General features: G+C 44.7%; 4 protein-coding genes and 1 long non-coding RNA gene across 15 annotated transcripts; 1 reads left to right on the top strand and 4 right to left on the bottom strand.

The window, feature by feature from the left end:
• Positions 1-13251: 13251 nt before the first annotated feature.
• Positions 13252-19714, bottom strand: LOC123573079 (uncharacterized). The gene is made up of 2 exons (XR_012433274.1): positions 19448-19714; positions 13252-14814 (listed from the first exon to the last, which is right to left on the bottom strand). It is a non-coding gene; the product is annotated as an uncharacterized lncRNA (long non-coding RNA).
• A 37872-nt stretch (positions 19715-57586) lies between these two features.
• PRR18 (proline rich 18) lies at positions 57587-60719 on the bottom strand. The gene is made up of 2 exons (XM_005551459.5): positions 60554-60719; positions 57587-60477 (listed from the first exon to the last, which is right to left on the bottom strand). Exon 2 carries the CDS (start codon positions 60445-60447, stop codon positions 59563-59565), a length of 885 nt encoding a protein of 294 aa, XP_005551516.3. The 5' UTR covers positions 60448-60477; positions 60554-60719; the 3' UTR covers positions 57587-59562.
• Positions 60720-71676: 10957 nt separating this feature from the next.
• SFT2D1 (SFT2 domain containing 1) lies at positions 71677-95043 on the bottom strand. 4 transcript variants are annotated; one of them, XM_005551458.4, is made up of 8 exons: positions 94894-95043; positions 82279-82365; positions 81618-81700; positions 80406-80487; positions 77953-77988; positions 76433-76491; positions 74774-74803; positions 71677-72214 (listed from the first exon to the last, which is right to left on the bottom strand). In XM_005551458.4, the coding sequence occupies exons 1-8, from the start codon at positions 94954-94956 to the stop codon at positions 72175-72177; spliced, it is 480 nt and encodes a 159-aa protein (XP_005551515.1). In that variant the 5' UTR covers positions 94957-95043; the 3' UTR covers positions 71677-72174. The 4 variants fall into 4 exon arrangements, with proteins under 4 accessions (XP_005551515.1, XP_073892870.1, XP_073892869.1 ...); XM_074036769.1 differs by lacking the exons at positions 76433-76491; positions 77953-77988; XM_074036768.1 differs by lacking the exons at positions 74774-74803; positions 76433-76491; positions 77953-77988.
• Positions 95044-95093: 50 nt separating this feature from the next.
• Positions 95094-137386, top strand: LOC102125345 (uncharacterized). 8 transcript variants are annotated; one of them, XM_065543163.2, is made up of 4 exons: positions 95094-95606; positions 100084-100248; positions 102330-102820; positions 103023-103345. In XM_065543163.2, the coding sequence occupies exons 1-3, from the start codon at positions 95107-95109 to the stop codon at positions 102373-102375; spliced, it is 711 nt and encodes a 236-aa protein (XP_065399235.1). In that variant the 5' UTR covers positions 95094-95106; the 3' UTR covers positions 102376-102820; positions 103023-103345. The 8 variants fall into 8 exon arrangements, 2 of the variants coding, with proteins under 2 accessions (XP_065399235.1, XP_073892868.1); XR_012433271.1 differs by having other exon boundaries at positions 95115-95173; XM_074036767.1 differs by lacking the exon at positions 102330-102820.
• MPC1 (mitochondrial pyruvate carrier 1) lies at positions 121830-141773 on the bottom strand. Its single transcript, XM_065543164.1, has 5 exons — positions 141598-141773; positions 140040-140043; positions 123701-123797; positions 122881-123013; positions 121830-122361 (listed from the first exon to the last, which is right to left on the bottom strand). Exons 1-5 carry the CDS (start codon positions 141666-141668, stop codon positions 122337-122339), a joined length of 330 nt encoding a protein of 109 aa, XP_065399236.1. The 5' UTR covers positions 141669-141773; the 3' UTR covers positions 121830-122336.
• Positions 141774-143240: the final 1467 nt, after the last annotated feature.

Genomic DNA, 143240 nt, shown 5'->3' with positions numbered 1-143240 from the left:
GTTACAAATGATAGTATCTGCATACAAGATCTTCTGTATACCAGAATCAGTGTTCATATTTTGACTCTTTCTTTCACATCAATATACTTCCCATATGAACTCAAAAAGAAATCTATAAATATAAAATTATTTCAGAGATATTTCTTAGACTCTGACAAATTATCCAAAAGTTGAAAAAAGTTAAAAAGATAGATGGCAATTCTTGTTGATGTCAGATAGAGGCATTGTTTAGCAGGCACCTGTGGATTTTCTATATAGGTGAATATATTTGGTAGGACTCATCGCTTACTGTTGATTAAAGATTAAAGACTTATGGGAAGTTACATGTCGAACATTAATCCATTAGAGATGCAGATTTCTGTCCATGAGAAAAAATAACCCTAAAGGTTATGGCTTATCGTCTTGTAGGACACTAACTTGTTTTGTATCTATGAACAAATTCATTTCAGTGTTTCTCTGACCATCCACTGTGTAAATGTTCATACCTCCCACTCTTATTTGAACCAGTCTTCACATCTAACTTATCCCCTTATTAACTTATTAAAGTTGAACTTAACTTATTAAAGTTTTAACTTATTTAATTGAATTTAACTTATTAAAGTTGAATTTAACTTTAATAAGTTGAATTAATGCAATTGCTCAGTAAACATTAATTGAAGCTCATTCTTATCTAGTATAAATATAGAATGCAAGGTTCTTTGTGACACAAATATTTATAGAAACAATAAGAAGTAATGTAGCTGGCTGGCTCATACCTGTAATCCCAACACTTTGGGAGGCCCAGGCGGGAGGATCACTTGAGCCTAGGAGTTCCAGACCAGCCTTGGCAACAATGTGACACTCAATTGTGACACAGAAAACTAGAAAAAGTTTTTTTAATTTAAAAAATTATTCAGATGCGGTGGCAAGTGCCTGTGGTCCCAGAGGGGGAAGATCTTTTGAGTCCAGGAGGTGGAGGCTGTGTGAGGTATGATTGTGCCACTGAACTTTCGCCTGAGCAACAGAGTGAGACCCTGTCTCAAAAAATAAAAAATAGGCCGGGCGCGGTGGCTCAAGCCTGTAATCCCAGCACTTTGGGAGGCCGAGACGGGCGGATCACTAGGTCAGGAGATCGAGACCATCCTGGCTAACACGGTGAAACCCCGTCTCTACTAAAAAATACAAAAAACTAGCCGGGCGAGGTGGCGGGCGCCTATAGTCCCAGCTACTCAGGAGGCTGAGACAGGAGAATGGCCCGAACCCGGGAGGCGGAGCTTGCAGTGAGCTGAGATCTGGCCACTGCACTCCAGCCTGGGCGACAGAGCGAGACTCCGTCTCAAAAAAAAAATAAAATAAAATAAAATAAATAAAAAATAAAAAAAATAAAAGAAAGGAAGGGAGAGAAGCAAACAACTAGCAATATGAAACTGATTTGTTTTGTATTTGTATATTTAACTAATAAATTCTAAAATATTAGCTGAAAGAACAAAAGAAAATGCTTGCCTTTATATTATCTCATGTGTTCAACATAATTATGATAATTTAAAAAGATGTAAAGACCTTCATTTTAAAAATGTGTTGCTGAAAGTAAATAAATGAATAAAACTGAGGGGAAATAATCTTTCCCTCTAAAGCTTAAAAACTTAGTAAATAAATAGCATAATGTATGGAAAGGACGTAGGCTTTGGGTGAATCTAACTTGGTCTCAAATCAAGCTCTATCCTTTGGGCAAGTTACTTACATTCTCCAAGCCTCAGTTGTTTCAACTGTAGATTAGACTTGGTAATAACACCTTCCTCCCAGGATTGCTCAGAGGATAAGGTAGAGTCTGCAAAGTGCCTACAGCTGTCTGGCAAACAGTAAAAAATGAAAGCATAATAAGTAATACTTTTGTATCCCACAAATTTTTCTTATTTTTTTAATTAAAACAATTTTTTTATAGACAGTCTCTCTCTGTCATCCAGGCTAGAGTGTAGTGTCACAATCAGAGCTCACTGCAGCCATGAACCCCTGGGCTCCTAGGCTCCTGGGCTCCTGGACTTAAACTGTCCTCCCACCTCAGCCTCCTGAGTAGCTGGAACTACAATCGTGAGCCTTTATGTTAAGTTTCATCTACTAAATTGTAACAACTAAAACTTGAGGACTAAAATATATGGAAAAATTACTACTACATGAAAAATTGTTTTAAAGCCTATCATTTATCTCTTTATTAGTGAACTGGGCTATAAATGTTCTAAAGATATGCTCAGGCTGGGTGTGGTGGCTCACACTTATAATCCTAACAGTTTGGGAGGCCAACACAGGAGGATCACTTGAGCCCCAAAATTTGAGACCAGCCTGGGCAACATAGCAAGACACCATCTCTACAACAACAAAGATAGTGATATGGTTAGGCTTTGTGTCCCCACCCAAATCTCATCTTAAATTATAATCCCCATAATCCTCACATATCAAGGGAGAGACCAGGTGGAGGTAAGTGAATCATGGAGAGAGCTTCCCGTATGCTGTTCTCGTGATAATGAGTGAGTTCTCATGAGACCTGGTGGTTTTATAAGGGGCTCTTTCTTCCCCCTTTGCTGGGTACCTCTCCTTCCTGCCATCTTGTGAAGAAGGTGCCTTGCTTCCCCTTCCACCATGATTGTAAGTTTCCTGAGGCCTCCCCAGCTATGCTGTACTCTGAGTCAATTAAACCCCTTTCCTTTATAAATTATTCAGTCTCGGGCAGTTCCTTATAGCAGTATGGAAATGGACTAATACAGATATGCTCAAATGAATAAAAATAATGATACAAACCAACCATTGTGTGGCCACTAAAATCTTTACTTAATTGGCATCACACTCTTTACTTCTTTTAAAGAAATAAATTGCATGCATTAGTTGTCTATTGCTGTGTAGAAATTGCCCCCACTGCAGCAATGTAACACAACACACACCTATTATATCAAGGAATCCGTGAGTCAGGAGTCCAGCGTTGGACTTGCTGGCTTTCCTGCTGGGGTCTCACAAGGCTGCTGCCAGGTTGTGGCCGGGACAGGTTCTCATGTGGAGTCTGATTGGGGGAGCGTGCATGCCCCTGCTGGCATGTGGTTGGTAACACTCAGCTCCTTTCACTTGTAGGATCTGTGGTAGCTGCTGGCTTCTTCAGAGCCAGCGAGGGAGACAAGTCTCCCGGCAAGACAGTCCTCTGTGATGTGAGTCATCCCCAGAGTGACTTCCCATCACCTTTGCTGTAGCCACTGGTTAGAAGTCAGTCACCAGTCCTTCTCTGTGACTCAGGGGAGGTGACTACACAAAAGGCAATTACACCTGGAGGCACCTGGGAGTCTGCCACACGCCCCCCTGCCTCACTCCCATGTGCAAAAGTCATTCACCTACTCCAGGTACCTAAAATTTTCAGACCTTCATGACATCAGCTCAAAGCCTGAAATGTCATCATCTAAATCAGGTCAAAGGTCAGCAGAGGGTCGTGATGGAATCATTGGGTTCAGGTTCTGGGACACAATTCCTCTCCATGGATGGACCCAGGAAACTAAAGAGATGAGTGACCTGCCTCGTGGGGAGCAGGCACCGGATGCAGCTATAGACATTTCAGTTTTCAAGGGGAGGAAATGGCAGATAAAAGGCATCTTGACTTCAGAGCGATTCCAAATCCAGAAAAGTAAAGGTTGGGGGTTCTCAGTCAGGTTTCCAGGGCTGGGGAGAATTCTCCTGGCTTCTGGATTCCCCGTCTGGGCTCTTGGTTCCCGCATCTGCACTGCACTTGTTTGGAAGGAAAGGTTGCCCATGTTCGTAGCTGAGAAGCTTTGTAGCCCACTACCAGCCAGCAAAATCTGGGGAGTCCAGCAGCCTGCTTTCATCCTGTGCCCTCTCTGTTCCTTCCCACCCAGGCTGGCAGTGCTTCTGTGAAAGTCATTTCCTCAAAATCTTTGTCTCTCGTGGATTTCACCTGGATCCACTCCATGAGCCCAAGGCCCCACCTACCAATGTTTTTGAGGCAAGCCCTTTTCTATCTTTGGGTCCTGCTGAGGTGATCCAGAGTCAACACCCTTCGGCTCCTCAGGGGCTTCCTGGTTGGATCCATGAGGCTCAGCCCTGACCTCTCTAAGGCACCCTTGGTGGGGCAGAACACTGAGGCTATGATCCTTCTGAGGCCTTAGCCAAAGGCTGTGCAGACACAGCCCAGCCACCTGGGCTCCTGGGCTTACACTGGCTTCACCACACCATCTCTTGCTATCTGCAGAGGCTGACACCTTGATTCTGGACATCTGGACCCAAATTGTAAAACATAAACTTCTGTGGTTGACCTCCGCCCAGTTTGTGGTCACATGTCGCGGCAGCCCGAGGTGACTAAGACAGGAAACTAAAGTGGCTGTTTCTTCCTTCAAGCTTTTGAAACTTTTAAACTTTTTTTTTTAATTGAGACAGAGTCTCACTCTGTCGCCCAGGCTGGAATCTAGTGGTGTGATCTCGGCTCACTGCAACCTCTGCCTCCCAGGTTCAAGCGATTCTCCTGCCTCAGCCTCCCTAGTAACTAAGACTACAGGCACCCGCCACCACGCTCAGCTAATTTTTACATTTTTAGTAGAGACAGGATTGCTCCATGTTGGCCAGGCTGGTCTCGAACTCCTGACCTCAGGTCATCCACCTGCCTCGGCCTCCCAAAGTGCTGGGATTACAAGCGTGGGCCACCGCACCTGACCTGAATCTTTGTTCTTTATCAACTTAAGAGTCCCAGAGAGCAAAGCACCTGCCACCCATCAGCCCAGTGTCTTTGCAGCAGCATCTTCATTTCCACCAAAAGGTTACTGATAGATTTCCACTTTAGCACCTAGCTCGTTTTAGATAATATGCTTGTTCATGTGTCTCTGTCCCTAACTCTGCTGAACTTTCTGAGAAAGCCCCCACAGCATTTTAGAACTTGTGATATTTCGGAACTTGGCCTCTAACCAGACCGTAGGGCTCAGCTCGCAGCCCTGCTGCCTCCCAGCTGTGTGTCTGCAGAGGTCACACGAGCTTCTTGTGCTTCCTTTTTCTCACCTGTACACTGGAAATGACAACAGTAGAACCCATCCCACAGTGGGGTGCGGGCCAGTTGAATTGATCCCTGCAAAGTGCTTCAAACAGTGCCTGCCCCATAGCAAGTGCTGAATGCACTCTGGCTATTGTGACATTTGTGTCCTAATATAAATGAAGATTGTTCACGCTAAGGATGCAAACATTTGCTGAATGAGCTATGATTTGATATTCTGTCCTAAACATTCAATTATATTTGCTTTTCTTAGGAAAAAAAAAAAAGGTGCGATTGTATGTGTGTGTGTGTTTACTATAAGCCACATCAAATTTCTTCAAGCAATAGGTATAAATGAAATAAGCAGCAATTTATAACATTCCTTTCTACTCTAGAAATCTAAAAGTAAAACTTCAGCAATCCTTAAGTTTAGGGCAGTGAGACAGGCTGGATGGTCAGGTTGCCTGGCACTAAGGTCTAAATGTGCCCCTCAGAATTAATGAATTAGAAACTTAGTCCCTGGTGCAAGAGTGCTGGGAGGTGGGGCCTCGTGGGAGGTGTTTAGGTTATGAGAGCTCTGCCCTCATGGTGGTTCGATGCCACTATATAAAGGGCCAGTGGGAGTGGCTGTTCTCTGTTGCTATCTCTCTCTCTTCGGCTCTTCTGCCGTGCGAGGACACAGCGTTCCTCCTCTCTGGAGGATGCGGCATCTAAGGTGTCATCTTGGAAGCAGTGAGGCTAGGCCTGAGCTGCCAGGGCCTTGATCAGGCCCCGGAACTGTGAGAAATAAATACCTGGCCTTTGTAAGTTACTCAGTCTCAGACGTTCCATTATAGCAGCACAAACTGGACTAAGCCATGTGGGTAGTGCGATTTAAAAATAAATTTTAGGGGCCGGGCGCGGTGGCTCAAGCCTGTAATCCCAGCACTTTGGGAGGCCGAGACGGGTGGATCAGGAGGTCAGGAGATCGAGACCATCCTGGCTAACACGGTGAAACCCCGTCTCTACTAAAAAATACAAAAAACTAGCCGGGTGAGTTGGCGGGCGCCTGTAGTCCCAGCTATTCGGGAGGCTGAGGCAGGAGAATGGCGTGAACCCGGGAGGCAGAGCTTGCAGTGAACTGAGATCCAGCCACTGCACTCCAGCCTGGGTGACAGAGCGAGACTCCATCTCAAAAAATAAATAAATAAATAAATATATATATATATATATATATATAAATTTTAAAACATTGTTTTCATTTGATGGTTTCAAAAGTATATCCTACTTTCCTGCTTCTCTGACTTGTTTGTTTTTACCATCTATTATTATTGTCGCTTTTACACAAATGCACTTTTAGACTAACTCCTTAACTCTGAACATCACTACATCCCCCTCTATTTCTAAAAATAACAAAAGTGATTTCTATTTCTTGAGCACCTACCAAGTGCCAGGCTCCGTGCTGGGTTCTATTTTCTTTAGAACATCTATTTCATTATTACTTAACTCAACAATTATCTACTTTACACATTATAAGCCAAACTCTTTTCTATACTCTATGTGGTTTAATTCAACATATAGTCACCACAACCTCGGAAAGTAGATATTTAATTACACAGGTGAACAAACTGAGATTTATTAAGAAACTAGAACAAGGTCTCACTGTGATTCCAACCAGACTTGTCTTATCGTTATTACAAATGATACTTTCTCTCATGATAGACATCTGTATAGTTTACCTAGCTGGAATTGCTGCACACATTTTGTTTGGTGTTTTGATTTTTTAATTATATTGTGTATATATTTCCATGTAGCACATAGTAATTTACATAATTATGGTAACATTGTTACACCCAATTATCTACTTCAATTCAGCTAATTTCCTCTTGGTACACATTGATTGAGTGTTTTTGTGCCAGATTCTGTCAAAGGCCAAGGAGATAAAAATAATTGAGATAAGGTTCCTACCCCCAAACTTTCATCTAGCCAGGAGACATACAATATGTGAAAAGATAAGCATAATGCAACGTGATACATGCATTTCTCAATGGTTGCATATTTGAGTTATTGCTAACTTGGCTGTTACCAATAACGTTAGTACTGCCAGGCGCGGTGGCTCACGCCTGTAATCCCAGCACTTTGGGAGGCCGAGGCGGGCGGATCACATCGTCAGGAGATGGAGACCATCCTGGCTAACACGGTGCAACCCCATCTCTACTAAAAATACAAAAAAATAATTAGCCGGGCCCGGTGGTGGGCGCCTGTAGTCCCAGCTATTCGGGAGGCTGAGGCAGGAGAATGGCGTGAACCCGGGAGGCGGAGCTTGCAGTGAGCCGAGATCATGCCACTGCACTCCAGCCTGGGCGACAGAGTGAGACTCCGTCTCAAAAAAAAAAAAAAAAATAGTGTTAGTACAAATATTTTCACCATGCCGCTGGATTATAGTTTCCAAAGTGCACTAAGAAGCCAAAGTATGGGGACAATTGCCCTGCTTCCATTATGACAGCCAGGCTGCTTTCCAGGGTGCCTGACCAAGCTCATTTCTCAGTATCCAGTGCCTGGAAAGAGGATGGTCACACCTGCCCTTTACCTCACAAAGAGGTTATGAAGCTTCACATAATCTATAAATAAACGTGGTTACTGCTGATATGTAAAGTGTTAGTATCCTTTGAGTACTTGTTTAGCAAAGTGTGGGTTATATGTTCATGCCTATATACATTCGTATCAATCCCTATGCATTTTGGGTGTAAACCTGTATCATCTCTTTACATTTATTATTTTCAGATTTCATCATCTCTTATAAAACAAAGTTCCTTTTCATTGTGTATAAACGTTTTTAATAATGTTATTTTGTTAAGCTTAACTATGATGTCTCTGATTATATTATTTTATCTCCAATTAGCAAAAATGAACATCTCCACTGTTGAGATGAATGAATTTTTTCATTAAAAAACCCCTGCTATTCGCGATTGGCCTTGCTCGTGATTAGAGCGTAGTGTGTGCAGAGTGTAAATGTGAGAGCAGGCCCTGATTCTTCAGTACTTCCTCTCCCACGTTTCACTATTCCAGGCTTATGATATCTTACATTTTTAGAACTTTGGATTTCTTTCTGTACTTGATTCCCATGCTCTGAATGTAACATTTCCATAGAGATAATTATTGTTGTATAATACATTCTTTTTTTTTTTTTTTTTTTTTTTTTGAGATGGAGTCTCACTCTGTCATCCGGGCTGGAGTACAGTGGCATGATCTCAGTTCACTGCAACCTCTGCCTCCTGGGTTCAAGTGATTCTTCTGCCTCAGCCTCCTGAATAGCTGGGATTACAGGTATGCGCCACCACACCCAGCTAATTTTTATATTTTTACTAGAGATGGGGTTTCACCATATTGGCCAGGCTGATCTCCAACTCCTGACCTCGTGATCCGCCTGCCTCAGCCTCCCAAAATGCTGGGATTACAGGCATGAGCCACCGGGCCCGACCTGTGGTGCAATACATGCTAAACCTGTTGCCAATGCCCCTTCATTACCTCATTTGACAGAGTGAGTGGTCAACCCTCCCAGGAGAGCATCAAGGACCTGGGAGAGCTTCAGGTCTGCAGAACCAATCCAGGAACTGCCGGGCTGCTCCAGGGACCCACTTCTACTGCCACAAGCATCCTATATTCTCTTCCTGACAGCCCCTGATGCCTGCCCGCCTGCTTGTGTGTGTTGCTGCCACCTCTGCATTTCTCCAGCCCTCTGTCTGTCTGGTGGCCTGGTCTAGTGGCCCCAGCTGTCCAGGTCCCCACTGCTGTGGCCATGATCGTGCTTTGTGCAGGAGGTGCAGCTGTCATCCCTGCAGCCACAGCAAGCCTGCCCACTCAGGCTCAGGCAGAAGAGGAGCAGCACCCCCATTCTTCCTGCTGGATCACACCGCAGCTCTTCTCTCTTCCTAGGATGGAGGTGGGAGGGCTTGGGGAAGACTCCTCCATGATAGTCCCCCATGTCCAAACTAAGGGGCAGCTCTTTCAGTTACCATCCTCTACAAGAAGTTGCTTTAAGCTCCAAGAAGCAAAGGTGGAATGTATTTTCATAACACCAGACATCAAAAGTGCTCTTTCCCACTGCTGATGGCTCCGTTCTTCAAGTCAAGGGCACATCTTTAGGGTGTTCCTGGGAGTATCAGAGTCCTGCTACCAGAGTCCTCTTCACAGGTGTTCTCAGAAGTCCTGAGTTCCCTCATGCCTCCTTACCTCAGAGGCCTCTGAGGGGATGCAGAGGAGGCCCCTGGCAAGCTTGCCCAGGGCCTTGCTAGATTTTCACCCCAGGGAAACCTGCTCTTGAAGACTCTGCAACATCCCAGTGACCACCAGCAACCCATCTCTGATAGTGGTGACAATCTCCAGGCCCGCACTAGCAGGCCTGGGCCTTCTCCCTCTCTCATTGCCCTTACCTGAGACTCTTGCTGCTGACTGTTTCACTGCCTCACTCCCAGGTTTCAGTCACTACTTCTGATCTTCCAAGTGCAAGGAAAACAGATATCCATCCTTGTTAGAAATGGGGAGAAAGACTAGAGATTTTTAAGAAAAATCTATGACCATAATGACCATCATTTATAAACAACAGCACTTTTAAAAATCAGATATTTGGTTGGTCAACAGTAAAGAAAATAAAAAATGGCCCATAAAGTTTAGATGAATGTTTATCCCGCCTACAAGGAAAATGCATGAGCATATAGAAGTACTGTGACACAAAGTCCATTTGAGAGGCTAAAAGGCCAAAGAAAAGTGTCCAGGAGCTGAAAATCTGCAGCCACCTGCCGGATTCAAATGCCAGCTCTGCCACTTGACAAGCTACAGGACTGTAAGAGGTTACTTAACTTCTTTATACCTCAATTTTCGTCAACTGCAAAATGGAGTTGATAGTAATAATGCCTAGCTTAAATGGTTTTTGTGAAGACTAAGTTAGCTGATCCATATAAAGCATTTGGAGGCAGGCTGCCCGCAGTAAATCCTATATAAGTGCTTGCTATTATATTTTTATCAATATTTCAACAATTATGATTATTTAGTTCATGGGCTCTGTGACATTTATTTTGATTGTTAAGATCATTTTGCTTATTTCTTGTTATCTGTGAAGTCTTGAATAGCTGAAGTTACTGAATAGTTCACTTCTATATAGGAGAGAGAATATAAATGCTTCATTAATGCACTCCTGATGGAATGAAGACAGTTGATCTTATTCTTTCTTTTTGGTATAATTTTAAAAGATATATACACACACATGGACATGTATACATGCATATGCATACCACACATGCATTCATTTGTGCAAAATAACCAATGGAGATTTAATGTCACTGTTAACTGCAAAACACACTCTACTGAGAGTATTAAAAAAAAATGATGCGGCTGGGCGTGGTGGCTCAAGCCTGTAATCCCAGCACTTTGGGAGGCAGAGACGAGCGGATCACGAGGTCAAGAGATCGAGACCATCCTGGCTAACACGGTGAAACCCCATCTCTACTAAAAAATACAAAAACTAGCCGGGCGAGGTGGCGGGCGCTTGTAGTCCCAGCTACTCGGGAGGCTAAGCCAGGAGCATGGCGTAAACCCAGGAGGCGGAGCTTGCAGTGAGCTGAGATCCGGCCATTGTACTCCAGCCTGGGTGGCAGAGCGAGACTCCGTCTCAAAAAAAAAAAAAAAAATGATGCTTACAAACTGAGATAGGTTGTCTTGATTGGACTCTGGTCACCCTGTTTAGGAAACAATGTAATTGTACAAGCTATGGTCTTCTCCACTGAGTTCAAGGACTCAGGAAATTGTGTACTAGGTTTCCTGAGACAAAGCACCACTTTAATCAAATAATTAGTTATTTTGGTGTTTTTAAAGCACAGCCCACAACAAACCATTATTTACTGTGCACCTAATGTATGCAAAGTAGCAAAAGAAATAGAATTCGCTATTATTTTTTTTTTAAGTTGAATTATTTCTGGTGCCAGAACTAATTATTTAGTTATAATCACTTTAGCATTGCTGCTACGTATATACTTTTATTAATTATCTATCTGATATAAATGTCTTCAAATAAGGACATTAATGGAATAATGCCCACCTGGAAAATGTTTGCTAAAAACAATAAATGATAGGATTTTTAAATCCATCAAAGTCTGCCAAATACTAGCACTTTCACTTGTGTCTTTGCTCCTACTAAATAAATAACACTTATTATATTAGAATCCTTTAAGTTAACCATTTTATCTTGGTAGTTGTCAACTCTGAGAGAGCAAATCTGTAGAGCTCTAATTCTGCAACAAAGGCAAGTTTGTGATTTTTGAAATGGGGAAGATTAGAATCTGCCCTCTTCAGGCTTAAAACAGAGGATCCTAAATCAGGCTCCTCTTTCCTGGTGGACAGAGGTGGGGAAAGGCATGATTATATAGACCAGCTTGGCTGGATCTGTTTTCTTTCATTCAGGCTTCAAAGTACTGGTCATGCCAAGTTTCATGTGGAAGGACGGTAGAGCCCGATAAACCCGCCCTTGGCAGTCCTGAGAGAGATGGGCTGGTGCCTCCCTGACTAGGCCTGTGGTCAGTGCTTTAAGTATCTTGCTCTGCACTGATCTCGTCCTTTGTTTTAACCTAGAGATTTACAACTCAACAAATGTCATCATCAGTGTTCCCCGGATGAGAAAAATCAGTGGCTTACGTGTTCATAGCTATTTGAACAGGAAAAAAAATGGGCTTTGAATTTTTCCTCCAAAATATTGTCACCCCTGAAACACATCTGAAAGCCTGGTTTTGAAACCCGCGGTAGCAGAGCCTACGTGTTAGTGACTTGAGGAGGACAGGGAGGTTGGGTGGTTCCACTCTGCATGCGAATCCTCTGAATTATACTTTTTTTACTCTGCTATTTCAACAGTCCACTTGACATTAATGCCTACTAATTTGGGTACATGTGGGTCTAGATCCTTTAAATGAAGAAAAAATCAAAAGCATGAAAAAGTGAAAACAAATTTAAATTTTGCAATTCAAGGTGCAATAAAACACAACCATATCCTTTAAACATTGAATTACATGGTAAGTCTCCAGTTAAAATGGAAACTGAAAGATTAATAAACTATACTATTGAGAAAGTAATCCATTTTTAAAGTACAACTAATTCAAAACAGCATACATTTACTAAAAGCCTTAACTATAGTCCTGTCCTAAGTATAATTAAGTAAATAATAGAATAAACCCAAAGCTTGATACTGTTTATATGGCTTGGAAGTAACTCCCAAGTACCTCTGAGCCCCATGGATAGGAGCCTTGTCCTGAGTAAGTCCCTTCATTTGTCTCGGTGTTAATTCTTCTAACTGTAAAATGAAAATTCTTTTCTCATGGAAAAATTCCCCTCTCTTCCTGTTTCCTTATAAGGCCCCTTGAATCTATTACCTTCTACTCCTCCTTACATTCCTCCAGCATTAAATAAGGTGTTTAAACACAAGGTGAGTCATTTTCTTTCTTTTTTTTTTTTTTTTTTGGAAATGGAGTTTTTTGCTCTTTTCACCCAGGCTGGAGTGCAGTGGCATGATCTCGGCTCACTGCAACCTCTGCCTCCCAGGTTCAAGCGATTCTCCCGCCTCAGCCTCCCAAGTAGCTGGGATTACAGGCATGTGCCACCACGCCCGGCTAATTTTGTATTTTTAGTAGAGACAGGGTTTCGCTCTGTTGGACAGGCTCAGGTAATCCACCACCTCGGCCTCCCAAAGTGCTGGGATTACAGGCGTGAGCCACCGCGCCCCGCCAGGTGAGTCATTTTCTAAGTTGAAAATTCATTCTAATTGTATTTATTGTCAACATAACTATGTAAAATCTGCCTAATTCCTCAAAAGTCAGTTTCAACAATGCATTTGAAGGCAGATCCTTTCTCTGCCCATCACCGACTAAATTCCTTAGCTTTTGGGCCTAGGAAAATGACATGAAAATCCAGCACGATGACGTCATGCCACAAGAAGGTTAATGTAAGAGAACCTCTAGCAAGTGAGACTGCCAGGTGGGCCCCTCCAGGACTCTCTGCTCTGAACTCAGTACACACAGCTCCTAAAAAGAGGAAACTGACGCCGGAGTGGTTGAAGAGCCAGAGGAAGTCTAACATTTAGGATACTGAAATTCAGATCTCCCTTCCATAGTCCAATTAACATAGACTTCAAAGTCTGCATGATGGACTTAGAAGTGAATGCAGGTTGAGCCTTAGACTAGCATAAAGTAGGGAGCAACATCCCAAATTATGGTAAACACTGAAAATATAGTAAATGTGCCTTAGACTTTGACTCCATTTATTTATAATTAGCAAGAAACAGATTCCTTTAATGATTCCAAGGTGTTAAAAAGTGTTACAAAAAATTATTTCTGAAGCACCTCATTCAGACAGACAGAAAAGGGTGGAAGGGCATTAGGGGCTGGAATGGTGCCCACTCACCCTGGCTGCCAGGCACAGGGCACATTCTCGTAAACATCTCCCCTTTCCCTTGTTGGGAAGACACAGGGTTGGATGAAATGATTTCCAAAGTCTGTTTAATAAAATTGGTCAAATTTTGCAATTTCCACATCTTTGGTCATGAGAAAAATGAAGTCACTAAGTAAATGATAGCCTTTAAGATGTTCAATTAATCCATCTCAGAGACAGAAAAGCTTTGACAAAAAACAAAAACAATTTTGGTGCCCTGGAGGCATCAAAAATTAGGTACCACCAATATTTGCTGGACATGATTAAACACTTCAAATTTTTTCATTAGAAGTTGATGTTTTTCCTATTTTTACTCTTAGTAGGTACTAGTTAAAATTCTACTTTTATGACGAAATGCTATTTGGAGTAGAACATGTGTTCTTTAATGCCTTTAAGTATCTTATTAGAGATCGTTTTATAATTTCCTCATAGGAACATGATTCAAAGTCTACTGCATTTAAATAATTATTTGCCCTACACACACAACAAAAGCATTAGGTGGGCATTAGTATAAATTCCATACAAAATGTCACTTCTTTGAAGCCATCTGAATCTCCCTGAGACTATTTCCTAAAAGCCTGACCTATGGCTTTAAAACGGAGGACGGGAAAAATGCCAGTTGCAACCTCGTGGCTCTCATTAAGGGGTCACTGTCAGAAATTGGTTGAGGAGAAGGAGAAGGAGGGGTAATTTCCCTTTAAAATGGAGAGGAGCTTCTTTTCGAAAGGAAATTCGCTGAGGAAGTTGTTTTAAAACAAATAAATGTTCAGGATGAAGCCAGCAAAAGGTGTGAAGGGGCCCGCTTTGATTTTCCAATTTGTGTATTTGGGCTCAGACAAGGACAACATTTTATGCACATATTAATCGAATGCAAATACGCCTCCCGTGAGGACAGAGGTATTTGACGCTAAGTATTGTCAACAGAAAGGTTTTTGGTGTATTTTTTAATCCCATCAAGGTGCCTATGGAGGGGGCAGTACCGGGGGAGGTGGGACGTCCCTGTGCCTGGGAATGGAGTCCGGGCTGGACTTCCAGATGGGTCCAGAGCGAGTCATTTACGGAATTATCTCCACATCAATGAGTTTTCGGAAAGGTGTAAACATCTCCTTCCAAGTCTTCAGGTGACTGTGTTTATTTAGCCCCCTCCTCCTCTCCCCCAGGAGCTCTGGTTCTTCAACTCAAGTGGGCATCCATCACCTGGGGGGCTTGTGACAACAGTTTTCGAGGCCCCACCCCACCTGAGGCCACAGCTCTGTGGGGCCAAGGATGTGCATTTCTCACAAGTCTCCAGGTGACGCTGGTCCAAGACCACACCTTGAGACCCGCTGCTGTTAAAGCATCGGTGTTGATCCTCAGATGCTCCAAAACTTTGCTTGTTCCTACAAAGGGGGACAGCAAACTGAAACTTTTACTACATATTGGATAAAGAAGTTGTGCTCACTGGACACCAACAGGAAGCTTGTTTCCAAAGGCTTATTAAGCTGTGCAGGGTGAAACCTATCATGAGGTGACGGTGGGCGAAGTCTTGGAGGTGAAGGAAATCTATCTTTTCAAGCCCAAGTGCTGGTTTCTTGTCTTTTTTGTACAGAAAGGTATTCAGACACAGATTATACCATGCAGTTAGCTGTGGACACACCTAGAGAAACCCGAGTTGCTTTTCATTTATTCATCCATCGTTCACTCATTCAAAAACATGTATTAAACGCCTCCTGTGTGCAGATGCTGTTCTGGGCTCTTAGGAAACGTGGGTGAACAGTGGACTCCTTGGCCCTGTTAGGTGGGAGAAACAGTGAAGAGGCCTAAGATTGAGGTGCCATGGTCTGGAAGGAGGTGACCTGTGCGATGACAAAGCCAGGAAGGTGGGAGAAGGGTCCAGAAGTGGGCAGCGTGGGGCAGCTGAGAAGGGGATGGGGGCTGGTGGCAGGTGAGCCAAGGTGAGGTGGTGGGGAGGGAGGGGGCTCTTACCAGAAAGCGGTCCCAATCCAGACCCCAAGAGATGGATCTTGGATCTCACGCAAGAAAAAATCCAGGGCGAGCTCAGACAGTACAGTGAAAGCAAGTTTATTAAAAAGGAAAGAATAAAAAAATGGCTACTCCATAGGCAGAGCAACCCCGAGGGCTGCTTGTTGCTCGTTTTTATGGTTATTACTTGATGATATGCTAAACAAGGAGTGGATTATTCATGCTTCCCCTTTTCAGACCATAAACTGTCATGGCGCTGGTGGGAGTGTAGCACTGAGTACTATCAGAGGTCGCTCTTAGCGCCATCTTGGTTTGGGTGGGATTTGGCTGCTCCTCTACTGCAAACAGTTTTATCGGCAAGGTCTTTATGACCTGTGTCTTGTGCTGACCTCTTATCTCATCCCGTGACTTAGAATGTCTAACTTACTGGGAATGCAGCAGGTCTCAGCCTTATTTTACCAAGCCTCTACTCAAGATGGAGTCTCTCTGGTTCAAATGCCTCTGACAGAGCCTCTGACGGAAGAATGCTCCCCACAAAGGGGCCCTCGAGGGCAGAGGGCCTGCCCTGGACCCTGACTCCATCCTCAGGAAGCAGTAGGGAGGTCGGAGGGGTGAGCAGGGAGGACAGGAGGATGAAGGAGCCTGATGCTGTGCTGAGAGGAGGCAGGTGTGCACAGGTGGGCACAGAGTGGTGATGGGGACCTGGACTTGTCCAGGTGGGAGGGGCTGTGGCCCAGACCAGGGGCTTCAGGGACAGGGATGAGAAGCAGGAGGATGCTGGATACAGTTCTGAGGAAGAACTGTTTTGCTCTTATTGGGATTCCATGGCCTTGGCCTTCATCCTTGTCTAGAGGGGTTGGTGCCAACTGTACCTCTGCAGGAGGGGTGTGGGCTGAACCCAAGGCTCCCTAGTGCAGCATTGTCCTGGCCTGAGCTTCTGCCACAGTCTGACTGGAACAGCACTAGGCCATTTATCTGTTTTCATGGTAGGTGTCCCTGACGCTACCAGCTCACGCTACATTTGTCAGTGGGTCGCCTGGACGGGTTCCTCGGCCATCTCCTTCCCTTCAGGTCACTTGTCTTTTATGCCAGCAGCCTGCACCCCTCATCCACACAGTTTCTCCATTTCCCCTAAGTCAGTGGCCACTTGGACCTGCCCCCCGAGACACTGGGTCAGGCTAGTGCTCAGGACAGACGCCAGCACACCATCCATTGGTTAAGTACACACTTTAGGATGGCGTCTTTCATGCGGGCAGTGAGAAGCTTGTCACTGGGACCCCAGCAAGGTTCAACACAGATAGACGGCTCCGTCCCTAATTCCCAGGGACTGTCCTGAAATTCTCCATAGTCTGCCATCGAAAAGGAGACATGGGATGTCCCCCTTATGTGGCCAGGCTGCCTTGCAGCCCCCAACCACCCAGCTGAGGCGGGGGGGTGTGGCCCACTCTTCATTACTGGTGCCACAGAGGTGCTGCCTCAGGGCAAAGTGGCCTGTGATAGATGCCATTTCACTCATCTCAACCCAGCGGAGGACAATGCTCTCCATCTGTGTCCCATAGACAGAGAAGTCACTCCATGACTGACTCTCTCCCCTTCTGTCTGAACCCACTTCTCAGCACGTGTGTGTGTCTGTGTGTGCACATGTGTGTAATGTGTGTCTCTGTGTGCTCATGTGTGCATGTGATTTTGTGTATGCTCATGTGTGTCTGTGTACGTGTGTGTATCTGTGTGTCTTTGTGCATGCTCCCAAATGTCTGTGTGTACTTATGTGTCCGCTTGTGTGTATGTACATGTTTGTATGTTTGGGGGGGCAGAGGAACAAGTAAGTGTGTGGTGTTGAGCTGTGTCAGGGGCCAATATAGTTTACAATAATGACATATTGGTTTTTTATCTTTCTTAGAAATTTGTGGATCTCTCATTAGCATCTTTTAATCTGTGAACACAATTAAGGGGAAATGGTTTACCTGCGTTGTATATTTGGGGCCATGTCATCACCAGCTCCCTCTGGGTGTACCATGTGCTCACCTGCAAGGGCGGCTGACGGGTCCAACATCACAGTCATGGTCTCTGTCACCTGTTGAGTGTGCTGAGGGATCTGTTTCACACAAACAGATCCCCTTAACCTCAAAGCCACCCCAAGGCATGGGTACCGAAGCCTGACTCACAGATGAGCAAACCTCAGCCCCAAGAAGGGAAGCCCCCGACCCAGGCCCTGCACCCAGGCCCTGGCCCTCCACATGTGGTCACAGCCCCTGGCCCCACCGGGCCCTTCACTGGTGATGCCCACGCCTCCCTGGCCAGGCTGCTGCCACTTGCTCAGGAGGGCAATGTCTCCAGTGTTCTCACAGAACTGGCTGGAGAAAGCTTTGGGGTGACCCCAAACTCCCTCCACCGAACCCGTGAGCCTGCCTGCACCTCGTCTGTCCTGCTGGCTGGGGCTGGGGAGTGGGCGGTGGTCGTTAGGGGTGGGAAAGGCGGTCTTCCTTCCCCAGGGTCCTGCTGGCTGAGGGGGTTGTTGTGGGATGTGGAGGAGAGGCTCTTCCTCCTCCAGGGTCCTGTTGTCTGGGGTGGGAGGGCGCTCGTGAGGGGGTGGGGGAAGAGGGTGTTCCTTCCCCAGAGGGGTTGGGGGGTCTGGGGGGAGGTATGAGGGGTGGGGAGAGAGTTTTCCTCCCCAAGGGTCCTGCTGGCTGGGGAGGGTGGGTATTAAGGGGTCGGGGAAAGGGCCTTCCTCCCATGGAATCCTTGCCTCAAAAGGGTCTTTCTTCTCTGGATATCGCGTTTCTCGGTTTTAAAACTCAAGGGATGAATCTAGGGGATCCCCAAGGATTCACACAGCCTGGGGTGCCTCTGTTCATTCGTGCTGGTTACCCAGGGCAGGCGTCTGGGGACCAGCATATGTTTTGGGGGTAAGCGTTTTTTAGGTGCAGAGGCCCCGCCCGCCGCCCGCGCCGCTTCCTCTCTCCGGCTCTAGAGGGCGCCCTGGCACAAGGAGCCGCCTCGCCCAGGCTGCTGGTGCAGGTTTCAAGGCTCATGCTCTATCCCTGGGACCTTGGACGACCAAAAGCTGCGTGAATTTTTCACATGCATTCATGTGAAAGAAAACTGACTTCTAAAAAGCGTTATTAGAATTTGCAACTTTATGTTCACAAAGTTGCCAATTCTCAGAATTTTTCCGGAACTACAGACTTTCGGTATAAATGTATAGTGATATTTCCTGCCACTAATAATGGCTCTGTTGTCAGACGAACGGAGGACATCAAATACAGAAACACTAAAGACTCCACAAAGTCAGCTTGTTAGCAGTAACACGAATAGTTGCCACCTGTTCCAGCGGGATCTGCTGCAGTGCCCTTCCTGTCTTCATCTCGCTGGGCTTCTTTCCATATGCCTTTTTGTATGACCTTTCAAGATTTGTGACAGCCTGAGACACACACACACACACGTGTATCATATTTTCGATCAGGATATTTTTACAGAAAAATATTTTTTCCCCCCAGGACAGTCTCTCTCTGTTGCCCAGGCTGGAGTGCAGTAGTGTGATCTCAGCTCACTGCAGCCTCCACCTTCCAGGTTCAAGCGATTCTCCTGCCTCAGCCTCCCGAGTAGCTGGACTACAGGTGTGTACCACTGCGCCCTAATTTTTGTATTTTTAGTAGACACGGGGTTTCACCATGTTGGCCAGGCTGGTCTCGAACTCCTGACCTCAGGTGATCCACCCGCCTCAGCCTCCCAAAGTGCTGGGATTACAGGCGTGAGCCACCATGCCCAGCTGGAAAGATTTTTTAAATACTGTGTTTTCCCACGCATTCAATAAATTGTGGTTCCCTATGACAGTGGCTAGGGGTGAGGTCATGGAGCTCCGTGTGTCTGTGTGCCCACACCTACTCCTAGACAAGAGCACGGACGAGCTGATTGTAAAAACACACCTTTCCTGAAGTGCAGTGCTATAGACATCGAGGCCTCTGGGCTGCATCACAAAAAACAACGTGCCACAAACTGGCCATTCTTTCCCATGCTCACTAAGGACACAGAATAAGAACAATTACTTACCGAGAAGAGAAAGGCTTTCATGAGAAAGAGAGAAATGAAGAACCAGGAGAGATCATCCAAAGCTCATACCAACGCTGCTGAAAAGGAAATTGTCTTTCCAAGTACAGCGACACCGCGAAACTCAACCAAGTGACCGGCTCAACACAGCGGCAGCCTCTGCCGGGGCTCTGGGTGACAGAAATTCCCTGCCTCCTTCAGCTCGGCCACCATGAGCTCCTCCCCAGGGCTCTGCTCTGTCCTCGGCTTTCCCTTCTCAAGCAGCACTCTGGATTTCGGTAGCCTGGCAACGAGGTTAGGGGGTGGTGGTTGGGGGAAAGAACCCTGAGCTGGTGGTTTGTCAAAGGCACTTGGAAACCCAGCCAAAGGGGTCCTGGCTGGGAGTTATGGAAAGTACAGAGACATCACAGGAAAAACATTTTCTGCATGATTTTGTCTTTATTTTGCCTTGTCTTTCTCCCACTGGCACCTATATTAATCTCTTCTTGAGGTTAGCAAATACGCTTATTTTTAAATTGAGATACATAATTCGTATACCATAAAAATCTCTCTTTATACAATTCAGTGGTTTTTAGTATTTTTCCAAGGTTATGCAGCTGTCTTCGCAACCAATTTTAGAACATTTTCACTGCCCCTGTACACAACCCAGTACCCATTAGCAGTCACTCCCCATTTCCCTGTTGTTGGCCTCTGGCAACCACTAATCTCCTTTCTGGCTCCATAGATGTTATGGGCTGAAACTGTGTCCCCCAAAATTCATATGTTGAAGCCCCAGCTCCCCATACCTCAGAATGTGACTGTAGTTGGAGACGGGGACTTCAAAGAAGTGATTAAGTTAAAATAAGGTTGTATGGGTGGGCCCTGATCCAAACTAACTGGTGTCTTTATAAGAAGAAGGCACTAGAACACCAAGAGACCCGGGCACAGAGGGTCGACCATGTGAGGACACAGTGAGAAGGCGGCCATCTGCAAGCCAAAGAGGGAGGCCTCACCAGGTGTCAACTCTGCCAACACCTTGATCTCAGACTTCCAACCTTCAGAACTGTGAGATGATAAATTTGTTACTTAACCCACTGTCTGTGGCACTTGGTTATGGTAGCTCTGGTAGATGAACGCGATAGATTTTCCTCTTCCAGATGCTTCACATAAATAGTCATACAATGTGTGGTCTTCTGCATCCGGTGTCTTTCACTTAGAATAACATTTTCAAATTTCATCATGTTGTGCATATATGTATGTATTTCATTCCTTTTTATGGCTGAATAATGTTCCATTGTGTGGACAGACCACATTTTGATTATCCACTTATCAATTGGCAGACATTTGGACTGTTTTCACTCTTTGACTATTATGAATAATACTGCTATGAAAATCATATATAAAGTTTTTTGTGAACATATATTTTCAGTTTTCTTGGGTAACTGATTCCACATAGAAGGGGAATTTCTGGGTCATGTGATAACTCTATGTTTAACTTCTTAGGAAACTACCAAATTGTTTCCCAAAGCGCCTGCAGTACTTCACGTTCCCACCAGCAACATATAAGGGCTCCAATTTATCCATATTGTAGCCAACACTTGTAATTGACCATCTTTTATGTGTGCGTGTGTGTTTGTACATGTTTTTTGTGTGTACACATTTGTGCATGTGAGCGTATATACATTTTGTGTGTGCAGATGTGTTTGTACTTTTTTGTGTGTGCACATTTGTGCATGTGTGAATGTGTGTGGGTTTTGTGTGTACAAGTGTGTTTGTACTTTTTTGTGTCCACATTTGTGCATGTGTGAGCGTGTGTGCATTTTGTGTGTATGTGTGTGTTTGTACTTTTTGTGTGTGCACATTTGTGCATGCGTGAGTGTGTGTGCATATGTGCATGTGTGTTTGTGCATCTTTTGAGTGTTCACATTTGTACATGTGTGACTCTGCATTTTGTGTGTACAGGTGTGTACATTTTTGTGTGTGCACATTTGTGCATGTGTGTATATGTTTGTATGTGCATGCATGTGTGCACAGGCTTACGTATGTTTGTGCAGGCATGTGTTTGTGCATGTGCGTGTGTGCACCTGTGCCTGTGTACTCTCCTCCCACATAACTAGATCTCCTGGTCACGAGTAATTGTTCCTTTGACCATCCTCTTCCATTACCAAGCTGCCAAATCACGGGTGCCTAACTGGCGTCAGGTGCTTCTGAGACAGTGCTCTTCCAGAAGAGCCTAGAAAGCTCACTCTGACGACGGCCCCCAAGCTGCTCCCCTTAACGACTTCCAGAACTCTGGGGTGAAGATAAAATGAATTCATATTCTGTCTGAACCCCCGGTCCTCAACACAGCTCTCGTACTCCCTTTCTTTCTGAGACGGAATCTCGCTCTGTCACTCTGGAGTGCAATGACTCCTTTTTTTTTTTTTTTTTTTTTTGAGATGGAATCTCGTTCTGTCACCCAGGCTGGAGTGCAGTGGTGTGATCTCAGCTCACAGCAACCTCTGCCTCCCAGGTTCAAGCAATTCTCCTGCCTCAGACTCCGGAGTAGCTGGGATTACAGGTGCGTGCTGTCATGCTCAGATAATTTTTTTTTTTTTGTATTTTTAGTAGAGATAAGGGTTAACCCATTGGCCAGGCTGGTCTCAAACTCCTGACCTCAAGTGATATGCCCACCTGGGCCTCCCAAAGTACTGGGATTACAGGTGTGACCCACTGCACCCAGCCAGCTCTTGTACTTCCTATTCAGCCTCCTGAGACGTAGTTCCATTAGAAATTCCCTCACATCTTCCCAAGGTCATCAGCCCTCTATGATCTGCTGCCACTAAACTCCACTCTCTCTAGCCTTGTCTCCCATTCCCTGAAGCTCAATTTCATGCCCAGAAGGCCCGGCTCATGGTCCGTAGAGTTCTTTCATAGCTCCCTTCACGGTCAGCACCTTCATACCTTTTAGCTGTGCTCAGACAGCCCCTCTCGGTGAGAGCTTTGCTGGGCACCTTATTAAAATTACAGCCTTCACCCCCACCACCATCCTCTCTCTGCACTGCTTTATTCTTCTCCATACTGCTGATTACATTCTAACAAACTGTTTATATACATGATTTACTTCTATACAATTCCAAATATAGCTTTAGAAATAACTAACTTATCCAGCTGGCTTCCTGGCTGTCTCCCTCCACCGGACCCAAGTTCCGCTGGCCAGGGCTGCTTCGCCGTCATGTTCTCTGCTTGCATCCCTGCTGCCCGGACCGCTGCCTGGCACACCGGAGGCACTCAATCGGTGTTTGTTGAATTGAACGTGTGTAACACTGGTCAGAGGAGGAAGGAGTAACAGATGAGCTGATAAAAACCATGGTCACTCTAATGATCATTTTAACCTCAATAAGGGTGAAAAATGAGAGGCAATAGCTTCCAGTTCAAGGCATCTTCGAGAAATGCACTTTGAACATCTTAAATAAAATCGTGTTAAACTGATAAAACAATATATAGTTGAAATGTTTTTATGTCAACTTGACTCTATGCTCTTGAAGCAATTATTCAGAGTGTCTGAGTTCTCAGTGAACATCTTTCTAACCAGTCTTGGACTTTTCCACAGTAAAAAAATAGAAGAGCTTCAGAACACCAGGGCGGGGGCAGGGGAGCACAACCTGTCTGAGCTTCCATGTCTTTGCAGGAACGTGGGGAAAACCATGCCTCACAAGGCTGTGCTGAGGATCAAATGTAATCATGTAAAAAGGAGCTGTGAAATGTACAATGCTAAGCAAACCTTGTTATTCTCACTACGACTACTTCCAGCCTCATCTCCACACTACTAGGGGTGAGAAGGGATTTTGTGTAAGGACCGAGCACCTAGCCAGCAGAGAAGTCATTTCCAGAGATGGTGTCCTCTGAGACTGCAGGTCTTTGCGGGATAACAGCAACTGTCTTCCTGAGCTGTCCTGCAAAGGCGATGTCCATGGGGCCCAAGAGCTCAAACTCCCACCAACCCCCTGAGGCCACAATGGCAGCAGCCCCTCAGCCCCAGCCTTTCTGGAGAGCTCTGCTATTTGCTGTTCAAATACAGAATTCCTAGCTCCTGAATTATTTTGTTTGGACCATCTCCTTGGGTGCATTTGCCCAGCTGCGCTGAATGGTGTTGTGGGGTCTACAGGAGAGCAAGCGTGAAGACCAGCCACAGCGGCAGCCCGAGGTTGGGGCTGGGGCGGATGGTGAAGGGTGAGGATGGAGCTGACAACCCACCAAGGAACATGGAGCTGAAGGGCCTCTGCACACTGGAACACCTGTTCTCAGTCTTTGTCCACTCAGCCAGATGGTGCTAGGTCCCTCCTGCCTCTGCACCTGGGGGATCAGAGAGAAACGGCATTGAGCCTGGGAGCCTAACCGGGAGGCCAATGGGGGAATGCAGACCATGGAAACACCGCAGCACCCTGGAGGAAGATACACCCTAGAATGGGGCTGACGAAGAGGGAACTGAGGAGTCCACCAGAACCATGAGCTGTCAGCCCACAGCAGACGAAAAGACAGCACTGTCTACCGGCAGCCTTCAGCATGCTAAGGCGAGGAAGAGACACTTGAAAAGTCGCATCTGCCGAAAACCCAAGGATCCATGGAGCTGAAGAAAGAGGAGGGTCCAAGTGGGGCCAGAAATAAAGAGACCTGCGCTCAATCATCCCTCAAAGGAAGTTCACCCATTTCTTAGAAAAAAGGGACCTTATGGTACGTTCATTCTTTCAAACCTATTTCCTGAGAGCCTCTGTATTTCTTCATGAAACAAGCTTAAAGAGAAGCTCCCCCAGTGCACACCAATACACTATATATTGTTATATCTTTGAATATTTAGATTCACATTAACTGAGAAGTAAAACTACTCATAGGTCACAGGTCACAGTGTGGGCTTCATCACTCCCAGGCTTTGTATTGTCATGTTAGCGTCCTGAGTTGAGGCAAAACTGAATCCTTTGAGGCTATGAGACCATAACAGGCAACTGCATAGAGACCCTGGTGCCCAGAGAATGAGCAGAGCCATGAGCAGCCCCCCTCCAGAGCTCTATCTTCACAGACCTCGCTCTGGCCTGTGCACTGCACCTGTGCCTGACTCACAGGTTCCTGATAGCCAAGATGTGTTACAGGAAAACTGTGCACACAGGCGTCTTATCGCCTCGTTTAAAAAGTATGTTTCTCCTTTTCTCTGGACCGATGCTAAATCAGATCGATTCATTAATATCTTGGTTATAGTCTTGTGTCACATAAAATGTTTGTTTCCCCCGTGGAATGTAAAATACCCAGAAAGCATTCCTCTCTGGCTCATACTCATACTGATCATTCCTTCTGCTATGATTTGAATGTGTGCCCCAAAGTTCACATGCTGGACGCTTCGTCCCCAGTGCAACAGTGTGGGGACTGTGGTCTTTAAGAGGTGACTGGGTCATGAGGGCTCTGCTCAGTGAATGGATGAAGGCTGTTATCACAGGAGGGGTTCTCTGGGGATTGGGCTGGGCTCTCCCTCTTTTTTTCTCTCTCTCTCTTCCATGCTCTCTTGCCCTTCTGCTTTCCACCATGGGATGACGCAGCACAAAGGTCCTTGCCAGATGCTGGCAGCTGAATATTGGACCTCCTAGTCTTCAGAGCCGTGAGAAATAAATTTATTTTATTTATAAATTACCCAGCCTGTGGTATTTATTCTATAATAGCAGCACAAAGAGTTGAAGACACCACTCAAGGGGAGTTAGCTGTATTTTACTTAAAGCCTAAGTCTTTAGGAACAAGGTTACTCAGGAAGAGATAACACATTCAGCAGTGGTGCATTCAGGGAATAAGCTCCCAAAGCACCTGTCAGGAGAAAAATCACCCTTGGACAAGCAACACCTGATGGCATTTTATGGGCAGTCCAGCATGAGATAACTGCAGAGGCTCTAATCTAAACATGTGCTACATCTTGGCTGTGGTCTCCGGGCTGAGTGAGGCTGGTGGTCAACATCTTGAGGGGTGCTTTTATGGCATTAGTGGGATCTCATGCAGATGCCAATTCCCCGACTGCTTCACGCTTCTGCTGCCGTAGGACCAGTCCCAGGGGATGACAGAGCCCCTTTTGCAGACTTGTTCACTTGAGGCTGCCATAGCAGTTGCCAGCACTGTCCTGTGGGAGAGTGGCGGCTCACTTACAGTGTTTGTCAATTTCTGTGGGGATTTGAAGCTTCCATGTGAATCAACTGGCTCAGGAAATTTCCAAAAAGCTCACACACAGTTCTGCCCCCGTAGGATGAGCAGCTCCCACACAGGTGGCACCACCAGGGCACAAGGTGTGCTCTTCACCCGGCCCAACGTCTCTGTGAACCTGGACACGCTACAGCTTCATGCTCGGGGAGACTTCTCTGGAGACGTCAGTCTGCACCGCACAGCCTCAGGTAAGCTCTTTGAGCCTCACCTCTCTGAGGATGTGTGAGGCGGGCCTGTGCCCTGACCATTCCCTAAATGGCGACCAAGAGCAGCGTGGGCATAGGCAGGACTTCCAGCAGGGCACTTGCTGATATAAAGGGAGGCAGGAGCACGTTCAGCAGCCTGGTCCGCAGGGGTGGTCTGGCCATTGCTGTCTCACGTCCCGTGAAGGCAGGGTCTGCTCTTTGCAGAACCCCAGAGAAAAAGAAAACCATTCCCTCTCACTTCATGGCTCGCAGCCCCATCCCCCCATCTTCAATCCACGCCCCAACCCCACCACCACCCATCTCCAGCCCATCTCTGCCCCGCCAAGCTCAGACCCAGCGAGAGCTCGTGGTCCCTCCTGTTTGTGGTCTTGGTTTTCTTCCCAGGGGTCCATGGTCCCTTCTCTCTGGATGAGGCTCACTCTGTGCTCCAAGAACTGTCTGCCCCCCGGGACTGTGTCTGCCCCTTGGCCCCCAGCGCAGCAGTAGCTGACTGTGGCATGGGAAGCATCCAGGTACCAGGAACTACACACAGCTGGGTAGGAGGGGTGCTGCCCCCGGCACTCGGCAAACCCCTCAGAGACAAGGCTACTTGGATTATAGCAATATTATGTAACTGCTGAGCAAGCTGAGACAACGACTTTTCAACTTTTCAGTACTTCTGTTTTGTGCACTATTAACTAATACTCAATTTTTAATACCGGTTGTATTTGCTGGAAGAAAATTATATTAGTAAAGAGACAGCTATTAGGAACATTATGAGTATTATGCTATTTTCCTGTGATTGAATACTAAATATTCCCTGGCTTCTGTAGCTAACGTTTCTGAAGGAAACGTACGTATCCACGTGAATGTGTATTTGTACATTTTAGGCTTAGGAGCTGAGTTTCTGACATCATATGGTTATCTTTTTAATTGCTGGAGACTCTTAGAAGCTGCGCCCTGAGAGGACTTCAGCCTTCACGTCACATCATGACTTTCTCTCCTCTTTAGCACTGGCTGCGGGTTCTGAGTTAATGGAATGCCACCGTCTTTAAATTCCCTGGAGGTTTCTGTGGCAGCACAAGGCCAGAGCTCCAAGACCCAGTTGTACGCCTGGTGAGAGTGTGCCTGAGAAACCACTACGGCTTTGAAAGGGATTTCTCTGAAACGATGAAAGTCAATCTCCCCCTTTTGGAAACATTTGCAAAACGAATTTCTTGCTCCACCCACTGCACGTAGGACACATGCTCTCACCAGGAGGAACCGTGCAGCTAAGGGCCCTTTGTCCTACCCAGGGCTGCATGACAACCTGTAGACCCTCCTGGCTTGGGCTCGGTACAAGCTATGCTAGAAATGTAGGGAGGAAACTGGCAGCTGTCTGCGGCAAGGAGAAGGTGGGGTGGGAGGGGAGGAAAGAATGAGGACCAGAGGAATATGGGGGACAAGTGTGGGCTGCGTCATTTGTTCCTAAGCAATTCGCTCTTCCAAGGTCCTAATCTCTTTTCCTAGAGGATTAGCATAAGCTAGCTTTCACAGCAGCCCTTTGTGTTCTAAAATAAAAGCTGATGACTTATTATTGGAATTTCTTCCTAGCTTCATTTTAGGCAGGTGCTGTTTTAATCTCCTGGTGGTGGGGTGAATGGCAAGGAACTCGGCACTGGTGGACGGACTTAGCAGTCACCTGTATCTCCTCCACTTCTGCAATGTACGTAAGGACAACCGCAGCCGCCCCCTCACACGCGAAAGAAAGCTGCGTGTTCCCAAAGGAAGATGGTGTTATTATCAATTTTGTTTGTCACTTCCAAATTCAACATTTTCTTGCTAATCTTTCAAGCCTTTTATGTTTTTGTTTTAGAGGTAAGCTTTGTAAATAGTGCTGTCTGTTTATCCGTATTTGCAGTCCAATCCTTGAGCCGCCAAGGCACCCCTCCCTGGCTAGCAGGCTCATTCTTGCATCATAACTCCTACCTCTGTGGCTCAGTCCATGCTCCCGGGGCCAGGGGAGGCCACACCAGCTCAGACCTCACCTCCCCAGAGTTACTTTATTTCTAGATATGGGTAGCCTTTGCAAATTGTTCACCTTTTGCTCCTTGATGAAACAATCCAAAATGTCAGTAGATTACAAAAGGAAGCCATAGCACCATCGAAATACCTTCTGCATATTCTAAATAGGAAACAGAAATCGTGCCTCTCGTCATATCTGGGCTTATCCTCTGAGAGTGTCTGTAACTGGAGAGGTGCGGATTTGGAACTTACGTGTTTAGGAAATGATGAGGCTGTGCTCCTTCTTCGGTGAAGCCAACTCTCCTTCCTGCTTAGCCCTGAACCTGGGGAGGGATAAAGGTGAACGTGGTGGGAATCTGAACTGTCACCTCCACTCCGGGCACATTCATCAGAGCAGTGTTTTCCAAAGCTCAAGTCTGAAACCATTAGTGGTTCATGTCATCAATTTAGTGAGTATGGCTGGCAATTTTTTAAAGGAATAGAAGAGATAATAATGTAATAGATTCTATACAATATGGACTAGAATAGAAGAAATTGAATTTCACATAGAGTGAGTAGAGTTTCCTTAAATTTTTTGTTTCAGATGCACTCACATACATACACACTTGATCACAATTACGTGTATTTCTTACTGGAGGTCAGGCAACCAAAGTCTGGAAGCCACTGTATTTTAGGAAGGAAAAGGAAAGGCAAACCTTCGTCCCAGGGAAGCAGATGAGGATAGAGGAAGCAGCAGTCAGGCCCTGGGGGGCTCCGGAAGTGCTGGGATTGCCTCCACAGTTCGTGTGGTCTGAGCACCCACCTTTGGAAATACAGTGAGGAGGAAGGGAGGAGACTGGGAGGGAGATTTCGATCTGCACATGCCAGGTGGAGGCTTGGAGACCATGCCACCTTAGGCCAAGGGGCAGAGGTCACAGCCCACGCCTTCTCCCAGAGTGGGATGAGGTGGTCCTGACCATCACTACTCAGAAGAGCTCTTGCGGTGCCCACACAGGAGAGGCCAGCGCAGAATGTGGGTCGGGGCTGCCTACCCTGAGACCAGAGCCCCAGGAGCAGGGCCTGCCCACTGTGTTGCCATGGCAGCCTGAGGTGCTTGGCCATCTCCACACGATAGGATCCTATTCTTCCTCCCTCCATGATGGAAACCACCTGCTCTGCAGGGGCCTGGGTAATGCTCCAAGCCCTGAATTTCACCCCACGTGGAGGGTGGGAGCAGAATGGAAGCCCCCTGCCCAGGGCAGACACTGGCGGACCCACCTGGCTTACCGACCTGTGCTCATCAGCAGGCAAAGCTCAGCACTGCCTCTTTTCCTGTGACATGAGGGTTTTGTTTCAAGGACCAGGAGGGGAAGGACAGTCATGTTCTCTCTGAGACAGCCTGTACCTTGCAGAATGGGCCGCAGATTCGGGACCGGGCCTCCCACACCTCAATGATGATGGAAGGAGATAAAATAAAATAAAATATAAGCACACTGCTCACCCCAAGGGCACATCTGCAGTTCCTCCTACTGCAGGAGGACAAAAAAGCCACAAAAGCCAGCCTGCCAGCAGCCCTGGAGACACGGGCATTGGGGGCCCAGCTCCTGATGAAGATTCCGTCTCTCCACTCAGAGCCGGCCTCATCTTTTTTTTTTTTTGAGACAGAGTCTTGCTCTGTCACCCATGCTAGAGTGCTGTGGCGCAATCTCAGCTCACTGCAACCTCCACCTCCTGAATTCAAGCAATTCTCCTGCCTCAGCCTCCTGAGTAGCTGGGATTACAGGTGTGTGTGTGTGTTTTTTTTGTTTTGTTTTGTTTTTTGTATTTTTAGTAGAGATGAGGTTTCACCATGTTGGTCAGGCTAGTCTCAAACTCCTGACCTCATGCTCCACCCGCCTTGGCCTCCCAGAGTGCTGGGATTACCGGCCTGAGCCACCACACCCAGCCACCTGCTTCATCTTTGCATCAAGGATTTGCGTTTTGATCTTTCAGTCACCAAAGAAAGGAAACTGAGATTCTTAAAATACCAACAGGAAAGGAAATTGTTTAAGAAAACCACATCCTGAGGCCGTGTCTGCAGAGTCCTGTGTTTTCTAAATCCACCATATGTTCTTTTTATCAAAAATCGAATCCACTTTCAGTGAGTTCATGGTACCCTTGAAACCTAGAATGCAGATAGTAATCAGAAAACAACCAACGTTGTAAAATGGGCAAAAGATGAGAAGAGGCACTTTACCAAAGATCTGAGGAGAGCAAGTAAAGACGGCACTCAGCAGTGTCAGTCATCGGGAAAGTGAAAATCAAAAGCACAGCAAGATGCGACCGCAGCCGTGCGGAAACTGCTCAGACCCAAACGGGCCCCACCAAGGGTGGCCAGGCCACTGCTCACCATGGGGTATCCCTCTTTCTTGAGACGGAGTCTCGCTTTGTCGTCCAGGTTGGAGGGCAGGGGGTCGATCTCGGCTCACTGCAACCTCTGCCTCTGGATTCAAGTGATTCTCCTGCCTCAGCCTCTGAAGTAGCTGGGATTACAGGCACGTGCCACCACGCCCGGTTAATTTTTGTATTTCTAGTAGAGACGGGGTTTCACCATGTTGGCCAGGCTGGTCTCGAACTCATGACCTCAGGTGATCCACCCTCCTCAGCCTCCCAAAGTGCTGGGATTTCAGGCGTGAGCCACTGCACCTGGCTGCCTCCTTCTTAAAAGTTGACTTTTCAGGGCTTCCTTTCGCCCTCCGTGGTTCTTATTCTACACTCTTCCTTGGGAGTCTCAACTCCTCCTTCTGCTTTTGTTGCCCCCAGGATGCTGATGACTGCTACATCCATATCTCCAACTCTGGCCTCTCCCTCCCTACTCTAAACTCACACCCACCTGGAGGTTCTATCAGCACCTGAAACCCAGTATTTCCAAATCTGAGCTCATTGCTATCCCAAACCTCATCTCCCTGCTATATTCCTTGTCCACCCAGATCAGAAGCCTTGGAGTCACTGACCCTTATCCCTTAGGATCTCCCCTCCATCTGTCACTAAGTCCTAAGAAACCCACCCTACAAATCCCATCAAAGTCCACCCCTCCCCTTCCTCTCCACCATCATCCTTCATTTCAGCCTGCATCATCTCTAGCCCAGCCTTACCTAAATTCCTCCTGTTCCCTCTACACCTCCCCTTGCCTGCAGGATCTTTCTACAAATCTGATTGGCCATCGCCACCCCATCTACCCATCTTCTAATGTGCTCCACTCCCATGGCAGTCAAACCCCAGGGTGTAAGAACCATCCAGAAGGAAAAGACAATCTCATATCCCGGAGTTCCCACTTCAGTCGTTCAAAGCAGGCTCGAGAATCCACTCAAATAAAACCCCAGGTGACTGTGGTGCACGGGTGGGGAAGGGAAGTTGGGAAGAGAGGCTTCGAGAAACTCTGGAGATATTCTTTATTTTTGGTCCTTAGGAGTGGGGGTGGGAGGGCTTGCTACTAGAATCCAGTAGGTAGAGGCCAACATCCCACAGTGCACAGAACAGAACACCTACCCACGAGGGAAGACCTGCCTAAATGTCAGTGGTGTGGGGTCTGAGATGCCCTGGCCAGGAGGATGAGGCTCCATCTCCTCAGTGCAAATGCAAAGCCCTGCCTGACCTCCCAGGTTGATTTCCCAAGAAAAGACACTCCACAAGGCCCAACAGGGTGCAGCTCTGCACTCTGCATGCCACGCCTCCCCACCCACCTTTGTTACTAGGAAACATCGACCTCACTTGGGCTGCCTGGTAGACCCTTGCCTGTCTGGGCTCCTCCCTGTTTCCTTCAGGTGTCAACTGCTACCTCTCCCCTGCCTCCCATACACAGAATGAGGCAGGAACCACACTCCCAGCATGGACCAGAGCGGGCCGAGTCTTTTGCAGCTTTCTCCTGGGCATGGGACCCACACCTGCTCATCAGAAACCATTGCTTGGAATCTGATACCTGAGGGAGTGACTCAAAATTGTGGTGGCTGTGACCAGTCAGGAATCCCACAGCCCTGGTGCGCACCTGGGCAGCCGGTCCTGTGGCATAGAAACGGGGGTGGCATTTTAAGTGGCTGTTCCTGTGTGTGACTCAGCCCACAGCTCGTCTCCCCTAGCTCCAACTCACTTCTCCAAGCAGCCTCCTAGGCTCCCTGTTGACTTTGTGAGCAAGTTAATGGTTTTCCAATTAATTATTATCATTCTCTTTTTTAATTTAAGTTATTTAGAAATTACTTACTGCTTTTTGTAGCCAAGAGTCAAATTGGCACAGGTTCTATTACTTAGCATGCTTGGCACTAGAAAGAACTCAATAAACATTTATTGTGTAACTGTTACTGTTAAGAAGGAAAACAGAGAGAATGCATTAGAACAAAAACCAGGCAAACCTGAAACGTCCCATAGAAGGGCAAGATGGCATTCGCCTTCTCAGAGGGCGTCACAGCACCAGGTGTAGAATCAGAAGCTCACTGGCAGAAAATACACCATCTGCCTCTGTGCTGACACACTAGCTGTGAGAGCAAAGTGGAGATGAATTAGATGATGACCTCACCTAAGCTAAAGAATATTTTCCAAAGTAAAGTCAGAAAAGAAGTTGAAGCTGGGAACTTCAACTGTGAACGAATGATGTGGTCCACCTTACACAGCTCTGGGGTTGAAACGAGCCAGTGTATGCTTGTTGAGTGTGTTAAAATCATTGTTCATAACCTGGAGCAGATGAATGAGCACTGTTTAATTATTTTAATTGAAAATAACAAAGAAGAAAAATTAGTAGGGCAGAGGTTTATTGATGGAAATAAAATGAACCCTGAAGAAAAGACGCAATATAAATGTGTATTGGGTATGCCCACTGTCTCAGTCTGTTTGTGTTGCTATAACAGAATACCACAGACAGAGTAATTTATAAAGAAGTGAAATTTATTTTTTCACAGTTCTGGAGGCTGGGAAGTCCAAGACCAAGGCGCCCACATTTGGTGTCTGGTGAGGGCATTCTTGCTGCATCTTCACATGGCAGAAGGTGGAAGGGTACGAGAGCAAACTAGCCACATCTATATCAAACCTCTTTTCTAAAGGCCTTGATCTCACTTGTGAGGGAGGAACCCTCAGGACCTAATCACCTCCTCAAGGCTCTACCTCCTAATACTATCATATTGGCAACACCTGAATTTTGAAGGGGACACATTGAAACCACAGTACCAATTTGAACAAATTCTTTCTTTCAACTTCTCAAAAGCCAAGTTGAGTCTTCTAATCATAAGAAAGGCATATTTAGAAGATTCTAAACATTTCATACAGGCACAAATGCACACAGAGATCCTTTAAAAGGTAAACTTATCTTCCTTTAGAATACTGCTACTCAAAATGTGGTCCACAGGAAAGACAGAAACTGACAGTAAGGGCTTAGACACTTGTATGGCAAATTGAACAGAATTTTTTTTGTCTTGTCATATCTAATATAGAAAACATTGGCTTGTATTTTGTAGGTCTTTGTAAATTTCCTTGAGATTGAAAATTTAAAAAAAAATTTAATTCTTTTTTTTTTTTTTTTTTTTTTGAGATGGAGTCTCGCTCTGTTGCCCAGGCTGGAGCGCAGTGGCGCAATCTCGGCTCACTGCAAGCTCCACCTCCCGGGTTCATGATTCTCCTGCCTCAGCCTCCCGAGTAGCTGGGACTACAGGCGCCTGCCACCACACCCGGCTAATTTTGTTTTGTATTTTTTAGTAAGACGGGGTTTCACAGTGTTAGCCAGGATGGCCTTGATCTCCTGACCTCGTGATCCGCCTGCCTTAGCCTCCCAAAGTGCAGGGATTACAGGTGTGAGCCACTGCCCCTGGCCAAAAAAATTTAATTCTTTACAGCAGATAATTTGGGAAACAGAGTAATAGGTTGATCTATGGAAGTAACAGTTTGTGGAAAACTGATTTGCTTGGTGTTTTGCTTCTAGCATAACAATCTTCAGGGGGAAAAATATCAAATGAAGGTATTGTGACTGGGGCCAAGCTCAATGTGCCAAAGTGGACTGTTGGTTTACAATGTTCTGCTGCTTCTCTCCACTGGGTCCATCCCTACTAGGGAAATTAAGAACCTCTCAGAATGCTGAGCCAAAAACCACGAGAACAACAGCCTAGGGACCTAATTCCAAGGAGGAGAAGCATCAGGAGCTGCTCAGGGAATGTTCCCATTCCCAAGAGGCCCTGGCAGCACCTGCCTGCTAAGGTTTTGGAAGTGCTACATCCTGGTGACTGCCTTGAATCTATTCCCAGGGAAAATGCACTGCCCATGTTGGGTTGTTGCTCAGCTGTGGTGTATTGAGAATGTGGCTGGAAGGTGGTCATCTCTAATTCATTACCCAATGGTTGGTTTAATCTGTAGGTCTCTGGATCGAAAGGTGTCACACCCAGACCTGGTAGAAAGATCATCACAAGATCTGAGACTTGGCGTCTGATAGGGCTTCTAGGGTGTTTCCTCTGGGAAAGAAGGAGTGCATTTTGCATGTGGAAAGAAATGGAGCAAATATTTGTGATAAGAAGAGGGAGAGGAAACTATAGCAGATGGCTTTGTTCATTCAAAACATTCTCTGTCCACCACTACCAAACTCGTCCAACAGGAGAATTTCACTTCCCATGGACTGGTGTGGACTGGGTGGCAGGGGGCAGCATGCTCCCAGCAGGACCACATGAGCGGACATAGTTTCACCACAGCTCTTTTCCCCTCTGCCCTAAGAATGTGTTGGGGATGAGGGCGCTCCTTTAGCCTGAATCCCCATGTGACATGGCCATGGAGAAGGGGCACGCCTTGGCTACTGCTGATGCGATTGTGAGCTGATGAGGTTTGGGGACTGCTGGTCACTCCAGCACAGCTTGATGAAGCTGACACAGTAACCCACAGGAATGGAGATCTAGTTCCTGTTGTTGTTGTCGTTGTTTGCATCAGGTATTTACACTGAATTTCCTTCAAAACCAGGGTAGCATATGACAAGATAAGACTGTGATAGGGTTTCGCTGATACCGTGATGAAGGGAAGAAAAGAATATGAAAGCTTACTGTGCACTGAAGCCTGTGAGGGTGGGAGCCTGAGGCCGCAAGTGAAGTCCCAGAAGCAGAAGATAAGTCCTCCAGACCCACATTCCCAAAGACGTTGTGCCAGGTGCTGTGACTTGGAGGCAAAGAAGGGGTTCCAACTTCAGACACTCAGGGGCTAGAGACACCGTTATTGATAAAAGTGATGCAGGTTTGTGAGGCAAAAGAAGTTTACTTTTGTATCTTCAGAAACTTTGCCTTCATTGACCTTCCTCTTAGAATGCCCTTAGGACAATTTCACCAACGCTTATTTTGCAAAGAGCCTCAAAACATGTCTCTCCTCCAGGAATCAAACCAGCTCTGTGGCTCCCAGCTCTCACTGACCTTGACCTCCCAATGTTAAGAACGCACATCTGTCTCCTCCACCCAAGTATGAACTCCAGGAAGTCGAAGACATGTCTGTTCAACTTTGATCACCCAGTCTCGGGCTCAGCGTCTGGTCCACCTGAGGCTTCCATCCACGTTTGTTCTGTGTCCATGCCACAGTGAGGAATACAGAGCAGTGCTTGGCATTGATCCCTGACTTACCATTGAAAAGAGTTGATGAATCAGCAAAGGCGGTTACAAATTCAGTCTAAACTGTGCAGTAGGACTAGAGTAGGAAGTACGAAAAGTGTGGGTACTGCTATCCCAACGTCCCTGGAGCAGGCACTCACAAAGAACCAGACAGATGAAGGAAGGTGGAGATTCACTAGATAGAGTGAGGCTTGAGCTGGACCCTGGAGGAATTGGGTTAGTGAAGGAGAAAGGAAAGAGCTACTAGGGCAGGGAATGACATGAGCGAACCCAGGGAAGAAGAAAAGGGTGCAGTGTTTGTTGGGATGAAAGGAGACCAGGTCCAGATGGGGCATGGAGGCAGCATGAGGCCAGGGAAGGGAAGGAATGGAAGTCAGGCAGGGAGGGACATCTGGAGCAGGAAAATGGCCTGCCACTATTGCAGTCTTTTGAGCAAGGCCCAGAAATACCTCCTCCTTACATGCCACACACCATCTCCAGCTCTTAGCGTGCTTGTGCCCACAGTGGCAGCCAGGTGGCTGGGCCTGGGGAAGCCTGGTGGCCTCCTGCAGGGACCAAGTGACACGCAGTCCTTAGGACCCAGATGTAGCCAGTGCAGTCCAAGAGTGCCTTACTGCCATTGGTGGAACCATAAATGCTACTTTACTCTGCTTCACAGGGTCACTCCCCCTGTCCCTGGGCCTCAAGCCTCCTCGGCTTGACGTTAGCTAGGGGACTGTCCTGCAGGCACTTTTGGTAGCAACGCTACCTCAATTCAGTAAATGAAAGTTTCCAATCCAGCCTAGGCAACATAGCAATACCCCCATGTCTAAAAACAATCAAATAATAAAATGAAACAAAATAGCCAGATATGGTGGCCCGTACCTGGAGAATCCCTTGAGCCCACCAGTTTGAGGCGGCAGTAACTGTGATCACACCACTGCACGCCAGCCTGGGCAACAGAACAAGACCTTGTCTCTAAAAGATAAAGAAAGAAAGAAAGAGTTCACCCTGGATGACCCTCCCAGCAGGAGGGGTCGAGGGTGAGAAAGTCTGAATTTGAACATGTATCTGATTGCTCACTCCTCTTCTATATCAACATGAAAACATTTAATAATAGTGCACTGTCCTTTTATAAAGAAGATGGTCTGGTCCCTGAGGGAAGCTCTTTGAGGACAAGCTTTAGGGCCAGAAGGACCCAGGTTCTAGGGTGCTTTTCCAGTCATCAAGATGGATTTGAGGGGCCACCTTGAGGCTTTGTTTGGGCCCCACAGTGAACATAGAATAAGGCCCCTGGAGACGGGCCTGTGGTCAGGGAGCAAGAGGAAGTCACTGGCCACCCTGGCCATGAAGTCACCTGGCCACCCTGGGACTCCATTCATGACAAGAGGCTCCTGCAAGGATGATAAGAACTCCCAAAGGCAGGAGGCCCCTTCTACCAGGGCCTTTCATTAAGGGTGACTCTGGTGACTTAACTCCAAGGTTACATGGATAAAAAGTGGAAGGAGAAGGATTCTTTCCAGATGTGTCCGGCTGTGTTGGGAATGCCCTGCCTCCCTTTAGACTTCAACTGCCTAATTTCTAAATGGCATCAGAAATATCTTAACCGCCTGAGGCAGGGAGCTCCAGTTAGCATCTCAGGGTCCTCTGGCTACACACTCTAAGGTGCTTATCCCATCCAGCCTGGCCTACCTGGCTCCATTCTGTTGGACATGAAGCAGTGTCTTAGAGAAGCGTCAACACCACTGAAAGCCAGAAAGCAGCCTCCTCCATTCACCTACTGGGCAGTGACACTTCTCAGGAACTCTGGCCTCCCCGTTACACCGGGAATGTGGAGTTTTCCTGGAGCCTATGTTTCCGAGGTCTCTCCTCCATAAATGATGATGAGCAAGTAAACAAAACAGGCATGGATTTTAGATCGTTGGTGTGGACGGTAATTTAAAGTAACTTGTAATGAAGCTCCATGGGGGCGGGGAGGGGCTAGGAAGTAAAGTGTTCGTCTGTGCTTCCGACCTTGGCCACACCTGGACACCCCCCGGGAGCTTCTGACCTGCACCCAGGCCACCTCAGAGGCTCTGATTCACCAGGCGTTGGCTTTTTGTTGGTTGGTTTGTTTGTTAGCTACCCAGGGGCAGCCAGAATTGAGAACAGGTTATTCATTTCCAACACAGAATAGCTGTTCACTCAACTGGAAGGGTAAAAAAAATGTTTAGTGGTATTGCAACTTAAAAGTCATTTTGCTGACTCAAGAAACTTCACATCATCTTTAATAGTACTTACGAATGTAACAATTTTCATTTTTTCTTGACTTGTTTTCATAACAATCGGAGTGGTATGCCACCCTACCCAATATCACTAGATTTTTTTTTTTCAAAACAGAAACAAACAAATATCCAACCTGACAAAAAATGTGTTTGCTTTTCGCCAGTGCTGTTACATTTTCCCGTGTTTTTAATTCCCTTTAAATGCCCCAGAGAGATCACAAAGCAGCGCGCCAGGGGCTCTTTCTGGGCCAGCGCAGGTGGTGCCCAGGAGGCCTCTCCGGGAGGGAGAAACTCTAGTCCGAGAGTCCAGGCTCCATCTCCGTCCCCTTTGCCCGCCCTGCCCTCTCCACTGCCTGGGTCAGTCTCGGTCCTCACCCACCCTAGTACCTCCCGCCCCAGCTCCCACTTTGACTCTCCTGGGCTCCGCCCCGCTCCCCGGGGCCCCGTGGTTCCCACCTGCGCTCTATCACCTATCCCAGCTTGCGGTGCAGCTGCCTCTTGACCCGGAGTCCCGTTGGTGCGGACCCCACAGTCCCCCCACGTCCAGGCTGGGGACTCACCGTGGGCTCCGAGCCTCCAGCCGGTGGTCACAACACCAGCCGCGGCCTGGCGACTGACGCGTGCTCTCCCCGTGCTCAGCCTCCCCGCACTTGACCTCCGTGTGCTCAGCCTCCCGGCACTCAGCCTCCATGCACTCAGACTCCCCTCTTCCAGGCTCCCCGAGCTCAGCCTCGGTGTTCTCAGCCTCACTGCTCTCAGCCTCCCCAAGCTCAGACTTACTGCACTCAGCCTCCTCCACACTGCACTCAGCCTCCCTGAGCTCAGCCTCCATGTGCTCAGCCTCTGTGCACTTGACCTCCCCGAGCTCAGCCTTTGTGTGTTCAGCCTCCCCTTGTTCTGCCTGCCAGGTGCCCAGTGTCCAAGGTCTCAGTTCTTGGTTTATTTTTCTCCTTCACCATTCTAGCCAAAAGCTATGTGGTTGGTGTTGGAACTTAATATGATTCCTTGCAGTAGAATGATCTTGCTCTTTTTAGATTTGCTCCTTGAGGTGTTGGATTCTCAGTTTTGTCTCCATTGTACCTCCATTGCCTGAAAATTAGGAGACACTCAGGAACACCCTATGTGCATTTTTAAAAAACACATGCACAATGTGTGATACTTAAAATTATACTTAAAAATATAGCCTAATAATGCCTAGTTAGGTTAAATAACTGTGGAAATAGAAGCGATTTTCTGTTTATTATTCAATTGATGACATCGTTCCATCCTTTAAGCCACTTTCAGAGGTCAGAATCTTGGCACCAGGAGGGTGAGCAGGGTGGCCTGGGCACACTTGAGATAAGGGGAAACTGTGACTGAGTCCCTGTTCACATGGGGGCACAGGTTCTTACGGAGAGGGGGGTTTAGAGGGAGCCCAGGACAGCTCTGAGCCTTATCTGCTCCTTTCACCAACCATCTAAACTTAACGCAGCGCTTAACTTGGGCTTCAGTTTCCTTGTGGGCACACGGCTTCTTCAATAAGGGGCTGCTCTGTTATTCATCCAGAGGGGCTTCACAGTAGTTTAGCACAGATTCTCCTCATTAAGCAGTTATATTGTTCGGGGGAAAAAAAGGAACTGATAGGGTCATGTTCTTTCCTTTTTTTTTTTTTTTTTTTTTTTTTTTGAGAGAGAGTCTCACTCCATCACCAAGGCTAGAGTGCAGTGGTGCAATCTCAGCTCACTGCAACCTCCACCTCCCAGGTTCAAGCGGTTCTCATGCCTCAGCCTCCTGAGTAGCTGGGGTTACAGACGTGCACCACAACACCTGGCTAAGTTTTGTATTTTTAGTAGAGATGGGGTTTCACCATATTGGCCAGGATGGTCTCGAACTCCTGACCCCGTGATCCACCTGCCTCAGCCTCGCAAAGTGCTGAGATTATAGGCATGAGCCACAGAGCCCAGCCTGGTCATGTTTGTTTTGAAAATTGGAAAGATGAGTGAGCTATGCATCTATTTCAGTTACATTAAAATCATGATGCTTTATAAAATTATAATACTTTTTTGATCATTTTAAACTCAACATTATCTTGAAGCATATTTAAGAATGAAATAAATTTTATTTTTTCTTGTATCTTTTTGATGAAAATTGGACAACTATCACAACTATCTCTCTGTGGCTCGAATTCTTCGATCATTCCTGCACAGGAGTCTAGAAAGCTGGTCCTGCACATATGTGGGGACCCTTTTCCACCCAAGCGACAGAAACTGCTGCCAACAGGAGCAAGGCCCCTGGGAAGCAGGCATTCCTTCTTCCTCATTGCGAGGTGGAAGGGGCCACTGGCAGGGGACGGCCTTTCTGTGCTTTTGTATTCACTAGCTCCACAAAGACCTACTTGCCACCTGGTCATAACAGGGAAAAACAACTGAGGTTACTTCCTGTTTCTCTTCATTTGTTTACTCTACTGTAACAAAGCAGACCTCACCCACTTTGTGATCAGAGGCTGCAGCCAGGACGAAGTGCTGACCTAACAGGAAGAAAATGAAACCGTTTTGAAGGGAATTTCTTTACTGATGACTCAACAGGTTCCCTTCTCCTGTCCCACCGGCCTGCGAGAGACTATGTGTTGGCAAGAGTTAGGCTAGAGGTTTGAGCCCTGGTTCCCGGACCTCCTGATCTCTGATGGTGGCCAAGTCCATGAACCTTTCCAGCCCTCCACACTCTCATCTGCAAAATAGTGCCTGCCTCATAAGTGTGTCAGGCAATTAAAGGAGTCAATATCTGCACAGTGTTTGGAGCAAAGTCTAGCAGATATGAAATACTTTACAATTATTAGTCATTATTGTCACCTCGCATATGCTCAGCAGAAAATGTTTTAAAACAGCCATAAACAATTTATCAAAGAAGAAACACAGACCGGGCATGGTGGCTCATGCCTGTAATCCCAGCACTTCGGGAGGTTGAGGCAGGTGGATCACCTCAGGTTAGGAGTTTGAGACCAGCCTAAGCAACATGGTAAAACCCCGTCTCTACCAAAAATACAAAAATTAGCTGGGCATGGTGGTGCACACCTGTAATCCCAGCTACTCGGAAGGCTGAGGCAAAATTGCTTGAACCCAGGAAGTGGAGGTTGCGGTGAGCTGAGATCATGCCACTGCACTCCAGACTAGGTGACAGAGTGAGACTGTGTCTCAGAATACACACATACACACACACACATATATATATATACACACATATATATATTCTGTATTTACCCTTTAAAAAAATTTTCAAATGTCCAGTAAGCCACTACTGGTAAAGTATAGCAACCCCTCTGGCAAATGCATGGCTGCATTGGCTATGTTCCTTCCCTTATTGGAGGGGCTTTTGCAGAGATAAGAGATGGCCCCATGGTGTAGTTCCGTTTATCAAACATGAGTGTGCTGGGTGCTAGAGCATGGAACTCCTTAGGTGTAAATATTCGCTCTGTCACTTGATAGCCATGTGGACTTGGGCAAGTAATCCTTGGACTTCAGTTTTCTTCTTGAAAATGCCCACCCCATAAGCATGGGGTCCTACAAGACTCCGCGTGATCTACCCCAACCCCATAATGTCTCATGCAAGGCTCCCCTCTGGGCTCACTCCTCATTAGCCACTCAAACTTCCCTGTGGCTCAGTCCTGCCATGCAGCTGATCTTGGACCACTGTCCCTAGAATCTGACGGGCCAGCCCTTCCCCTTCTTAAAGTCTTTGCTCAGATTCACCTATTCCATAATGCCTTCCAGGAGTGCCTAACACTGCAGGCTGCCTCCACCACCCATCTCCCTTCACCCACTAGCTTACTCTACTCTTCTTTCTCCATCGTGCATATCACCTTCTCATTCACTACACAATTCCCCTTGTTATTTATTATTCACTGTCTCCACCACTAGAATGTAAGCCCGTGAGGACATTTTGTTTAGTGCTGCATCCGAGCTCTCCGAATAGCACCCAGCACGTATCAGACACATGGTCCACAGAAGACTATGGTTGCCATATGGTGGAGTGCACATAGGGTACCCAGTGCACAGGGGGTACTGCAGGTGTGTCAAGCTGTGCTGGCAGGCAGCATTCACCCCACTCTTCTCTGGCCAAGAATCCTCATCTCCCTTTGGAGTACCATCCCCAAACACACCATAAGGTCCTGGGAAGACTCACACCACAGCTGCCCTTTCCGTGAAATCTGCAACCTGAAGAAAGTGGCCTACTTGTGGAGCACAGCCGCAGATCCATCCACAGCCCTGAGAAAATCTGCATTAGCTCCTGCGGACTGGATCCCCGGCCTACCTTGGTTCTTCAGTTTTTCCTTCCACTCCTTTTTGAGCCCATAGCCTTCTAATCACTTTCTTCTTTAATCACATTGAAGCAGAGCTGGCTTCTATTGTAAGCATAAGAAAGAAAAAAATCTTCTCTACCCTCTTAGGTTCAGTGATGGGGGTGTGTGAATTAAACTGACAACAGACAGATTAACAAGAGAAAAATCATACAAATGTTTGCTAAGTCATGTGTATTCATGGGAGCACTCAGAGGATGGAAAAGGAATAGGGAGAAAGGGTAATTATGGAAAGCACATTACTTTTTTTTTTTTTTAAGTAGAAATGCGGTTTCTCAATGTTGGTCAGGCTGGTCTTGAACTCCCAACCTAAGATGATCCACCCACCTTGGCCCCCCAAAGTGCTGGGATTACAGGCATAAGACACCACGCCCAGCTGGAAAGCACAATACATTTTGGAAAGATAAATAGGCCCTCAGGAGAACAGACAGAAGGTAGACAGTCTTGTGACAATGTCTTTCTGGGTAGGATGCCAACTTCTCTGAAAAAAGATGAGAGTTGCTCCTGGGAGGGGATTTATAATAACTGAGTTCTTTTGGTAGGCTCCTCCTTTAGGCAGGTAAGGAATTTCAGGAATTCAAGTGCCTTCAACTCAATAGTTACAATAATCCTTATACCAAAGTGGCGTATTTTGAGGCGGCATTTCCTGATCCTCTTCGCTAGAAACCAAAGAATCCTAAAGATAGATTTTGCTTTCTTAATTTATCTATTTAAATGCTTTTATGGACAGTAAAACCAAGGTTAGAAACATTAATTTTTTAAAAACATTAATTTTTTAAAACATTTTTTAAAAACATTAATAACTGGACTAAGCCTTAAATGTGTTCATGTACAGTTCCTGCCCAAATTACCCCCAAATCGTCACTTTCACAAACCAAAAAGCTGCCCAGTGTCGTCACATTCTGCAAACTACAGGAGCTGTCAAGTCACAAACAAAGCTGCAGGTGAATCCTACTGGCAGTCATGAAATATGTGTTAATTACCAGCAGAATCTGATACTGAAAAAATAATGTTTAAAAATCCCCTCATCCTTCCCAGCACCCATGGCCTCTAGCTTTCATGGACACCCTATTAGCAAAAGGACATCCATTTGTTTACCCATTTCTGGTTGCTACTGGTGCGCCTGAAGAATTGATGTTTGCGTTACCAGCTTTCTGGCTGCTATGTTGAGACATCATCAGATTATAAATGTACTTGGGTGTGTATCTACTTTAGGTAAAGATGGATATAAAAAGTAATAGAAGAGTAAACAAGGCAAGCTTTTCTAGTATAAACTGGAGCACTAAAATCTAACAGGAATGGAGAATCCCATCTGTTTAAAACTCTAACAAAGAAGAGGGACAGTTTGAATGAGTGTGGAGAAAACTGAGGTGGTCACCAGTATGCCAGTTCCATTTCTGATTCAACTGAAGCCTTTACTTAGTCATCCCACCTGCTTTTAGATTTCTCCATGTGCCTAGAAAGTAAGTTTCCTTTTACGGGAGCTGTATTGATCATTTCTGATAAATTAACTAAATGAGATGAGTTGTTCATTTAGTAAAATGCATTGTCACTTGCTCATTGGTGCAAGAGATATTTGTGCACATTTACAATGTTCGAGCAAGTGCACCTGGAGCATGAAGGCAAATGACAGCTCCTCAGTTCCGGCTGCTGGGAGGATGCACTCTAAGAGGAGAAAAGAGGTGAGCACAAAACTAGCCATGCTCAGGGCAGAGCATGGTCAGCATCAGAGGAGAGTTAGAAAGTTAGAGTGTGTAGGTTGATTCCATATCAACCTAGATGCCCATCAATGACAGACTGGATAAAGACAATGTGGTACATATACACTATGGAATACTATGCAGCCCTTAAAAAGAATGAGATTATGTCTTTTGTGGGAACATGGATGAAGCTGGAGGGTATTATCCTTAGCAAAATAACACAGGAACAGAAAATCAAATACTGCATGTTCTCACTTATAAGTGGGAGATAAATGATGGTAACTCATGACCACAAAGAAGGAACAACAGACCCCTGGGGTCTACTTGAAGGGGGAGGGTGGGAGGACGGAGAAAAGCAGAAAAGATAACTATTAGGTACTGAACTTAATGCATGGATGATGAAATAATCTGTATAACAAACCCTTGGAACCTGAGTTTACCTATATAACAAACGTGCACGGGTACCCCTGAACCTAAAATAAAAGTTAAAAAAAAGAAAGGGTGGTTTCTCTGGGCAAGGAACGGTTCCCACCAAGAGGTGATATTTGAGCTTTAACGTCCAGCAATGCTTTCCACAGGCAGAAGCCAAGGTCCAGGCACAGAGGCGGTTAATTCTCTAAAACAAAAGCACAAACAGGGATAGCATCAGCTGCTGCAGAAGTAGCTGGAGAGGACACCGGCTGAAAGAGGAGGGCACAGCTGTCTCGTGGGCCCCGGCCTTGGCCGTGTGCAGGGGAGCCCTGGCCTCGACAGTCCCACTCCACTACCACCTTTTCTTTGCAATTTCCAAGACCGGCAGCATTTTAAAGCATGAGTTAAATATAGGTAAATGTGTGAGTCAATGAGTTCACAAGAGCAAAAAGGGCCAAACAAGGATTTCAAATCTTAATTGAAGGAAAACAGTCAATAACTGATTCCTCTACTCTCTCAAATCAATGGAACATTTAGCAAAGAGTTAAGCCAAGCTGTCTCATTCTAAGAGTTACACACCAGTTACATTCTGAACCACATCCATGTTCAAATCTGAATTGATCTCTAATTCCAAGCACATAATGCATGAAGTACTTTTGTTTAAATCTTATTTCTTTGTTAGCTTAAAGAAACCCATACAAGGGAAGGCAATTGAAAATTAATCATGTCTGCTGAGATTACAATGATCACAGGTAGTTTGCCCATTTCACTTTCTCCTAAGTGGTCTTTTATTTTTTCAATTTCACTATTGAATAGTCATGAGTTTTTTGTTTTGTTTTGTTTTTTAGATGGAGTCTTGCTCTGTTGCCCAGGCTGGAGTGCAGTGGTGCAATCTTGGCTCACTGCAACCTCCTCCTCCCGGGTTCAAGCAATTCTCCTGCCTCAGCCTCCAGTGTACCTGGGACTACAGGCGTGGGTCACCACACCTGGATAAGTTTTGTCTTTTTAGTAGAGACATGTTTCACCAGGTTGGCCAGGCTGATCTCGAACTCCTGACCTCAAGTGATCCACCCCACCCACTTTGGCCTCCCAAAGTGCCAGGATTACAGGCAGGAGTCACCATGCCCGGCCATGAAATCTTTTTTAAAGGACATCAGTGATCTAGTATTTTTATTTATTGCAAATTGTAAAATAAAATTTGTACTTGATTATAAGTTTTTGTAAGATATTAAATTTTTTGAGAATAGAAAAACCAAATGAATAATATCCTAGAATCAGTCAAATTATTTGATATATAAATAAAATGGGTTTTGTGAGGTATCTGAGGAGCCTTGCGGAAGCTGTGTGAGAGGCGTTTATATTTATCTAATGGTTTCTTCTTGTGCGTTCTTCTTCATGGCAGATTGCGGCTGGAGAGCAGCACAGGTATGGACCTTGCCGGAGGTTCATTTTTTGTTGTGGCTTTTGTTATTTTTAAGACATTATTTGACCAAGAAGCATCAATTCTGAATCAGGGCAATGACTTTTCTCACTTTGGATTTATTGTGCCCTTATTTATTTAAGATGAGCTGAAAGAGGCCACCAGCAGAGGACACCCAAGAAGTCCTTACAACTGGTAGAGGAAGCGAGGAGAAGACAAAAAGGGGAAAATGCCCACCCACCCCACACTGCTAAATCTGTGAGATGACTGGTTTTTTTCCAAAATGAAATTAAAATTGAGGTGGGAGAAGAATCTTAGTGAACCAGAATGTTTCTAAGAAATTCGGACTCAGTGGCTACTGTGAATGTGTAGCTCAGGTAGGTATCCCTGACCCAACGGTGTTTCCTGGTGCAGCGGGGCTGGCAGGGGCAACGTGGGAGGCAGAGTTTTCCTCACTGCAAGAGGGAATGGAAGAAGACACACGCCTGCAATTGCTGGGAAAACCAAACCCCAACTGGTTGCTCTGACAGCCTGCTGTCCTGACAGTCTGTCCTCAGGAACAGCGGACAAGTCCTTCCGGGGTGGGAGCTTGACAGCCAACAGCCACAATTGCCTGAGTCACGGTGCCGGTGACAGGCAGGCAGACCCCTTTGAGGCACTACTAAAGTCTTTTTGTGGCCAAATAGGCAAGTCTTTTTTCTAATACCATATATATACACATACATATATATGTATGTATATGTGTGTGTGTGTATGTGTGTGTGTGTGTGTGTGTGTATATATGTATGTATTTGAGACAGGGTCTTGTTCTGTCTCCGGGGCTGGAGTGCAGTGGTGTGATCAGGCTCACTACAGCCTCAACTTCCTGAATTCAAGCAATCCTCCCACCTCAGCACCCCAAGTAGCTGGGACTGCAGGTGTACAGCACACCCAGCTAATTAAGTTTTTTTTGTAGAGATAGGGATTTGCTATGTTGCCTAGGCTGGTCTCAAACTCCTGGACTCAAGCAGTCCTCCCAGCTTGGCCTCCCAAAGTGCTGGGATTATAGGCATGAGTCTTTGTGTCCAGCCAAAACTATAAGTTTTTTTAAAAAACATAATTGTATTATTCCTCAGATTTTTTAAATTGCAAATGCATAGAACAGAATCATAACAATTGAGGAAAATAGTAAATCGAAGGCTGAAAGAAAAATGTCAGAAGAATCCACTTCAGGTTGACTTGGCTGTCTTAGTAAATGACAGAGCTGGAGCACTGTCATCTTGGACAAACACTGCCACTTTAAGTTCTAGCTCCCTTTCTAGCCTCATGCATTTCAAGGAAACCACTTCTCTTCTAACAACAAGCAGTCGGAAAGAGCAGACAGTAAAATACAGATAAGACAGCTCAGGCACAGAGGCAGGTGGGGGAAAGTCTCTTGGGTAACTCCCAAATTTCACCCTCACAGAGTGGGCCCCAGTAAAACAGTGGGCCTGAATAAGAACATTCTTTTCTCTTCACGTGCACTAAGATAGGGAAGCTAAAAGCAGAACTCGGGGGTGGGGTCGGGGGAGGTGTATGCCTGCAGCCACAGAAAGACATATGGGAACAGACACACAACTCTCCCTCCCGGATAAGCACAACAAAAAGACACAGAAGCAGTCCAAGCCTCTAATAAATTTTCCCTCCCTGAATCCTTAAAAACCCATAGTCTATAAGAGAAAGTGCCTCTGACCTCACTTGGCCAGAAGCCCCTCTCAGGTTTATTCTCTAAAATAAACCTGTCTTTGACTGTCAAGCCACTTTTCATGTTTCTTTCCTCTTTCTTTAATTCTTACAGTAAGGAGAACTTTGGAGCATCGGGACTTTTAACTTTGTCTTTATATATTTCTATCTTTGGGCACAATGAGTATGTATAATTTTATAATTTAAAAAATCAGAGAAAGCTTTAAGTGAAAATTGTTCTTTTCTGTGATGCCTGAAGAAGGTCAGTTGCACAAGGCGGAATTTTCCATGCTCTTCTATCAGGTCTGCAGTAGCAGAAGTGTGTGTGTGTGTGTGTGTGTGTGTGTGTGTATTGGGGTGGGAGGAACAGCTTAAAGTCAGCTAAATGTGAGACAGCTCTGCGTCCTTCCAACACTACTGGTAAACAAACACATGCCATGTCAACATAGTCTGTTGGAAATGTATAGTTTGTAGTCTAACCATATTAAAGAACCAGTCTGCAGGATGAATCCCCTTTAAGCTACATGAAAGCCACCTAGATGTGCACCAGTCTACCATCCCTGGTGCATTACCCAGCTGCCAAGTGTCCTGAGAGGGGGATTTATAATTTGTCCACAATACCAAGTACTTGAAATTTTTTCTCTCTCAATTTCCTGAACAAATCAACAACACTAACAAGCTGTACATACCAGAGTAGGCTAGCAATGCTCTGGAAACAATAGCAGGCTCTTTAGTCCCAGCTGAAGGAACAAGTCTTTCAGTCTCTGCAATCCCATCTGGGGATGTTATTGGTGCTATTACAGTTAAAGAAATCCATGCATTGCAGAACAGTTAAGAATATGAAACACTGGTCTGTAGAATGAAAGAGTGACTCAGGATGTTTTGATCAACCCAATCAACATGAAGCAATCTAAGTACCCAGGGATGTTCATGCCAGCAAGCCCAGCACAGCCCCACCAAACCACACAGGATGCTTCTGTTTATGCATCCCATGAATGTGGTCCAAAAAAGACAAATGGTACTGATTGGAGTCTGTTTCATTAAAAACTGACTCTGAAGGAGTTTCTCATAGAGAAAGATCAGAACCATTTTGAGCTTTGGAGAATTTGCTTGGCCCTGGAGGAGGGGCTGGCTTGAGAGAGAGGGAAGTGAGCAGGGGGCCCTCCGGCACTTTGCAAAGCCCAGGGTAAGTGGGTTTCCTTCTCTTCCCTCCTGCTCACCAGTCTCTCCTTCCTCTTCCTCCAGGGCTGGCAGGGCAGAGGTGACACCAGTGGGTGTCAGCTGACCCTGCTCCTTCCATGTCCAAGTCTTCCCTCGTTCTGGGTGCCCTGCCCACCCCTCTCCCACCTCTTCGAACACTTCATGCCCTCCATTCTCCTCGTTAAAAAATCCCAGTAGCTTACTATGGAGCAAATGAGCCATCTCCAGTTGCCTTGCCATGCTCACCCTAATGGTACTGACTGTGTTTTACAGCAAAAGTAAAATCTTCAGCCAACATCACTAAGTACGTACACATGGGGTTCAGTGCTTGGGGAGGTTACAGAAAATCGAGACATCAGGCGATTCCAGCCAGCAATATTCCCAGGCCTCCAATACCACTGGAAACAGGCTCCCCTGGGTTCAGAAAGCACAGGACCATTTCTTAGTCAGCGATCTTCGTGTAATTAGAACTCGCTCTGTCCCTTCATTTCCCAGCTCCTCATTTATCATCCTAACCAGATCTATTTTCAAACAAAGGTAAGTATAACCTAAAAACTACACACAGCAAAATATCATTGGTGTGATCACAATATTCTCCCGTGCAGCTGGCACGAGGCGCTACATTAAAAATATTGAGAACGCATTTTTCTAAAATTCTGGTAAATATTTTATTGTGGATGTGTGAGTTTCTTCTGGAAGTTGCTGGGCTGCAAGCCCAGATACGTATCCCTAGAAAAGGAGATAACTTTTTATCTCCACAAAGTATATGCCTGCTGTTGAGAGTAGGGAGATAAAGTCATCTCTTTAGTGCGGCTTTGACTATAGCCCTGGCTGACCCCTGAATCCAGTTGGCCTGAGAGCATCATGATTTGTAACAAATATGAAACTATGTGAGCTCATCTATTCTTCAGTTTTCTTTAATGGACACTTCCACTCCTCTCGATGTCTCTCCGCAGACCCTGGGATGACACAGAAGCGGGCGCTCATTGTCCTTTAAGTGGATGAACGAGGCCCTTTGTTTCAAGTCTCTGTCTCCTGTGTGCTGAGCATGACGACACTGCAGATGAGGAGAGCCACAATGGGCAGCGAGTGTCTCGGAACTCTGTGGCTCCATTGTCTCCGCGGTGCTGGGCTACAGTCAAGCCATGCTCACCCTTGCAGGACTGCACCAAGGGACGAGATGTGACAGTGACAGAGGATGGCCAAGACCATCTTACTGAGTGCCAGGCACAGGCCTCGGCACCTGCTGTGCTCTGTCTGGGGAAGCAGGCACAGAGAAGAAGTGGGCACAGAGATGAAATGGCCCCATGGCGGTCCCTCCCCAAGAAGGGGGTGGACCTGGGGCCGGAGCCAGCGCAGGGGATGTATGGCCCCCGTCGGAGCTGTCAGGTGCCCCTCAGCGCCTATCCTCCTTCTCGTTTTCCCAGATAGCTGGTTTCGTATACGTGTTTTTGTTTGTTTTTTATTTGTTTCTTTGCTTGTTTTGAGATGGAGTTTTGCTTTTGTTGCCCAGGTTGGAGTGCAATGGCACAATCTCGGGTCACTGCAACCTCTGCCTCCTGTGTTCAAGTGATTCTCCTGCCTCAGCATCCTGAGTAGCTGGGATTACAGGCGTGCACTGCCACCCCGCCCGGCTAGTTTTGTATTTTTAGTAGGACAGGGTTTTACCATATTGGCCAGGCTGGTCTCAAACTCCCAACCTCAGGTGATCAGCCCGCCTCGGCCTCCCAAAGTGCTGGGATTACAGGCATGAGCCACTGTGCCTGGCTCGTATAAGTGTTTTTTAAACAACTTCCTGGAGTAAAGATTTCCTGCTTTCGTGATACTAACCCAGGAACCCCACGCCGACCCCTCCACTGTGAGATATAGTAAGGAAACAGGCCGCTTTCTCTAATCCCTGGACAGTCTTAACTCGAATGTGGCCTCTCGACCGTGAAGTTACAGTGGCAGGTACATGTCAGGAGGTTGTCCAGAGTACATTTGCAGGGATGTTTCCCTCCCTGCTTCAACAGAAGCACATCCCTGTGGGGTGAGGTACAGCGAGGAGCACGCTCAGTCCAGCTCTCTCTGCTGACCCCAGGCCCTGAGGCAGGCACTGCCCAGAAGGGAGCTATGTCTGCCTTAAACTGGCTGTGAGTTAGTTGTTGCCACTCCTACCTGAGTGATGGGGGACCCCTCCCAAAGAGTTTCCCTGCCTTTATCTACAAGATTGACCAAGCAGTTGCGTCCAGTCAGTGATGAATGTGAGACCTCGAAAATCAAGGTGAGTCTTCTTATCGATGTTACTAGAAGGTGGGAAAGGCTGTGGGGAGCCGATCTCTGGCACAGATCTACAGGGGCGGAGAGGTGAGCTAAAGTCCAGTGCTTGCTCAGAAAGGGCAGTGGGTGTTGGTGGGGCACTGGGGCTCTCACGCTCCAGGGACCAGGCATCCCCCTCTCCATGAATGCTGTGGCCATGCAAATTAGGCTCTTGTTTGCAAAAGGGAAAGGATTTTTTCCAAAACATTTGAGATGATGTGTGCTGGGGGAGTTCTACGTATCTATTATTTTGATGAAGGAAATAAAAGCAAAATCCTCCTTGCCTCCACTCCTACAAAGAACATCATAAATCACAGAATTTTAGCCTCAGTCATGTGTATATTGGCTGTTTTTAATTATGGCAAAGAAGGTATTGACCACAGAAAAAATCTTTCTAAAATAACAGTGGGAAATGAGGTTGAGTTCTCCCTCTGCATGATGCTGTGGGCAGTGGGATGGAGGGGCTGCAGCCTGGGCCTCTTTCTGTTCATGGCGTGTCTGTGGATCCTTTTCACATCTGTAGGATCTGTAGTTATATCCCTTCTTTCATTCCTGGTCTTGATAATTTTTTTTTCCTTGATCAATCTTGCTAAGGGTTGCTTAATCTAATTTTTTTCAAAGAACCAACTTTGGACCTTGTTTATCTTCCCTATTGTCCTATTTTGCTGATTCCTGCCATGGTCATTTTTCATCAGAGGTTTTAAATCTATGGTCCATGGAACCCTCAAGGGTCCTAAATCCACTTCCTGGGAGGCTCCTGGATGTGGCACTGGTGTAAGTCCTACCTGGTCTCCCACTTGGCCCCACAGCACTGGGACAGGCCCTTTGCATACTGGTTAAGAACTTGAACTCAGGCCAACCTGGGCATGAGCTCAGCTGTAAAACTAAAGTAAATAGGTGTGAGGTGAATGTGCCAGTTGCTTTACCCTTAGAGACTCATTTTCTTTTTTTTTGAGACGAAGTCTTACTCTTGTCACCCAGGCTGGAGTGCAGTGGCACTATCTCGGCTCACTGTAACCTCCACCTCTGTTCAAGTGATTCCCCTGACTCAGCCTCCCAAGTAGCTGGGATTACAGTTGCCTGCCACTATACCCGGATAATTTTTGTATTTTTAGTAGAGACGGGGTTTCACCATGTTGGCCAGGCTGGTCTCAAACTCCTGACCTCAGGCGATCTGCCCGCCTTGGCCTCCCAAAGTGCTGGAATTACAGGTGTGAGCCAACGTGCCCAGCCAGAGACTCATTTTCTACACCTGTAAAGAGAAAGAAGGTTGCTGTGAGGCTCAAGCTTGCCCATGTGTGCCAAGCAGTCAGCACCAGCATCTTGACGTTCTGCCTGTTGGAGGATATGTGAGAAGCCACCTCCAGGACTTATGTAGATGTTATGACTTTTGAATATGATGCATAATGATTAATACAAGCTGATTAATTTATCCATCACCTCAGAAGTTTGACATTGTTGCGATGAGAACGTTTGAGATTTTCTCTCTTAGTGATATGGAAATGTACAGTCTGTGGCCTCTTAATTCGGTGGCCTCCACCTAGAAGGAAAAGGAAGATAACTGCTGAGTCAGCTAGAGACAGCATATGGTCATGGCTTTAGCAAAAAGAAGAGAAAATTAAGAGCAAAAGAAAATTGCCAAGAAGTGATCAGAAGAAGGAAAAAGAGAGAAGGTGGGAAAAAGAAAAGAAAATTTTTTAAGAAGAGAAAGCAAGACAGAGTGTTTCTCTGTACACGTGCATCACACAAGAATGCAGACAGATGGCTGGAGCCACAGGGCTGTGGGCCAGCAGGCAGCAGAGAACGGCCCCGCCGGGACTGCGCCCTGCACAGGTTCATTAAGGGACTGTGCCTTAGATTATCTGCCTGGCACCGCAGGTTCAGTCAAAAATTTTGAGCAGGCCGGACGAGGTGGCTCAAGCCTATAATCCCCGTACTTTAGGTGGCTGAGGCGGGTGGATTACCTGAGGTCAGGAGTCCAGCCTGGCCAACATGGTGAAACCCTGTTTCTACTAAAAATACAAAAATTAGCCAGACGTGGTTGTGGGCACTTGTAATCCCAGCTACTTGGGGGGCTGACACAGGAGAATCTCTTGAACTCAGGAGGCAGAGGTTGCGGTGAGCCAAGATCGCGCCATTGCACCCCAGCCCGGGTGACAAAGTGGGACTCTGTCTCAAAAACAAAAACAAACAAAATTTCAGAGCAGATACAAAGGCAAAAATAAGAGATTGTAGAGAGCAAATAAACTCTTTGCAATCTTAGGTTACAGACTTCAGGCCTGGCTTGAACTTTTCTGACTAGTTGGGCAAATTCTTTCATCTCCACATTCTTGTAGGTAGAAATAAAAAGGTTGAACTAATTAATTTTTCAAATTTCAATAAAAATTCTTCTATTTTTATGCTTCCAAAAGTTATGTGTTTGTGTGCATGCTTGCGTATGTGTGCATGAGTGTGTTTGTGCACGTGTATGTTTGTGTACATGCGTGTATTTGTGTGTGTGTGCTGTGTGTGCACCTAAGAGGTGGGAAGAAGCTGAGGATCTTATCTTGCTATCATATTCCATAAGTGGCCTTAAAAAGCAACTGAAACCATAGACCACGTTCTGGGTTGAATCTTGTCCCCAACACCTCCAAATTAATATTAATATATCAAAGCTCTAAATGCACTGTGACTGTATTTGCAGAGTGCCTTTAAGGAGGTAAAGGTTAAACGGGCACATACGTGTGGACTGTGATCCAACAGAACTGGTGTCCCTGTAGGATAAGGAAGAAATACCAAGGCTCTGTGAGGACACAGTGCCGGAGACGGCCGTCTGTAAGCCAGGAAAGAGGCCTCACCAGGGACCAGCCTTGCCGGCACCTTGATCTTGAACATCCAGCCTTCAGAACTATAAGAAAATAAATATCTGTTTTTTAAGCCACCCAGTGTTGGTATTCTGTTAAGTTGGCCCAAGTAAACAAATACAGATCAATGGCTGTCCTAAAGAACCACTCAACAGGCTGGGCGTGGTGGCTCATGCCTGTAATCCCAGCACTTTGGGAGGCCAAGACGGGCGGATCACGAGGTCAGGAGATCGAGACCATCCTGGCTAACACAGTGAAACCCCGTCTCTACTAAAAATACAAAAATTAGCCGGGCGAGGTGGCGGGTGCCTGTAGTCCCAGCTACTCGGGAGGCTGAGGCAGGAGAATGGCATGAACCTGGGAGGCGGGGCTTGCAGTGAGTGGAGATCGCGCCACTGCACTCCAGCCCAGGGCACAGAGCAAGACTCTGTCTCAAAAAAAAAAAAAAAAAAAAGAACCACTCAATATTGACTGTCCTCAAACCAAAGTCATTGCTCTTGGCAGACCTGGATACACCTTTGAACAGGCCGACCCATTCGATTCGATTACGTAGGGAACAGTTCCAGTTAGTTTTGTATCTCAGATACCCTTCATCCTGTAGAGGCAGGGTAAATATTTTTGAATGAATAACTGAACTGCTCTGGGCCTGCTGGCATACTACGCTGCTCAAAGTGAAATATTCAATAGATACTTGTTATAATTTCCTCATAAAATCAGGTGTTGAGCTCTGTGCATTGTCTGGGGTTGGCTTTTCAGGACACGGCCATGCATCTGCAGTTCTCAGAGTCTGCCCTCCCACTCTGGTGACACGACGGCATCAGGAGTGGCATGTGTGTGTTGTGGAAGCTTGTATCTGGGAGGCATTCATAATTATGCTGACACAGGTAGATGAGAGAAGACCTAGGACATCAGTCATCAAGGGAGAGGACTTGGGATGAATGAGATCTGGGGCAATGCCCCCCAGAAGTGGAGTGGCCAGCACTCCCAAGTCTATGAGGTGGACGGTGCCTAAGCTGATGACATGGGGTCACTTTAGTTATTTTTGGTCATTGCATCCTACCCCCCCTGCCGTGAAAACACATGGCCAGGAAGGGAGACATAACTACCTAGAAAAGGAGACTCTAATATTGACAGGGTAGCATTGCAGTGTCTATTCTGAGAGGACATAGTTGGTTAAATCCACCTTCAATAAAATCTGCCTGAAGTATTTCCTGAGCCTGGTCTTGTATTTCTTGCCATATAGCAATGACTCCCAACCTGGTGGCACATCAGCCCTTTCCCAGATCTACTGAACTAGTATCCTTAGGTCTGAAGTCTGGAAAATATGTTTCTTAAAACACTTCCTGTCCATTTCAGATGCAGCTAAGCCAGCTCTTACAGCAGGCACTAGGAGCTGACATGGTGTGGATGAAACCAGCAGTTTGAGTGTTCTGGAGTCTCCGCTTTAAGTTCTGAAGCAGGAAGTCCTGATAGAGAAACCTGCACTGAAGAAGGTTCTTTGGCTTCCCTCAATGCTTTTTTTCCCTTCAGTAATTTTTGAGACTAGAAAGAGGTCTGAGCCCAAACATTTAAGGACTGATGTAGAATTGTCTGAGGTTCTAGGGCAGTACTTGCTAAATATTTGAGCAGATCTAAAACTGCTTCCTGAAGATTCTCTACTGTATTTTGCAGGTTTCCATCTACGCCACCTCCATAAGGTGGGATGGTCCAGTTCCAGGAAGGATGTCGCTGATGATGGCTCCACTGGCTTTCATCAAGAGCTAACAGTGATGTAAAGAACATTTAGGCATCTTCTGCTGGGCGCAGTGGCTCACGCCTGTAATCCCAGCACTTTGGGAGTCCTAGGTGGGTGAATCACGAGGTCAGGAGATCGAGACCATCCTGGCTAACACGGTGAAACCCCGTCTCTACTAAAAATACAAAAATTTAGCCGGGCCTGGTGGCAGGCGCCTGTGTGGGCTGAGGCAGGAGAATGGTATAAACCCAGGAGGCGGAGCTTGCAGTGAGCCGGGATCCTGCCACTGCACTCCAGCCTGGACGACAGAGTGAGACTTCGTCTGAAAAAATTAAAAAACAACAAGGACATTTAGGCATCTTCGAGAAGCTGCATTTAAGGATACTACCCATTATGTTATATATAATTCAAATACACACATAACAATTTTCTCCAAAAAGTGTTTCTTGTTATTAGATATTGAGATTATATGACTCATTACTTTAAACTTTGTCTCTGCTACTAGGTAGCTCAGAGCTAAATTTTGTGCTCGTAACATAATAATTAAGTGTGAGATAAGAAGGCAAAACACAATAGACATTGTAATGTTTTAATTCCTCAGGAAAATAAAAGTGTAGGTGTGCATTAAATGGTTAAAGATAAAAATCTCAGAATGCTGTAACCAGGGAGGGTTTCCAATGTGCACATGAGTGCCAGAGAAGGATGTTTTTTGAGTAAAGACTTTTTTGAAATAGTAAAAATTACAGTTAACCTTGAGCTGGGGGAACGCTTTGCATATTGCCTCATAATCCTCACCAGGGTCACCTATGTTCAATTATCCCCACAGACGGAAGATGAAACAGACATGGAAGTTTAATGAAACACATGGATATATGACAGCATCAGTGTGGGAGCTCCAGCCTCCAGGGCACCAAAACCCACCTTGAACCATGGTGCGGTTCTCCCGCACAATGCTGAGGGGTGCTCCGTCTCCAAGCCGGGCCATGGGGCCACCACTACAGCTGTGTCCTTACCCAGACAGCATCTGGACATAGGCCATGCTGGGGAACCACATCAATCCAGGTTTCCCGCAGGTCACAAAGGGCTGCATGTGCATTTCTGTTGATGCAAAAGTGTCCTTGCTTACTAGAGAGACTGTTATTTTCAGACTTTCTTTGAATGATATACAATGGTTGGTTGAAATTACCATGCTGAAAAGCAAAGATCCCATGGATCACCCACCCTAATCTGAATTGCGCCATTTCTAGGGAAACCCCAAAATTAATGGTTCTGAAAACTTGGCATCCGCTTTTCTAGAAATAAGGCAGATCAACATAAAAACCTATCTTAAAGTGCCAGCGATTCTCTAAATAGATGGAATTAAGTCACAAACATGCGCAGCCTTTGCAACTGGCAATACTTTTACTTACATAGTGGCACCCAATTTTCTCTCCTGGGGTGGAAGTCCCCCCCTCAGTCCCTGCTATGAGCCAGCACAGTTATGGGAGAATTTGATGATAATATAATAGTAATCTAATAGTCTAGCCATTATTCAAATTGACCCTTTAATTTCCGATTGGTATGACCTACCAGTTTGAAATTACTTTAGGCAAAAGAAAAAAATATTTTAGTGAGTGTATATAGGAGGAGTCCTTAACCTGGGACCCATGAGCTTCCTAAAATATATGCAAATTATATGCAATGTTTTGTTGCTATGTGGTACGTGGTTTTAGGAGTCCTCCTGGAATCTAGCTTTCATGGAGATTTGTGACCCCATAAAAGGTCAAGTGTCATTGCCAAATAACCTTTTTTTTTTTTTTTTTTTTGAGGCGGAGTCTCGCTCTGTCGCCCAGGCTGGAGTGCAGTGGCCGGATCTCAGCTCACTGCAAGCTCCGCCTCCGGGTTCACGCCATTCTCCTGCCTCAGCCTCCGGAGTAGCTGGGACTACAGGCGCCCGCCACCGCGCCTGGCTAGTTTTTTGTATTTTTTTTAGTAGAGACGGGGCTTCACCGTGTTAGCCAGGATGGTCTCGATCTCCTGACCTCGTGATCCGCCCGTCTCGGCCTCCCAAAGTGCTGGGATTACAGGCTTGAGCCACCGCGCCCGGCGCCAAATAACCTTACAGTATTTGACTATCTTAAAAATCCTGGTAGTGATGCTTAAAAATTCTAGTAGTGATTAAAACCATCAAACCTTTGTCAACTCCTGGAAATCACAGAACCTTAGGTTGCACGCCACTCTGAAGAAACCATGTCATGTGAATTGTAAATCCCTCAGTGGTCTCTTCCTGACCAGTTTTCAGTGTCCTCCTCAAAAAGAAGCACAAGTCACTGAATTTCTCTTTTATTTAAGCATTAAGAAATTGGAGCATAGCAACTTAGAAAACTTTCTCAAAATGTCCTTAACAGCAATGAAAAGATATCATGTGTCACGTGTCAAACCTTTTTTTCTGTTGGTTTTTTATTGAGGCTCATTGACCAGAGAAACATAAATATTCCACTGATCTGCTTTTAAAGTAGAGAACAAGGCCTACAAACTCGATTTAATAAATGCAAATTACGAAAAATGTGCTTAGTGTTGTATCGTGGCCAGTTAAGAATAGGAGATGCTGGGACGGAGCCTGGAGAAAGAGCGGGAAAAGAAAGGAAATCAAAATGAAGCAGCTGACAGGGACATCAGGGAGACACAGGTGCAGTGACAGGCACACTGCAGCAGAAGCTCAGCTTGGAAGACAGAGGCTGCAGAAAGTCGGTCCCTCTAGGATGCCACCAGGGAAAAGTCTTCAAAACGTTGTTGTTACTGTGACCAAGGGCAGAAGTCTAGGCATTTTAATTATTGGTATTTGCACTAAGTGCAAGATGAGACCAAGTCCAGCCACTCCTGCCTTCGGCTTGGAGTCAATGCACTCTTGCCCTACCCTCTCAGCTCCAGACCGTGTGCCCTGCCCAGGATGGAGCACTCAGAGACCATCTGGGTGGGGGTGGAACAACAGCAGCATCATCACTTCAGCAAGCATTGCTAGTTTTGCCCCCTAGTATTAATATATTCATTTCAAGTAAAAGAAAACTTATCTCCAAATTCAAAGAAGTTATTCAATGGGTAGGTTTTTTTTGTTTTTGTTTTTGCAACTTATCTGGCAGCTGACCTAGCTCCCAATGAATTAAATGCCTCACATCTAACTAAATGTGTGCCTAGAATGAGAAAGGGGGGGAGGGGGGAAGAGAGAGAGAGAGAGAAAGAGAGAGAGAGAGAGAGATTAGAGCAAAGACCTCCATGAGAAAAATACAAAATCTGTTTTTAAAAATGTAAGGCTTCAATTTAAAATACAATTAGGACTTGATACATTTAAAGTCTATCAAGATAAACATTAAACCAGTTATTGGCTTTTGCAAAGTAAGTCAAAACTTGAGGTAATACATTACTCTTCTATAACCAGCCTTATCTGATTATAACTTTATTTCCTTCTCATCCTTCGAGTTAGACATTCTCAGATACATGGAAGAAATATGTAGAAATCAGCCTCCAGTTAGCGGGGGAAAGGGTATGGTTACGAAACAGCAGAGGAGCTTTACTCTCTATTCAAATAATACACAGAAAAAATGTAATCAGCCAAGCGGTTTCCATGGAAGCGCTCATTGACCAGGGTTCACCAGCGCCTGGTGATGCCTACCCTTCCCCTTTGGCGACTGGAAATTCGGTTAACTGAGTTTCAGGGATTTCTAACACCCTCAACATTTTTCTGACTTGGGAGAAAACAAAATCACAAATGTAGCACCGGGTCCCAGCTCTGCAGGAGGCCACCGTCGCGGCCACCTACCCTGGGCCATCGCCCACCGCACTGTCCAGGGTGCCCGGCAACGGCTGAGGGTGACACCGCAGGGGGTGCAGATGTAGCCCTGGGGAAGGCCCACCTCCAGGCAGAGGGTCTCTGGGACCTAGACGAACCCTGGGGCTGGGGGCGCCGAGAGGCATTTTCTTAGTTGCTTAATTCCCCACGAACTGCATGGACACTCGGGGACGCCAAAAGGAGGCCAGAGTGGGGCAGAGGTGAGCTACTGGGATAGATACCACCAGTGTGACCGAGAAAGGCCCGGGCTGCCTGCTGGTGAGGGCAGGAGGGGGCCGTGGCCGTCGGGCGAGTCTGGCTGCACCCCACGCGGGCCAGCTTGCTCACGGGTGTCCCGGAAGTGGGCGCTGGCGGCCAGAGGAGACTGCGGTCTCCCCCGAGGGTCCCCAGGCGGAGTGGCGCGTGCAGGAGGTGATGTGGGATCAGGTCTGGCCTGTCCCCGCAGGACCGCTGGGCTCACAGCGTGCTCAGGTGCCGCCGTGAGTCCAGGGCCCCGGCCCGGCCCCGCGCTGCAGCCGCCGACTCCACGCCGCGCAGCCACTCCGTGCACTTGCGCACCAGGCCCTCGTCCACCACCTCCGGCTCCTCCTCGTACTCCACGTCGTCGTACCTGTGCCGCTCGTTGAGCAGCGACACCTTGAGCATCGGGCGCAAGGACCCGGACCGCGGGCTCAGCTGGGGAACCTGCAGGCCGCCGGACAGCAGCTGGGCGCGGGGCGGAGGGTCGCGGCGGCCCAGGCCAGCTGCTGGGGACGCGTCAGGGTCGCTGGCGGGGCCGCCCCTCCGCAGGCCCGCGGCCCTGGCCCGGGGACAGGGAGTGAGTAGGCGCCTGGGTTCAGCCGAGGGTGAGGGGAAGGGCCTGCGAGGCCGCGCCAGCAGCTGCTTCTCCAGATGACGCCTCTGGATGACCAGGACGGCCTCGGGGGTGAGGTTCAGGGAGAAGCGCGCAGCGGTGTCAGGACCGGCCCCCGTCCCCAAGGAGGTCCCTGCGGCGGTGGTCCCCGTCCCTGCCGAGGTCGCCGCGTAGGTGGTCCTCGATGGGCTGTGGCCGGAGCCGGCTGGCCGGGGCTGGGCGCACGTGGCTGGGTTCAGCGCGCGGCAGGGCGAGGCCTGGGGGGAGACGCCCGGAGGGGCCGGCAGCTGCGTCCTGTCCCGGCCGGGGCCGCGCCGGGCCGGCGGCCTCTTGAGCGTGGCGGAGGGCCAGGAGCTGGAGAGGAGCCCCTCGGGCCTCTGTGGGGGCCTCTTCTTGTCCCCCGCGGCGCAGGGCCTCCGGGGTAAGTGGCGCGCGGCTTGGGCCCCCGGTGCGGGGGCGGTCTGCGGCGGCACGGGAGGGAAGGGCATGGTGCTGCGGAGACGCGGGATCCTCAGCCCCTAGAAGAAGAGGCGGGCGTTCAGCCACTGTGCGCGGAGCGGGTCCCCGCAGTTCGGTCTGCTGCGCCACACCCACCTGCGTCCCGCCGCGGCCTCTCCGGCTTCCTCACATCCCGGCGACCAAACCCGGGGACTCCAAGAGAGGAGCTCCCACCCTCCCCTCCTCCTGGGGCCAGGGGCTCCCCTCTGACTCGGTGCTTCCGAAACTGGACCCTGCGGGAACCGCCTCCCGCCGTCCGACTGTGGGCGAGTCGCGGCGCCCCGGGGTCCCCACGGCTGAGACGCGGGCCGGGCCCGCAGGAGGAGGAGCCCAGCGCGCTCGCTAAGGACGCGGCCCTGCCAGGCCCCGGGCTGTGCCCAGCTGGTGTCACTACCGACTGTTGAATGGGAGCAAAGTGCCAGGACAGCAGAGGGCGGAGCGCGCGCCAGGCATCCCGGGGCTCCCCCAGCTGGCGCTCCGGTGGCCCGAGGTTAATTTAGTCCATCGAAAGCCAGAAGCAGCCCCCTGGGGGAGCCGGCAGCCTTCCGGAGTCATAGGTGGAGGCCCTGCACATTTGAGAGAAAATCCCTCGTAGCCTTCCCCGTGCCTTCGAGACAGCAGGAAAGGCACCGCGAGTAAATACAGCTCTGCTGCCCCACACATCCTGCTTCACAGAGAAAAGCGGGCTGGAGCTGAGAGGGGAGAAAAGACCTTCGGTGAATCTTACATAGTGTTCATGGCCACCCCTTGAGGAGTCACTTTCAAATTCTATTTGAATTTAATTATATCTAAGTATCTATGAACAGGCAAAATAGTTCAGTTTCAGCTATATAATGCTGATTACATAGCAAGTATTAGATATTAAGTCCCTTTAATGATTCCTGTGAGCAAAACAATATATTTATCACTGTAGCAGAGATTCAGAATTAATGAGATAAATCTTCACTGTCAATTTACATTCTGGTTGTAGACACATGAAGACATCCTATGATATTCAAATATTTGTTTAATAAATAATTGAACAATTGCAAAGTGATGGATCAAAAAGTCAACGTTTCATGTGTGCAGTCGCTGCATTACTTCAGGATAATCATCAACTGCTTAGATCTCCACAAAGTACTTTCCATGAGATACGCTTTTCTGATGGAAACCAGGTGTGTGATGGTTATGGCCCCAGGTGAGCTCCAAAGCACATTCAAATGTGGGTAAACACAAATGTGCCCTGTGCCAATAGTCACAGCAGGACAGCATCGCCCTCCCCCCCAGTGCCTCAGTCTCCCAGGCAGCAGCAACGCCTCCCCCTGTTGACTGTTGGTGGCCTCAGAGAACTGCACTGTGGATACAGGGGAGAGTCAAGGAAACCTGGTAGGTGGTGGGAAATGCTTCTCACCAGAGCTTGGGTTGGGGTGACAGGTTTGGGCTCCATCATCTCTACCAGCACCTCCCAAACCACCCCAATACAGCTTTGAAACAAACCTCCCAGTTCACAAGCACCTTCCCTCCATCCCTGCCAGCCTGTCTCTGCCCGTGGGCTCAGGCTGTTAATTGGCTTGACAGGTGAGGTCCTAAGATACTGAAAGCTCCCCCACAATGTGTTTTATTCCAGGTTTTAGAATCTCTGGATGGGTGTGGGAAGAGGCACGTCAGTGGCAGCAGGAGGTCCACAGTTCTGTGCCTGGAAAGTGGAGGATTGGAAGGGAGTGTGAGGAAGGAGAGGACGGGGGTAGGGCGAGGGGAGGTATCAAATATCATTTATGGGGGTCACAGCTGGAGAGGCAGGCTATGGAGAAAAATCAGCGAACACTTGGACACTCAGACTTCTGAGTTTGGAACCCGGCAGTTCAAAAGCGGTGACGGTGCTGGTGGCAATGTGCGAAATTGGTGGGCTGGTGGGGTGTTCTCTGCTTCCTGTCTCCTTACTCTTAGGATGCTTCAGAAGGAATGACAGTTTGGGGGTGAGAGTGGGTTAGTGGCCTCATAATGCTTCCAACTTCCACTGCTATCTCCATTCTGCTGGGACACTGGGCCTACAGAAGCAAGGTAACTACGCACCTGCCATCACACGGCTCTAACGGGACGGAGGAGATAAGACTCCACCCCAGGAGTGTGAATCCAAGACCAGATTGCAACTTTTACACTAAAGCTGAGAGGGAAAACGTCTTGTTAGATCAGGATGACTGGATTAAGTGACCCCTCACCCACAAACTAGTAGCGATTTGGGCCTTTTTAAGCCAAGAAAAGTGATAGTTTGTCAGATTAATGCACATGTCTGACCGGACGAGGAACTGGGATTCTCCAAGTCCTCCGAGACGACTCATCCCAGACCAGAAGCTTGGAGACATGGAAAGCTGTAAGTCTGTGTGACCCTTAAGAGGCAGAAAAGTACATTCTGAGTGTCCGCTACCTTGTCACCAGGCCAGGTAGGAGGGGCAGTGCCTCTTCCCTGTCTCCCCAGAACCCCCAGAGCAAAGCATGCCCCTATGAGGGGTTCTGAGCTCGGGTTCTCATGGCAGGCTGCAGCCCCAGGAGTGACGGAGGAGTTAGCATTGCCGACGGACTCTCCCCTCTTCATACTCTGATAAAAGCACCCAAATGACAGCATCGCTTGTCCCCTGCCCAGCTACTTCTGCTACTTGAAACCTTCAGCTCCTTATAAATTAGAAGTTAGAAAGATTGGCTTGGGCCTGGAATAGAACGTGTGAAAGCAGCCTCTGTCGCTGGCCCTCACTGGTGCTGTGGCTGTTAAAGAATCCGTTACAAATACCCTTCGGTTGACACAAGCAGCTGGCAGCAGTTCCCAGCAAGGAAAGCCACGCCAAAGAGATGGCTACGTTTAACTTCAGAACAGCAGGTGTAACTGAAAAGCGATTAAAGAAATATAGTAGCTGGTTGCAGTAGCTCACGCCTGTAATCCCAGCACTTTGGGAGGCCAAGGCGGGTGAATCACCTGAGGTCATGAGTTCAAGACCAGCCTGACCAACATGGTGAAACTCCGTCTCTACTAAAGATACAAAAATTAGCTGGGAGTGGTGGCATGCACTTGTAATATCAGCTACTTGGGAGGCTGAGGCAGGAGAATCATTCGAACCCGGGAGGTGGAGGTTGCAGTGAGCCGAGATTATGCCATTGCACTCCAGCCTGGGCGACAGAGCAAGACTCCATCTCAAAAAAAAAAAAAAAATAGTAAAATTTAGCTTATAGTTTACAAGGGATTTCTCATAGCTTGCCCAGAACACAATAATTATAACTATTCATATATAATATTAAATAGTAAAGCTTGCGTACTAGAATACTGAGATCAGCTAATCTGTCTCAGAACTATATTTTGGGGTTCACCTGAACAAGAGCTGATCTCTAAAATGCATGATTACATCTTATCTTGCATGATTACATCTTATCTAAATGTACTGTCTCAAATAAGTTGGTTGATTTAAAAGGTCAACTAAGCAAAACCAAATACAGTTGACCCTTGAATCCCATGGGTTTGAACTGTGAGGGTCCACTTATAGGAGGATTTTCCTCTGCCTCTGCCACTCCTGAGACAGCAAGACCAACCCCTCCCCTTCCTCTTCCTCAGCCTACTCAAGGTAATGGTGATGAGGATGAAGATCTTCATGATGATCCACTTCTATACTTAAGAATAGTAAATATATTTTCTCTTATGATTGTCTTAACATTTTCTTCAGCTTACTTTACTGTAAGAATACTGTATAATATATATATAATACATATAATGTAGAAAATATGTTAATGAACTATGATATTGATAAGACTTCTGGTCAACAGTAGGCTATTAGTAGTTACACTTTGCAGAGTCAAAATTTATACAAGGATTTCTGACCCTATGGGAGGCTGGCACCCCTAACCACCACATTGCTCAAGGGTCATATGTATTTAGAACTGTCCATATTTTTGACTTATGTTTTACATCATCTATGTTTTAAATTTGATTTTCAGATTTCAAATATAACAATAACACAATATTGCCCACATATGGGAATGGTGATTATCCACCTGCCCCACTATTCTGTCAGAGTCAAGTGTGTATCAGAGTAAAGAATTTCCATTACAACAATCCTTTAAGACATTCCCAGTGAATAATATGTGCACAGAGAATATTTCAGTCACTAAAATAAAACACCAGGAAGATTACATTCAGGCCCAACTAAAATCATAGAGGCAACTGTTCCCCAGATTTGAACTGTGTGAACTGAAGAATTATCAAGGCTGCAGCTCAGTGACCCTGCTGTGTAAAGGGCCTCAGATCTGATCATCCCTACTGCCTAGACCCTAGAGAAATGATCCCAAGGATTCCGTGCTCCCACACAATGCATGTTGACTGCTCAACTGGTCACTCCTGCGTCATTACCAGTGAATAAAATTAGAGCCAGTAATCACATCACAACACCAGGAAATTAGCAATTATTCGAAAAAAAGTTTCATTTTGTTCATTAACTTAATTTTTTCTTTTTTACTAAGGCATATAATATTTAAATGTACTTTCAGAAAAGTTTCAAAATGGGAGCTATTTCAGTACATTGTTTCTCATTATTCCCTATGGTCTACTTCTTTCTATACTTTCATTCAAATCATTTTTACATGATAGAACAGTAAGCAGTCAAACATCTAGAACTAAAACTAAACCTGAATTTTAACACAGGAAAAGCTTATTCCAGTTTAAAACCAATTTTATTACTTGGAAAACTTGAATAACTTAAAAATGTCTAAATTTCTTCTAACGCTGGTCTGTTACTGTGAAAGGCTTTGGGAATTAACACTTAGGAAATGTGTTGGATGCTAACAATTTTAAAGTATTTCTTTTTCCCCATTATTAAGATAATAGGCAATGTCTCTTCCGCACTAAATAATCCACTTTATCTGGATTAGTTATATCATTGAAAGCTCATGAAAGCCCTATGAGAGCAGTACTAGCAATACTTGCATTTTACAGATGACAAACCAAGGCTTACCCAAGTAGCCACACAACTAGCATGTGGCCAAGAGCAGCCTGTCTAGGCAGGGGGCGCCAGAGCACACTCTTCCCTCCATGCGGGGGACAGGGGATTGCAATTTCTTTGGTCTCGAGACCAGATGGCCGAGAACCCCAAAGAGCTTCTGTTTTGTGGATTTTACCCATTATGTTAACCTTATTAAAAATTTAAATAGCTTTAAATACATACATGTTAGCAATAAACCCATTATGTTAACATATTTTTAATATATTTTTAAAAACTATTTTCTAAAACGATCAAATGAGAGATGAGTGGTGGGCTCAGTAGAAGCCATGGGATCTTGTATCCACTGTGTTCTGTCCTGTGTCATCACGCACCACGGGACCTCAGTAACGCCACTGTGCACTGGGGATAGCAGGAGAGGGAAAAAGAGTGACGCTGGCTCAGTATCACTATGAAAACAGACCCTAACAGGCCTCCGGGCCCCCAGGCGTCCCGGGAACGCGCTGTGAGAAGTGCTGCATTGAGACCACTGACAACCAGCAGCCTTCCTATCAAAAATCCTTAACCCAGTAACCCGTGGATGGCCCAAATGCATTCCATCAACTGCTTTGCTAGAAGAAAGTAGAAAAATAACTTTTAGAGGAAACCTCATTGTAAGCACACCTCACCAGTTCAGCACTATCCTAAGTAAAAACAAGCAAAAAAGGAGCTTACTAACTCAGCATTATAAAAGTATAGATGATTCTAAAAGTATAGGTGTAAGAAAAAGGTGATTTAACATTAACCACTAAAAATTCCCTTAACCAAGCAGGTTTCCTTGGGAATTTAAATCTTAATTACCATACAAAAGTCCGACCAGACCTAGAAGGAACTCCCTTCAGGACAGGACCATAGATGGTTCCTCCCAGGTGATTGAGTTGGGGGGGGGGGGCGGAAGCCCACGATGGGTATTCAGTAATTTAAGCAGAGTTAGGAAAATTGCCTAATAATTGGTCTGCTCAAACGTGGGAGCTCTTTGCACTCAGCCAAGCCTTAAAGTACTCACAGAATCAAAAATCTGGATCTCAATCCTGACTCAAAAGGTTACCTACACCCTCTCTGAATTTGCACAAGAACTTTTGTTTTTGGGAGTGCATCTTGATGGGGCGGCGGGGTTGTTATGAAATACTCAGGAACCCAGCCCAGCTCTAGAACTCACCCCTGAGCACAAAGACAATGTTGGTCACGCTGGTAAAGGACCACTAGAATCCAGCAGCCCGGACCCCTTTCTTTGTAGTCAAGAAAGGTGGGAAAAGGGGAGTAGGACTGCGACATCGGTGAGCGTAACGAATCCGTTAGGCAGAGGTCCGAGGGCAGTTACGCACCCTGGAAAGGAATAAGCATTAGGACCACAGAGGACACTCTAGGCCTAAAGCTCATTGGAAAATGACTAGGGGTGCTGGTAACCCTATTTTTTTTCAGATGGGAAATGTTCCTCCCAAGACAAAAAACGCCCCTAAGATGTATTCCGGAGAATTCGGCCCAGTCAGGGTATATGTACCTTTTTCCTTCTCAGATTTGAAACAAATTAAAATAGACCTAGGTAAATTCTCAGATAACCCTGATGGCTATATTGATGTTTCACGAGGGTTAGGACAATCCTTTGATCTGACATGGAGAGATATAACGTTACTACTAGATCAGATGCTAACCCCAAATGAGAGAAGTGCTGCCATAACTGCAGCCTGAGAGTTTGGCGATCTCTGGTATCTCAGTCAGGTCAATGACAGGATGACAACAGAGGAAAGAGAACGATTCCCCGCAGGCCAGCAGGCAGTTCCCAGTGTAGACCCTCATTGGGACACAGAATCAGAACATGGAGATTGGTGCTGCAGACATTTGCTAACTTGTGTGCTAGAAGGACTAAAAAAAACCAGGAAGAAGCCTATGAATTATTCAGTGATGTCCACTATAACACAGGGAAAGGAAGAAAATCCTACTGCCTTTCTGGAGAGACAAAGTGAGGCATTGAGGAAGCACACCTCCCTGTCACCTGACTCTACTGAAGGCCAACTAATCCTAAAGGATAGGTCTGTCACTCAGTCAGCTGCAGACATTAGAAAAAACTTTCCAAGTCTGCCTTAGGCCCGGAGCAAAACTTAAAAACGCTATTGAACTTGGCAACCTCGGTTTTTTTATACTAGAGATCAGGAGGAGCAGGTGGAACGGGACAAACAGGATTTAAAAAAAAAAAAAAAAAAAGGCCACCCCACCGCTTTAGTCATGGCCCTCAGGCAAGAGGACTTTGGAGGCTCTGGAAGAGGGAAAGGCTGGGAAAATCAAATGCCTAATAGGGCTTGCTTCCAGTGCCGTCTACAAGGACACTTTCAAAAGATTGTCTGAATAGAAATTAGCTGTCCCCTCGTCCATGCCCCTTATGTCAAGGGAATCACTGGAAGGCCCACTGCCCTGGGGGACGAAGTTCCTCTGAGTCAGAAGCCACTAACCAGATGATCCAGCAGCAGAATTGAGGGAGCCTGGGGCAAGCGCCAGCCCATGCCATCACCCTCACAGAGCCCCGAGTATGCTTGACCATTGAGGGCCAGGAGGTTAACTGTCTCCTGGACACTGGCACAGCCTTCTCAGTCTTACTGTCCTGTCCTGGACAACTGTCCTCCAGATCTGTCGCTCTCTGAGGGGTCCTAGGACAGGCGGTCACTAGATACTTCTCCCAGCCACTAAGTTGTGACTGGGGAACTTGACTCTTCTCACATGCCTTTCTAATTATGCCCGAAAGCCCCACTCCTTTGTTAGGCACAGACATCCTAGCAAAAGCAGAGGCCATTGTACACTAGAATTAGAAGGAAAAAAGGTAAATATATACACAGACTCTAAGTATACTTACCTAGTCCTCCACGCCCACACAGCAATATGGAGAGAAAGAGAATTCCTAACTTCCGAAGGAACAGCTATCAAACATCAGGAAGCCATTAGGCCCCCCAAATTCTCCTTACCTCTGAATCTACTTCTTCCGATCCCTGCCTAAAGATAATTTTATGGGGAAGACGATTTGCTTGCGTCTTTCCAGGTGACAATCAGGTGCCTATGTAGGTGCCCACCAAACATCTGAAGACCTATCATGAGCCTTAGCATCTAGTGGACCCCCCCTGTACAGTGCGAATTGAAGGTTTGAAAAGCCTCAATTTGATTTCTCTATGCCTTCTGTTAATCAGAAAAGGCCTGTTTCTCATTATCGGTGGCCTGCCGGCTACAGCCACAAAAGTTTTTGCTTCTGTTTCAGTAGATTTACTAATGTGGGGGTGAGGGTATGCTTGTGATTTTGCAGGAGATGAACGAACCGTGTGGATGCCCTCAAGATGTGTACGGCCATGGAACGGGAGACTGGAGGGACCCATGGATCCCAACCATGCACCAGGTTTCCCCAGTACGAGCCATGAACCAGTTGAATCTGAATACGAAGATGGAACGAGGAGCGACCAGAGTCACGATGCTTAATGGACCAATGCTTTCTGACTCAGCTCCTCTCTACCCTGAGTATGAGAGACCCTAATAGTTAGGCAGGAGTATCATCACCCTTATTCAGCATGAAGAAGTTATGGAAGATGGACCTTCATCCTTCTGCAACCCCTAGGATTAAGGGTCCTCTTGTAAAAGGGAAAGGGGTGATATGTTGGAAGCGTACAAACCATAGTGACTCCAGTTTGAATAAAGGCTAAGAGAAGCTGGGTCAAGGGCTGCACAGCCTGCAATCACCTTGCTAATGATAGCTATTAATAATGATAGTAATGATGCCTTCTCTTTTACAAAAAAGAGAAGGGGGGCATGTTGGGAAACAGCTGAGTGTTGGCGGAAACTGAGGCAGGGCTTGCATAATATCCTCTGGAATGTGTCTAGACTTCCTGGCTCCTTGCTTCTAGCCTTCCTAGGCCCCTATTCCCATTATCTCAAGTAGCAGAACATGTTCCATATAAATGCTAAACTGTCACAGCTGTAGATCATGTGCCTGCCCTTTTGACCTCCACGTTCTCACTACCTATTTCTTTGTTGGATTACCAGTAAATACTGTGGGGTCCGAGAGCTCAGGGCCTTCACAACCTCCACGATGGCAATGGCCCCCCTGGTGTCCCACCTTTCTCTCTCAAACTTTTTCTCAGTCCTTTGACTCCACTGGACTTTGTCACCCCCATGACCTGGTGTTGGGTCTGATCACCCCAGCAGAGCCTGTGCTCACCAATTTTAGTCCTTTCTAGCACCGACCCAGGCCTTCTGGAGCCCAAGGCATGCCTGCCCTGCTGCCGGTGTCTGGACTGAGACGGAGGGCATCCATCCTATCCATCCAGGAAGCCTGAGAGCTCTGAGCAAGGCAACACCCTTGTCTGAACTCAGGTGTCTCTCTCTAGCACCTGGGCAGACTGAATGACGCCCTTCTCTATCCTGAGGCCACGCCTCACACCCCATGGTGGACCCAAAGCTACTCCATATCCTGTCCTGGAACTACCCCTCACCCCCCGACCCCTGCATCAATCGGAGGTAGTTTCTGAACCCACGTTGCTCCAAACGGTTACTCTAAGTGTGGCCTCCAGTTTATCCCTCAGTTCTGGAAGACGGGGATTCCTCTAGAGATAGGCGCGAGCTTACCGCCTGTGCCACCAGTCCCTGCTGTAAGCTCTCAGGCTGCCCGGATGTGACACTTTTCAAGCTCACCCCTGACTTATCTCACACAGACTCCTAGAAGACCCCATACTTTGATCAGGTCAGATCTGCCGCCAACACAGAGCAAATGGGAAGCAAAGAGCCGTTTCCATGCTTAAGTCTACCTGGGCAGAAATGAAGCTCAACAGACAATTCTCAGGAAGATTCCCAATGCCGGGTGAATGTTTCCTAGAGGAACATTTCTGTGGCTGACAAACACGGATGCAGAAAAATGACTCTAGGGAGGCGGCAGAGCACAATGGGGGCACAGCCTCCGCAGCCCACAAGCTGGCCACACTTGCCCCTGCCATGCAGGCTGAGTCACCACGGCAGCTGCGCCTCTGTATGGCGTGGAGACTCGGCCACGCTGCAGGGCTGTGGGCCAGCCCACGGACTAACCAGGCCCCAGACAGAGCTCAGCACATGACCTCAGATCTTCCTAGTCTTTTCTGCAAACTGACATGTCTTGTCTTTACTCCCATTGTCACCTACTGTCTAAAATAAGATTCTTCTCCAGGCTGCCGCTACTCTCAAACTCCAGCTCCGTCATGTTTTCTGGAGCCCTGCGTCCTCTGTGGCGCTCCACGCAGGCCACGCTGTGCCCCTCCACACCACCCTCTTCTTCTGCCCCGCTGCTCGTCACCCTCCCTGCAGCTGGGTGAGCTGTCCTCCACACGCCCGCCGGGCCTTGTGGACGTCTCTGAAGCCAGTCCCCACACCTCACTGTAACAACTGGGAACACGTCTGTCCCCGTAATCATAAAGTCTTTGAGGACAAGGACGTCTGTTGCATTTTTCTTGAGCACCAAGCACAGTGTCCGCCCCCTCACCAGAACTCTCTTTTCCTGCACCTTCTTTTCCAAGCATATGCCTGACTTCCAGGGTCCTAAGGCCTGACCCTGGCTCCCTGCCAGCTTCGGCTCCCTCCTCGCAACGCTACTCCTGGACTTCAGCCACACCTAACGACCTGAACAACAACTACAAGGTCCAGCCACCACCAACCTGAGGCACACAGGCTCCCTTCTGCCCATCTGCCTGCTGCCCCTCAAGGACACCCCCCCAGTTCTCCTCTAAGCTGACTGTGCAGAAAGTGACGCTCCCATTACCTTGCTGTACGCTCTTTATTAACTGTCCCTACCCTGGACAGACATAGGGCTGCCTTCCCTCCTGCTGGCACCACCACATCATGCTGGCACCCGCCTATCTGCCTCTCCCTGGCAACTGAGGAGACCAGGACAGCCAGTGGGAGACCTGCGGGAAGGAGGAGGGCGCTGGGCTAGTTCTCCTCCCTCTCTGCTTCTCCTCCAGCCTGGGGTGAAGGTAGCTTCCTGCTGCCATTACTGTCCGGTGGCCTGACTTCTCCTGACACCTTCACAGCCAATGCCGCCTCACCTCCTCCCCCTGCACTTCCTGGAATGGGCTCTGCTGTCAGTCCCATTCTCTCTCACAATCTATACTTAGCAGTATTATTTAGGGGAGACTGTATCTTACTCATTTTTCTACAGAAAGACTGTAGAGTGCCTAAATATTGAATTGAGTCACTTAAAATATTATAAATTTGATTCAGAAAATGTTATTTTTCCAAGGATGGGTTTATTTCAAAATTGTAAAGATTTATATATTATTTTTATTACATATAGTAAGCAATTTTTAGCTTAAAATAAGAAGTTTCACATTTAAAGTAAAAAAAAAAAAAAGTCTTAAAAATGCAGACATTTTTTAAAAGCCAAAAAAGCTGAATTATCTTGCAGCACAGGTCTACCCTTAAATATTCACATTTCAAAGCTGTTTTGAAAAGACTTAAAGATTGGCTAAAAATAATTTACGACTGGCAGTGATTAAAAATCTCCTTTGGAAAAGCGTATTAATGACACATCATGAATTTAAAGTTACAAGCATTTAACGGTTTAATCAAGCATGTAGTTTTTACCAGTATACAAAATGAGACTTAGTACAAAACGGTCTTCAACTGTCACTTCAGTTGTTTCTGGAGTATTTTATGGGGAAAAGCAAACTTCACCAAACACAGAGTATCAACATTCGAGTGCTCTTTTCCACGAGTTTCTGATTTTCAACTTAGGAGAGAAGAACAGCATTTAATAACTGCATCCCTGGTGGAAAAAAAGAGGGAAAAAAACAGAATATAATATTCCTCAAGAGCAAAGTTGCAGAAAATGTTCCTGCTAAGCCACCGTTTTTAACAGAACTCAGTGGATGCTCCAGCACACTTTCTGATTAATAAAAACTTTGTTCAGTATCATTTAAGATTAAGAGCTGAGACGTGAAAATATTTTGCTAACTTTTGACATGGTATTTATCTTAAGAAATTTTTACTGGCACATACACTGATCTCAACACAAAGAAATAAGTTTAAATACCAAAAATAACCCAACAAAAGATCTAACTTTTTTCTTTTTGAGAGAGGTTCTTGCTCTGTCTTCCAGGCTAAGTGCAGTGGCGTGAGCAGATCCTCCCACCTCAGCCTCCCAAGGAACTGGGACTGTAGGGCACGCCACCATGCTAATTTTTTTTTTTTTTTGGTACAGACAGGATCTTGCTCTGATGCCCAGGCTGGTCTCAAACTCCTGGGCTCAAGCCATCCACCCATCTCAGCCTCCCAAAATGCTGGGATTACAGGCATGAGCCACCACACCCAGCACAAAGATTTAATTTTTTAAAAGAACTAGGCCAGGCAAGGTGGCTCATGCCTGTAAGGCGGGTAGATCACTTGAGGTCAGGAGTTCGAGGCCAGCCTGGCCAATGTGGTGAAACCCCATCTCTACTAAAAAATACAAAAATTAGCTGGGCATGGTAGCATGTGCCTGTAATCCCAGCTACTCAGGAGGCTGAGCCAGGAGAATCTCTTGAACCCGGGAGGCGGAGGTTGCAGTGAGCGGAGATCACGCCATTGCACTCCAGCCTGGGTGACAAAATGAGACTCCATCTCAAAAAAAAAAAAAAAAAAAAGACTAATGAACTGAGTTTTAATGACCTGAGTTTTAAAAGTGTAATGTTTATAACTGAATCCTCAGAATTAAAAAAAGATTAAAGTGTGACCTTTCATATTTTTTTCCAAAACTGTTATTACTTGATACTTTCATTAAAAAAGCTTTCACCCAGGCCATTAAAAATATCCACTAATAAAATTCTTATAGGCAAAATCTGTACATTGCTTATTGCTCTCAAGTGCAGGATCCTAAGTGTCTGGAGAGGCTGGTCATTTTCTTGAAGTCCTGCCATCTCTTCAGAGCCTCTTGTACAGGACATTATGTCTACAGGTCCTTTCCTTGGCACCAAGAAGTACTGGAGGTCTCCTTGCTCTAAAGCTCCGAGGCATGGTAAATTACCCGTGCACACTCTTGGTTAAGCAGTTTTCTCACCTGTGGCTGACTTTGTTTTGCTTTTTCTCCTTATAAGTATCTATCAGAATGAATCATATATTTGAAATGGAATAAAAATAAAATTTCTACCAATTTCCTTCATTGTTCATATTAATCAGACAATTTTGCTGTTTTTAAATATAGAACATATCTTTGAATTTCACAAACAGGCAAAGCTGTGCCTCACCAGAATCTTTTTCTAAATCGATCAGATTTAAAATTGGAACTCGTTTTGTTTTCTCCTCCACGGCTAAATAAATACATTTCTCTGGAAAAATATTTTAAAATGCCAGTTACCTCTTGACATACAACTGTTTTTGCTGACTAAAAATAAGCATTTATGTGCAAGCCCTCATTTTCCCAGTAACTTCCTTTTTTATTGAGATGGAGTCTGGCTCTCATCCAGGCTGGAGTGCAGGGGCACGAACTTGGCTCACTGCAACCTCTCCCTCCTGGGTTCAAGTGATTCTCCCACCTCAGCCTCCCGAGTAGCTGGGATTACAGGTGCGCACACCATGCCCAGCTAATTCTGTATTTTTTAATAGAAATGAGGTTTTGCCATGTTGGCCAGGCTGGTCTTGAACTCCTGACCTCAAGTGATCCTCCCAAACTGCTAGGATTACAGGCGTAAGCCACCGCACCCAGCCGTAACTTCCTTTTTTTAAGTAGAATTTGTTTTCCTGGAGTCTCTGTGTCCTATTTTCTGAACTCCTAAAGCCACGGGAGGGTCCAGAATCTCATCCACATTCCCTACTGCATGCCAGGCAGCAGGGCGGGAGGATACTCCCCACACAGCTGCTCCATGTCACCAAAATGTTTCCACACAGACATTAGCATGGCAAGCTTCTCTTCATCTCATTGAAAACATGTCTATTGCCGGGTGCGGTGGCTCCACGGTTGTAATTCCAGCACTTTGGGAGGCCAAGACAAAGTCAGGAGACTGAGACCATCCTGGACCACATGGTGAAACCCCGTCTCTACTAAAATACAAAAAAAATTAGCCGGGCATGGTAGTATGCGCCTGTAGTCCCAGCTACTTAGGAGGCTGAGGCGGGGGAATCTTGAACCTGAGAGTCAGAGATTTCAGTGAGCCGAAATCGCACCACTGCACTCCAGCCTGGCGACAGAGCGAGACTCCATCTCAAAAAAAAAAAAAGTTTATTTCCTTTCAGGAAATTAAGATCAACCAAAAAAAGTGTTTAAATAGTATTTTTATGTAAACATTACTTAAATTCATATATTTGCGTGAAGATAAGAACCAGAAACAAGACAGAATTCAAACAAGCTCACCTTGCATATGGGATGTACGACAGGCTATACCTGCAAGAAATATTCAAGCATGTTGAATCTTCATCTGAATGGTTTTTCTTTATGCCAAAAGGCCATGTCTAACTTTATAATAAATACAGCACCATGAGACTGTACAGTGGTTCTCAAAGTGTGACCCTGACCAGCAGTGAGAGTATCATCTGGGAACTTGTTAAAAATGTAAATTATTAGGCCCTACCTTAAACCTCCTAAATCACAAGCTTGCTTTAACAAGCAACCTGCACTTTAAACAAACTCTCTAGGTGATTCTGGTGCATGCTGAAGTCTGAGCTTCTTATAATAAAATAGAAACTGTACCAAAACTGATATTTATAGTCTCCTTTAGGGATAAATCAATTATTAGGTACAAATTAGGCAATAAAAGGCAAAATCCTAGAGAAAATAACCAAGAGATTAAATTTAGGTTTCTTCACATATCAATGAAAAAGAGTAAGGAACATTATATGGTTAATTTGAGATATAAAGAGATTTGCATTTAACATTCATCCATGTTTTACCTGTCAGTGGAAAGAGGGCCAAAAGAAAGGTGATCTCAAACTGGGTAACATCGAGTAAGAGGAATGTAAAATGGCAAAACCAGGAAGCAAACATTAGGAAGCAAGCAAGAGCTGCTCTGAAGGAAAAGGAAAAGGAAAAGCACTCTTGACTAACACGGAAGAGCGCAGGAGCTGTATGTAGGGCACGTTTAATCAACCGCCCAGATATTTATGGCCTTTATGCTGATGAACTCTTACAGTACGAGACACAAAAAGGCTAAGAGGAGGAGAGTCTGAGCAGGAACCAGAGCATGACTGAATATTCACAAAAGTGGAGTGGGAAAGGCAGTGCAGGTAAAGCATCTCTGATCTGAAATGCTTGGAACTAGAAATGTGTTGGATACTGGATTTTTCTGGATTTTTGGAATATCTGCATTACATTTACTGGTTATCAACCAAATCTGAGCATCATGTTAGCGTTCAAGAAGTTTCGGATTTTGGGCTGGGCATGGTGCCTCTCACACTTGTAATCCCAGCTACCTGAGAGGCTGAGGCACAAGAATCACTTGAACCCGGGAGGCAGAGGTTGCAGTGAGCCAAGATAATGCCACTGTACTCCAGCCTGGGTGACAGAGTGAGACTGTCTCAAAAAAAAAAAGAAAGAAGTTTGGATCCCGAAGCATTTTGGATTTGGGATGCTCAACCAGTAACTTCAGAAGTATTTAATCACTGCCAATTCAGAAGACATCTCCAGATATCACAGGGCCACGGAGTCAACATTAAGATAAATTCCAGCTTGTATTTATCCAGCAATAGAGTGGATAATGCAGGGAAACTCATCTTCCCTTGGTCTCCCCCTGTGATTTGGTCTCACTTTTATGTTTTCACATGGCATCACCTACTTTTCTTACTTCTTTCTCACATTAAAAAAAAGCAGAACATATCACTACGTAACTACACGAGCACAGCACCCCATACTTCTCCCTACCAGTACCACTGAGCCACGCTGTCAACTCCAACAGGACTCATCCCAGACCTCCCCTCCTCTGAGCCTGCAGGGCCTGTCTGGCTCCGAAACACCAGACGAAATGCTTGTCACATCTCAGGCAATTTTAACATTTTACTAGGATAAGGAAAGACTTACCAGGTCATTGACAAGAACTGCAATATGCAGAATAACACGGCCAGTCCCTTCTTATGCCACTAACAGCAGCAAAAACAGAGGAATTATGAGTTTCAAAGTTTTAAAACAACTTTCTCAATCAAACTTAATTCTTCTCTTTCAAAAATGTAGATGGCTCCATTTATCTTCTTTATTAAATTTTAGTGTGATAAATTTAAGATACAGTTGATCTGAAACTTTAGAATCCATAAAATAATTTCCTTTCTAAAACTATATCCATTAATTTAAATATTGCAAAATATGTGACTTTAAATAAATGTTACTGAAACAATCGTGCATAGGCTGAAAACATTAAACTTTTAAAGGTGGTTAGGTCTTTAAAGTCAATGTTAACTTATAGAATCAACACTTAAAATCCCCCTGAGATCTGTATGCCCTATGTGAAATTTACTTATTTTACTCATGCCTATTTGCTCCCTGAGTGACATTTTGAAGGAAAATTGTATTTTATTGTGATCTTCTGGAATAATATAATCAGTTTCCATGGTTGTTTTAAAAGATCTATTTTGAGAATTCCTTGTCCATCAGTGCTTTTTTATTTATTTATCTTCAATCTACTGTTTATAAGTAAACAGGCAATTCCAAAACCAAAAATCAATGTTCTATAGAGATGTGCAAGAATATTATTTTATCATTAAGAAATGACATGTAAATCAATCTCATATAACTAAAGTTCTGTCCTTACATCACCAAAATAAAAAAAAACCTGGAATATTTCTGATAGAATATGTCTAAACTATCTACCCTTTCTTCTTTAAAATGGGACTTTTCTTGTTGATAGTTCAAGAACTGCTTCAAACCCTTTTGGGAAATAGGTTGAGTACAATAAAAAAATATGATGTAGAATCAGGAAGTCAAAAAGCAAACGGAATTGTAACATTGTGACTTCTTTAAAGGCTAGTGAAGAGCTGTTAACCTTCTCCACAGGGTAGGAGGAGGATTTCAGTTCCTCTGTCTCTCTGTTGTTACTATCTGTGTTTTCTGGCCTTCTCCATTGGTTTTACACCTTGCTACTTGCAGCGCACTTGGCCTCACCACTGCAGAGTCACAGTGCACCCCTGCAGCATCATGAGGGAGAGAGCACAGCCCCTGAGCGAGGGCCCCTCACCACACAGGGCACTGTCAGAGGAGCCAACCGGGCCCACAAGCAGGTGAGCTCTTGGGCACACGTGTGTGTTTATTAACGACCTCTATGCTGTAGACAGCAGCATCTATGGCACATTTAGCCACTAGCTGGATGGGTGAGCAAGTGTGCACATGTGGGTTTACTGACTACCTCTACGCTGTAGACAGTAGAATCTATGGCACTTTTAGCCACTAGCTGGACGATAACATGTCAAATTTTAGGAATACCTAATCTTTAGAGAGTTTTAAAAAAACCAGATGAGCTATTTTAAGATGTGTCATCACGGTGTGATGACACTTCAGCTGGGGAGGGGGCACACAGTTAACTGAAAGCCAGTAGGGCTGGCATAACTTACCCAAAGAGCAGCACACAGGGTAAATATGAAACACAACTACAAGGGAAGAAAGAGTAGATTATAAATTTGAGATCCTTTCAAAAGCCTAATAGAAATGCATAAACTATTCTACATTCATTTGCATAGGTAATATACTATAGAACAAAAGTAAGAATACAGCTGACTAGTTTTATTTACATTTTCTGTAAGTATTACTTTAAAGTCTACAACTGCAATATTCCTTGGCAAATTGGAAGCACCTGATAATTTACTCTGTTAAGTAAACTGAAAGATGATCATTCCTCATCCCTGTGAAAGCAAGTAGGCACAGGAGTGAACGTGAGAGGTGGGCGGTGTGGTGTTGGAAAGACCTAAAGAGATCCCAGCTCTAACGCCTGCTATCTGAGGGTCCTTGGTGAAGTCAGTGGACTTGTCTAAACCTGTTTTCTTCTCTTTAAAATGAGGAGAGTTCCTACCTACATGCTTTAAAGGGCTGTTGTAATGAATAAGGTAGAGTGCATCCATGATGGGCTTGAGCTAGAAGCTGGCACGTGCAAGGCTCTACGTGACAGAGCCTCTTCACCACCATTACTAGGCATGATCTTATGTGGGCAGCAAATCAAACCAATCGAAGTGCTCCACCTTGGGAAATGTCTCATATGTTCAAACGCTCCCACATTCTCTCAATTTGATGTGTATTTTTGTAAGGTACAGTATGTTACTGAAAAGGCTGAGGGATAAGTGCCAGGATTTCTTAAACAAAACTAATCTAACTAAAATCTTCGTGGAATATAAACTACTTATATTCTAACAGTGAAATATAATTTCTTCGTAAGCTAAAGTTAAATGTTTATATATATGTTGTTACATATGCTATTATAGTAAATTCAAAATAACTGGAGATTATAAAAGTAAGAAAATAAGAAGTTGAAGGCCGGGCGCGGTGGCTCAAGCCTGTAATCCCAGCACTTTGGGAGGCCGAGACGGGTGGATCACGAGGTCAGGAGATCGAGACCATCCTGGCTAACCTGGTGAAACCCCGTCTCTACTAAAAAATACAAAAAACTAGCCGGGCGAGGTGGCGGGCGCCTGTAGTCCCAGCTACTCGGGAGGCTGAGGCAGGAGAATGGCGTAAACCCGGGAGGCGGAGCTTGCAGTGAGCTGAGATCCGGCCACTGCACTCCAGCCCGGGTGACAAAGCGAGAGACTCCGTCTCAAAAAAAAAAAAAAAAAAAAAAAAAAAAAAAAAAAAAAAAAGAAAATAAGAAGTTGAATACAGACATAATAAATAAAGCTAAAAATGATTCCTCTAGTGAGGAGATGGGAGAAGACTGCCAGGCAGATTAGAGTTAACAAACATTTCCTTGTAAATTAACATAGGTTAGCTGTGTTTGGAAAGCTCATGTTAATAGTTATATTGGTGATATTTAAATCCTTTAAATATCATAAATGCTTGAAGGCAAAAGAAATCCACAAGAGACACAGACCAGGTGAGTTAGGCGACAGAGGCAGGATGGAGAAGAGATTTGGGTCCCCCTCCTGCCCACAATACACGAAACGATGAACAGCTCAACACCCGGCATGTGTGAGAATGGAAACAACCTTTCTAGCCAAAGCGTAAACTCTAATCTACCGACCACCCGGGCTCAAGAAAACAAGAGCGATGACCTGAGAGCTGTGGACAGAACCCACAATGTAATGGAAGGCACATTTAAAGATACTGTTACGGGAGCCATATTGTTAGAATGTGTCAAGTCGGCACACAGGGAAGGGACAAAAGTCAGATGACAAATGATGCTAAATCTCCCTAAGAATATTCTAAGGACACAGAAGTATGGTGTCTATGGAGGTTGTTATGGAGGGTGTCTACGCCCACCCTCCAAAGGGTACAAACTAACAATCCCTTATGAAACCATCGGCAGGGCTTAAAAATGAAAGCACACTCGGCTCTAGGGTTCATTTAAATACACAGCTACACCATTCCATATACACAACAGAAGCAGGCTTTACCCAGCCAGTAGTCTTAGATAATACTGTACCATCTGAACTCTATAACACACAGGACATAATTTTTTATTTTTTTCTTTTTTAGACAGAGCTTCACTCTTGTTGGCCAGGCTGGAGTGCAATGGCACGATCTTGGCTCACTGCAACCTCCGCCTCCCACGTTCAAGCAATTCTCCTATCTCAGCCTCCCAAGTAGCTGGGATTACAGGCACATGCCACCGGGCTAATTTTTGTATTTTTAGTAGAGACGGGGTTTCATCATATTGGTCAGGTTGGTCTTGACCTCCTGTCCTCAGGTGATCCGGCCTCCTAAAGTGCTGGGGTTACAGGTGTGAGCCACCGTGCCCGGCCAGATATAATTATTACATCCAGCACAAGAAGTATACATACCTAAGAACAGACAATTATTCATAAAATAACAGTGCAAATACTTCAATAAAAGTTTTTAAAATGCACTATTTACTTACGAGCATAATAATTGTTGCAAGCAATCTTGTTGTTTCAAACATTTTCTTCAGTTGCTTCACAGGTCCCATTAAAAAGCATGTACTGTTTGAAACAAATAAAGTTTAACTGAGGTACAGGTCTACTAATTGATCTGGCTATGCAAAAATAAACTGCTTTTTTAAAAAAGAAACCCTGTTGGTTTATTTAGTTAACATCTCTCACTAAATCTGTTTTATTTTTTCCTTAACTTTATAAAGAAACTTCACAACTATTCCACTAGACATGCTATGGTCTAGGTGTCACACCATGGTGTGAAGGTGTCCTCTTCCAAATGTAGGTGTCCTCAGCGTGGTAGTGTGAAGGCCGGATTAGGCTGTGAAAACTCCTCTGAAAGGGATCAGAGGCACTTGGAGGAGAGGCTGCCCAGGGGTTGCTCTTTTCTGCCCTGGGAGGACACCGGGATCTTCCCCTTGGGGGATGCATCCATCAGCAGGAAACTAAGCCTGCCAGTGCCTTAACCTTGGACTTCAGGCCTCCAACTGTGAGAAAAATTTATCTTCTTCCTAAGTCACCCAGTCTACAGTATTCTGTTACTGCAGCACAAAAGAGACTAAGACAAATAACAACCCAAGGACGAGTCAAAGGTTCTCCAAGAGGGATTCTCATACTCCCAATCTAAAGTAGCCCTCAGTCACTACTGCCACACCCTATTTTAATTCTCTGCACAGCACCAATGCCATCCCATCTTTCTCTGGCTTATGATGTGAACATCTTCATTAAAATGTAAGCTCCACAAGAGCAAGGCCTAGAGTGCAGCAGCTCCAAGCCTGGGCTCCGGAGCCCACTGTCTGCAGGATTCCCACCTCAGCCATCATTTAGGTTCACTGCCATGGGCAGCACTGACCCCCCTGCTCTGTGCTATTATCTCCGGCTATAAACGGGGATGATAATACTGCCTACCTCACAAGCTCGCCGTAATACATATAAAACACTCAGAACAGTCCCACACAGTAAGTGCCCCACAAAGGCTGGCTATTCCTAGCACTAATACCGTCTGTTATGGGAGACGGTATGTAGCAGCAGTCAATACATATTTACTTAATACATGTAAATCTTGTGGCTGAATTTACAATATGTACAGAGCTACATAAACATCCTACTGGGAAAGTGCTTATTAGAAAGGTAAATTTGGTAGCAAGAGCAAACCAGATATTTTGAGAAGCCAAACGTACCTGGCTAACGCAGCAAGATTGCCGAGGGTATAAAACACTGCAAAAAGCTTTATGCCGCCCGGAAGCCACAGCAATCCAGTTCCCTAAGTTAAGATATTACAGTTATTTAAAAATAATTTTATGATTTTAATGGTTAAAATATAAATGTGCTACTGCAGTAATACAATACCAATATTATGTAAATACAAATGTTTAAATACAAATCTGCTTGTAGACAGTCTAGTCTGATTACACAGAAAAAACAGTTAATTTTCAATGTTATACACTAACTTGAATCTTCTTTCTATTTGCATTAGCATATATAAATGAGCCATAACAACACTTTCTTTGTGCTTATCAGTAAATCTCAGTCTATTTAAGTTAAATATTCATGCTAAATGTCAAGTATGAAAAGGTAATAAACATCTAGATTACTGATTTTCCAGATCTTTTAACACGCTGATAAATTTTTCTTAAATTACTTCAACTATCCACAAAACTCCCCAAAATATTAATTTCTACATATTTTCATTGATCTCTACCTTTATTTCAGTTCAATAAATACGTTCCACCAAAATAGTTTAACACGGATTTAGTAAAGGACATTCATTTTTGGTACTAAATGGAATTATTAGTCTAATACAAAATAAAAATTATTAAACAATATAAAGCCTTAACTCACAAGAATAGAAAAGAAAATGCCACATACGAAGCAGATGGCAAACCATTTCAATCTGGTGTTGAAACTAAGGGATGAGGCATCCAGGACCTTAATAAAAAATGGGAAAATTTAGAATATAATCTTAATTCACCACCAATCTGATTCTTTATCCTAAATTAAAGCAAAGTTTTAACACACAGTCTAAATCATTTATTTTGCAAGTCACAGTGTCATTTAAGAATACTAAGATTCCACGGTTGTTACGAGTAATATGACCAAGGTCTGGGTAGCAGATGATGCTGAGGAATAACCATTAATTTTGCTAAGTCTGATAATATGTTTCACAAAAGTCCTTATCTGTTAGGGACAGCCAATATACACCGATATGGATAAAATGACATATGAGATATATTATAAAATATACAAAGATTAAAAAAAATACGGGGGGCAGATACGCAGGCCAGGCAAAACACTGAAACTGTTGGGGCTGGGAAAGAGTTCACAGGTTCATGACTGGTTCTCTCAGCCTCTGTAGGATGAATTCCTTAGGCTCCCAGATGCAGAGTCTGAGGAGATACTTAGGCAGGAACTGCTCTCGGAAGCCTTTAAGAAGTGAGGGAAGTGGAATAGAGAAGCGGAAGGAACCAAGCAAGGACATGGTTTCACCCAGAGTGCAGGGTGGGCCCGCAGTGTCAACGCACTGCACTGCCAAGTCCTGCTGTGAGGCAGAGGCTGGCCTTCTAGACGCCACCTCCCTTCGGCCGGTCATTGGCTGCAGGCCGGGGGTGGAGTGGGGTGACTGCACCCCATAGAAGGTAGAGGACGCTGGCCACCTACAGGAGGCAGCCTGAGCAGCCCCAGCAGAGACCATCACAGCACACACCAGACGGTGCCCATTCTAAGCTCTTTCAATCCAAGCCATGAAAGCTTTGGGCCCCTCCTCCACCACTGTAAAAACGTACTGTGAAATGACCATTTATTCTAGAGCAACAGCATTCCTACATAGCACGCAAATTCTAGCCAAATTATGTGGGGAAAAGAGTAGAAATTACTGTGTCTACTTTCTACAGTATGATAACCCAGCAACAGTAGGTGCAATAAACACACTCAGATTACTAATTATACTATTAAAACATACTTTCCCAATAAGGCTAAAAAAAGTACATCGACAACAGCTGTGCAAGAAACTAGAAACACACAGTAAGGATTTATATTCCAAAATTTAAATTTCTAATTTATACTACCACATCCACTTAAATATAAGACTACATGCTTATATTTTCAAGAATAATGAAAAATACGAGAAAGTTCCATATGCAACAGCTCAAAACACATTTTGGTTACATTCCTTACCTCAAGAGATTAATCTGTGAATCCTTATGTAGCATGAAAAGCAGATAAAAATAACTAAGTATTCTGTAATGAAACATATATCACTCTTTAACACATTTTAAATGTTTTTTACGTTTTGTTTTAATTCACAGACATTCTTGTTTCCAGCAATGTCATCTGTTTACGGCAAAACTAAACACTTGATTTTAAACAAAGAGTCAACTTGCCTATAAAAACATCTAAATTTCATTCTTACTCATCAGGAAGAATACGAATACACACTAAGTATATTTTAACTACGCAGGCCAGAATAAACTGAAAAGACTGAACTACATAGTAAATGATCTGTTAAAAAAAAAAAAAAAAAAAGGAGACATGTTCATTAGCTTGATTTAACCACCCCACAAAGTATACATGTCAAAACATCGCGCTGTACACAATAAATGTATACAATCTTTACTTGTCAATTGAAAATGGAAAGAATAAACTAGTGATTTCTAAAGGTTAGTGTGAGTCCACAATGATGTGAGGATTTAGTGAGAGGAAAAAGCATCCATTTTTCCTTCTTTTACAAGTTCAAATCACCCCATTGTTCACAAGTTCAACGCTGGTTTTCAATAGCCAGTTTTTCTCTCAGCAATGCAACAGCATGGTTATTTGTATAAAAGTAGGTATTTTTTTCCTTTTATTGCCATCTTCCATGTACTGAACTTTAAAATGAAACAGCATGACAAATTATTTCCATTTGTAAACATGGAATATTCAATCCATAAGCAAATGATTTGTCTCAAGTCTTGCAAATTGTCCAGGATACAGAAACAAATACAGATTTCCTAACTGCTAACTGGGAAAACTGCGAAATGCTTCAACATGAAAGAAAACCTAGCAGTGCATCTTCCAACTAGGAGACAGAAGGAACCCTCACATCTGCTTATCACAAGCATTTTTTTTGAGACGGAGTCTCTGTTGCTTAGGCGTGATCTCAGCTCAAAGCAACCTCTGCCTCCCACAGTCAAGTGATTCTCCTACCTCAGCCTCCCAATTAGCTGGGACTACAGGTCCACGCCACCATGCCTAATTCTTTGCATTTTTAGTAGAAATGGGGTTTCACTATATTGGCCAGGCTGGTCTCAAACTCCTGACCTCATGTGATCACCCACCTCAGTCTCCCAAAGTGCTGGGATTATAGGCATGAGCCACAGCACCCAGCCTGCTTACCATAAGCATTCATATGCTGCTTAATTTTACCACCAATCAGGAGCAATCCCACCAAAACCAGCAACTTTGTTAATCTCTTAGTCTTAGAAAAGAAATAAAATTGCCACCTCTTTCTCTCCCAAAACCACCATCAATCATTTTACTTACCTGTTACCACAGCAAGGGGAAGCCAAGAGAATACAGGCCCTTCAGCAGGAACTGCTCTCCCTATTCCTGCCACAGTAAACACAGCACTGCTTGCAACTAGAACTTCATTAATTTTTTTAAAAAGCAGGTGAGAAACATAACAGAGGAAAATGTAGTCCTAGCAGCAACAACACGAAGGCTGAATGAGTGGCTCCCACAGCACAGCCGAAACCCACCCCTTCCGGTGACGGAGAAGCGGAGGAACAGCTCTAACCCATGCAGCGCCAGGAAACAGCACAGCCGGAAGGACCTGAGCCTTGCCCCTGGGCTTCTGCCATCTAAACACAGAAAACACTTGTGGCTTTCCACTAATGATGACACTGAACCCAGTATTCCTCCCACTCCTTTTTCAAAATACCAGTGGGTATAAAAAGACAAACTTGCGCAGACAAGTGAGAAAAAGAAACAGGCATCCGCAGACCCTCAGGCCCATTCCAGGCAGAACTGCCCGCTCCCCCAGTCGCCTGCTCCCCATACCGGATGCTGCGGTCCACACTTTTGAGAGCCACCTTTTCCTCCTCCTCATTCAGGACTCTTGATCAGGGGGCCGACCCAGATCCTTGCAGCATCTGGCATGGTTTCCACGTCCACATGGGCAGCCTGGCCTTTCTGTTTCTCATTCCCTAATCTCCACTGGCATTTCCCCTCCAGTCCCTGACCCAGCCCAGGGCAGTCTTTCTACCCGAAATTACACCATCGCCAAAATTCCGGTTGCCGCTCTCCGACCGCAGCAGGCTGGTTCCTTGGCTCCCACTGTGCTGACTCCTTGGCCTCCTGAACACCTCATCCCGCCCTTCTCCTTTTTTCAGTGGCTTCGACAGGACATTCCAATTCCCTTTCTGCTGCCTCCACCTGGTAACATCCCACCGGAGTGCAGCTTTCCCTCCTCCTGCTCCAGGAGGTGCTGAGCTGAGCTCTGCTGGGTGAAGTCAGGCACAGGGCAGGGGGGTCCTGAGTCGGTCCTCATCAGCACCCCACGGCCTGCACACTGCTACCTGGCAATCTAAGGCTTCTTGCTTTATCTCAACGTGCATTTTCCTCTAACCCACTTCGAACCTCCACTTCCTGCCCCACGCTTCCATTCTTAGCAGACAACTTCCCCTACTTCACACACAGAAACCCAAAGTCATCAGTGGGAACTCCCTCACCTTCCTGCTACCAAACCACCAAACCCACCCAGTAAGAACACCCATGCTCTCATCCTTTCCTGGTTCCCACAGAGCTGAGATCCACCTGTCCACCCTGCTTTACAGCCAACCCCTGACCTGCTCAGGAATTTATGCTAGTGGGCTTTTTCCTCTAGTGAATGTGTTCTCACTCTCTGAAACTGCGTCCATCAACTTTTAAATATGCTGAAACCCTTTCCATCTTAAACAGAAAGCGTACTTGACTTCACCTTCCAGCCTCTGTACACTCACACATCCATCCGTCCGTCCGTCCGTCCGTCCGTCCATCCATCCATCCATCCATCCATCCACTGACTGGCTCAATACTTACTGAGTGCCGCTATGTGCCTGTTCTAAGTGCTGGGTAAGGGATCTAGCTCCTGGTTAAAAATCTATGTGCTGGCTGCTACAACAAAAATACCATAGGCCAGGCACTGTGGCTCATGCCTGTAATCCTGGCACTTTGGGAGGCTGAGGCAGGTGGATCGCTTGAACCCAGTTCAAGACCAGCCTGGGCAACATGGCAAGACTCCCATCTCTGCAAAAAATACAAAAATTAGCCAGGTATGGGGGCACACACCTGTGGTGCCAGCTACTTGGGAGACCGAGGTGGGAGGATCACCTGAGCCCGAGAGTCAGAGGTTGCAGTGAGCCAAGATCACACCACTGCACTCCAGTCTAGGTCAGTCTCCCAAAGAGCCCAAACAGCTGCGGAAGCTCGTCATTGGAGGGCTGAGCTTTCACACAACTGATGAGAATCTGAGAAGCTAATCTGAGCAATGGGGGACGCTCATAGACTGTGTGGTCATGAGATCCAAGCACCTAGCGCTCTGGGGGCTTTGGCTTTGTCCTGTATGCCACTGTGAAGGAGGTGGATGCGCCATGAATGCAAGGCCACACGAGGTGGATGAAGAGCTGTGGAACCAAAGAGCTGTCTCAAGAGAAGATTCTCAAAGACCAGGTCCCCAGCTAACTGTGAAAAAGGTATTTGTTGGTGGCATTAAAGAACACACTGAAGAATATCGCCTAAGAGATCTTGAACAGTGTGGAAAAACTGGAGTGACTGAAATCATGACTGACAGAGGGAGTGCCAAGAAAAGGGGCTATGCCTTCGTAGCCTTTGACAACCAGGACTGTGCACAAGACTGTCACCCAGAAATACCACACTGTGTATGGCCACAACTGTGAAGTGAGGGAAGTCCTGTGAAAGCAAGAGACGGCTAGTGCGTCATCCAGCCAAAGAGGTCGAAGGGCCTCCGGAAACTTTGGTGGCGGTTGTGGAGGTGGTTTTGGCGGGAATGACAACTTCGGTCATGGAGGAAACTTCAGTGGTCGTGATGGCTTTGGTGGCAGCTGTCCACAGCCGTGGCGGTGGATGCAGTGACAGCAGGGATGGCTGTAATGGATTTCGTAATGATGGAATCAATTCTGGAGGTGGCAGAAGCTCCAATGATTTGGCAATTACCGTCTTCAAATTTTGGACCTATAAAGGGAGGAAACTTTGGAGGCAGAAGCTCTGACCCCTATGGTGGTGGAGAACAATACTTTGCCAAACTTTACAATACTTTACAAAACCGAGGTGGCTACAGTGGTACCAGTAGCAGCAGTAGCCATACACTGGCAGAAGATTTTAACCCATTTAGGCCTGAGGTTGTATTTTTCTGAATTTGAAAAATCAGACCTTGGCGATGACCTTGAACAGGAGAATATAAATATCTCCCACATGCTTAGCGTTCCAATAATGGAATACTAGGCATAAACAGGTTCAAAAAACCAAGGTGGCTATGGTGGTTCCAGTAGCAGCAGTAGCCATGGCACTGGCAGAAGATTTTAATCACTGCCAGGAAACAAAGCTTAGTAGGAGAGGAGAGCCAGAGAAGCGACAGGGAAGCTACAGGTTACAAGAGATTTGTGAACTCAGCCAAGCACAGTGGTGGCAGAGCCCAGCTGCTACAAAGAAGATACGTTTTAGACAACACTCAAGTGTATGAGCAAAAAACTCCAGGACTGTATTTGTGACTAATTTTATTAACAGGTTATTTTAGTTTCTGTTCTGTGGAAAGTACCAAGCATTCCAACAAAGGGTTTTAATGTAAATTTTTTTGTTTGCACTCATGCTGTTCAACACTGAATCAATGTGTCTTTTTTAAAACGTGCTGTGTAAAGTTAGTCTCCTCTGAAGCCATCTTGCTAAATTTGCCCCAAGAGTGTGAAGTCAGAATTCCTTCAGGGTGATGCCAGGTTCTACCTGGAAATTCTTCACAGTCTGCTTGGGTGGGGAAGCCATTGTCTTCAGTAAGCTCGGTGTAGCTGAACTGACAGTTACTGCTGTGACCTGAAGTTCACCACTAAAGGGGATCACCCAAGCAAAATCACAGAATTATCAGTTATAAAAACGATTGTTGGCCGGGCGCAGTGGCTCACGCCTGTAATCCCAGCACTTTGGGAGGCCGAGGCCTGTGCATCATGAGGTCATGAGATCGAGACCATCCTGGCTAACACGGTGAAACCCCGTCTCTCCAAAAACAAAAAACAAAAAAATTAGCCGGGCGCAGTGGCGGGCGACTGTGGTCCCAGCTACTCGGGAGGCTGAGGCAGGAGAATGGCGTAAACCTGGGGGGCAGAGCTTGCAGTGAGCTGAGATCACACCACTGTGCTCCAGCCTGGGCAACAGAGCGAGACTTGGTCTCAGAAAAAAAAAAGATTGTTGGCACATCCCATGCAATATATCTAAACTGAATAATGGTACTAGATAACATTATAGATGGGAATGAAGCTTGTATATCATCCATAATTGTATGTAGCTAATAAAACTATTTAATTCTCTTAAAAAAAAAACACTGTGGACTGGGGAGCTTATAAACAACAGACACTTATTTCTCACAGTTCTAGAGACTGGAAGTCCATGATCAAGCAGATTCGGCGTCTGGTGAGGCATCTCTGGTTCACAGATGACACCTTCTGAGTCCTCACACAGCGGAAAGGGCAATGCGTCCTTTATTTCCTCAACTTCCCAGGCTCAAGCAATCCTCCCACCGCAGCCTCCCATGTAGCTGGGACCACAGGCACACACCATCACGCTCAACTAATTTTTAAATTTTTTGTAGAGATGGGGTCTCGCCATGATGCCCAGACTGGTCTTGAACTCCTTGGCCCAAGCAATCCTCCTGCCTCAGGCTTCCAAAGTGCTGGGATTATAGTCATGAGCCACTGCATGTGGCCTGGGACCTCTATTAGGGCATGAAACCCATTCCTAATCACACCCCAAAGGCCCCTCCTCTTCATACCATCACACTGGGGATTAAGGGGGACACAGACATTCAGACCACAGCACTGTGAGTGATTCTGGGGCTGGCCACAGGCAATTACACAGGCTTTACCTGGCAGACCTCCCAGGGAAAGCTCCCTCTGCACGCCATACTCGGAACACAGTGCAGACTTGGGGCAGTGCAGCCCCTGGGGAGGTGCAGTCAAGGTCCCAGGCCTTTCGGCCCCCACACTTTTTCATGTAGTTCCCTTCCTAGCCCAGTGCCTTCTTTCCCAGGAATCTCTGATGTCGTGGGAGTGGACAGGACCCCCGGCTGGCACACGCCTGGCAGTGGTTGGGAAGTTCACCTTGACCATTCTAGCTTCACATGCCTCACCTGGCTGAAACCCTGCAGACACAAGTCACTTCCCTGTCCTTAATTCCAAGGGACATTTTCGAGACATCAGTATCCTTTCCAACTCAACAGCACAGGACACTTTGGCACTCCTTCCTGCTTGCAATGTTCTCTTCAACTCCCACATCCCACAGGCTCTCCTGACTCTCCTCCCGCCTCACTGGCTGCTCCTGCTGGGGGTCTCCTCTGCCACCTGAGCTCCCTCTACCTGGAAAGACAGTTTCCTCCTTGTGTTTCTCTACACTCTCCCACTACCCACCTCACCCACACCCACTACGGGAACAGTGAGGGAAGTAGATAAGGTAGGTATATTTACAATCTTCTAAGTGGGAGAGGCAGAGAGAGCTTAAATTGTATATTAGGCAATTTTCTCTTATTATCATCCTCCACGCGGTGATGTTTGAAGTGAAACATGATAAATTAATGCCATTTGTAAATATGAAATACTCAGTCAACAAGCAAATGGACTTGTCTCAACCCGTGTGCTATGGTCTGAGTGTCTGCTGAAATCCTCAGCCCCACGGTGATGGTGCTGGAAGATGGCCCTTCAGGAGATGATCAGGTCATGGGGGTGGAGTCCTCATCAATGGGATCCATGCCCTAATAAGACGAGAAAGAGACTAAAGCTGTCTGTTCTCTGCCATGTCAAGATGTAAACAGAGGCAACAGTGTGACACCAGGAAGCGGGGAGGGGCTCACCAAGAACCCATGAGCACACCTTGATCTCTGACTTCCGGCCTCCAAACCCGTAAGAAATAAATTTCTGTTGCTTACAAATCACCAAGTCTAAGGTATTTTGTTACAGCAGGCTGAATGGACTAAGACATCTCACAAAGTGTCAGCAGGGGTTAGTAGGGGCTCTCACAAGAGAACTCTGTAGAATGTTCCTGCCATTCTTGTCATCTAACTCCCAACAAGTACCTTATGCCAATGCCCTCACCTCTCCTTGGTAGTTACCCAAATCCAAACAACTCACTCCTCTGTTTGCTCAACAAGTAGTTATGAACAGCTATTAGACGTCAGGTACTTGGTAGGTTCTACATACACAGAAGGGAATAAGACAGAACGTAGTGCACTTACATTCAGATGGGGGAAAATGGGCAATAAACTAATAAGGCAGGTTCTACTAAGGACATAAATAGGGGCAGCGTAACTGGGTCAGGAAGGGCCTCTCTAAAGAGGTGACCAAATAAAGACATCAGGAAGTGACCAATCCAACTCTGAAAAGAGCCAGGAAGGGGCATTCCAGAAAAAAGAAATGCAATGCCAAGTCTCCCAGGCAGAAGAAAATGCTCCAACTGAGGAGGAGAAAGAGGGCCGGGCAATGCAAGCACTGGGGAGAGGGCAGGGAGGCAGGCCAACAAGCAGTGAAGGGCTGAGAGACCAAGGGAGGGATCTGGATTTTATTCAGGTGCTGCAGGAAGTCACCGAAGGATGTGATCAAGGGAGGAATATGATCAACTCTAAGATCTGGCTCAACATCTCTCCCTCCTTGACTTCTTCCCAGACATCTCAAAAGAGGTGTCCCAGAACTCTGGCTACCGTGCCTCTCCCCTGGGCTCAAAGCACCTCCACAGGAGGGCGACACAGCCTGGATGTCAGCATGCTCCCCTATGACCTTCACTGCCTCACCCAACTCCTCAACTGGCCGAGAACCATCCCTGTCAAGACCCAATTCCAACGTGCCCACTATCCTGGTTACGTCTTGCTGCACAAGAAGGGCAACACTCTCAGGTCATCCCTCACCCCATTCAGGTCTGTGCACCTTTAATCCCATCTCGTCTCCTATCCATCTCCAAAAACTAACAGCAAACCTCCCTATGTCCTCACCCTCTTCTCTGAGGATCCTCTCACCTTCCTGCTAGGTTTGAAATTTAGTCTCCAGGGCCAGGGCTCTCCCCTGCGAATTCTGCACCACTTGGACAGCAGTGAGCCAGGTGTCTTCCCTCCTCACTGCCACTTCCTGCCCCTTCCTCCTCCCTAGAGACACTTGCTTTCCAAGTCACTCCTCAATAGCCCCCTAGCAACAATCCCCTCTTGCCTGCACCATCATTTTCCCCTTTCCCGGACCATTCCCAAAGCACAGAAACATCCAGTATTTTCCTTGGGAAAATGACATGTTCCCCAACCTCACTGCATCCTTCAACTACCACCCACTTCTTTGCTCCACAGGAAAAATCACTGAGATGCCCATACTGATTCCAACTTCTTTCTATTCTCCCCTGACTTCAATCAGGCCTCTGTCCCCATCCAGCCACCAAGACTGCTCTCGTGGAAGTGACAACTGATAACCTCCACAGGTAACCTGCTCTTAACTTCTGAAACCCATTAACAATACTGGGTCCCCTCCCCTTCCTAAAGCACTCTCTTCCCTCACTTTCTGGGGCATCCTTCTCTCTGGGTTCTCCTCCTCCTCCTCTTGCCGATCCTCTCAGCTGTCTTTGCTGGCTGCTACTCATCCTCTAAACCTCTACACACCAGAGAAAACCAGAGGTCAAACCTTGGATCTCATCTGTTTTCTACTTGACGATCTCATCTCTCTCCTATTTCCTCCCACAAACTCTACAGTCTTATGTCCAACTGCTTTCCTGACATCTCCACTTGGATGCTACCTGGATCTCAGACCTCACATCCACACTGAAATGATTTTCCTCCCTGAACCTGCTCCTCCCACATTCATTTAATGGCAACTCCACTTCTCAAGATGCTTAGGTCGAACGCATGAGGCATCCTTGCCTCCTCTCACTCACACATCCAATCCGTCAACAGTGAGGCCTGCTGGCTGCACACTCAGACCATTTACAGAATCTGATCACTTTTTTGTTTTTTAAACAGGCTTTTTCGCTTTTTAAACCACTTGTATCACTGATTTGAGCCACAGTCATCTCTTGCCAGGACAACTGTACTTGTCTCCAGCCCAGTCTCTGGGCTTCTAACCTTGCCTCTACAGTTTGTTCTCCACAGAGCAGCCAGAGTGATCTTTTAAAATCCAAGTCGGTCACACCACCACTCTACTCAAAACCCAAAGGCTTCCTATCACACTCAAGAGTAAAGCTAAAATCCTTTCCATGGCCTATGAGAACCCCCACAATTGAAAATCCCCCTTCCTGCCTCACCTTCTCTCCTACAATTGTCCCTCTTCTCTGCCCTGCTGCTAGAGCCCCTCTGGCCTCCTTACTGGCCCTGAACATGCTGACCACACTCCACTCGGGACTCTGTATCTGCAGGGCCCTCTGCCTTGGAGGCCCTTATTCACAGGACGCTCAGACATCCCAGCAGCTCTTCTGAGCTGTGCACACATGGCTCCCTGGCACGAAGGCCTTATCTAATACGGCAACCTCAACCTCCTCAATCTGCTCTGACTTTTTCTATGGCTGTCTGACACATTATACACTTACTTGTTTATTCATTGTTTCCTCCAATTAAAATTTAAGTTCCATGTGAAGGAGGTATTTGCACTGGTCACTTGTTATTAACACATGCATCTTGAACAATGTCAAACATATGCAGGAACTTGAATATTTGTTAATGAATGATCACCTCCTCTGAACTCGCAGCACTTGTCTATACAGCCAGTCACTCTAATCTTTGATTACTTCTCCACGTATCTTTTCTCCCCTCTAGACAGTGGGCTCAAGATAAGTGATATTACCTTCGCATCTCCAAAGTTTAGAGTAGCACTGTCCAATAGAATTTTCTGCAATGCAAATGTTCTATATCTTCACTGTTCAATACACTAGCCTTTAACCACATGTGTCTACAGAACATGTGAAATGTGGTTGCTGTGACTAAGGAACTGAATGTTAAATTTTATTTAATTTTAATTAATTTAAATTTAATTGCTCCAGGCACTGTGGCTCAAGCCTGTCATTCCAACACTTTGGGAGGTCAAGGTGGGCGGATCACTTGAGGTCAGGAGTTCGAGACCAGCCGGACCAACATGGTGAAAGCCCCATCTCTACTAAAAATACAAAATAATTAGCAGGGTGTGGCGGCAGGTGCCTGTAATCCCAGCTACTCAGGAGGCTGAGGGAGGAGAATTGCTTGAATCTGGGAGATAGAGGTTGCAGTGAGTCGAGATGCACTCCAGCCTGGGCGACAAAGCAAGACTCTATCTCAAAAAAAAAAAAACCAAAAAAAAAAATTAATTGGCCACATGTGGCTGTGGTAATGTACAGAGTTACAGAGCGCAATGAGAACAGATACTTGTCTTACACTCTCTGAACCCAAAACTCTAGCCCAGAACTCTGCCCACAAGAAGTGCTGAGTAAGTATAATGACAAGGAAGTCAGGAAGAGACAAACAGAAGAGCCTTATGAAATACAATTTTAAATGTCCAACTTCTGTGACAGCGCACAATAATACGCAATATAATCTCAAGCAATAACAAAAATACCTATACCGCAGTTCCTGCTCCACTGCTACTTTGAACCTTCTTACCTTCTCGCTGGTAAGGCGCAGACACAAGGGCTTTTATTAAGAAAGGAAAAAAAATTCTTACCAGGACTCACTGCCTTAACAGAAAATGTTTAATTCAATATAATTTCACTTATCAATGTCCTGTTTATTTTTCCTCCAGTCTCCCTATTTCCAAAAGACCAACCTCCTACACACACACACACATAGTACCTCCTTTACCTCCAGAGACAAACAGATGCAACAAGCTTTAGGGTCTCGGCTCACTGCAGCTCGCAGGATAAATGCCCTGCATAGCTACTTACGCTGCATAGCCCGAGGCCAAACCCCGCACTAGGCTCAGAAAACCAAATAGGGTGTGGGAGCGATGGATTATTTGGGAGAGTGAGGGCAGGCGTTGGTGGGTTCTTGAGAGTCAGAGACCAGATGGAAGAGTTGGAGGGTGGGTCTCAAAGGGGGTTTATGTAGACCCCATGGAAAACAGGAAGGTTCTCAAATTCTCCCCAGGAAGCAGACGGAGCCCTCCTAAATCAACCGGCCGAGCAGAGGAAGCCCAGACCCCCGGCCTCGCACCCACCCTACCCGCCCGGCCGGTCCTCACTGCGGCCGGGGCCGGCGGGCAGCCCCGGGACTGGACGAGGGCGCGGGTTTTCTACCTGCGTGGTCAGGCCCTGCTCCTCGTCGTCCTGGCCGCTCAGGACCCGCCGCAGCTTCTCCATGGCCCCGTTCCAGGGCCGTAGCGCCCGGCACTCTGTTGCCGGCCGCTGACGCCCACCAGGAAACCCCGAACCCGAATCCCACAGAGCAGCCGGAAGTCCGGTCCTGCACACTTCCGGCTCGTCAGCGCTGCCAGGGCGGCCGCCGTAGCAATGCGCGCATGCTCACCAGCGTGTCCTTCTGGCCTGGACGTGGTCCTTCAAGTCTGCGTAGTGGCAGGTGATGGTGGGGCTGTCCCTTCCCACTGTCCGCGAGGTGCGGGGTGGCAACGCGCGGGGACACAGCGTGGGTATGGGCCCCCTGCCCACAGCTGGCGCACAGCCATGAAGGTAGACCTGACCGGGGCACGACCAGTGAACCCTGCAGACCCGGCGTCCTCCGGACCCCGCGAGGGGCCCTGCTGGGCGGGTCCGCGGCCCCGAATGCGCCTTTCCTCGCCGGGAATCGGGGAGCGGAGGGCTTCTGGGGGCAGGTGGCCGTGCTCCGACGAGCGCCCCGCCACCCACGAGGGGGCTCTGGGGGCGTCGCCAGCCCTCCCAGCTGGGTCTCCTCATCCGGAGACACAAACGCCTGCCTCAGGATTAAAGCGAGGAACTGTATTTCAGACCGTCTCAGGAGAAGTAGCAGGAGGCTGCCTCACTCCTTTGCCCTTGTGAGAGCTGTTTCTTTACTCAGTTCCCTGGTCAGCTAGGAGTTTGAAAGAGTGAAATCTTATAAAAGGAATAGCTAATGCAACCCATTTTTCTAGTTTTGCGTAAACAGACCGTTGAACAAGCGTTCACTGTTCTCCGGCTCGTGCTGGATGAACAAACACTAACAGAGGGGGAAGTGGCATTTTTTTCTCTCATTTTCCACCATGCTAAGAGATTAAAAATCAGGGCTGCCTAATATGGGCTCCAGAAGTCATTAAGTGATAAGTTTTGCTCTGTTTGCTTCTAGGCTTGGTAAGATGGTAATGAGAATGTCTATTATTTTGTTTAACTACTTTGGCCACTCTACTTCCTCCCTAAAATCTTTCAACTAAAAGGTGGATCCTCAGAAAGGTTTATTGTCCATCCTACTGCCTCAGTAGAAATTTTATCTAAACTCATTTAGATGAAAACAAATACCACAGGAACCTTAGGAAAGCAAGTCGCGCCTTCTTGTGATAAAAGTCTTAATGCTCAGCATCCTTATCCTTTAGGCAGAAGATACTTCTATGTGGCCTATTCATGCTAACATGTCAAGTCTTATCCTTATGTCCTTAATTTTAAAAGGTCAGAAAGTAGATTGTAAGATCTATAGAAAACTCTATGCTTCTACTGAATAAGTCATAGAGTGTATCTGTTACAGGAAAGGGGTCCGGATCCATACCCCAAAAGAGAGTTCTTGGATCTTAAGCAAGAAAATATTCAGGGCAAGTGAAAGCAAGTTTATTAAGAAAGGAGAGGAACATCGGGAGGCTGAGGCAGAGAATTGCTTGAACCCGGGAGGCAGAGCTTGCAGTGAACCCAGATCGCGCCACTGCACTCCAACCGGGAGACAGAGTGAGACTCTGTCTCAAAAAAAAAAAAAAAAAGTGGAGGAACAAAATAGCTACTCCACAGGCAGAACAAGGCTGTCTATTACCAGGGCTGCTGGTTGCCTATTTTTATGGTTATTTCTTGATGATATGCTAAACAAGGGGCAGATTATTCATGCCTCCCCTTTTTAGACCATGTAGGGTAACTTCTTGATGTTGCCATGGCATTTGTTAACTGCCATGGCGCTAGTGGGCGTGTAGCAGTGAGAACTCGACTAGAGGTCTCTCTCGTTATCTTGGTTTTGGTGGGGTTTGGCCGGTTTCTTTACTGCAACCTCTTTCATCAGCAAGGTCTTTATGAGCTGTATCTTGTGCTGACCTCCTGTCTTATCCTGTGTCTTAGAATGCCTTAACTGTCTGGGAATGCAGCTCAGTAGGTCTCAACCTCATTTTAGCCAGCCGCTATTCAGGATGGGGTGCTCTGGTTAGCACGTCTGACATAACTGCTTTCAAGATTTTCAAGTATAGGCCGGGGACGATGGCTCATTCCTGTAATCCCAGCACTTTGGGAGGCAAAGATGGGTGGATCACAAGGTCAGGAGTTTGAGACCAGCCTGGCCAATATGGTGAAACCCCACCTCTACCAAAAATACAAAAATTAGATGGTTGTGGTGGCGGGTGCCTGTCTCAGCTACTCGGGAAGCTGACAAGAGAATCCCTTAGAACCCGGGAGGCGGAGGTTGCAGTGAGCCGAGATCGCTCCATTGCACTCCATCCTGGGTGACAGAGTAAGACTGTGTCTCAAAAAACAAACAAAAAACCTTACTTCCTAGCTTTTCCTGCTTCCTGGCCACAGTTTTTTCAAGAGCCAATGACTCTCCTGAACACAAGGCAGCCCAGGCACAAAATTGTTGGGGCGATCAGCCCCAACACAAGGTCGTGGGGGAGTCAAAGGACTGAGAAAAAGTTTGAGAGAGAAATGTGGGACGATGGGGACCATCACTACCGTGGAGGCTGCGAAGACCCCCGAGGCGCTAGGAACCCACAGTATTTATTGGTAATCCAATAAAGAAACAGGTGGTGAGAATGTGGTGGGCAAAAGGACACGTTGCATTAAGCACCTGATTTACAGCTGTGATGGGTTACCTTTTATATGGAACATGTTCTGCTACTTGAGATAATGGGAATAGGGGCCTAGGAGCCTAGGAAAGCTAGACACATTCCAACGGACATTATGCAAGTCCTGCCTCGGTTTCCCTCCCAAAACACTGCTTTTTCCCAACATGCTCCCCCTTCTCTTTATTGTAAAAGAGAAGGTATCATTATTGCTAGCTGTCATTATTACTAGAGTCACTCTGGTTTGAACGCTTCCAACATATCTCCCCTTTCCCTTTTACAAGAGGACCCTTAATCCTAGAGGTAGCAGAAGGATGAAGGTCCATCTTCTGTAACTTCTTCATGCTGAATAGGGGTGATGATACTCCTGCCTTAACTATTAGGGTCTCTTGTATTCAGGGTAGAGAGTAGCTGAGTCAGAAAGCATTAGTCCTTTAAGCATCGTAACTCGGTCGGTCCTCGTTCCATCTTGGCATTCAAATTCAACTGGCTCATGGCTTGTACTGGGAAATCCATGGGTCCCTCCAGTCTCCCGTTCCATGGCCATACACATCTTGAGGGCATCCACACGGTTCGTTCATCTCCTGCAAAATCACAAGCATACCTCACCCCCTCGTTAGTAAATCTACTGAAACAGAAGCAAAAACTTTTGTGGCTGTAGCCGGGAGGCCACCGATAATGAGAAACAGGCCTTTTCTGATTAACAGAAGGCATAGAGAAATCAAATCGAGGCTTTTCAAACCTTCAGTTCTCGCTGTACAGGGGGTGTCCACTAGATGCTATGGCTGATAGATCTTTAGATGTTTGGTGGGCACCCACATAGGCACCTGATTGTCAGCTGGAGAGACACAAGTAAATCGTCTTCCCCATAAAATTATCTTTAGGCAGGGATCGGAGGAAGTAGATTCAGAGGTAAGGAGAATTTGGGGGGCCTATTTGCTTCCTGATGTTTGATTCGTGTTCCCTCAGAAGTTAGGAATTCCCCTTCTCTCCGTATTGCTGTGTGGGCGTGGAGGACTAGGTAAGTATACTTAGAGTCTGTGTATATGTTTACCTTTTTTCCTTCTAATTCTAGTGTACAATGGCCTCTGCTTTTGCTAGGATGTCTGTGCCTAACAAAGGAGTGGGGCTTTCGGGCATAATTAGAAAGGCATGTGAGAAGAGTCAAGTTCCCCAGTCACAACTTAGTGGCTGGGAGAAGTATCTAGTGACCGCCTGTCCTAGGACCCCTCAGAGAGCGACAGATCTGGAGGACAGTTGTCCAGGTCAGGACAGTAAGACTGAGAAGGCTGTGCCAGTGTCCAGGAGACAGTTAACCTCCTGGCCCTCAATGGTCAAGCATACTCGGGGCTCTGTGAGGGTGATGGCATGGGCTGGCGCTTGCCCCAGGCTCCCTCAATTCTGCTGCTGGATCATCTGGTTAGTGGCTTCTGACTCAGAGGACCTTTGTCCCCCAGGGCAGTGGGCCTTCCAGTGATTCCCTTGACATAAGGGGCATGGACGAGGGGGTGGCTAATTTCTATTTGGACAATCTTTTGAAAGTGTCCTTGTAGAACGCACTAGAAGCAAGCCCTATTAGGCATTTGATTTTCCCAGCCTTTCCCTTTTCCAGAGCATCCAAAGTCCGCTTGCCTGAGGGCCATGACTAAAGCGGTGGCTTTTTTTTTTAATCCTGTTTGTCCCGTTCCACCTGCTCTTCCTGATCTCTAGTATAAAAAAACCAAGGTTGCGAAGTTCAATAGCGTTTTTAAGTTTTGCTCCGGGCCTAAGGCAGGCTTTTGAAGTTTTTTCTAATGTCTGCAGCTGACTGAGTGACAGACCTATCCTTTAGGATTAGTTGGCCTTCAGTAGAGTCAGGTGACAGAGAGGTGTGCTTCCTCAATGCCTCCCTTTGTCTCTCCAGAAAGGCAGTAGGATTTTCTTCCTTTCCCTGTGTTATAGTGGACATCACTGAATAATTCATAGGCTTCTTCCTGGTTTTTTTTAGTCCTTCTAGCACACAAGTTAGCAAATGTCTGCAGCACCAATCTCCATGTTCTGATTCTGCGTCCCAATGAGGGTCTACACTGGGAACTGCCTGCTGGCCTGCGGGGAATCGTTCTCTTTCCTCTGTTGTCATCCTGTCATTGACCTGACTGAGATACCAGAGATGGCCAAACTCTCGGGCTGCAGTTATGGCGGCACTTCTCTCATTTGGGGTTAGCATCTGATATATCTCTCCATGTCAGATCAAAGGATTGTCCTAACCCTCGTGAAACATCAATATAGCCATCAGGGTTATCTGAGAATTTACCTAGGTCTATTTTAATTTGTTTCAAGTCTGAGAAGGAAAAAGGTACATATACTCTGACTGGGCCGAATTCTCCAGAATACATCTTAGGGGTGTTTTTGCCCTGAGGGGAACGTTTCCCATCTCAAAAAAAAAAATAGGGATGCCAGCACCCCTAGTAATTTAACGATGAGCGTTAGTCCTAGAGCGTCCTCTATGGTCCTAATGCTTATTCCTTTTCAGGGTAAGTAACCGCCCATGGACCTCTGCCTATCGGATTCGTTACGCTTACCAATGTCACAGTCCTGCACCTTTTTCCGCCTTTCTTGACTACAAAGAAAGGGGTCCGGGCTGCTGGATTCTAGTGGTCCTTTACCAGCATGACCAACATTGCCTTTGCGCTCAGGGGTGAGTTCTAGAGCTGGGCTGGGTTCCTGAGTATTTCATAACAACCCCGCCGCCCCATCAAGATGCACTCCCAAAAACAAAAGTTCTTGTGCAAATTCAGAGAGGGTGTAGGTAACCTTTTGAGTCAGGATTGAGATACAGATTTTTGATTCTGTGAGTACTTTAAGGCTTGACTGAGAGCAAAGAGCTCCCACGTTTGAGCAGACCAATTATTAGGCAGTTTTCGTAACTGCTTCTACAAGAGTTTCCCTATAAATTACTGAGTACCTATCGTGGGCTTTTTTTTTCCCCTCAATCGCTGGGAGGAACCATCTATGGTCCTGTCCTGAAGGGAGTTCCTCCTAGGTCTGGTCGGACCTTTGTATGGTAATTAAGATTTAAATTCCTTGTTAGGAAACCTGCTTGGTTAAGGGAATTTTTAGTGGTTAATGTTAAATCACCTTTTCCTTACAGAATAGCCCTATACTTTTAGATTTTTGAGTTAGGAAGCTACCTTTTTGCTTTTTGTTTTACTTAGGATAGCGCTGAACTGGTGAGGTGTGCTTACAATGAGGTTTCCTCTAAAAGTTGTTTTTCTACTTTCTTCTGCCAGCAAAGCAGTTGCTGCTAATGGAATGTATGTGGGCCATCCACGGGTTACTGGGTTAAGGATTTTTGATAGGAAGGCTAGTGGTTGTCAGTGGTCTCAGTGCTTTCGGGCTACGCCCTTGCTTATACTGACAAAAAGGTAGCATTGGAGTATTATAGGGTCAGAAGACCTTCAATTATCAATTATAGGTTTTTAAATTTACCCTGGCTTTTAAAGGAATAGGGTACACTTTTTAACTACTTGTATGTCTTTATCCTTTGTAGATGGATTTTGGAAACAGCAGAGGGGCGTTTGCCGTCCTCCCTGCTGGATTATAGTTAGGGGAAATTGCCCTGCTTCAAGGTCTCCCTCAGCTCTAGCCTTTTGAATAGAATTTTGTACAGCACCACCAATTGCTCCAGGTTTTAACGTTGCAACTACAGGAGAAGTTTTGTAGCTAATTAATCTTGCCCATTAAGAGGTGAAAGAGGAGGTGACCTTTCACTTAGTTCAGCAGGTAGAGCCCATGGGCTGGTAAAATATACTTTCTCCAGTTTCCCTTTGATTTCCTACGTTTCCTGTTCCTCACATTCAGAATCTGAAGTTTCTTACACTCGTCCTCCTCTTCCTCATCTGAATCTTCTTCTGTTTGAAACTGCTCAAGAGCTTTTATTAGCACCTACATAGACCAAACCAAACTGGAATTTTTGCTCTATGTTTATATGCTTTTTAAAAAATCTGCCAGTTCTCTCCCATTCATCCAACTCCATAGACCCTTCTTCCAGGAACCATGGGCTAGAGTGAGTGATAACAAATTTTGAGTACTAATTTTCATTGCCCCTCTTCAAAATAAATGCTTTAAGAAATTTAGTATAAGCAGAATGTCTGCTTTCACTTTGTCCCATGTTACTCTGGTTCTTCTGAGTGCTCAGCTTTCCCGCCAAGCTTCTTTTAGATGTCCTCTGGTGTCCTTTGACGATGTATCCTCTGCTCTAGCGTTACCTTCACCAGGGTCTTTGTCACCCCACATTGGGCGGCCGGGAATGTTGGGGTGATCAGATCCAACACCAGGTCATGGGGGTGACAAAGTCCAGCCGAGTCAAAGGATTGAGAAAAAGACAGTTTGAGAGAGAAAGGTGAGACACCAGAGGGCTATTGCGGAGGCTGCAAAGACCCCGAGCTCTAGAAGCCCACGGTATTTATTGGTAATCCAACTAAGAAACTGGTGGTGAGAATGTGGAGGTCAAAAGGACATGCTGTATTAAGCTCGTGATCTACAGCTGTGACAGTTTAGCATTTATATGGAACATGTTCTGCTACTTGAGATAATGGGAATAGGAGCCCAGGAAGGCTAGAAGCAAGGAGCCAGCAAGTCTAGACACATTCCAGAGGATATTATGCAAGTCCTGCCTCAGTTTCCCTCCCAACACTCAGCTTTTTCCCAACACAGAATAAAAGGAGGCTCCGAGTGGAGAGAGACAAATCTTGTTTCTCCCATTCTGCTTTCCTCCAGGCCTGCCAAGGGGAGGACAGGAACGGATCATGGTCTCCACATCTGATGTCAGCCCACCAAGCTCCTTCCCTTTACCTCACCTGCAGAGAAGCATACACGTGGGAGGCAAGGAGACATTCAGAGATGAGAGCCCTGGTCAGGGAGGCAGAGGGCTGCCCGAGCTTGTAATCCCAACTACTTGGGAGGCTGAGGCAGGAAAATCGCGAGAATCTGGGAGACAGAGATTGCAGTCTGTTGAGATTGCGCCACTGCACTCCAGCCTGGGCAACAGCAAGACTCCGTCTCAAAAATAAAAATAAATAAATAAAATGATTTGGAAAGGAGACATTACAGAGACAAAGATGAGTACTATAAAAATTATGACTTTATAATAGCTAGTGTATATTATACACATAAGATATTCTAGGCACTTTGCACACCACCACATTTCCCTTTTACAGATAGACTACAAAGAGGTTAAATAACTTGTCTGAGGTTGATCACACAGTAAGGTAAGTTCAAAATTTGAACCCAGCTCTTCAAGACCAGAATTCACTCACCTAACCACTAAGGAATGCCGTAAATAACAGCTTCCGGTGATCGTTTTGTTGAATTTCAGCAGCTGAATCTTCCTCTAAGACAGCAAGTTACGACATTTTTATTACAAATCGCCACTCTAGGTAAAATGTTTGTCTTGATTTACCTGATTTTCAGCTCATTCCTTGGACTTTTCCTAACCACATCTCAGATGAAACAACCTGAGTGAGAACATGTCCTTCCAGAAAGCCTGCGGCACAAAGTGGCTCCCTGGGCGTGGTCCCCCAGAGGCTGTGTGCTTTTTCCTTTTGACATCTGCATCTGTGCATTGGGCTGTAGACAGCATTGCAAGGCCAACTACAAAAGCAGCAATGGAGATGCAGGCTCCTGGATAGACGTTTAAAAAAAAAAAAGACGAGAAGAAATGTGTTGGCTTGTAGCTGTCAGCTTTAGCAACTGATTAAATACTTTGAGTGTGCAATAAAATAAACTTAATCAAATCTCCTATGTCATTGAAATATCTGCAGGGCTGACTGCTCTTCCCATCTGTGGGTTGAGGTGACTTAGGGACATGGTAATTGGGCTGTGGTAGAAAAGACTCCTACGTACGCCCAGGAGCAGGGAGCACTGCAGCAAGAGCCTGGGAACTCCGAACATCTGCTCTTCTTCCCAGCCTCCGCTGGACTCAATACATTTATGATGTCAACGTCATGTGATTTTTCCTGAGGTCTGAGACTATTTGTGGCAAAATTTTGCCACCTTGTGACATCACAAAATTCAGATTCTGAGGCGTTTGTTGTTAGGAATAGAAAAGTACTTTCCGAAACACATACCTTCTCCTTATTGGAACATCCCTTTATCTACTAAAATGTACAGAAAACACTAGGACAAAAACTTCCCAAATGTTTGTGAATCTCAACTCCTCAGATGTAGTGTCTGGGCTAGGTAAGTCTTTTTCCATAGACTGGAAAAAGTATAAAGCTTCCATTTTTTGTTTGTAACAATCCTTCTGCAAGTGATTAACAAATGGCCTCGATGCAAAGAAAGAAAATCTACCCCTTAACCGCCTTCTGCCTCCATGAACAGGCCTAGATGGGAAATGTGGGTAGTGAGAGGGGACTCTTGATGTCACAAAAGGGTGCTTGGGAATGTCCTCAACTCTCTCCCTTCCGTGTCCATAGAGAAGAGGAGGAGGGTTCTGGACATAAAGGGTTTGTTAATTCATTGCCATTTGCTCAGCTCCTAACCAGCTATAAAACTGCAAGAAAGTCACTTTCAAGAAAGTCCTTGGATCTTTGGTTCCTTATTTTTAAAAAAGAAGAGGGAAAGATGAGATAATCTCTAGTGAACTTCTGGAATTACAACACTTTGCCCATTGGTTCATGCAAAGAATGTGTGTGTGTTGGGGGGTGGGGGGGAGAGAGAGAGAGAGAATGGAAAAGAAGTGGTGTCTGAACTGAAGGATCTGATCCTATGGGGAGAAGCCCATCCCACCATCCCACAGGGCTGGCATAAACACTGAAGGTCATCTCTGGTTGAAGGCCAACGGCCTCCCTCCTAAGTGTCTACAATGAGTGATTAACACAAAATGACCATTCTATTTTGGGCTCCCCCATCCCAGTTTATTTTAAATATTAATTTGTTGGGCTAGTATGGAAAAGCATTGTTCTAAGAGCCTAACTATATTAAAAGCTACACCCAGATATATCAGCTTCCCCTTGTCTCTTCTCATTCTCTCCTCATTCTTTCCACCCCATTCCTACCCATCCTCTGTAGGTAAATAATCTCATTAATTTCTGGTTTCTACTTCCTTTGTTTCTTCCGCACAAGAGAGCTGATACATGCATGCTTTCCTACATCTCCCTTCTTTCTTACATGAAGGATAGTATATTATATTCTTTTCATTTTGCTTTTTTCATTTAACAGTGTACCCTGGAAATCAGTTCATATCAGTTTTCAGAGATTTTCCCCCTTTTTTGGCACAGCAGCATAATACTGCATTGTTCTGTAGTTTTCTCAATGACTACTTAGATTGTTTCTAATATTTTTCGATAAGAAACACAATATTGCAATAAATAATCTAATGCACATATATATATGTATATGAGAGGTATCCAAAAGTTAATGGGAAATATGTATTATGAAAAAGCTATGCATGAATTTTAAGCGTTTTTGCACCAAAATAAACCTGTACTAACTTTTTATAACATGTCTGAACACGTTCAAGTTTGAGGCATTAAGAAGGATAAGACATCAATTTGAATAGAGTCCCTGTCAGAGCAACATGACTTGAAAGCAAGAAGGAAAAAAAAATGAAGCAAAAACAAACATCAAATTTATGCTGATGTTTGGCTGCAAGAATGGTGAAATCATTGATACTTTACAAGACACTTATAAGGACAGTGCCCTCAAAGGAATCAGCAGTTAAAAAATGCATGTAACCTGTTTTCAGAAGGGACAAGATTAATTTGAATACAAAGCAGTGACAGACCATCCACATCAATTTATGAGGAAAAAATTCATTCTGTTCATGCCCTAACTGAAGAGGACTGACAACAGCACAAACAATAGCCAACATCATAGACATCTCAACTGGTTCAGCTTACCCAATTCTGACTGAAATTTCAAGTTGAGCAAACTTTCCACTTGATGAGTGTCAAAACCATCATGCCCAGATCAGCTGCAGACAAGAGCAGAGGTTTCAATGGAAATTTTAAACAAGTGGGATTAAGATCCTGAAGCATTTCTTCAAAGAATTGTAACAGGAGATAAACCATGGCTTCACCAGTACAATACTGAAGACCAAGCACAATCAAAGCAATGGCTACCAAGGGGCCAAAGTGGTCCCATTAAGGCAAAAGTGGACCAGTCAAGAGCAAAGGTTATGGCAACAGTGTTTTGGGATGCCAAGACATTTTGCTCGTTGACTTTCTGGAGGGCCAAAGTGCAGTGATGTCTGTTTATTATGTTTTGAGAAAGTTGGCCAAACCTTTAGTAGAAAAATGCCCAGGAGAACTTTACCAAAGTGACCTTCGTTCAATTTCAGATCACCACAATAAAGCAAAAAATTGCAATTATAAATTTTTTGGTTTCCCAGTACATGTAAAAGTTATATTTACACTATACTATAGTCTATTAAGGGTGCAATAGCATTATGTCTGAAAAAAAAAATGATCATGCCTTAATTTAAAAATACTTTATTACTAAAAAATGCTAGCAATCATCTGAACCTTCAGTGAGTCATAATATTTTTGCTAGTGGAGGGCCTTGCCTCGTTGTTGATGGCTGCTAACTGATCAGGATGGTGGTTGCTGAAGGTTGGGGTGGCTGTGGCAATTTCTTAACATAAGACAACAGTGAAGTTTCCTGCATTGATTGACTCTTCCTTTCATGAAACATTTCTGTATAGCATGTAATGCTGTTTGATAGCATTTTACCCACAGTAGAATTTATTTAAAAATTGAAGTCAGTCCTCTTAAACCCTGTCACTTCTTTATAACTAAGTTCATCATACAATGTTCTAAATCTTTTGTTGTCATTTCAACAACGTTCACAGCATCTTCACCAGGGATAGATTCTGTCTCAAGAAATCACTTTGTTCAGTCATAAGAAGCAACCCCTCATCTGTTCAAGTTTTCTGATGAGACTGCAGCAATTCAGTGACATTTTCAGGCCCCATTTTTAATTCTATTTCTCTTGCTATTTCTACCACATCTTCAGTTACTTCCTCCACTGAAGTCTTGAACCCCTCAAAGTCGCCCATGAGGGTTGGAATCAACTTCTTCCAAATTCCTGTTAATGTTGATATTTTGACCTCCTCTCGTGAATCATGAATGTTTTTAATGACATCTAAAATGGTCAGTCCTTTCCAGAAGGTTTTCAAATTTAGTTTGCCCCAATCCGTCAGAGGAATCACTGTCTATGGCAACTGTAGGCTTATAAAAGGTATTTCTTAAATAATATGACTTGAAAGTCTAAATGACTCCTTGATCCATAAGCTGCAGAATGGGTGTTGTGTTAGCAAGCATGAAAACAACATTCATCTTGTGCATCTCCATCCAAGCTCTTCGGTGACCAGGTACCTTGTCAATAAGCAGTAATATTTTGAAAGAGATCTTTTTTCCTGAGCAGTGGGTCTCAACAATGGGCTTAAAATATCCATTAAACCATGTTGTAAACAAATGTGCTGTCATCCAGGCTTTGATGTTCCTTATACAGAGTACAGGCACAGGCAGAGTAGATTTAGTGTAATTCTTAAGGGCCCTTGGATTTTCAGAATGGTAAGTGAACATTGGTGTGAACTTAAGGTCACCAGCAGCATTAGCCCCTAACAAGAGAGTCAGCCTGTCCTTTGAAGCTTTGAAGCTAGGCATTGACTTCTCTCTAGCTCTGGAAGTCCTAGATGACATCTTCTGATTTAAGGCTGTTTTGTCCACATTGAAAGTCTATTATCTAGTGTAGCCACCTTCATCAATTATCTTTGTAAGATCTTCTGGATAACTTGCTTCAGCTTCTACATCAGCACTTACTGCTTCACCTCGCAGTTTTATGTTATGGAGATGGCTTCATTCCTTAAATCTCATGAACCAACGAGCTTGAAACCATTCTTCTGCAGCTTCCTCACCTCCCTCAGGCTTCATAGAATTTAATAGAGTTAGGGCTTTGCTATGGATTAGGTTTTTGCTTATGGGAGGAATGTGGCTGGTTTAATCTTCTATCCAGACTACTACAACTTTCCCCATATCAAAAATAAGGCACTTTCATTTTTTGATCATTTGTCCACTGGAGTGACACTTACTTTTAATTTCCTGAAAAATTTCCTTTGCATTTACACTGTAGCTAATTATTCAATGGAAGAGGCCTAGTTTTTGACATACCTTCCTCAATACGCTTAATAATTTCTAGCTTTTGATTTAAAGTGAGACACATGTGACTCTTCCTTTCACTTGAATGCTGAGAGGCCATGCAGGGTTATTAATTAGCCTAATTTCAATATTGTTATTTCTTAAGTTATGGAGAGGCTTGAGGAGAGGGAGAGAGACAGGGGAATGGCTGGTCAGTGGAGCGGTCAGAATACACACAATGTATATTGATTAACTTTGCTATCTTATATGAGCACAGTTCTTGGCACTCTAAAACAATTACAGTAGTAACATCAAAGATCACTGATCACAGATCACCATAACTGATAATAATGGAAAATTTTGAAATATTGTGAGAATTACCAAAATGTGACAGAGATACAACATGAACAAATGCTGTTGGAAGAATGGCACTGATAGATTTGCTCTGCCACAAACTTTCAACTTGTAAAAAGAGCAGTATCTGTGAAAGACAGTAAAGCAGAAAGCAATAAAACGAAGTGTGCCCATATATACTGATAAGACATAGTTCATTTTATTAATAAAGCACCTGTCAATTTCAGTTGAGTAATTTTTATCAGGAATGGGTTTTGAATTTTGTTCAAGGCTTTTACAGCATCTGTGGGATAACTGTAATGTCTCCCTGGATCTATAAATACATAGAGGATATTAATGAATTTTCAAATATTGAACCAACTTTGCATTCCTGGAATAAATCTTACTTGATCATGATAAATTATGTGGTGCTGAATTCTATTTGCTATTTTTTCCATCTTTTATTTTCAATCTTCCTGGACATCATATCATTGAATTTTTAGTATTCAATCTGAGAATCTTTATCTTTTGTTTTTGTGAGTTTTAAAAAATCATTTATAATTATCACAATGACCATAAACAGGATGTATTTTTGCTATTTATTTCATATCTTTTTTTGAATTTTTGTTTTGTTTATTTAAAGTCTCTTTTTCTTCTTTCTTTTTGGTCATTTTGAGTATTCTGCCAGTTTAAAAGTTAAACATTACACTTCTGTTCTCATAGTGGTTAATTTGAAGCCTGTAATTATGTGTATTTACCCATAGTAATAAACTTAGCAACATCTACAGTGCTTTAAAGTCAAGAATTTTTGCACATGATTATGTCCCTTAATCTCCCTCTTCCCTCAGCCCCCATCATGTCGATATTTTAATTCTGGGCTGTTATGAATACAGTCGTTTTCCTTTTTTGATCTGTTAAATTAAAACTTGGCCTGAGGCTGCCATAGCTTAAATCCTTGAGTAAGGAAGTATAAACTGGTTTAGTAGGTAAACAAACTGAAAGCCTAATTAAGGAGTATTCTTGGTAACAAACAGCTGAGTGTCAGCCAATCTGAGCAGTGGCCTTCAGCCAATCACAGGCTTCCTGCTGATCAGTCCACATCCAAATACAGCAAACACAAAGCTGAAACCAGTCACACCCATTCTGCACCTCACTTTCCTTCTCCGCCTATAAACTCTCCCTGCCCACTCTGAGGAGCAGAGCTTTCTGAACTGCCACTGGTTTAGTGCTGCTGATTCATGAATCGTCATTTGCTCAATTAAACTGTTTACTTTGTCTAAAAACTTCTTCTTTTGACAGGTCCTATAATAAACTTTACCTAGGTATTCAGTTACCCTTAATTTTTATGTCTTTTGTAGAAATATGCTAGATTTGCTGTTTTCTCAGTGTTTTCAACATGTGGCAAAATTTTGGAAATATATGAATGAGAATATTTTTATTATACTTTCACATTTAATGACAATTTGATTGGATAAAACTTTTTAGTATTCAAAGTTCTTTTAACATTTTAAAAACATTCTACCGTTTTTCTCTTGTGTCATTTTGTTATTGAGGAGTCCACAATCAATCTGACTCTTACTCCTTTGTAGGCAGGATGATGATATAACTTATCATTCAACTGGGGCACTTTGGAGCGTGAAGGGGATACTAGTAATAATTAGGCTTGTCAGTGGGCGTAACCCAGGACTGTCCTGTGTATGTCAAGACATGTGGTCCACTTATTTATAGGTGTTCAGTCACCCTATTTATAAGTGATTAGTTCTTTATCTCTAGAATCTTTTAGAATTTTATTCTTTGTGTTTGATATTTTTAGGTGTTGCTATAATACTTCTAGGTGTGGACTTCTTTGTTTTTCTCTACTTGGCCTTCTGTGATACTGTGATTTATAATAGGAAACATATATTTGGTCTTTCTCCTTTTTCCTGGCATGTAGCTCCAAAAACCCACAGAATCTCCAAAGTGATGTATCTATTTGTATGCCAGTGAGATGAATGTGGGCTGGGGGATCCTGGATAGCCTCAGCATGAGAGGGGGTTGCCAGGGTAACCCCTGTGTGATTAGAGGGTTGGAACTTTCAGCTTTAGGCTACCCTCAACCTTGGAGGGGAGAAGGGCTGTAGGTTGAGTCAATCACAATGGCCAGTGATTGAATCAGTCATGTCTAGGTAATGAAACCTCCATACAAAAACAAAGGCTAGAATCAGAGAGCTTCTGCATTGATCAACGAGAACATATCAATGTGCCAGGATAGTAGCACAACCCAACTCCATGAGGATAAACTTTTCTGCTCAGGAATTTCCAAACCTCACCCTATGTATCCATTCATCTGGCTGTGCATTTGTATTCTTTAAAATATCCTTTGTAACAAACAGGCACTGATAAATGTTAAACACAGTTTATGGGAGGCCACTGTTTTGGACAGCCCTCTTCACTAGGCCCCAGTAAAGCAGACCAAACCAGAATGGAGCCATTTGTGCTAAGTGCCTTGGAAGCATATAGAACCTTTAAATTTCATCCTTTCTCTCCCTCCTTCTTTCCTTCCTTCTTGTCTCTTCTTTTCCTTTCTCCCTCCTGCCTTTCCTCCCCTTTTCCTTCCTCTGTCTTCCTTCCTCCCTCCCTCTTCTCCTTTCCTTCCTTCCTTTCTTCCTTCCTTTGTCTTTCTCTCCCTTTCTCCTCTCCTCTTCTCTGTTCCTTTATTCCTTTTCCCCTCTTCCTTCATCCTTCCCTTTTTTCCGTCTTTTCCTTCTTCCTTGATTCTTCCACTCTTTCTTCCTTCTTCCCTCCCTCCCTCCCCTTCTTTTCTTTCTTTCCTTCTTTCTTCCCTCCCTCCTTCCTCTGTTTCTACCTCCTTTCCTCTTCTCATCTCTTCTCCCCTCTTTTCTACTCTCCTCCCTTTCTTCTTCCCTTTCTTTTGTTCCTTCCTCCTCTTTTCCTTCCTCCCACCCTCCTTTTCTCCCCTTTCCCTTCTTCTTCTCTCCCTTCCTTCTTTCCTTCTTCCTCTCTTCCTTCCTCTCTCCCTTCCTCTCCTCCTTCCCTTCCTTTCTTTCTGCCTTCTTCCCGTCTTCCTTCCTCCTTCCCTTCCTTCCATATTTTTCTTTTCTTCCTTCCTTCTTCCACACTTTCGTCTTCCCTCCCTCCCTCCCTATCCTCCTTTCTTCCTTTCTTCCCTTCTTCCTCTCTTTCTGCCTCCTCTTCTCTTCTTCCTTCCTTCTTTCCCTCCTTCCTTCCATCTTTGTTCCAATAATTCCTACTCTAATTTCACTCTCAGGCTCTTTTATTGATGTTGAACTTAGAGAGGGCACTTATCCTGCCAGCATGAGCCTTTCCAGTTCATGTGAAACTTTTATTTATTATTGCAAATGTTAAATGCAATTCTATTCTATTCTTTCATATTAAGAACTAAATACTGTGTCTTCCAAAATTCATATTTTGAAAACTAATCTCCAATGTGATAGTATTAGGAGGTGGGGCTTCTGGGAGGTGATGAAGTCATGAGGGTAGAGCCGATGTGAATGGGATTAGTGCCCTTATAAAAGAGGCCCTGGAGAGCTCCCTTAACCCTTCCACCATGAAAAGACAGCCTTCTGCAAACCAGGAAGCAGCCCTCACCAGACCCCAGATCTTCTGGCAGTCTTAGATTTCCCAGCCTCCAGAACTATGAGAAGTAGGTGTTTGCTGCCAAAGCCATTCAATCTATATCATTTGTTATGGCAGCCCAAATGGACTAGGACTTTCCACCTGCAGCACATTTTAAATATTTGCAGAGCCTTCAGCACTGATAAAAGTCTCTGGGCCCACAAAGGCAGGAACCCCATCCCTCAGCCTTTTTGAGGGTAGTGCACTGTGCCTTTCCACATGCCCATGTCCAGTACTGATTTCCCTCTGGGAACTGAGGACATGAAGACTGATAAGTCATGCTACCTCTCTGAGGTTGGTTAGAGTTCTTAACTGCAAGTAACAATCTACTCTGACCAGTTTGAGCAGCAAAGAGATTCATTAAAGGATCGGAGGTTGCTTCCAAAGTCATGCTGCAGAGTGGAAATGACTTCTAGGACCAACCCTACCCCCATGCTGTGGGACTGAACTATGAGGAATCTGCCCTCACTGCTGCTGTCCCCCCGTTAATGCCTGGACATCTGCTGCTGGAAAGAACTACCACTTCACCATCACAGAAGCTGCAGGTAGACTGACAAAGGGGATGTTCCACAGAAACTTCCTTGTGACACTTCCAAACTGAAGTCTTATTTGGATGTGTCCTATTGGCCAAGTCCAGGCCAATGCCCTCCTTTCTAGCTGCAAGGGAAGTGTGTTGGGAAACAGGCTGATAAACAGGAAGTTCAGAATATCCTGAAGTAACATATAAAGGTTATTTAAATTATTATGGTCCATGATTATGACAAACATTCACTAAGGAATTCCCAAAGAGCCTACCGTCCAGTGGAGGAGAGAGACAACCATAGGTTTTCAGTGCACAGGGGGCTGATGGGAGACGCACCTGCACAGTTGTAGCTGGTCTCAGGCAGCTCTGGCCAACATCAGAAAATATACACCTCTCTCTGAGGGCTTGTCTAATTCTCCCTTCTAAATGGAAAGGAAGCCTTTTAAATTTTAAACACAAGTTGCAGAGTTCTCCCTCATATGTTCACACATTTTTCAGACTATTTTTAAAACATTGTAAGCTTGCTTTGTTCAACTGAGAGTTGATCTTGTTGACCTAGAGAGATTTCATAGCGTTTGTCTAGAAAAAGTAACTGCCTGATTCATTCCCCATCCCCCAATTGGCTAATGTGCCCTAATTGTTTTTAAGGAGCCACTTTTTGCTCTAAGTAGCAACTTACTTGAAATTTATGCTAATTTATAGTAAAAAATTATGGCATTATAATTCTTGATTAGAAGTGCTTTTAGAAGAAAGCATAAATGTGGCTGACTTTAAATGAAGGAGAGCTCAAAAACTGGATCTGCTGATCAGTCCTTATTACATCTGGATGCCTGTGTGTTCTCTATGAAGTAAGAAGTGCATTAGACACATGGGAAGCAAGAAACACCATGTGCCTGGGGCGGGCCACTAGAGCCCGTGTCCTACCCTGTGAAGTGGCCTGCCCTGTGCCCTCACTTCATCTCTCCCAGCCAGAATCACAGGCACTGCAATGGCACCGTCTGCCACACACATTGCATCCAGCTGGTCTGTGTTAACCCTCACCCAATTTGCAAAACTCATGTTTCAGCAAAGGTGTTGCTGTTACAAACTAAGCAAATTTAGTCATGCACAACTCCTAGGCTTTTTTTGTTTCGTCTTTTTGACTAAATAACTGTAATCACTAAAAGGTTTGAGGTAGGTGAGCTATTTGAAGGGTATTTAGTTGTACTAGAAAACATACACAAAAAGCAAAGTCTGCATTTTGACTTACAAGTGAAGAGGTTTCAGACAAAACCTAAAAAGCCGTGTATATATTTGTCACCTCTGCTCATCATGTGGAATCTTAAAATATCATCTATCTCCTTAAAGCCCCTCTATAGGAAAATTAAACACTGACTCGAATAAAGTCAAGAGAATGTTAACTGAGAGTTATTTGAATTTATACAATATAAGCCATAATGAGAAAATACATAGCATGCTATTTAGATAGATTGGATGTGATTATTTTTAAAGAGAAAAGTTATCACTCAAAAACGGCACAAAATAAAAGTTTCACAGGATAATCTTTCAGGACAAGATTAAAAAGTTAAAATATCTAGGTTTTAATAGCACTTGAAATTAAATAGTAAAAGGCAGACCAGGCATGGTGGCTCACATCTGTAATCCCAATACTGTGGGAGGCCATGGTGGAAGAATTACTTTAGCTAGCCCAGGAGTTCAAGACCAACTTGGGCAACATAGTGAGACACCCATCTCTCCAAAAAATTTTAAAATGAGCTGGGCGTGATGGCATGCATCTGTAGTCCCAGTGATTTGGGAGGCTGAGATGGGAACATTCTTGAGCCCAGGAGATTGAGGCTGCAGTAAGCTGTGTTTGTGCCACTTCGCTCCAGCCTGGGCCACAGAGCAAGACCTTGTCTCGAGAAAAAAAAAAAAAAAAAAAGTGAAAAAGGAAAAGGCAGAAATTGATTTATTTATTGGTGTAGACAGACTAAATAATGAAGAATGGAAGCATTTAGACCCAATTGCTCTGATGGTAGATGGTCTTGAAGTTCATGGTAGACTGACCTCCCACCTCCTATAGCTAACAGGACTAGCCTTCTAAGAACTAGCAGCTGCTAGAATGCAGAAACTTTACACTGAAAATAAAAACTAACAATTGCATTAAAGTCTACACTGGATAGGTGCTTACATAACACACAGTAAAAGGTAATTTCAAGTGAATTTAGAACTATTATAACTTAAACCACACATGCTTAGGACAGATTCTAAAGACAAAATTGTAAAGAAAATCTTGAAATTGTATTCAGTAGTTTCACTGTTTGTGTTAATAATGGTATTGTTATTGTGAAATTACTTTATATTGTTTAAGTAAGTAGACAATGTTTATGTGATTAGAAATAATGCCATTCAGTATAAGAGAAAAGAGATTCAATTATAAAATCAAGTTAATTAAGTAGAAATACAATACTAGAGTTGAAGTGTAAATATCAATATGAACTTGTGATTTTAAAAAAGACACCTTTCTAGCACTGACCACTGAAATGGCCAAAAAGCAATGTCCCCCTAGCAGCAATGTCCCCCTAGCAGCATAAGGGTGCCAAGAGTCCACCTTTTGGCTACAAACACCACTCCTCATAAACGCAGCCAGAGCTCCTTGGAGAAATGCTCCTCCTTTCATGTTGGGGACAAGGAAAGGACAGGGTGAGCAGGAGAATCTTGTACCAGCAAACATGAAAGCTTTCAGATGGATGGGATTGTATCAAAAGGACACCATTAAGGGGCTCCCAGTGGCCAAAGGTAGGACCTTTGAGCCAAAGAGAATAGTATAGTTGATATAAGCCCATTAAATCTATGAAAATTCAGAAGTCTGTTATCACGCTCAAAACAGAAAACATTCAAAATAATTTATCACTACTGAAATAGCTATTACACCAATTCCTTACTTTTTAACTTTTAATTTTTATTTTTATAGATTCAGGAGGTACAAGTGCAGTTTTGTGACTTGGATATTTTGGGTAGTAGTGAAGTCTGGGCTTTCAGTGAATGTATTAGTCAGTTCTCACACTGCTATGAAGATACTACCTGAGACTGGGTAATTTATAAAGGAAAGAGGTTTAATTGACTCAGTTCTGCATAGCTGCAGAGGCCTCAAGAAACTTACAATCATGGCAGAAGGCAAAAGGGAAGCAGGCACCTTCTTCACAAGGTGGCAGGATAAAGTCATCAGATTTTATAAATGGAGTTCCCAGTGTCAGTATGTTCATGTGTACCCATTATTTAGCTCCCACATAGAAGTGAGAACATGTGGTATTTGATTTTCTGTTTTGGAGTCATTTTAATTATGACAGTGGCCTCCAGCCCTATCCATGTTGCTGCAAAAGACATGATTTCATTCTTTTTTTTTCATAGCTGCATAGTATTCCATGGGTCACATATACTATATTTTCTGAATCCAATCAACTGTTGATGGACACTTAGGTTGATTCCATGACTTTGTTATTGCAAATAATGCTGTGATAAACATATGAGAGCAGGTGTCTTTTTAATGATTTCTTTTCCCTTGGGTAGATACCTAGTAATGGGATTGCTGGATTGAATGGTTTCTCTATTTTTAGTTCTTGAGCAATCTCTATCCTGTTTTTATGAATGTTGTGCTAATTTACATTCCCACCAACAGTGTTTAAGTGTCCTCTTTTCTCTGCATTCTCGCCAACATCTGTTGTTTTGTGACTTTTTAATAATAGCTATTCTGACTGGTGTGAGATGGTATCTCATTGTGGTTTTACTTTGCATTTCTCTCATCAGTGATGTTGAACATTTTTTCACGTTTTTTGACCACTTGTGTATCTTCTTTTGAAAAATGTCTGTTCATGTCCTTTTCCCATTGTCTGTTTACTCTGTTGCCTATTTCTTTTGCTGTACAGATTGCTTCTTACATTATTTAAGTCCCATATGTCTATTTTTGGTTAGTTGCATTTGCTTTTGAAGTCTTCTGATAACTTCTTTGCCTAGGCCAATGTCCAGAAGAGTTTTTCCTAGGTTTTCTTCTAGGATTTTTTATAGTTTCTGGTCTTACATTTAAGTCTTTAACTCGTCTTAAATTTTGTATATGGTGAGAGCTTTGGGTCCGGTTTCATTCTTCTGCATATGGCTCTCAAGTTTTCCAGCACTATTTATTAAATAGGGTGTCCTTTCCCTAGTGTATATTTTTGTTGACTTTGTTGAAGATCAGCTGGCTGTAGGTATGATGCTTTATTTCTGGGTGCTCTATTTTGTTCCATTGATTTATGTGTCTATTTTTGTGCCAGTACCATGCTGTTTTGGTTACTATAGCGTTGTAGTATAGTTTGAAGTCAGGTAGTATGATGCCTCTAGCTTTGTTCTCTTAAGATTGCTTTGGCTATTCAGACTCTCTTTTGGCTCCATATGAATTCTAAGATTTTTTTTTTTTTCTAATTCTGTGAAAAATGATGTCGGTAATTTGGTAGGAATTGCATTGAATCTGTATCTTGCTTTGGGCAGTATGGTCATTTTAACAATATTTATCTTCCAGCTACAAGCATGGGATGTTTATCCATTTGTTTGTTTCATATATAATTTATTTTGTCAGTGTTTTGTAGTTCTCCTTATAGAGATCTTTCACCTCCTTGGTTCAGTGGATTCCTAGGTATTTTGTATATGTGTGTGGCTATTGTAAATGGAATTGCATTCTTGATTTTGTTCTCAGCTTGAATGTTATAGGTGTTTAGAAATGCTACTGATCTTTTCATGTTGGTTTTGTATCCTGCAACTTTACCAAAGTCATTTATCAAATCTAGGAATCTTTTGGAGGAGTCTTTAGAGATTTCTAGGTATAAGATCATGTCATCAGCAAACGGAGATAATTTGACTTCCTTTTTTCCAATTTGGGTGTCATTTCTTTCTTTCTCTTTCCTAACTGCTCTGATTAGGACCTGCAGTACTATGTTGAATAGGAGTGGGAAGAGTGGGCATCTTTAAAGTTTACAGTTTTTAGGGGAAATGCTTTCAGCTCTTCCTCATTTACTATGATGTTGGCTATGGGTCTGTCATATATGGCTTTTATTATTCTGAGGTATGTTTCTTTGATGTCTAGTTTGTTGAGGGTTTTTATCATGAAGGAATACTGGATTTTATCAAATGCTTTTTCTTCATCTATTGGATGATCATATGGTTTTCTTCATTCTGTTTATGTGATGAATCACACCAATTCTTTATATTTAAAATTGGGTAGAGAAGGAAAGAACTGAACATTTATCCTGCCTTTTCATTAGGACCCATGTTTGTGTATAAGTGAACAGACTTAGTTAATGGAGTCTACTCTATAGAAGGTGATCTAATAACTAAATGTAGGAAACCACCATTAAGCTACCCCATGGGATTATTAGTTTAGGTGGGAATTATGTCTTGGCTGAAATACTGTCCTATCTGCCTCAGATGGGTGACTCATTCAGAGAGCCTGAATGGAAGAAGAGCTGTGATTCATCAGAACATAGGAGAACAGCAAGGTGTCGTGCTTCCTGCTAATGTACTAGCTAATGAACATTTGCTAAACGCATGTCTGTAAGGAAGGCAGATTTTGACCTGTGACTTTCATAATAAAGTTGTCAGGGAGTAGCTAATCCTCACCAACTTTTCTATGATTTCTGTTATATCCACCAAAAACAAAATAACAGCAAAACCCTGGGAGTCCTATGTGACCAGCCCAGTTTAGGTCAGTTCTCAGCAGCTGTCTGAGGGAAGATCAGGAGGATTGCAATTTTCTCACTGTGGGTGGCTCCTCTCCACAGACATCTGCAGCCTCTGCTCTCTCCACATTCCCAGGGGACACTGACCTGCCAGGGCTGCAGGCAGAGCCAGCTCAGTCTTTGCTGTCTAAATGCAGTCTAGAGTGCACTTCTCTTCTAGACCTTAGAGGAGAAATGATTATTTTTGAGTCCATCTAGTGTCTTCTCAGTAATCTGATGCAATTTCAGAGTATCCTCAGGTGTTGCAACAACTTGTGCTTTCTTGTTAAGGCTTGTAAATTCTCCATACAAATTAATCTAAGAAAACATCTGAGAAATCCAATCCAAAAATGTAAAAACACAAAAGAGTAACTGAACCCAACTTGGAGTTTGGAATGGCAGAAATTCACCATTGCTGTGTGGAGTGGGGGAAGAGAGCTGACAAAACTGAGCTATGTCATGTCATAGTAAGCCAAGTGCAGTCAGAGGAGAATTATGAAACAAGAGGCCGTTGATTTCTCCATCACCCCCACACATGGGCCACTCTCACTGAGCATGCAGCCTGCAGTCACGCTGCCCGGTGCCAGGATTCCCACTGTCTAGGTTGAGAATGTTTGCTTGTGCAGGAAGAATTTCCCAATTGTTACCTCTGCCCCTTGAATTTATTGTAACAAAGAAAAGCACTGCCTCTGGAGCTGAAACCAACATGCCACTTTACTGTTCACAACTAGTATGAACTTCATCTTGGAAGTGAGTCAGGACTCATTTGAGTCTCCTTTCTTTATATTTTGTCATTTAAATGAAAAGCATTTTGAGTTCTTGAGAGTTATTTTGAGAAAGAATGCTATATGGCAGTTTAAATTCTGAATATATATTGCTGGGCTTTTAAAGTAATCAAGTTCTGCATCAACCCAATCTTTGAGTTTTCACATTTTACTTATCACCTATGATTACTTTAAATGCTGACTCTCTAATGGTTAATGCATTTCCATTGCCAGCAGTGTTCTCCACTAATACACATCAAAATCCTAAGGCAATGATTTCTGAAATTATACTAAAGAGACCAGATCGGATTTCCAGTCTTTAAGATGAAACATTATCATGCATACTGCTCTCATAGTACAAACCAAACATTTACCAAATGTGACAATGTATTTCACCTGTCTCTGGAAGACAAGCTCTGGAAATTCCCAGGATGAAAGAGCAACAAGAGCTTGCCCAGGGCCTAGGAATTAGCCTTGCCTGGGAAGTCTTCCACCTCCAAAGTCCAGAGAAAAACAATTTAAATAACAGGTCAGTCTCCTTTTGATAAGGCTTTTGCTTATAAGCTGAATTCCGAGGTGTTCTGAGTGCGCTTTTTGCTAACAAAAGACATTGGATATGGTAAACTTAAAGCAACCAAGAACCATTAAAAGCTGTTGTTCTGGGCTGGGTGCAGTGGCTCATGCCTGTAAGCCCAGCACTTTGGGAGGCCGAGGCGGGCAGATCACAAGGTCTGGACTTTGAGACAAGCCTGGACACCATGGTGAAAATCTGCTTCTACTGAATAAAAATACAAAAATTAGCTGGGCTTGGTGGTGTGCACCTGTAATCCCAGCTACTCAGGAGGCTGAGGCAGGAGAATTACTTGAACCTGGGAGGTAGAGGTTGCAGCGAGCCAAGATGGTGACACTACACTCCAGCCTGGGCAACACAGCAAGACTCCATCTCAAACAAAACAATGCAAAAAGACCCAAAAACTCTTGTTCCGGAATGTAGTTTATCATGACTGTTCTCAATGCTATGTGAAATTAGGAATCAAATTCTGACAGCGGAAAAAGTCTCACATCCTTTCCTACTGCTTCTACTCAGGTGCCTGTTGCATTCTTGCCTTCATCTTTGCAAGCGCTCAGGGCTCTGTGCGGAAAGAGGAAGTGCGACAGTTAAAAGCTTGCAGTGACCTGTAAGCGGGCCAAGTGCCGTTCAGTCCTTTCCCCAGTGAGTCCCTCGTCACTCTCTCTCAGGCCCAGTCAGAAGCTGCGGCCCTGAGGGAGCAGACTCCACGCCACTCCTGCACCTGTGCCTGCTTTGACTGCATCTGCACACTCGCAGGATTGCCTCAGCTCGGACGCAGGTTTTGGCCAGCAGGAATGACCTTACTGGCCTCTGTCTCTCCATATTGTCTCCTCGGGAGTACCAGAAAACTCCACGGAACCAAACTGTTGCCTTGGTTTCTATCAGGGCCTGTTCTCGCTGGAATCCCCTGCAGTATCTGCTCCTGGTCCCTGGTGCTCTAAAAGCTTCCACCGGGGCTGACCGACAAGGGCATGCCTTCAGGGAGCTGGCCAATCTCTGAAATGGAGGTGGGAAAATCCCCTTGCTTCTTACCCAGCACTAAAGCCTAGCAGGTTGGGAGTTTTTCCAACGTGATGAAAGGAAGAGAAAGACCTCAAGCCAAAAATCCTTGACAGTGGCTGACTCCACAGGGATAGGCCAAGGGTGGAGGAGACCTATGAGGGCTTCAGCTGCTGCACTCTCCGCCCTGTGTCTCTGTGGAGTTAGAATGTCTCGCAAGTATTATTACTTGTATGATAAAGTAGAACAAGTGGTTTTAACTTAATTTAACCAATCTATAGCTCTTCATGCTAGTTTTTTTCACCACGCTCAGCTGTACTTAACTGTGGAAGCTGAGCCTGTCGGAGCTGTGGTGTGGCCAGGTTCCTGTAGAGTCTGTCCTGCCGTGGTCCCAGCTGCAGTGTGGCAGGAGCAGCGTCCCCAGACAGGTGTGTGCCCTGGCCTTGCCAAATACAGGTGTTTCACAGCTTCACAACCTGTCCCCTTGTCTATAAATGCCCAGCTTGCTCCACAGTGCTGTGAGAGGCCCAGATAGAACATATATGACAATGCTTTGTGAACTGTATAGCACCTTAAAAAGAAAATAAAAGTGACAGAATATGAAGCCGGGTGCAGTGGCTCACGCCTGTAATCCTGGCACTTTGGGAGGCAGGCAGATCACTTGAGGCGAGGAGTTCGGGACCATCCTGGCCAATATGGCAAAACTCTGCCTCTATTAAAAATACAAAAATTAGTCGGGTATGGTGACGCATGCCTGTAATCCCAGCTACTTGGGAGGCTGAGGCAGAAGAATCACTTGAACCCAGGAGGTGGAGGTTGCGGTGAGCTGTGATTGCGCCACTGCACTCCAGCCTGGGCCACAGAGCGAGAGACCCTGTCTCAAAAAAAAAAAAAAAAAGAAAAAAAGGTGACAGAATATGGACCCTTGAGGGAGACTGCACCTCACAGACTTCCCCTCTGCTCAGCATGGGCTTCCCTGCTGCCCTCATCTGCCACCACATAGAGAATGGGAAACTGTAATCAGATTCAAGTTGGATTTTTTTTAAAACCCTAAGTTAACTGTATAATGTGAAATAAGAAGTCAGGACTATGCTCTTAGGATGTTTTCAGTCATTTGGTCAGACTTCTCTGGAGCAGCTCCTAGTTAATGGCTCCATCCCTCCCCTGAAAGTTGATTCCTCCATCTGAGCACCTAATCTTGTGCTGGACCACAGGATCAGCCCATTCCTGTGGGACTGCAGTCTCAACAGCTTTCTTGGGAAAGCAGCACAATTCTTAGATCACCACAAGAATCACCTGTGCAACCTTTTACAGATGGAGAAAGAGAAGCCCAGAACACTCACGTGACTGGCCTGAGTCTCAGTGACTGAGGGGCATTTCTATTAATAACACTTGCCCATAAGAGAAAGAACGCATTCTGCGTAGCTGGACTGTCGATGCTTTCCAGAAAACACTGGCCTTCCAGCTCTGCATTTCCTCCAGCCATCTTCATAGTTTTCAAGGAGTTCCATTTTCACCTATAATTGTCTTTTCATATACACTGTTCTGCAGTTTCCTACGGAATGCAGCAAGATATTTAATCATACTCATTTAACAAATATTTAAATCATTTATTGCCATTAAGTTACAGCATCTCAATATACACACTGCATGGAAATACACAGATAACATTTTTAAACAGTGGGGACAAGATTTTAGGTACATGGCCAGCTGTTGGTTGTCTTGTGGTCATTAAAGACAATGTCAAGAATTAGGAGTACTTAAGTGCTGGTAGTTACAAATTTTGTTCTCTTCAGTTTTTCATTAAGTAAATTCTAATAGATAATATACATATTACTGCAGAAAAAACCATCATCAGAAATTATTAAATTAATTGCGTATTTTGAGCTCTTTAAGGAAAGAAGTAAAATATTTAATACTTGTAAGGCAGCAGAGAGTTGGTTTAGAGACTCTCAGCTATGTCTATAAAAATAGAATGGTTAGTAAAAATAGCATTCAGTGTATTTTCTTTAGTGAGGCTATTTATAATGAAATCTGTGACTCAGCAGCAGCTGGCAATGCTGTCCCTTCAAGACCTTGTTCTTCATTTTCCATTGTTATGCAGATGCCTTTTTAGTCATCCTGGAAAGAAACAAAAAGAAAAATTCAATGAGAAACAAAATTTCAATGCCAATCGCAAGGGCTTTGGATGGCTTTAAAAAGACATTTTTACATAACATTTATTTCAACTTCCAGCTTAAAAAACAGTAATATAGGCTGGGTATCCCTCATCTGAAATGCTTAGGCCCAGACATGTTTCAGATTTTTTCAGATTTTGGAATAACTGGATTATACCAGTTGAGCATCCCTAAACTGAAAATCCAAAATCTGAAATGCTCCAATGAGCACTTCTTTTGAGTGTCATGTTGGCACTCCAAAAGTTTCATATTTTGGAGCATTTCAGATTTCTGGATTTGGGATGCTCAGCCTGTATCCTACTTCATGTTAACTTGCATGTTTTATTAAGTGGTTTCCCCAACTGCTAAAGCACATCTATACACACTCCAGTCCCCAAGTACTCCCTCAGACGAGAGTTTAGTTTCATTCACCCCAATTACTCAAATTCCTGAAAAGAAAGTAGCTAAATTGAAATCTGCTTACTCGTATTTGATAAGCCGCCCTCCCTGGATGAGCTGGGCTACTTCATTTGTTGCGTGGCATGCAAACAGAAGCCAGTTCCGAGGCTGTACCTTGTAGGCAAATCTCATGAATGCCAAAGAATAGCAACAGAGGGCTGCCAAAAATAGCAGAGCAAAGATAATCAATAACTTAGAAACTGAGAGAGTTGATAGGACCACAGAGATGAACAGTTCCATTGCCTTGATCAAAAAAGAACCTCTTCTGCGAAAGCCTTTGACAGATAAAAGTTGTTACTTAAATGCCTGTATGAATAGGAAGCTCATAAAAAATTTTACTGTACTGCTATGCATTTTTGTTAATTATTTAAACATTTAAGGAACATATTTCAGAGCAAGAGTAGGCTGAAATTCATTCCAGCCACTTTTTCTTTTATCTTCTAGAGTTGCTTATAATCCATTCATTATCGGAAATAATTATTTATTCCCTCCACAACAGTTTTATGTTCAAATATCAGGGTTTCAAGTAAGTTTAATAACACTTTCCCCCCAAAAAGTTCACAATATAAATCATTAGAGTGACTATTAGAATGATTAAGATGACACATTCTTCAGTTGGTTGTGCTAAATCTGAAAGGCAAATAAGATGTTACTACTTCCTAGATAAATATTTCTAATTAATCTTGTTTCTTACTCACATGGAGAAGTAACACTCTTCCATGCCATCACATTCTGTATGTGACTTTCTAATAGTGACTGTAACATCTGGTGCTACAATCTTGAAATGCAAGCAGGCACTCTACTATGTTGAAAGTCCTCCCAATTATCGAAATCTGCATTCTTACCAAATGTCATCCGCCCACTGATAATCTCTGGAGACTTTTTCATGTCATTGATGGCAGCAATGGGAAGACCCCAGTTGGCTACCGGGCCCCAGAAGTGCTACAAAAAATGAGAGGAAAAGAATGAAGAGAGGAAAAAGTTAAGACAGAACTATAAATAGCTGAAATTTTCCTTACTTTAAATAACCATGTGAAACTCGTGAAAACAAATCTTCGTTTCCATTTTGCAGGTTTACTGGGTTAATTGATGGTTAACATTCAGGTATTGGATTGTCCAAGTGTTCCCATAGGAATCAGCAGTTCTTACAGGTGAGCCCAGAGCTAGAAAGGGTTTGGCAGCTTCCCAAGATCCCTACTGGTTTCCACACTACAACCAAGTCGTCTCTGATTGTCCCATTTAGAAAATTTAAAAATAAGATTAACTTCTTACACAATTCATTGTTGCTATAATTCAAACCCTGTTAGAACTATTCTCCATAATTTTTATGTTTAAATCTATCCACACTCCTTTTCCCAAATTTTCATTAGGATATTTGTTAATAATTCTTAAAATGCAGACCATAAATTGGGTACTTTTCTGAAGAAAGAAGCTTAATAAGAGAATAAATTGTTTTTCAGCTCATATGAGCTATTCTAAGTTAAAAGAACTTGGAAATCAATACCCAGGACCCCAGACACTAAGAAATTAAGATTGGAAAGTACTTTTGACATAATAGCAAAAACTTACATTAATATTAAAGAAATGAACCAATAGTTTTTCATTCTACAACTACACTCATTCAAGGATACCAAAGTGAAGTTGTCTGTGTTTGACAGCAGCCACAATCAATTTTAGAGGCTGAAATAAAACAAGGTTTGTGGCTTTTGTTCATTAAATGAAAAATTGTTTCATTAATTTAGAATTTGGAAATAATATTTCCAAATCTGAAAGAAACCACATCTTGTTGGCTAAACACTCCTTTTAGTTATCCCAACACTAAAGAGTAAAAACAGTCTTTGCTTGACTTCTGCCTATCATAATGTTTAGGTTAAATTCAGACTGTTAAATACATTTCTAGACTTTGATTCTATTATTGACGAGGGGTTAAAATACAAAAATTCCCTAAAAAGTGGTAAACCAAGGGAAATATAAGAAAAATAAATGGGAATTAGATTTGGCATAATAGAGTATTTTAAAATGTTTACTTAACTTGTAAGCCACAAGGTCATTGAAATAACTATAAAAGGTCAAAGTTCCCATATAGCCATCACAATAAGTATTTCAGGGTTTAACATGTGAGTTATAAACTCTGTAAATTAGGCACAATTGGTTTAAAGAATCTTGAGATTCTGGGCTGGCTAATTAGTCCTCTTGCGTTCAGACTAGATATTATCTAAGATACTCACTATTGCAACTTTCACTTAATTTCTTACATTTAGATGAGGTGGCTAGTGGCTCGCAAATTGGACAGCACGACTTTAGAGGAAATGTTTCTTTGAAAATGACAAGTTGGGTTGGGTGCAGTGGCTCACACCTGTAATCCCAGCACTTTGGGAGGCCAAGGCGGGTGGATCATGAGGTCAGGAGTTCAAGACTAGCCTGGCCAACATGATAAAACCCTGTGTCTACTAAAAATACAAAAATTAGCTGGGTGTTGTGGCAGGTGCCTGTAATCCCAGCTACTTGGGAGCCTGAAGCAGAGAATTGCTTGAACCTGGGAGGTAGAGGTTGCATTGAGCCGAGATTGCACCACTGCACTCCAGCCTGGGCAACAGAGACTCTGTCCAAAAAAAAAAAAAAAAAAAAAAAATGACAAGATGACAAGTTGGAGAGAAGTGCACTCCTGCAGAATTCTATTAACAATGACCTTTAATTTCTTATATTTAGATGAGATATGGCCAGTTTTCTTTTTTCCTTATTCCCCAGACTCTTTTAAGGGAGAGTATCTATCTCTCCCTTACCTACTTCTTTTCCTACCTGTCCTGTTATTTGGTGTCACTTCATTTTTCACCTCTCTATTATTCCATAGTGATCTTCCTTTTCTTCCTGTTTTGACCAGGCCTTTCTCCACTTGGTCTATTTTCATCTCCTTTTCCATTTACTCTCTTTCCATTCCTCTGCACTATATGGTGGTGTTGCTGTCTACTTTATCATGCATGAACCCAGGGCTGTGACAAAGCCTGAAGAGTTATTCTAAGAGGGGCATATAAACCAGTTTCTCTACCACCAGTTGTGAATGTGTCTTCTTTCATAGGTGAGGGTAAAGCAGAAATGGACAATGGAATAAATCTAAACCTAAAGTAGCCCTGGGAGATTCCTGGCTAAGTGACGGTATTAAAAGTTTAAGTGTGGGCTGGGCGTGGTGGCTCACACCTGTAATCCCAGTACTTTGGAAGGCGGAGGCAGGCGCATCATGAGGTCAAGAGTTCGAGACCAGCCTGACCAATATGGTGAAACCCCATCTCTACTAAAAATACAAAAATTAGCTGGGTGTGGTAACTCACACCTGTAATCCCAGCTACTTGGGAGGCTGAGACAGGAGAATCACTTGAACCCATGAGGCAGAGGTTGCAGCCAAGATCGTACCACTGCACTCTAGCCTGGGCAACAGAGCAAGACTCCATCTCAAAAAATAAAAATAAAAAACTAAAATAAAAAGTTTAAGTGTGATGAGTGTTAGGTTATAGGAAACAGAGTTCTGCAAGTTAAGAACTATACATACACTTATGACAGTAAATGTTGAGCTATACTGAAAATATATTAAGAAAAACACAAAAGGTAAAGACAATTTTAACACTAGTTTGCCAAAATATCTAACCTTAGAAAGTTTATAATGCATCTTTTCTATCTAGTACATGATTCTAGTTCTCTCTTCCCTTTTTTAGAATATGATTGATTTATGCTCTGTCAGATATTCAGCAATTTTGAGAAAAATAAGGAACTTTATTAAAATTCAAAAAGAAATTAACATATGTTGGATTAAACATTTTACTTCATTATAATTCTTAATTGTGCTGAAAAGAAAGTTCCAACAGAATTGCACACCACCACTTCCTGCGTGAAATCAAGCCACGGAAATGAACTCTACCCTACAGGAAAAAATCATCCCACCTTTCTTTTCCTGCTTTCTCTTTTTCTTTCTCTGTTTCCTTTCATCGTTGCCAGGCTCTACTGTGACTGTTATCAATGAAGTAATTATATGCTTGTTTCTAAAAACAGGAGTAGGGAGCAGCCCCAGGAGCATGGCTCTCACAGAGCTCATGTCTAGGCTCCCTAGGACAGGCCAGGGTGCAGTAGGCACCCTTCGCAACCTGCCAGCCATGGCGACTAGAGAGGCTCTCACAAGCAAAGGACACTAAGTCTGTTGTCCATAACTCTGTTAATGCAGAAAGTCTGCGAAAGCCTGAAATGGATGGAAATAATTTTCTTACCGTACTATTTTGTGGAGAGTCACCGAAGTTCAGACAGGAGAGACATGGGGAAAAAAAAAAAAAATCAAATGATTTTGGTCTTATTAGGTTACTGCAACCTCACACCTGTATTCAAATTTCAGTAACAGGACTACAATGTTAACAGAGTACATTCTTTCATTATTTTTAAAACATCAAGTAATATCATTTCTAATAAGAACTTTGACTTAATGAAATTAGATCTTAATTTTATGGAAAGTAAGTGCAATCCGTAGAGCAGAACTATCCAGTAGAAATATAATGCAAGGCACAAATACAAGCCACATATGTAATTTAAAACTTCTAGAAGCCACATTAAAAAAAGTAAAAAGAAGGCCATGCACAGTGGCTTATGCCTGTAATCCCAGCACTTTGGGAGGCTAAGGCAGGAGGATTGCTTGAGGCCAGGAGTTCACTATTAATCTGGGCAACATAGTGAGACCCCATCTATACACAAATATATTTTAAAAATTAGCTGGGCATGGATGGTTTGTGCCTCCAGAGGATTGTTTGAGCCCAGGAGTTCAAGTCTGCAGTGAGGTATGATCACACCACTGTATTCCAGCCTGGGCAACAGAGCAAGACCTCGTCTGGAAAAAAAAAGAAAAAAAAAAGAAAAGTAGAAAAGTAAAAAGAAACCACAGAAATTACTTGTATTAATAGTTTACTTAATCCACATGTATGCAAAAAAAATTTTAATTTCAAAATGTAACCAATAAAAACTATTCATTAGAACTTTTACATGCTTTTTCATACAATTCTTTGAACTCTAGTGTGTATTTTACACTTACAGCACATCTCAGCTTGAACTAGTCACATTTCAAGTGCTCAGTAGCCACCTGTGGCTAGTGGCTCTCAAACTGGACAGCACAGCTTTCGAGGAAATATTTCCTTAAAAGTGCCAAGTTGGAGAGAAGCATACTGCTGCAGAATTCTATTAACAATGAAACTTTCCCTTCTTCTTACTAACACATTGCATCAGAATGTGAACCCCTGGAGGAATGTATTTTTTGTTACTACTGGACTACTTAAAGTAGTGCCTGGCATTTAAATTAGAATTTAAAAAATACCTGTTGAATGAATGAATGAATAGTAAAAATGTCAGTGCTGTTTTCCAGAATGTTAAACTTAAAAATACACCAAAAACTTATATTGAGTTACTTTTATTTCTGAAATAGCAATTTCTCTTGCCAGGATATACCTGAGCTCTTCTCTTAGGGCAAAATCTCAAAGTTGAGCTACTGAATGAGTTATTGAAATAAAATAATAAAATTGAGCAGTACAGCAGGGGGAAAAATGAAATAAAATCCTTTATAAACACACGCAAGTCCAAAGAATTCTACTAGTTGTTTTGTTTTAGAGAGCACAGAGATTATAATATGTAACATGAAAATAATCGTTGATGGTGCCAATAATACAGTAGTCCCCCTTATCCTCAGAGGATGCATTCTAAGACCTCCAGTGGATGCCTGAAACCATGGATAATACGGAACCCTATATATACTATGTCTTTCTCCTATACATACATACCTATGATAATGTTTAATTTATAAATTAGGCAGAGTAAGAGATTGACAACAATTACTAATAATAAAACAGAACAATTATAACAATAAACTGACATAAAAATTTTGAGAATGTGGTCGCTTTCTCTTTCAAAATACTGTAATATTTTCTTGGACCACAACTGGCCTTAAGTGACTGAAACTACAGAAGGCGAAACTGCAGATGAGAGGGTCCTACTGTGTGCTTCAGATAGGTTATATTATGAAATGTATATCATTCATATATAATTATATATACAAATGTAATTATCCAAATTATATTTCACACCAAGTGCAAACTGACCACAATGCTTTATAGCAGAGAGATTGATAACCTTACTGGATCAGACAGCACAATCTAGCTAGAACGGTCACCTACAGCATTGCTCTCCTTAAAATACCTTTGTCAGTATCTGAACACTGGCCCTTTAGATAACTATGAATAACCAAGGGCACATTTCTTCCCTATAAAAATATTTTAAAGGAGGTAGTACTTACAATGTAAAGTTTCAACTTGGACATAACTTAGTTTTTCCTTTAGGACTCTCTCCTTAAATCATACAACAGCTCAATTATACCCTATTTTACAACAGAAGACCTTAGTATAGATTACAAATGTATGAGAATAAGGGAGAATTACCTTCTGCCTTCATACCCTGCTCAATTCAAAAGTCCTACATGAATATAATCACATTAATTACTGTAAAACAATCTGAGAGTAAAGTCAGTTTAAATATGTCTGTTAAATACAAAACACTACAACTCATCATCCCTCAATTCTAAATCAGGACTTTCTAGAATGCATGAATCAATGACTCAATCAAAATATCTGAAAAGCATATTTGTGCAGAACCAAATTAGAAAAAAAAAATGCTTCCAAATATGTATTATTACCTGTTTCAAAAAAAAAAGATAAATTTATAAGCCACATATAAACTGCAATTTGGGGACAGTAATGCAAAACCATTTAGAAAATATTCTTGATTTTCTCTTTATTTGGTATGCTGCCTTTATTTTCAGTAAAAAAGCAAACAAACACAAAACTCATAGATTTTCTTGGGTTCACTTATGATTTTCAATTCTCATGGAGGAGAAACTGTATTCCAGTTAAAAATTAAGTATTCCGTTTTTTAAAAAAATAAACTTTATTTTTCAGAGAAGTTTTAGGTTCACAGTAAAATTGAACCCAAGTACCTCCCATATACACCCAGTCCCAAAACATGCACGCACTCTCCCATTATCTACATCTGCCGCCATGGTGTATTTATCATAATCACGAAACTTACATTGACACAGGATTGATACCCAAAGTCCATATCTACATTAGGGTTCACTGTTAGTGCTGTACATCCTGTGGGTTCGGACAAACATATAATACCATGCATCCATCATTACAGTGTCTTACAGTAGTTTCACTCTCTAAAAGTCCTCTGTGCTCCACCTAAACCCTCACAACCACTGATCTTTCGACTGTCTCTGTAATTTTGCCTTTTCCAGAACGTCATGTAGTTGGAATCAGGTAGTATGCAGCCTTTTCAGACTGGTTTCTTTCATGCAGTAATATGTATTGAAGTTTCCCTCATGTCTTTTCATGGTTTCATAGCTCATGTTTTAGTGCTGAATAATATTCCATTGTCTGGATGTACCACAATTTATTTTGCCATTCACCTGCCAAAGGACATCTTGTTTGCTTCCAAGTTTCGGCAATTATGAATAAAACCTCTATAAAAATCCACGCCGGGCGCGGTGGCTCAAGCCTGTAATCCCAGCACTTTGGGAGGCCGAGACGGGCGGATCACGAGGTCAGGAGATCGAGACCACCCTGGCTGACACGGTGAAACCCCGTCTCTACTAAAAAATACAAAAAACTAGCCGGGCGAGGTGGCGGGCGCCTGTAGTCCCAGCTACTCGGGAGGCTGAGGCAGGAGAATGGCATGAACCCGGGAGGCGGAGCTTGCAGTGAGCTGAGATCCGGCCACTGCACTCCAGCCTGGGCGGCAGAGCGAGACTCCGTCTCAAAAAAATAAAAATAAAAAATTAAAAATAAAAATAAAAATCCACATGCAGGTTTTTGTGTGGACATAAGTGTTCAACTCCTAGGGGTAAGTACCAAGGAGTATGTAAGAAACTGCCAAACTGTTTTCCAAAGTGGCTGTATGATTTTGCATTCCCACCAGCAATGAATGAGAGTTCCTGTTGATTCATATCCTCATCAGCATTTGCTTTAGTCAGCGTTCTGCCTTTTGGCCTTTCTGATAGATATTTAGTGGTATCTCGTTTTAATTTGCATTTCCCTGATGACATATGATGTAGAACAGTGGTGTCCAATCTTTTGGCAGAGCATATTTTCATATGCTTATTTGCCATCTGAACACGGTGAGGTATCTGTTTAGGACTTCAGCCCATTTTTAATTGAGCTCCTTTCTTATTATTGAGTTTTGTTTTTGTGGTTTTTGCTGGCTTGTTTTGAGAGGGAGTCTTGCTCTGTTGCCCAGGATGGAGTGCAGTGGCATGATCTTGGCTGACTGCAATCTCCACCTCCCAGGTTCAAGTGATTCTCCTGCCTCAGCCTCCCAAGTAGCTGGGATTACAGGCACCCGTCACCACATCTGGCTAATTTCTGTATTTTAGTAGAGAATTAGGTAGAGGTTTCACCATGTTGGCTAGGCTGGTCTCAAACCCTTGACCTCAAGTGACCTGCCTGCCTTGGCCTCCCAAAGTGCTGGGATTACAGGCATGAGCCACCACACCTGGCCTTATCATTAAGTTCTTTGTATATTTTGGAAAAGTCCTTTATCAGTTATGTCCTCTGCACATATTTTCTCCTATCTTTTCATTCTCTTGACAGCATCTTTCACAGAGCAAAACTTTTTAATTTTTACGAAGTCCAGCTTATCAATTATTTCTGGGATCATGCCTTTGATCTTGTATCAGAAAAACTGATCATCAAACCCAAAGTAATTTAGATTTTCTCCTAAATTATCTGCTAGGAGTTTTATAGTTTGTGATGTACATTTAGGTCTGTGATCCTTTTTGAGTGAATTTTTGTAAATAGTATAAGGTTTGTGTCTACATTCGTTTCTTCTTATTTTTTTTGCAATTGCATGTCCAGTTGTTCCAGCACTATTTGTTGAAAAGACTGTCTTTGCTACATTGTTTTGCCTTTGCTCCTTTGTCAAAATTTAGTTGATTTTGTTTATGTAGGTCTACTTCTGGGCATTTCATTTTGTTCCATTGATTGATCTGTCTATTCCTTTGCCCATACCACACTGTCTGGATTACTGGGGCTCTACAGTAAGTTTTAAAGTTAGGTAATGTCAGTCCTCCAACTTTGTTCTTCTCCTCCAATACTGTGTTGGCTGTTTTCAGGTTTACTGCCCTGTCCATTTAAACTCCAAAATCTGTGTGTTGATATCCACAGAATAACGTGCTGAGACTTTAACTTTCACCTATTCACTTAACAAATGTACTTTATGGCTTCTCTTTGGCATATTCAAAGTAGTCTTGTACATCACTAGTCTTGTACTTTGGGGCCATCATTAAATAAAATAAGAGTTACTTGAACAGAAGCACTGCAATACCACGACAATTTGACAAATGAGATGGCTAAGTGACAAGGTGGCATGACTAAGTGACTAACAAGTAGGTAGCATCTACAGCATACAGATGGTGGACGAAGGAATGGTTCATGTTTCAAGAAGGACAAAGTGGGATGGCATGAGATTTCATCACGCTACTCAGAATGACACAAAATTTACAATTTATGAATTGGTTGTTCCTGGAACTTTCCACTTAGTATTTTCAGACCTTAGTTGGCCACAAGCAACTGAAACTGCAGAAAGCAAACTGTGGATAAGGTGGGTGGAGAGCTACTGTATTTCCTTTCTTCTGCTTATTTTCATTCTAATTTGCTTTTTTTGTTGTTGTTTTTTATTTTTTAGTTTTGTAAGGTGGAGGCTTAGATGATTGATTTTAGAACCTTCTTGTTTTCTAACATATGCATCCAATGCTATAATTTCTCTCTAATCACTGCTTTAACTGTATCCCACAAATTCTGACAAGTTGTGTTTGCACTTTTATTTAGTTCAAAATATTAAAAAATTTATCTTGACATTTCTTCTTTGATCCAGAGTTATTTAGAAGTGTGCTGTTTAATCTCCAAGTATCGGGGATTTTCTAGCTATCTTTCTGTTAGTGACTTCTAGTTTAATTCCAAAGCACACACCATATGATTTCTCGTCTTTTAAATTGGTAAAGATGTGTTCTATTCTCCAGAATATAATTTATCTTGGTGAGTGTTCCATGTGAGCTTGAGAAGAATGTGTATTCTGCTGCTGTTACATGTAGCAGTCTACTGAGGTTCATCATATCCAGCTGTTGATTCATTGTTTTGTTGAGTTAAATTATGTCCATACTGATTTTCTGCCTGCTGGGTCTATTTATGATGGAGGGGTGAAATCTCCAATTATATTAGTGGATTCATCATTTTTTCTTGCAGTTCTATCAGTTTTTGCCTCATGTGTTTTAATGCTCTAATGGTGCATACACATTAAAGATTGTTACCTGTATTAGGGCTCTCCACAGAGACAGAACTAATAGAAGATGTAGAAGATGTATAGCTATAGATACATATACACGTACATGTGTATATATGTATAATTGTTAATGGAAATTGGCTTATGCTGTTACAGAAGTAATAAGTCTCATAAGCTGGAGAATCAGTAAAGCCAGCGCTGTAACTCAGTCTGAATCCAAAGGCCTGAGAACTAGGGGAGCCAATGGTGTAACTCAGTCCGAGGCTAAAGGCCCTGAGAACCTGAAGGGCCACTGGTGTAAATCCTAGAGTTCAAAAGCCCAATAACCTAGTGTTCTGATGTCTGATGGCAGAAGAAAATGGATGTCCAAGCTCCAGAGGAGAAAGCAAATTGTCTGTTCTCTACCTTTCTGTTACTAGGGCCCTCAACAGATTGAATGATGCCCACTTACATGGGTGAGGGCACATCTTTACTCAGTCTACTGATTCAAATGCCAATCTCTTCCAGAAACACCTGCATAAACATGCCCAGAAATAATGTTTTACCATCTAGCTGGGTATCTGTTAACCCAGGAAAGCTGACACCTAAAATTAACCATTGCATATGTCTTTTTGGAGAATTTATCTCATTATCATATGTAATGTCTCTCTTTATCCCTGGTAATTTTCCTTGCTCTGAACTATGCTCCATCTATAGCTACCAATGCCTTTTCTTGATTAATGTTAACATGGTACACCTATCTCTATTTAATCTAGATGTGTATTTACACTTAAAGTGGGTTTCTTGTAGACAATGTATATTCAGTCTTATTTTTTGATCCACTCGTACAATATGTCTTTTAATTGGTACTTTTAGTCTACTGATATTCAAAGTATTGATATAGTTTTATTACTATTTACCATATTTGTTACTGTTTTCTATTTGTTGTCCTTGTTCTTTGTTCTTTTTTTGCCTTCCATTCTTTTTCTGCCTTTTATGGTTTTAAATGAGCATTTTGTATGATGCTATTTTCCCTTCTTTCCAAAAATAACAATTATTATTATTATTATTATTTTTTTTTTTTGAGACAGTCTCGCTCTGTTGGCCATGCTGGAGTGCAGTGGCACGATCTTGGCTCACTGCAATCTCCATCTCCCAGGCTCAAGCAATTCTCCTGCCTCAGCCTCCCAAGTAGCTGGGATTACAGGCATGTGCCACCACGGCCAGCTAATTTTTATATTTTCAGTAGAGATGGGGTTTCACCATGTTGGCCAGGCTGGTCTCGAACTCCAGACCTTCGGCCAGTTATAATTATTTTGTAAAATTTTTCACTGGGTGTGGTGGATTGTAAGGACTCCCCCAGCCTTGTGGAACTGTAAGTCCATTAAACCTCTTTTTCTTCCAAGTCTTGGTTATGTCTTTATAAGCAGTGTGAAAAGGGACTAAAACAGGTGGGTCTCCTGTTCCCTGTGCAGCCCTGCACAGCAGCCTCTCCAACAGGCTCTGGGGCAGCCCCAGGGTGGGTAGACTGGGTGGGGCTGCTGTGGCCCTTCACTTGGGCAGGACATCAGAGGATTTGAACACCAGCTTCCCATCACGGGTCTTGATCTTCTTCACAGCCACAGCCCTGAAGGAGCTGGTACAGCTGAAGGAGCTGGCTCCAGCCCCTGCCAGAACCAAAGCTGGAGCCCAGGCCATAGGTGAGGCCAGGGCTTGTTAAGTTCCTGTAGGCCGAGCTCAGCTCATCTGCATAGCCACTGGTGGTCTTCATATGGATACTCATGTTCTGCATCCCAGACTCCAGCCAGCTCTCCTCACCCTCCAGAGCTTCCTGTAGGTGACAATCTCGATGTCCAGGGCAAGCTTGACATTCATCAGCTCCTGGTACTCATGCAGAGGCCACACCATGTCCTTCTTGGTCTGCTGTAGGGCAGCCTCCAGCTCAGAAAGCTTGGCATTGGCATCCTTAATGGTCAGCTCCCAGTGCGGCCTGGCATCTGAGATGGTGGCCTCCAGGGAAGCCCTCTGGCCTTTAAGGCCCTCAATCTCAGCCTGGAGCCAGCTGATGTTCCGGTTCATCTTGGAGATCTCAGTCTTTGTACAATGCAGGTCATCCCATGATTCCAGGCCAGCGTCTGCAGCTTCTCATACTTGATCTGGTACATGTTCTCATCCTTGGCCCGGCTCCAGTTGGCAGTCTCCTCATACCGGGCCTTGACCTCAGCAATGATGCTGACCACGTCCAGGGAGCAGCTGTTGTCCAAGGACAGCACCACTGATGTGTCCAAGATCTGGGACTGCAGCTCCCGGATCTCCTCTTCACAAAGCTGCCTAAGGAAGTTGATCTCATCAGTCAGCCCTTCCAGGTGAGACTCCAGCTCTACCTTGTTCACATAAGCGTCATCCACATCCTTCTTGATGAGAACAAATTCATTCTCCAGCTCTGTACGGTTATTGATCTCATTTTTGTACTTGTTCTTGAAGTTCTCTACCATCTCCTGCGTGTTGCCAAGCTCCGCCTCCAGCTTCTCCTGGCCCAGAGTGTCCAGCTGCCACAGAAGGCTGTTGAAGTCACTCTCGAACATGTTGTCCATGTTGCTCTGAGCCGTCTTCTGCTGCTGCAGGAGGCTCCACTTGGTTCCCAGCATCTTGTTCTGCTGCTCCATGAACTGCACCTTGTCGATGAAGGAGGCAAAGTTGTTGTTGAGGGTCTCAATCTGCTCCTTCTTCTGGGTGCACATGGCCTGAATGTTGGGGTCCACTTCCAGCTTAAGGTGGCTCAGCAGGTTCTGGTTAACTGTGACGACTGTGATGCCTCCCCTACTCCTGGCCCCGCCACAGCCTCCAGCCAGACCCATGCCAGCGCCCAGGCCACCCTGGAAGCTGCTGCTGCTGCCCACTCGGGAGACAATCAAAGAGCTGATGCAGGCCCTGGGCCTGCTCATGTAGGAGCAACTGCTGAAGGGCCGGGGGCCAGAGGTAAACATCCTGTAGGGCTTCTGGGTCACCCTGATGGACATGGTGGAGGCAGAAATGGAGGCAGGCAGGCTGAACGAGGAGGAGATTTGAAAAGGAGCAGAGGACCTGCTTTTAGGTCAGTCTCTAATTTTTCCAAAATTACGGTAATGTTAGCTTTCTCTGAAAGTACTGAGAGGAATTTAGGTAATTTATAACTTACTTATGTAGTACTAAAAGGATCCAACTGACAGCCTAGCATAGTATATTTCTAATATTATTCAAAGTAAAATGGGATAAAATTTTGATATATTCTAGATCATAATTCTACAGTTTGCTGAAATTTATTCTTACCAAATTTTGTCTAGTTTTCTAGTTCAAATTAAAATGAAGGAGGGTTTTAACAATTAGAATTTGTGATATTCAGCTATATTTAGCAAGCCAAAAGTCAGCTGAATGACAGTAAAGACCTTTGTGACTGGACTATCCAGATATTAAGAGACTCTTATGGCCAGTCTTGCTTCGACATTTACAGCTTCATTCAATTTCTGAAAGTCAATTATATGGCAGGGAAGTGCTCAAAGAGTCCAAGGACCAGGTGTGAAAAGCAGTTTGACAGAGAAAAGGGAGACATATGCAGGAAAACATGGAGCACAAAAATATCTAAAACCTTCTTTTCAAAACCGTTTCTACGCATTATTATTTTCCTTTAAATCCCAAGTTGACATTTCTGTTTTAGCTTCATAAGTTTGGTATCCAGAAGTTCTGAAGTTATCTGTTTGGTTCAGATATCAGCCTTCTCATGTGGCAAATGAAGCACTGGAATTTCTAAGGCCCGTTCCGACTCTAAAATTCCACAAGTTTGGGAAAGATTCCCTTTTACTCTACTGCAACTTCTCACCTGGGTAGTAAGTATAAATTCTGAAAGCTTTCCTGGAGACTCAGAAGTTAAAATTAATTTAGAATACCTCATTAACTTGAGAATATTCAATGCAAACATCCCACTAACCAGATTCATAAGCATGCTAAATGATTAACTGATTTTAAAGCACTCTATGATCTAGTTTCTTCTTAAGAAAACATCCTCTGCACACATATACAAATACATATGTGTGTGTGTGTGGGGGGGGGGTATCCATTCACCTTTACTGTAATATACACAACTTGAGAAGAGGAATCAGTCTCTAGAATAAAGCTGCACAGACCTTGATTGAGTTAATCATTAAAATATATGTCCTACCTCAAAACTTTTTTGCTTATTCTGATTTATTCTTCTTAACCAGAAATCCAGGAAGGAGAATGAGAGAAGAGGAAAAGCAAATAAAAGCTCTCTTTCTTTATTCTGTCAATAAGAAAGGTGAGGGAATCGTTTCTTAAGAAAAAGGTATTGGAATAGAGACCCAGGAAGTTCTTGGTTCAAGATACTAATCAAGGTAAGTAAGAATAGATAGAAGAAAGTACCAAAAAGAGAGTACCAGAAATCCTGGGGATTAAACATGCAATATTAGTTACAATAAAAAATAAATTCAACACTTACTTTTGTCAAGTGCTATATACTATGTCATTAAACAGCTACCAAAGCACAAAAGCGAAACAATTTGCCCAAGCTCACAAAGCTGGAAAGCAAGAGTTGGGCTTCAAATCCATCATTCAGACTCATCACCTAGGTTTAACAGTACTATTATCACAACTAACAATTTCCAATAATTATTTAATATTATTTAATACTGAGATCCTATTTAAGTGTTCTGTTATCCCAGTAATGCCTTTTCCAGCTGTTTTTTCACACTAGGCCCAATCAAAGTCCACACATTGCCTTTGGTTCTTAGGTGTCCTAAGTGAGAGCCGGTTTCATAAACTCTTTCAGTTAAAAAAAAAAAAAAAATCATTTAAAATACACGTGGATGGGTTGGGCATAGTGGTTCATGCCTATAATCCCAGAGCTTTGGGCCAAGATGGGAGGACTGCTTGAGGCTGGGAGTTCAAGAACAGCCAGGTCAACATAGCAAGGTCCCATCTCTACAAAAAAACAAAAAACAAAAAACTAACCAGGTATGATTGTGCACGCCTATAGCCCTAGCTACTTGGGAGGCTGAGGCAGGAGGCTCACTTAAGCCCAGGAGTGGGTGGTTACAGTGAGCTATGATCATGCCATTGCACTCCAGCCTGGGTGACAGAGTAACACCCTGTCTCTAAATAAATAAATACACTTGGAAATTCAGTTTAGTAAGAATGTTCATTTTGATTCATAAAACATGATTGAAATAAAATTTATAATGTGTAAAATATGATTTTAAATTTATGCTGAAAAATTCAATTAATTTTTAAAATTCTAAAACAGCTTTAGTTGAGAAAACCTCTAGACCCCTTCAGAAGGCTACAAAAAAAATGCGGAGCATGCAAAGTATGTACAACAGGCAACTGATGAAGTAAAAAGAGGAAGGGATAGAACCTTGTTTCTGATTAGAAGAGAGATATAATTACGTTTTCTGCTTTATATTTTATTCTCCTTTGCTAAAGAAAAGCCGGGCTGTAAGCAAAAAGCTTGGAAGAACAAATAGGAAGTACTTCCCTCTGATATGTTCTAGGAAGAAAGGTTTCTCTTTCTAGGGGAGGAAACACTAAAATAAAAAGCTGGTCAGAGTTTTGATACCTGACCTCAAACTGGCCCTCAATCACTGTTTGGCAGACCTAGCATGAATTCCCACTGCTGCCAAGAATGGCAGGGAAAACAGGTCAGCTGAATGTTTCACACACGTGTTCACCTTTCAAAAATAATTTCAGTTCAAGATCATAGAGCTTTATAGCTCACACAAGATTTTAACTTTCTAAATAAATATAAACTTTACAAAGTTTTTGCTTACAAAAACAGAAGGATATAATAAAATGTAGAGTGATTTGGAGTTTCCTAGTATTTTCACATCCCTTATCCAATTTAATTTTCTTGATAACCCAAAAAGAGCATTATCATTAAACCCATTTGATGGGCAAATAAAGTCTGCTGGGATCAACTTGCTGGGGATCCTGGACTATGAGTCATTCTTCTGAATCCTAGTCTGGTGCTCTACCAGGCAACACTGTTCTGAGTAATGCAGTTCTCTTCTTTTCCTTATTTAGTCAAAGTATAATTGAATTAAATACTGGAGAAAGTACAAAAATTTAAAGCTACATAAAATTAATTTTAGAAAAGAAGGTTAGATGATATACTGAAGTATCCTATTGAAAAGCCTGGCTCTTGGAAACCCATCTAGTAGAAGAAAATATAACACTTAGAAAAGCAGAGCTCTCTTCCTTGAAAATATATTTAACAAATTCTTCCTATGTAATAAAACTGTTAGGGCCAGGCATGGTGGCTTACACCTGTTAACCCCAGCACTTTGGGAGGCCGAGGTGGGCGGATCGCCTGAGGTCGGGAGTTTGAGACCAGCCTGACCAACATGGAAAAACCCGGTTTCTACTAAAAATACAAAATTAGCCGGGCTTGGTGGCGCATGCTTGTAATCCCAGCTACTTGGGGCTAAGGCAGGAAAATAACTTGAACCCAGGAGGCAGTGGTTTGGATGAGCCAAAGTAGCACCACTGCACTCCAGCCTGGGCATCAAGAGTGAAACTCCGTCTCAAAAAAAAAAAAAAAGAAAAAAGAAAAAAGAAAAGAAAACTGTTAGGTAATTATCACCATAATTTTTATATAGGTAGGTGTCAAAACTGTATTTTTAATTTTACCATCCAATTTTATCTTTAGCTGTAACTATTAGGAAGGTTCATTATACAAGATATTAGTAAAAAGCTAAAATTCAAAGCTGTAAAGAAACTTAAGTCCAAGGATTAAGAGCATATCCTCAGATTGCTACTTTGTTCACATTTTTACTACCATGAATCTGATAAATTGCTGTGCTCCACAGTACTAAATATCCATCTTAATTAATCATAGTTCGATTTAAGCATAGAAATGTCTTTTTTTTAAAGTCAGAAGTGAAGCTTCCGTTTACAAGTTTACCATACGGCAGACTCAATTATTTTCCCTACCCTAGTGCTCTATAAAAGTAGAAGTAAAAAGTATTAGCAATAAAATTCAGGATTTAAAACTTATTTATTGCTAAAATCAAGTTGTCTTCATACTATACCTTTTGGATGGTTATAACAGGATTTATTCCTCCTCAGCTTTCATCTCTTTACCTCTTGACCACACTATTAACTACTGAAAAAAAAACGCAGCTGTACACTTACCTTGGTTTTAAAATCATTCACTGAAAAACTAAAATACTCCTAAATAACCTAAAACTGCTTCAAAGTTATATTCAATATTTTGAAATAAAAGCAAGCGCCTCAAGATTAGAGGTGCAAATAAATTATAGCGTATTTTCAGGCTTTCCAACCGCGAATGCTCCTTGTTTCTAATTGGAAAGGAGTTAACAGAAAATAGAACAAGAAAAAGGTACGTCCTTAGAGACACATCACTTTACTTTGGATGACAGAATTTCGTATATAAAAACATCTTAAATTGTACTTCCTCCCAAGCTTAAAGTCCTTATAATGAGAAAATCGAAAGGCGAACCCAAGGCCAGCACATTTTATTTCCGTTGTCCCAGAAGCGCGCTGGGTGCACCCGAAGCTCCGCTCCAACAGCACCGCGCCGCGCTCTCAGCAGCGCCTCCCGCTGGCGTCTCCCCAACCCACGCCCAGGTCGCGGCCTCTAGCACACCTGGACCGATGCAGGTGACCGGCGACCCACTCCGAGGATCTGGTAGAAACCGGCCAGGAGACCACTCCCGCGCAAAGGAGCGAGCCACTGGCACCTGGCCTGGAGGGACATTCCCCCACTGCCAACCATGCTAGAGGAACCAGCCTCTGTCACCCTTGCCGGGAGAGGCGTCTCCACGGTCACCCTGCCCTGAGGGGCGCCCACTGTCACCCCTGCCGGGAGAGGCGTCCCCATTGTCACCATGTCCTGAGGGGCGCCCACTGTCACTTTCGTCCCTCCCGGTCCCCACTGCCACTCTGGCCGGGAAGGGCGTCCACTGTTATTCCTACCAGGAGAGGCGTCCCCGTTGTCACCCTGGCCAAGAGGGACGCCCACCGTCACCCGCTCCCTGAAGGGCAACCAATGTCACCCCTGCTTTCAGGGGCGCCCACTGTCACCCTGCCGGGAGAGGACACTGTCACTCACGCCCTGAGGGGCGCCCACTGTCACCCTGCCGGCAGAGGACACCCACTGTCACCCCCACCCTGAAAGGCGCCCACTGTCAACGGCTCTCTACGCCGTCCGCTTCGCGGCGTGGGGGTCCGGGAGGGATCTAGGTAGGGGCCCCCTGACCAGCGCACCCTCTCGCCTGGGCCCGGGCCCACCCGCTGCCCGGGGCCACCGCGTCCTCGCGGCCGCCCTTGTCGCGGACTGCACGGGTCGCAGCCTCCTGGGCGCCCCTCCGGGTTGCCGGGTCCGGCCTCCGGCGCTCGTCACCTCATGAGGTAGTCCCGGAAATCCTTGCTTCGGACATAGTCCGCCGCTTTCCGCACCAGCGCGCCAGCCATGGCTGTGCCGACACCAGACCCCGAGTGGACACCGCCGCTGCTGCCGCTTCCCAGAGCCAATGACACCCAGGCCAACCCCTCGGCGGCCGACGGCAAGCTAGCTCTGGGGCCCGCCTCACGACACCCCACCACGCCTTACGGCCGTGCCGCGCCGCCCGGCTCTCGGCCAATGACAGGGCGCAGGGCCGGAGATGGTGGCGCGGACTGGCTGGCTCGCGCCGCACACCTCCTTCCCGCCCTCTGTGGCGCACGGGGGCGGGGCCCGCTGCCGTAAAACGGCTGGGGCGGGGCTGGGGCTGACAGGCGGTTGCTAGGCTCCAGCGGCTCCCGGCCCGCGGGGGCGTGGAGGTGACATCTCTCTGGCCCGCAGGGCTGTGGGCGCCCTGCCGAGCGTCGCGCGGTCTTGGGGCCCCCTGCAGTGGGGCCCCTGCGGCGCAGCGCGCGGTGGGACTAGCTGGGTTCCCCCGGCGCCCAGGGCCTGTGTCTGCGCCGATTCCTGGCAAGGGCACCTTGGCCAGGCGGCCCGCGTCCCCCGCGCTTCCCGCATCCTCGTGGGCAGACCCGTCCCGCCAGCTGGGCCACCTGCGGTTTCCGGGCACTGGGGAGTGCACAGAGCCCCGGGCCAGCGACCGCAGCCGGGGCCCCTGGCTTCTCCCGAGCACTTTCCCCCGGACCGGTCCCTCCAGGTGGCGGACGGCACCCAAGGCCGGGGCTCCTCACCAGCGCGCCGCAGCTACGGGCTCGTGAGGGAGCCGCAGCGTTGGAGGAGGAAAGCATTTAAGAATAACACAAAGCCTTAGGCTGGAGGGAGCGTGACTGCTTACGTGTTGAAAATAAAGGTTCTATGAGTCCCACCGCGGGTGCATATTGAAAAGAAAGGGACCATTAGCACGCGACCCTCGCCTAGGTACATAAGCCGCAGCACGACTTTCGGATCACCAAGGCAGAGAAAGGAACACATTGAAGGCTTTTGCTTGCCTTTCCAGGTGGTTTCGTTTCGTTTCTAATGTGGATGATCATTTAAAATGCCTCCGGTGGCCGGGCGCGGTGACTGACCCCTGTAATCACAGCACTTTGGGAGACTGAGGCAGGTGGATCACTTGAAGTCAGGAGTTTGAGACCAGCCTGCCCAACATAGTGAAACCTCGTCTCCACTAAAAATACAAAAATTAGCCGGGCGTGGTGATGCGCGCCTGTAATCCCAGCTACTCGAGAGGCTGAGGCGCGAGAATCGGTTGAACCTGGGAGGTGGAGGTTGTAGTGAACCGAGATTGTGCCGTTGCACTCCAGCCTGGGTAACAGAGGGAAATCCTGTCTCTAAAATTAAAAAAAAAAAGAAATAAAATGCCTTTGGTGAACAGGAATTCTCAACGTTAGTGACCCGCAGTGTATTAGTGTTAATAATGGACATCCCCCTTAACCCAGCAAGCCCATCTAGGGATTTCCAAGGATAGACAAGCCAGTTTGTGTAATTTCATGTGTACAGCATTGTTTTTAGTATGGAAAGATTAGAGTTTACATATCCATCCATAGGGAGAGAGTTAAATAAATCACGGTGCATCCATTTAGTGG

This window comes from Macaca fascicularis, chromosome 4, assembly GCF_037993035.2.
Source record: "Macaca fascicularis isolate 582-1 chromosome 4, T2T-MFA8v1.1".
NCBI lineage: Eukaryota > Metazoa > Chordata > Mammalia > Primates > Cercopithecidae > Macaca > Macaca fascicularis.
This window is presented reverse-complemented; position numbering and strand designations above follow the sequence as displayed.

Coding starts and splice junctions, on each gene's coding strand:
- SFT2D1 (XM_005551458.4), bottom strand. CDS start 94,956: ATGGAGAAGCTGCGGCGGGTCCTGAGCGGCCAGGACGACGAGGAGCAG. Junction 76,492..77,952: donor CCCTGTGTGCTGCTCTTTGG/GTAAGTTATGCC, acceptor TGCTGCTGTTAG/TGGCATAAGAAGGGACTGGC. Junction 72,215..74,773: donor TCGTACATCCCATATGCAAG/GTGAGCTTGTTT, acceptor TTTTTCCACCAG/GGATGCAGTTATTAAATGCT.
- PRR18 (XM_005551459.5), bottom strand. CDS start 60,447: ATGCCCTTCCCTCCCGTGCCGCCGCAGACCGCCCCCGCACCGGGGGCC.
- MPC1 (XM_065543164.1), bottom strand. CDS start 141,668: ATGGCTGGCGCGCTGGTGCGGAAAGCGGCGGACTATGTCCGAAGCAAG. Junction 123,014..123,700: donor CAGTGGGCGGATGACATTTG/GTAAGAATGCAG, acceptor TATTTTTGGCAG/CCCTCTGTTGCTATTCTTTG. Junction 122,362..122,880: donor GGGCGGCTTATCAAATACGA/GTAAGCAGATTT, acceptor GTTTCTTTCCAG/GATGACTAAAAAGGCATCTG.
- LOC102125345 (XM_074036767.1), top strand. CDS start 95,107: ATGCGCGCATGCTCACCAGCGTGTCCTTCTGGCCTGGACGTGGTCCTT. Junction 95,607..100,083: donor TGCCTCACTCCTTTGCCCTT/GTGAGAGCTGTT, acceptor ATTCCTTTTCAG/GGTAAGTAACCGCCCATGGA. Junction 100,249..103,022: donor CATTGCCTTTGCGCTCAGGG/GTGAGTTCTAGA, acceptor CCTGATTTTCAG/CTCATTCCTTGGACTTTTCC.